This window comes from Psittacula echo, assembly GCF_963264785.1.
Source record: "Psittacula echo genome assembly, chromosome: 6".
Classification (NCBI taxonomy): Eukaryota; Metazoa; Chordata; class Aves; order Psittaciformes; family Psittacidae; genus Psittacula; species Psittacula echo.
In genome coordinates, this window is record NC_137743.1 from 27,857,603 (window position 1) to 28,001,781 (window position 144,179).

General features: G+C 41.5%; 2 protein-coding genes across 3 annotated transcripts; both read left to right on the plus strand.

The window, feature by feature from the left end:
- The first annotated feature begins 3,824 nt into the window (after positions 1-3,824).
- On the plus strand, positions 3,825-33,434 carry RALB (RAS like proto-oncogene B). 2 transcript variants are annotated; one of them, XM_080621785.1, is made up of 5 exons: positions 3,825-3,954; positions 20,900-21,056; positions 24,083-24,291; positions 26,787-26,964; positions 29,054-33,434. In XM_080621785.1, the coding sequence occupies exons 2-5, from the start codon at positions 20,943-20,945 to the stop codon at positions 29,171-29,173; spliced, it is 621 nt and encodes a 206-aa protein (XP_080477911.1). In that variant the 5' UTR covers positions 3,825-3,954; positions 20,900-20,942; the 3' UTR covers positions 29,174-33,434. The 2 variants fall into 2 exon arrangements, with proteins under 2 accessions (XP_080477911.1, XP_080477910.1); XM_080621784.1 differs by lacking the exon at positions 3,825-3,954 and having other exon boundaries at positions 19,758-21,056.
- A 17,395-nt stretch (positions 33,435-50,829) lies between these two features.
- On the plus strand, positions 50,830-55,376 carry INHBB (inhibin subunit beta B; the record flags this gene model as incomplete). Its single annotated transcript, XM_080621052.1, has 2 exons — positions 50,830-51,232; positions 53,899-55,376. 2 exons carry the CDS (start codon positions 50,830-50,832, stop codon positions 54,672-54,674), a joined length of 1,179 nt encoding a protein of 392 aa, XP_080477178.1. The 3' UTR covers positions 54,675-55,376.
- Positions 55,377-144,179: the final 88,803 nt, after the last annotated feature.

Below are 144,179 nucleotides of genomic sequence, written 5' to 3' on the forward strand. Positions count from 1 at the left end.
ATTTCTTTGTGGTTATTACTGGCAACAGTTCCTGTCTCAGCCTCTTGTAAACTTGAGTTGTGAATCAGGTACCTATCCTTCAGCTGTCCCTTGTCTGCATTCAGATGTCAGTAAAGATGATAATCTGACTCTTATTTCTGTTATTGTGAGATTGCAAATGACATCACTAAATCTGCAAAGACTGACTTCCCTTGAAGTTCCTCCTCAGTTTATCTACCTTTCTTTTTACCCCTGAGACTACTATTACATGCTCCCCGCAGGGACAGGGAGGCGGATTCTTTCTGTCCATTATTTGCAGCCTGCTAGGCATAACAGTTCTTCAAGCAAATCTTTCCTGAACTGGCTCCTTACTTTGTTCCTCCCGTAGTCACTTGTGTAAAACAAAAAAAAAAAAAATAAAAAAAAATGCTAGAGATGTTATAAAGCACTGTCAAAAGAGAACTGGGTATGCAGACGGTGGTTTTACACAAACACTGTACAGGTTCAAATGACAAATGTGGAGGCCAGTCACATCTAGCGTGAATTTATCAGAAAGAAGAGGGAGATAACAATGTTAGCCTCCCTCCCCCGCAGCAGTGGAGGATATGGTAATCCAAGGGATTGGATCACTAGATTGCATTAAGTTCACACAGCTGCTCCCTTCCCTGCAGCACTTAGGCTAAGTTTGGTGGTCTGCTATCCATCTTACTAGGAATGGGTCTACTACCATCTTTTCCATTTAATTCCTTATATACATTCCCTTGATGTTCTTTGTCAATTACTTCTACAATAAAAAAAGAAAAAAAAAAAATAGAGCTATATGTACGGGTTTTACTCTTTCCCATCACTAGCTTCTAGAACTAATTTGAGCTAATTCTTGTTTCAGGTAACCATCTTTCTAGAATACATTTCTACGTACAGAATAGAACTGCTCAGAAGGGAAGTATGAGTCCTTATCTTGCAAAGAAAATATATTTGCTGTTCAGCCAGCCCACACTTACTGTTGTTCATGACTCTGGCAGTGACACATAATGCTGTTACATTCTTCGTGAGCTAGTAACTAAATACATGCATCAAAAATACTGTATCTCTAAGAATCTGCAATTTAAAACTTATGGAATGATAAAGCAACAGCTGGAGATAAATTTTTCTACTAAATTTCTACTGAAATCTTATTTTTTTTAGAAAGTGAATATTTATTGTCTGCAAAGCACCTGGAATAAAATAAATGGAATATAAATGACAATGAAAAGGGATTTTCTCCCCTGAATTGTTCTAAAGATTTTTTTTTTCCCCTAAAGTACTGAAGCAAAAATACATCTGTAACCATGGAGATTATACCAGGCAACATGCATAATAATTCAAAATGTGGCATCAGACAAATGTTCTTTGTCATGACTGGATTACTACAAAGAAGTAGGTTTCTCCTAAACAATTTGCAGAAGCAGGATAGATGTGGTTAATTTCTCAACCCTCTTTTTTGGCTGGGGAGGAAGGGGAAGTCTCAGCACTATGGTATAGGCAGCAGACTACGATTGTGTTTGCTTTGAAAACACACAGCTTCCCAGGTTGTTGGTAGTTTCAACTCATAGATATGATGGTTTAGATAGACTCATAGATATGGTTTAGTGGGAGGTGTCCCTGCCCATGGCAGGGGGGTTGGAACTAGATGATCTTAAGGTCCTTTCCAACCCTAACTATTCTATGATTTGCTGAAAAGATATTTATCTTCCATGAATAGTCACATCAGAGCAAGTAGTCTCACCATGCTGCCTGCACAACATTAAAGATGGCCATGGAGACATATAGTTACAGAATAAAGAGGAAACAGATCCAATTAATTTTTACTTTTTTTTTTTTATTATGTACAAATGCACAAAATCTATCTTAAAATACAATGCAGGCATAATCAGAAATACCAAGATTTGGGTAATTTAAGTGTTAGCTGTAATTCAACATTCCTTCACATTTGGCAATATTTCTTTCTCTGCTTATTCTTTCTCTGCATGGATGGCATCAAATAGTAAATAGCTCTCAGTTTGCTAGCTTCTAATGCAGAATGAATATTGACGTGGTACTTAATCTGATACAATCTGTAACACAGAGAGAAAGAATTACTGCAATCAGGACATCTTATAAATAAACTCGAAAAGAGAAAGTCACTTTTCTGCTTAATGGGTTAACTAAAATCTGGTGTTTTGCAGTTGTTTGAGTTAGGAGGAGAAGCTGATGATGATGCAAAGATCATGTAAATCCTGTTTGCTTACAAACAATGTAAAAAAATTTGGTTTCCTTCAAGACAGGAAAAATCAGGAGATATTTCCTTTTTATGCAGTCCTGAAGTACTCGGATGTTTCTCAGAGCCACACACACCTACTTGTTTTCTGCCACTGTAATTTAATTTCTTGTTTCCAATTCCTGGCATTTTTGCGAACCCTGAAATTACAGATTATAGTAAATCTCTTTCCAATTCCTCCTCCTCCATTTTATTTTGTTTTGGCAATAGGCCGTTGTTTCACCTATCACTTTTATAAAGCTGGGTTACCTCCTTTTTCTTTTTTTTTTTTTCGTTTTCATTTAAGTGACAGGCCTTTTTTATGCTCTCCAAATTCAAAATACAATTTCACTCAGCCTTCAGTGGATAGAAGTAGAAGGCAATTAATCATTTCCCTTTCTCATCTGTCAGAGGCTACAAAGAGGCCCAGTGTGAAAGAGTTAACACAACTACTTAACCTATTACTTCTGTCCCAGAGGATCTGAACCCTCCAGAGATCAGTGGTAACAATGACTTCCATTGTTTCCCAGAGTGGGCGTTATAATGCAAAGTGCTGTTACCCAATATATTCAATCTAACTTCAGTGTGTGGAATTTAAATAGGTCAACATCGAAATCTAGAGAAAAAATGACCAAATTAAAGCAGCAAGAGAAGGTATGTTTTCCTTTGTAAGTGACATGACATCTATTTCTGACTGTGATCAGTAACATTTCAATTGGCCAGAGAGCATATGGATTTGCAGACTGATTGAAGAAAGACGTCCAGGAAATATAGCAATAGCCATTATTTTTTTTTCCTGAGCAGTTGGAACTGGTCCATACACACTACTGCAGTACAATAATAAAACACTCAAAATCCATTAGAAGCAGAGACATTTCCATTTCAAAGAATCATAGAATGGTATGGGTTGGAAAGGACCTTAAGATCATCCAGTTCCAACCCCCTGCCATGGGCAGGCACATCTCACACTAGACCCTGTCACCCAAAGCTCTGTGCAACCTGGCCTTGAACACTGCCAAGGATGGGTCATTCACAACCTTCTTGGGCAACCTGTTCCAGTACACCACCCTCACAGTAAAGAACTTCTTCCGTATATCTAAACTAAACTTCCCCCGTTTATTTCTTTGACTTCCAATCTCAGGATTACTAATTTATGCATCCATCAGTAGAATTTGCACTAAAATATGTAATGTATTGAAGATGAGCCCTTCCTAACTTCTGGATCAAAACAGAGCCTGGAGGGTTTATGGGCTCAGCCTGCTAGCGGGGCTCTCTGGGTGACCCGCTGCTACAGCAGCTCCCCACAGGCTCCTTTCCCCTCACAGATGGAAGCAGAAGCCGCAGCACCGGGGTGTGCAGCCCCTTCCTGGTACTCCTCCCGGCTGCCTTGGAAGTGCTGAACCCGCTCAGCACCTCCACCACCGCTCCCACAGCCAGCAGCCCACCCCCTCCCCACTACCAACCACCGCTCCCTCGCCCCGCCTCCCAAGCCGATTGGCCCGAGAGCTCCACGTGACCCCAGCGCGGGCGCGCGCAGGGAGCAGAGCCCGGCGGGAGCGGCGCCGACAAGGGCGGAAGTGTGCGGCGGGAGCGCGCGGGCAGTGGCACCCCAATGAGAGCGTGGGGTGGCGCGGCGGCGGTTAAAGCGGAGGCGGGTGCCGGGCTGGAGCCAGAGCGCGGAGCCGGGTCTTAGTCCCCAGGTAAGAGGGTAAGGGGTGTGTGAGCGCGCGCTTCCGAGCGACCCTGCCAGACCCCACCCTTCCCCGGGATGTGGGAAGCTTGGCTGTCCCGGCCTTGTTGTCTCGGTGAGGGGCGGTGAGAGTCGTCGGGTCCTGGCCGCGGCCTGAGCGGGCCTGGGCCCGCCGGCCGGGGAATGCGGTCGAGTCGCTCCCGTTCTCTCCACTCTGTGGGAAGGGAGGTGTCCCCTGGGTGTGCGGGGCAGCCTCCTTCCTCCTGGGTGTGTGAGGCGAGGAGAGCCCTGCTGCTTCCCCTACCACGGCACGCAGTTCCTTGACTGTCGGAACGCTCTAGGGCTGTGGGTGAGGAGGGAGGTCGGTAAGCAGCGCCTCAGGTGTAGCTAGTGTCCCTAGGACTTGCGTGAGAGCCGGGGTGGGTTGGGGCTGCAGCCTCTCTCCTGGGTTTGGCCGCTTCCTCTGCGTCCCGGTGGGGCTGAGGTGGAGTCAGCCAAGCTGGGTGGCTGCTGTGACTTTTGCCTACAAGTGGAGCTCTGGGGAAGTGGGTGAGGAGAAGCTAGCCTTCAGTGTTGGCTTCTCTCGCCGATTTCTTCTGTGCAGGCTTCTCTACCTTCCCCTGGCTGCCCTGGAATAAGTGATAATGTTTCATCTCTGCAGGATAAACAGAGGGTTTAATGTGCTGTTGGTCCAGGCTGAAGCAGAAGTTTCTGAGGGATCTTGTTTTAATTGGCCAGGTCTTCTCTCTGTTGCTCTTTATTCTCCCTGCAGCCTTACCGGTGTAGATCTTGTAGGAGGAGAAGGGTTAGTGTGACCTTACCTGGAGAAGGGCAGGAGAGAGGTGGTGAGGTGAAGCAGCACTGACAGTGTTTCCTGAACAGCCCGTGGAGGCCTAACTCAGTGTTTCTGCTGGAGTCCTGTTGAGTCGATTCTGATCGTAAAAGAGGAGGCTTAGTCTTGAAAACCCCTAGGTATTTTCATGCGGGAAGGGGAGCAGGGAGCCTGTACCTGCACTAGGACCAGCCTTGCCTTTTTCAAAACTTCAGTCTGCAGTAGCTTTTTGTTTGTTGAACCGTCCAAATGTTACTTCTGTAGTTCTGAGATTCTTGCTTCTCTTGTGAAGTGCAGGGAAATGCCTGCTTGTTCAAAAGCATCCTCAGAACAATGATTTTCAGGAAAAATTGTTTGGGTTTTTTTTTTTTTTTTTCTGATGCCTTAAATGCCCCTTGTCTCTTCTTTCTTCTCATTCTCCCCACCCCCAAATCAAGTTATCAAAGCTGAGAGAAGGATCTAACATAACTGGGAACCAGACTTGTGGTTCTTGCAAGTGATTTGCTTGCTGAAAATAACTTCATTGCAGAGAATTTAATAGCAACAGCTCAATCTTACTTGGCAATATCATCTTTAGAATTATTCACTTGTAGCAGACTTGTTAAATAGTTTTATCTACTGCTTTAATTACTTATGGCCCCATACACTGAATGTAGATTTTTTTGCTTATGATCAGATGATACCAACTTACTATGGTAAAAGTTTTTGCATTTACTTCCTGTATTAAATATTTTAAGGAATAGAAAAGCTTTCAGGCTACTATTGTAAATAAGTTTGTTATATTAGATTTTTAGTAGTAAATTGTTGAACACCACTTTGGAGTAAGCTAGCTTGATTGTTTTGCATGCCTGGAGAAAACTGAAGCTGTCCTGTTTTCACTTATATATATGCTGTGGAGGAATGTCTAGTTTAAAGATTTAGTTGGAATGCTTTACAAAAACTCTGAACTGTGAAACCTTAATTTGACCAGACAATGCTCTTTCTTGGTCACCCTTTAAAACTCTAAAACTTGTCTCTAATGTCACTTGTCAATGCAGTGGTACTGGCTATCTGGGTAGAGAAGCAGTTGAGACGTTTTGACCAAATCAAAGCAGTAATTATGGGACAGTGTGGATATGTACACTGAAATCCTGGATGATACACAGATTATGTGATCTGATGCCCCTTTCAGGCTTCAAGCTTTTTCAGGTGCAACTTAACTGATTAAGCACTAACTCTTATTTGACCAAATGCTGGATAAAATGGCTTGCTTCTCTGGGAAGTGTTGGGGTCCAGGCTCCACAAGCAACAGAACTGTCCTGTTAGTAGAGCAGAAGTGGACAAGTGATATAGAAGAACAAGCCCTAATGTCATGATCTTGGAATCTGGCTTGTAGTTTGTTCTTGTCATGTTGTTCTTGCAAACTCTGTTCACTTTCCGTGCAGTGGATACTTGTATTTTAAGTTGATAATTTCATATTAACTGGATTCAAATGCCATATGAATAAGTGTATTGCTTTCTATTACACAATGAATTAATCTGAATTAATGGCCTCTTTTAGCAGAGGTACTGAAGGGGCCTGTTTCTCCTGACAGCTGTGCAGGCAGTAAGCACTCATAGAAATACAAGTGCATAATGGTATCAAGACAAGCAAACAGTGCCTAAAGGTCAGTAGTTTTCTTGTGCCTGGAGCAAACAACTCAATGTGGGAGTAATGGTCTGTGGGGGTTCGAGTGAAAGGCAGTGGCTGGGGAGGCTGCAGTAGTAGATGAACACAGATGGGATGCTTGTTGCTTTTTACACCCTGTGTGCCTGAGTTCAAGTAATTGCTTGATTGACTTCTGAAAGATGCTGACCCTGATTATCAGCCAGGTTAGCAGCTATATTCTCAAACTCTGTCTTGACTTGGGAGTACTATCCTGTTGATAAAAATCTTCAGCTATTTAGGTTTCCTCTCTTTACCTTCTATCCCCATGTCTCTAACTATTCTGCACTACCATCAAGCAGTGTTTGATAAGGTTCCATTGCTTGTTACCTGCTATTGCATGGAGCAGCAAGGTTAGCAAACAGGCATGACCACTTTCCTAGTGGCAATAATAAATTTTGTGGCTTTTTTTCTATGATGCAATTGATACCTGCCTCCTGATAAGAGGCTATGGAGCAGATATTTTTGAAGTGCTTGCTAATAGCTGTCAAAGAGCAATCATTTTGCCCATAGCTCCTTTTAGCCCATTAAACAGGGCTAAGCAATTGTTATCCATGCCTGCCGTAGAAATATCAAGTTGTCTTGTCATTTGAGCAAGATAAGTCTATATAACTTGTGCTTTGTCTCTTCATGTTCTTCCAGATACTGCTTTTAAAGAAATATTAGAGGATCTGTTTTGTCTCTTGTGCTTGAGATGTGCAAATATATTTTTCAAGACCTGTCAGAATGAGAGTCATGATGTTATGTAATGTGAGACTGTTATTTAGTCTGTTAAGTATCTACTTGAATCGTTATGGTTACAGAGTGCTTGCCTAGAACAGTCACTTTCAGCTGTTTTAAAAGGAACCCTCTGCCCACAGTTGTATTAATGCCTGCTGAAGGGGTCGAGAAAAGAGCAAATAATGGTTAATTACAAGAGTGAGGCTTAGTGGAAATGCAGTCCTGAGTAAAAGTCTTTGCAGAATCACAAGTCAAAGACCAAAAATCTGTCCTGGGATTGTAAGTATTTGTTAAAGCCTTAATCCTGTCCACTGTTACATTGAATTAGTGTTGCTGTCAGTTGGTATGATTAGTACGAAATATTTCAGGTCACTAAAAGTGCAATGAAACTAGATTTTTTAATATACTCTTCTTAAATTTGGAATGTGGCAGAACTAATCTGAAGTTGAAGTGTAGAGAATGTCCCAAGTCATTCAGGTGCTGTGATTTCTCTGATTTCTAGCTCTCTGTATGTATATTTACCTGTAATGAAAAGATCATTCTTCAGAAGAGTACCAGAGACCTGAACTTAGACAAAGCCGCTTCCGAAGGTGGGGCTATGTAGGTGGACATGTTAAAGAATATTTCTGATTTGTATTTAATATTGATGGCAGGTTGTTTGCAAGCCAGTAGTTTAAATTATAGGCTTAGGGGAAAAAAAAAAAAAAGCCCACTTTATAGATAAGACTGGAATAGAGTACTGCATTACAGGATTATGCTCAAAACATGACACAGTACTTTAACAGTTTAAGTGTAGGAGCTACCAGAATTTTGGACTCCATGTTGCAGAACACTAACTAAAGTGGTTTTTTTCTTTGTTTTGTTTTGTGGTTTGTTTTGTTTTTTTTTTTTTTTTTTTGAAAGGAGTTGGTTTGTAATATTAGTGCTACTCTGCTCAGCAAGGCACTGTCTTGGGTGCTACTCTAAAGCAGGCATTTAACAAGTGAAGTGTATTTAGATCAAACTGCATGCCAGTTGCCTCAGTTTCCCAGAAAAGAGGTGGTTTTGTGAACGGGGGGGAAGCTGCTCCCTGATTAGAATGAGCTAATTCTAAAGTATATAGTGATCTCTGGTACAGCCTTTCCACTAACCAATGCTGCAGTAAGAAACTCTTCCCCATGATGATACTCTTCTGCTATTTAGTGTTCTTGGCTTACTGTGAGATCCCATTTTTGGTAGGTAAGGAATTCTCATTAGTGTAGTAACCAAGAAGTCTCACTGTCTGACTTCTTTGGCAGCCTTCTGCTTTTATCTATCATATCATAAAATAGACTAGCTAGGCCTTTTAAGGAGATGGTTTTTCGTAATACAGGAATGTGTGCTTGAAACTGATGCTATTTGTCATTCTACTTTATCATTTTCAAAACATGTTTTAGGAAACAATTTAATTTTTAAACAATTCTGCAAGCTCTTTGAGAATTTACTTTTCAGTTTGTCTTATAAGGCAAAGTAAAATCAAAATAGACTTTGTGTTGAAAGTGTTCTGAAGCTATAATGGAAGGAAACCAGTTAAAATTATCAGACATTAGTCTGGTGATACTGTACATCTTCATTTAGTTTGTGAAGCAGGGATCGAGCAGTGATCTTGTCCAACTTCTTTCCTTAAGTATTCACAACTGTCATCTATTAGTAGCATTCATCTGGTGAGTGTGCCTCCTATTATACTCTTGTAAGTGTAAGTTGAGGTTTCTAATGAAGTGTTAGTCATTAAAAACTTGCTGTAAATTTTCCATCTCTGCAGTACTACTTGTCCAAGTTGTCAAATAGGCCTTCTACTTCCAAAGACTCCCCATAAATAAGATTCGTAGCAACCGTGTTGCTAGCGTACAGACTTGAATTACAAAGTTGCTGAGGCTGGAAGACACTTCTGGGACTGTCTAGTCCAGCCCTCCTAGTCAATGTGCTAATCCTGGCTCATAAACAGGCTCACCATCCATCCCTAGATAGAGCTTTGTACATTTCTGCCCTTCTTATGGCAAGGGCAACTCTCCTGCCTTGCCTTTCTGGCCTGTCTAATTGAGTGCTACAGTAGGTGGCTACAGGCTCTTCAGGACAGTGAGAGCTATTGCAGTGAGGTGATGAACTTTGCAGCTACACACAGATGCCAGCATCTCCCATTTGTTCCCTGTGCTGCATGCATTAGTCTACAGAAGCACCCTGTTGTGATTATATCCCAGGAAAGGCAGAAGAGCTGACATGACCTGGCTGTTTATCAGAATAGTAGTTTTTTTTTTATTCTGGTAATGTGATCTGTGGAGAAATGTCTTGGAGCACACAAGGATAAGTGTTTAGTTTATATTCTGCATTAGCTCTGTATTTTCATGTGACCTGCTACTTTTTAGGTCATAAAGGGAAGTGTTCTGGGCTGAATGTGTCCTAATTTCTTTATGTTGAATTCAAGTGATTCTGAGTTAAGTCTGCCACCCAAACCCAGAGTTAACAAACATGATGAATTGTCTTACTCTTCCCTGTGCAGCACTTTGAAGGCTCTGTTGTTGGAGAGCACATGCTTGGCTGTGAATGCTTTTATAGTGGTAGGCAGAGCATTCGTCACAGGGGGGACCAAGGATAACACTTCTCCAAAAAGGAAACTCCACAGCTTTTTAGTTTTAGTAACTTTACACTTGGAGTAGGGATACTGAAATTCCATGTGACCCCTGTACTGGTGTAGTAATGCAGTTTCCATTTAAAGATAGAAATACTGCTTTTGGCTTTGATCTAAAGTATATGAATACAGTAGACTGGAAAATTACATGCCTTTCTGTTACTGAAAACATCCTTTCTTAGTCCAGTAGAAAGGTAGCTACTTGTATGCATGGAATACCTTGTTATGGTATTTACTTTTCCTGACTGGGAAACTGAAGAGATCTGGTTAAAGGCAACTTAAGGGAGCAGCTGAATTATAGATAATTAGTAATTATTGTTGCTTTGTGTGATGCAAATGGGTTGATTGAGAGATGGGGAAAAGGTCCAGTACTTGATGCTTGTTTGGTGTGCCTGATTGAGTGAGCTTAAGGACTCATGGTATACATCTGTGAACCCTTCAGTCAAGTGCCTGAAATAGTGGAAGTACTTTCAGAGACTACAAGAAGACAACTCCCCAGTGTTCCTGGGGAGGTGGGACTCCATGGTTGTGAATAAATTGGGAGTAGTGTCTTATTACTTGCTTCCTTCATCAAATGTGAGCAGAACAGGGGCTTACATTTCCCCAAATTGAGGTATAAACATAAGGCACTAACCTCAGTTTAGAAGCAAAGAATGTAATTGTATGGGCAGAGACAGTTGCTTCTGCTGGTTCTACCTAAGCCAAGCTACATAGTCTTTGGATTTCTGATTTACCTGAAGTGTCCAGCTTGCTGGAGAAACTGAAGACGGCATGATCTAGCGAGATCCATCTTCTGGGGGTAGTGGCAGCAGCCACATGGAGGAAACTTGACTGGGTAGCATTTCATGAGAGCCAAAGAGTTAAATAGTTAAATCCTGCAAGTCTGTAACATGCTTATGGCTGAATTAGTGCTTGCTTGAATTTGCTAAATCAGTGTTAGAGGCAACTTCTTTGTGGATTATACAGCTGAAGGTTATCCACTGAAACAGTCTGTAACCTTGTACTGATGTGGGATTGGAATCTTAAGTTATTTTGAACTTAATGTGCCATTTAGGACATTGTGTAAGCTGAAATTTGACTTGTCTGTTGTGTTTTATACTCCCAAAGATCTGATTAAAAACTGTTATTAGATTACCCATCTGAAGCAAGTCACTGTCTCTTAGCAGTGGTTTGGTGGGCTTAGTGTATACTGTGCATCAAAGATGATCATAGTTCTGCATGGATGAGCTTTCAAGGGAAGCATAGTTTGAAATATGCTTTGTAAGTCAATGGGAGTGAGACTGTAGTACAACTGTTGCCTGAATGTTATTTTTCTTGTATGAGCCTAATTGACTAGTGTGAGAAATGGTGTCCTAATGTACCTGAAGTAGTTAAGCAATTAGGCAGTTACTGCCACAATGACAAACTCTTAGCATTGTTAATAGTAATAATTAGTATTACTGAGTCTTTGTGCTTGTAGAAGATTTGTCAGGTTTCCTAGCAAGCTAGGATAAGAGCAGTACGGTAGATTCTTCTCTTCTATAGTCTCTGTGATGTGTCTTTAGGCATTCAAACTAGACCTAGAGGCTTTCTAAAGGTACTTGGAAAGGTCTGGGTAGGTATCTCCCTACAGAAATGGTTTTAGTTGTAATGGTACTAGAATCTTATGAATTCCACTTCAGGTAACACTGTCTAGTTGGAAAAAAGAGCATATATTCTGTTTGGTGCTGTATACAATCTGCTAGTTGCTCTGCATTGCATTGAGTAATATGGAAAATGGGATGGTGGATTTTTATTCCCACAAAAGTCTATATAAAACTGATGCTTCTGTTTGCTATCTGTGAAACAGTGAGGCAATTCTAATAACTGTATTGCATTCACCTGTAACTACCTTTATTTAAATACAAACCCTTTTGTGTTAGAGTTTAGGGGGACTGTGGTGGACTTGGACTTACTCAGAGGTACCTCAGTTCTCAGGAGAAACTTCAGTTGAGGGTGGTGCTTCGTGTTCCCATTGCAGGGGGAGGGTGGAATGCTTGTGAGCCTGATGTATCTGCTGTCTCTTCTGGTGAAGTGATGGTACTAGTTAAAGAAGGGAACTAGCATATTCTGTGCTTATCTAGTTCACTGTTGACATGGGACAGATACCGGTGTGACAGGTTCTACAGTGATGTGGCAGAGCTAGTAGATTGCTCTGAATAAAGCAAGAAGAATGATACATTAGAACAGCAGTTCTACCATACTGTTCAAGTTGCACACCACCTGTAGAAAACAATTTTAAAAGCCTTTAAGGCCCAGAACAGGTAAGAAAACTAAATGTGGTCCCACTGGCTGCACAGCTTCTCTGGATTTAAAAGGATGCTTTGATTAATCCAGAGTCCAGAAGTGATGGAGTAACCCAGCTCTAAAAGGCAGAGTGTTCTATAAACAATGGTTTAAGTTGTTTTACACAGGTTCTCAAATGTGGCAGCCTCTTAATCGTCAAAGATGCTGTTGTGCAAGTTCCTTACTGTCTAAAAGGATATCTGTTCTCATTGGCAATGTTGTGGGGACCAGACTGCTAGAGTACTTACCATGAGGGGTGATTCTGGATCTCTCTGCCTTGTTGCTGTTGTCTCTTACTCATGTGTTCATCAGTGTCATTGGAGCTGATGCTGCATCCAGGATGGAAATTCAAGCTTCCAAATGGTGATGATCTCCAGAAGGCACAGAGGCACAGTGTCATGTTAAGTCTCTCTGTACAGTGGTAAAGAGTTGTGTTTTCTGACATTGTAGCAACATGAACACTAAGTAATGTAACAGTTGACTTGTAAACAGATTTTTATGTTACTTTTCCTAGACAGTTGATGCATGCTGTGGTATTGGCAGTCTTCCCTCCGTTACATTGTCTCTGGGTTGTTGTTTTTTTTATGATCCCCATTAGGATCTGTAAGGAATCCTGTTGGAAAAACTGCCAGGTTACATCCTTTCTCTATGAGGAAGTCTGGGTGGAGATGACTCACCTAATGACTGTAGGAGTGCAGCACTCTATTCTATCTTCATGCATAATCTAGAGGAGATGACCTCGTGAATTTTATGGTTCAGTAGATAAAGTGGAACAGCAGTGGGGACAACTGCTAGCTGCTGTTCTTGCAGGTATTTCCAGTGTTTTGTATGCATTCAGTATACACTAATTTACTGCAGACATACATGGATTATTGTAATCTGTCCACTTAGAACCACTTACGTGGGTGGCTAGCAGATTGTAGTTGTGTAAATGCATTACTGCACAGCCAGGTAGCTGCATTTCTTCTTACTGAGCTCAATTTCGAGATTAGCTGTGTGGTTTCTTCAAGCAGGAATCATCTTGGTGTCTTAGGTTGGTAGTAAATTGGGAAGGCTTTTGTGTAACTCTGTCCTCTTATGTTAATAGTATCTTTAATGCTGCCTTCCATAATTCTTCCCTTTGTTGGTTGAATGGCCTTTGTGTTTCTAAAGACTAAGGGGAAAAATGGGCACTGCCTTATTGGGCTAGGAAATGGAGATGCCTGTGACAAAACCCTAATAATTGCAATGAAATGTGTGTTTTACACATCTGTGTGAATATACCCTAAGACCAAAATGAAGCTGCAGAAATAAGGCTTGCAATCTAGTGTCTGTATTCAAGCTCCAGTTAAGATGACTTGCAAGGCTGTATGGGTTGCATGTGACTGTAGTATTGCAAAACAGTACTGTGTTGAGATGCCTACATGCAGTGATAAATCTCTTGATACAGTTGTTACCTGTCTGTTAAAAGTATTAACTTTGTATTGTGACCTTTGCAACCTTTAGTCAAACATAGATATAAGTGACTTTTTTTTTAGGTGCTAAAGTGCCTTAAAGTACTATTTAAGGGCAGACCTTTCTCTTTACTCAGCTACTGATAAACAATTACTCAGATATTTTTCTTCCATTCTAAGGGATTTCTCAAAACCGCTAGCTGTTTATGTCCCTTAGGAACAGTGATATGTATGTATTTAACTGTATATCAGGTCAATATAAGATTTGACTTTAGTTTAAAGGGTTGCTTTAAACTCCTACTCTTCTGATGCTCAGATTGACCCAACTGAGTCCCTCCTGTGACTAAACCTTTGATGGTTGCATTAAAATATGGAACCTTGCAGCAGACTGAGTAGGATTTAGCTCCAGTTTTCCTTGGACATCAAGATTATTCTAAGCAAGGTTATTACCTTGAAATTACTGCTGACATGTAAGATATTGTCTGTCTACTTGCCTACATTTTAGACTATTAATGAATAGTCTAAAATGGTCCCCTACTGAATGATGTGAAAGTACATATGTTTGAGAATTTTATTTAGTAAGTAAATACCTGCTGCTCTTAGATTCAATTTCTAAGCTATAATGATGCATCTCTCTGAAAACTCACCCGTAAAGTTGGACTGTGCTTGGCAAGGATGGTGGGGAGGAATGTGCTGAGTATATACAAGTATTTTGTAGTTAAAATAAATCACTAGTCTGGTGACCCAGATCTGAATATAGTCGTATAAGGTGGTGGTGTCCAAGTCTTATCTATAATCTGTTGTGAAGAACAGTGTGCTGGACTCTGTAGGTTGCTAGGGTAAGGTTTGCTTAAAGTAACAGTACATCTGGGAGTCTCCCATTGTTCATCTTACTCTACATAACTGCATGTGCCAGAAAAATACTGGAAGTCTGGTATGGCAAGTCCATTCTTCTGAAGATCACTTGATCTTATTAAACCATTCGTAAGTGGAGAGTTGAAGACGACTTTGCATATAAATATGTGGAGTACTGAAAAGTCAGATATGGTGTGAAGGCTTAGGATAATTAGTAGATATTCTTAACTGGCTGGCATTCAGTGGCCAGGTGTCTGATGCCATTGACAATGTAAAATGTTTACTGTGATCTCTGGGTCCCAGCATGGAAAGCATGTAGGGAGGATTCCTGATCACAAGTAAATTAAAAACACTGCTTTTAATACTGCATATGGTATGCCCCAGCTAAGCAAATCTTAGGGACTCTCCTGCAGTTCAGGTTCATCGTACAGGATTTCTTCTGGAAGCTAACACTAATCGGATTTAATGAAATACAATTCCTGAATTAAAACTGTTCTTCAAGCTGTGCAAGTCCTTTCCCCAGCCTTGTGGGACACGGGGAACAATCACCGTCTAGCTTTAGGTTCTGGTTTAACCTTAAACCGCTGCAATGTCTTGAATTTGTCTTGGGCTTGCTTCCTGTGTCTGTTAACTAGCAGTGTATGTATAGCTGCCGCTAGAGACTAGCTGTGACAGCTGATATGTTTAAATGTATGTACAATTCTGGCTTTTGGGTGGGATTAGTAACGATTTCTAATTAATTGAACCTAGTGTAATGTAAATTTGTAACCATCAGTGTATCAAGTAAATAATGTATTAAATCTGCAATTTTTCCTGTAACTTTTAGGGGTATGGCTGTTACCACTTCTTCCAATAAGGATCTAGTCTATAAAGAGTATACCCTTCATGTGTACTGAGTAAAGTAGTTACTTTACCTAAATTCTTACTTTTTCTCCTGATGTTAAAAAATATTAAGTTTTCCAAATCCATTTCTAGTTTCCTGTCCAGTGCCCTTATCTTTGCCAGCTGTAAGTCTCCAGTAGATATTTTGTGGAGAGAGAAAATGCTGGATTACCAAAAGCAAATCTTAGACTTGGGTTTCATTCTGGTGCTCAGCCTGGACACTGCAGCAAGGTGTCAGCTGCACCAGCACACTTGTCTAAGGAGTATAGTATGAACAGGATAAGGAACTTACCCATTTCTGCAGTAATATAAGTACCCTTTGGCTGCTGTAGTTCTACCTTCTTTGGCCTCAGTTGTACAAACTGTTTTCCTTCCCTTACATTGGCACTGGCACTGAGGCATGTGGCCTTGCTGATATGACTGGCAGACCCAGTCACCCACACTGAGTGGCTCTTGTGTGGGAGGACATGGGATTGAACAGCCAGGGGCAAGAAAGAGGGAACTGAGGGAGAGAAGATGGTGATAGTATATAGATATATTTAGAAATATTTTAGAAAGATTTATATTTGGTAATATAAATGGGGCTGTGAAACTGCTGTTCCAACTTGCTCTGCAAGGCATCTTGAGCTGAATAAATTCCTTGATCTGATTAAGCATGGCCCAGAAAAGTCTATTACCAGTACTGTGAAGGTAGAAACACTCAGCAGTACATGGGAAAGGATACAAGGGTATCCCAAGCAGGAATTTCTGCCAAACACATAATCTCTTTTTAGCTTGAAAACAAAAATCTGCAGAAGTGCCAAGAGGTAAGATAGTAGCACAGCCAAAGAAGATAAAGTAGCATTTTTATTTTTAGCCTGCATATCCTAAAATTTTTAGTAGCATTAAATATGCTACTTAATCTCAAATGAACTTTTAAAGTAGTTGAATTACCAGTTGGAGCCTTTACAGTCCATTGAAAGCTAATGGAATTTCAGTACTTAAATATTTTCTGGATACCCTCAGAACAACTGAGGAGCTCTTACAGTTCATAGCTCAGTGAGATGGTTAATTAGTTTTGTGATCCAGGGAATTTCTGTGACTGCATTCTTTTGGGCATATCACGACCAAACACCTCAAAGCCTCTAATTCATGTTCTGATAAATGAGGGTCACAAAAATACTGTTGCAAAACCTTGTCTTTTCTATGCTTGCTTTTGATGACATCATTTATGTCTTTAATAGGTTGAATACCCAGATTTTCCCTTAAAAGTAGGTATCTGAAGGGTTTAACAAAGCTCCTCTGTCAAGCTATTGGGCTAAGGGTTTCTAGAATCCTGTTTAAAAATCCAAAGAATGGCTGCTTTCAGTGGCAGGATAGCAATGAAAATAAATGCCCGAAGATATCAGCTGCACAGCAAGAGAACAAGGGCTGATCTTGGCAATTTCGAGCTTAGAGGTTTATTTCAGTTTTAAATCTCCAACGAAATTAGAAGAACTAGAAGCAATTTCAAATAAAGCTCCAATTAGAGTACTTTTTTATTGTAGTACAAGAATATTTACTGGAAAACAGGTAGACTTAGTGAAGTCTAATGTTTTGTGGGTTTATTTTTTTTTTTTCTTCAATGTATTTGCATGGTCTGTAACAAAATGAGTTCCTTTCTTGTGAAGTGACAAGTACTTTTTCCTTTAAGTGACTGTACAACTGTGGAGTCTTAATGCAGGTGAAGTAAAAAAGGGTGTAAAAGTGCAGTCTGGTTTGAAATACATTAGTTATTCAGTAATAGGCTCTGAATCTTGGCATTAGGTAAACCAATCCTCTTTAACTGTTCTGAACAGTTTAACTGTTTAGGCTGGGGAGTGGGTGGGGAAAATAGCAAACTGATGCTTAAGTTTGGTGTTTATGAAGCTATTTGTAAACTACCTTGAAGTGTTCAGTTTTGGGGGACCAGCCAAGAATGACACAACTACAGCAGGAGGCCTTAGTTAACCTGGAGAAGCTGTAATCCTAACAGGTAAGGCAAGGGAAGGCTGAAATAGTTGGTAAGCATAGGGTTAGATTTCTTATACTAAGGGTGGCATGGTTTCATTAGTCCTCTGGCCAAATACAGACCTTCAGAAGTCTAAATCAAAACAGTTTTTTAACTACTGTGGTTTGATTTGTAAATCTTGCTGTGCTTCATGTGGCCAGCCTGTCTGCTGGTGTAACCTATATCTCTTGGTCTGAAGAGCATCTTTTACTAGCACCACAAAGCTCCTATTATGCATATGGCTTTGTTTAACCTATTCTAAAACAAATGCAGAGTTAAGTCAATGGCTTTACCTTTTAAAGCAGATGAAGCAGGTAATTGCTTCTACCTTCTGAAAGATGAAAGACTGCCTGAATAAGTTTATGCTCTGACCTGGAGGGTGTTGAAAGCACTTGAGGGCTTTTTAGGTTTTGGTTGTGTGTTGGTTTTTTGTGGTTTTTTATGGTGTTTTTTTCTTTTGTTTGTTTTGGGGTTTTTTTTGTGTTTTGTTTTTTGTTTGTTTGTTTGTTTTTGGTTTTTTTTTTTTTTTTACTCAGGATGATCTGTAACCAGAAGAAATCCATGGAAAAAGAAAAATATCTTTCTGAAGGTTTTTTTTGTTTGTTTTTAAATATTTATGGTATTGGATGGGGTTTGCTTAATATTATGCTTTGTTACAAGTCAGGTAATACTGTAAGGTGGACCTTGTAGTTTCTACTGGCCAGTGTTGAGATGGAATAGAGAAGGAAGTATTTAGGTATTCTTTCCACACACCTCTATGATGAGCTTGTTTTGAATCACATTGGTCAGTATTTTACCTAAGAGGCAGCTGTTCCTTTTATATGATGAAGTAAAAATGTGTTATGTGTATTGACAAGAGGAAGAAAGTTGCTGTCTTCTCTCTTGGTTGTTAGTAAACAATCTTACTACATGCAGTTGCATGGCACAGTGTACTTAAGGCAACTTAATAGGCAGTAGCACTAAGCTTGTGTTGCCAGAAATACATTTAACTCAAAAGCTTTGTGTTAGATAACACAGCAGTTCCACCAACCTTAGGATGCTTGTTAAAGGAATATTCAAAAAGTTCAAACCAATCATGATTACACTGAACAGTTTCTAAGGGTCATTTGACCTCTCCAGAGAGCATCTTATCTACTACTGTCAAAGCCAGACTACTCTTAAACTAGGACAAAATCAAATTATCTAAAAATCTTTAAGAACAAGCAGTGTTATTACTGGAACGCTTAAAGTCCCCAAACTCAAAAAAAAAGAAAAAAAAAGGGGGGGGGGGGAGGGAAGAAAAAAAGGGGGGGAAAAAGGGGACAAAAAAAGGGAAAAAAAAAAGAAAAGAAAAGAAAAAAATCTCATTTGTTCAGTCAATCTGTGGACATGTGTACATCTGAACACATGGACCATAAGCAAAGAAAGCTTCTGTAACAACTTCTGGATTTCAGATGCTACCTGCTGTGTTTTCTCCCAGTTGTTCCACACTCCCCTGGTGGGGAGCTCTGTAGTCCCCCCTTGCTCCTGGTGGCTAATATCTAAAAATCAAGCTTGCAGTCCTCTTCTAGTTAGAAATCCCTTGAATAATAGCAGAGTTCACTGTCCCCAACACAAATGTGTTTGTGCTGTACAGGGATAATCTTTGAGAAGTAGGAGTTGTCATATCCAATTTTTGCACAAAGAAGTGTCCTGGATGAGGGAGCTGATGTATAACATGATATGGAAGATTACCAGAGGAAAATATCTGTCTTTACTTACCAGTGTTTCTCCCAGAATGAACACTTAAAAGTGATTAATTTGCATTGCTGTACTAAATGTGTGTAGCAAACAGGTGTGAGTAAAAAGAACTCTGCATGGAAAAATACTGCTTCTTAGATGTTTGAAAATGCTGTCCTGAAGGCACTTCTTGATTGTTGACATGTTGACTACTATGTACAAGAACAAAAGAGAACTTACGTTTTGATTTGTTGCTTTTGACAGCATCAGGTCATGACATGAGGGAAGGATCTTCACCATCAGTGTACCCCGAGGCAGGTTGCCTAGATTGGTCATGGCATTGTCAGCCTCAAAACACAAGGCACACAAACTGGGCTGCTTGGAGAAAACTGCTTTAAGGGAGAGGTTTGGACTGGACAGCATCCAAAGGTCCCTTCCAGGCTAAATATGGTGTGTTTGTAGGTTGTGAATTCTTTAGTCTCTAGTTAATTTTATTTAGGGTAGACAGTTATCATGAAGTTTTTTCCAGTGTACTACTCTAACTTCTACTGTAGGTCTTGTATTTCCATCTGGTAGAATGTGGTGACGTGGTGTGGCAATGCTACTGTCATTCTGAAGTAATCATGTCCTGGAAAATTTGAGACTTCTTGTAGGCCTCTTCTGTACTTCTGCAAGAACAGGTGCTGCTACAAATCAAGGCTGGTACAGCCTCTTCTGATAGTATTCTGATAGTGATGTTTCCTGAATGGTCTGCTGTTCTTCTTACAATACTCTGTCAAGATGCAAACAGCTTGGGGCCCTTGGTTGTCCTGCTGTGAGGATGAAAGTGTTGCTATCCTAACATCCCCCTTAAAGCCATCATATCTCTGGAATACCCATCTAGGTTTTTTTTGTGTGTGGGAATCCTGACAAGTGATACAATCTTTTTGTATTGGTCACTTCTGGTTTTATCCCCAGTGTATTATTTTCAAGATGTCTTCAGCACTTATTTACTGTTTGCATTAACACACAAACAAAGGCTTATTAGCTAGTACTTTTTATTGAAGCTTACTTTTTCATGGCTTTGTAACACCAGGAGAATAGGAATTAAGAATTTCTTCAGTAAAGCAGGAATCCCCCACCACCCCCCAAGCAAATTAGATTTGCAACATCAAAAGGCAGAAAGAATATAAAGTAAGTGCTAGTGCCATGTCATAAGACTTGCTGCTGGAAGCTTTTGCAGCTTGTTCCTACCAGAATTTACTGTCTGTCTCTGCTTTTTTCTTAGCCTGTGTAGAGAAGACATCAAAAGTAACCTTTCTACCTATAAGCAGACCTAAGGTATAGCTCTGCTTCCAGGTTGAAACTAAGCTGCACCAACATTACAGAAATATTAAAGATGTATAAAGCCTTATAACAAGAACAATAAGAACCACTTAATTTTGTGTTTAAGAGTATGTTGTTTGGTGGTTTGGTGTTGTGTTTGGTTTTTTATTTTTGTTGGTTTTTTTTGTGTTTTTTTTTTTTCTTTTTTTTTTTTTTTTTTGTTTTTTTTTTTTTTTTTTTGTTTTTTTCCTTTTTTCCCTCCTTTGAAAACTGGTCTAGATAGCAGTTGTGTAGCATGCATTTACAAATAAGAATACCTTGCTCAGCTAGTAACTGCTTTGAGAAACTTTCGGCACTTCTATTAATGGTATTGTTGTCATAAATAGAAACTATTTGTTCTAATACCTTGTCTCACTGATACTTGAGACATCAGTGACATGGTTTGCTTGCCAGTGCATCAAAGTGACCCATTCTTCAGACTTGCTGAGCAGGGTTTTAACCTGATCTTTCAGCACTAGTAAGATGCTTTACCTTCATGCTGCCATGGTGTCAACAGTGTCATGAATGGTGACTGTTTCTTCTGTCTGCAGATTTAATTTGTTGCCTGGCACTTCATCTGTGGCAAGCAGGACAATGGCTGCCAGCAAGAGCAAGAACCAGAGTTCCTTGGCCCTCCATAAAGTAATCATGGTTGGAAGTGGAGGCGTGGGCAAATCTGCACTCACTCTTCAATTTATGTATGATGAGGTAAGTTGTTTTGAGTTCAGCTACTCTAAAGTACCAATAGGTACAACTTAATAAACTTTTTAGTGGGACAAAGAAGCTAAATGTAAATAGCAAAAGTTCTGATGACCTGCCTGGCAGGAGAGGGATGTAGGAATCTGGGAAGGGTGTCTTCTGGAAACCTCTTTCACTCAGGGTGGCAAAATTGATTCTTATTAGTGAAAGAAGAGTCTTCAAAACACATGCATAATGTGCACGTTCTTGTTTGAGTGTATGGAGGCTGTTAGCAGTTGGCATTGAACTCTACTTTTGTTGCAGTTTCTTTTAGGCCAGCTAAGGGTGAAGTCAGAAGTAAGCATTCTAGCTCATTCAGAGCCATCTGATGTAGGCATATTCATAGCATGAATGCTTTCCTACTGCTACAAAGGAAGCTAAATCAGACAATCCAGACTAGTATTGTCTGGATCCTGTAATTCAGAAGTTAGTATTTATCTATAAGCTGTCACACACACTGTAGTAATGTGAGTATCTGAACAGGTGACATAGTCATTAGTGAAGGCCAGGTTAATTGGGCTCATGCCACAGCCTTTTGTTGTACTTCGAGGCTGAGAGAAAGGAGTTAGAGAAGGAGCTTGTGTTGGACATCTGCTCTCAGATCAGAAGTGAAAGTGAAACTGGCAGTGGCTTTGTGGGTCTGATCAATACTAAACAGACTAAAGTACATGCCTGTCTAACTATGGAGCAGATTTTCATGTTCTGCAGCTGGATGCTGTCACCTATATCTGTTGAAGCTTCAGGTCATAGAATCATTGAATGATTTGGGTTGGGAAGGACCTTCAGATCATCTAGTTCCACCCCCTCCCCCTGCCATGGGCAGAAACACCTCACACTAGACCATGTCAACCAAGGCTCTGTCAAACCTGGCTTTTAACACTACCAGGGATGGAGCATTCACAGCTTCCCTGGGCAACTTGTTCTGGTGCCTCGCCACCCTCACAGTAAGGAACTTCTTCCTTATATCTAACCTGAACTTCCCCTGTCTAAGTTTAATCCCATCACCACAGTCCCTAATGAAGAGTCCCTCTCCAATATCCTTGTAGGCCCCCTTCAGATACTGGAAGGCTGCTATGAGGTTTCCATGCAGCCTTCTCTCCTCCAGGCTGAACAGCCCCAACTTTCTCAGCCTGCCTTCATATGGGAGGTGCTTCAGCCTCCTTGATCATCCCTGTGGCCCTTCTGTGGACTTGCTCCAACAGCTCCATATCCTTACGTTGAGGACATCAGAACTGCACGCAGTACTCCAAGTGAGGTCTCACAAGAGCAGAGTAGAGGGGCAGGATCACCTCCTTCGACCTGCTGGTCACACTTCTTTTGATGCAGCCCAGGATACAGTTGGCTTTCTGGGCTGTGAGCGCACACTGAAGCCGGCTCATGTTCAGTTTCTCGTTGACCAACACCCTCAAGTCTTTCTCTGCAGGGCTGCTCTGAATCTCTTCTCTGCCCAACCTGTAGCTGTGCCTGGGATTGCCCCGATCCAGGTGCAGGACTTTGCACTTGGCTTGGTTGAACTTCATGAGGTTGACATCAGCCCACCTCACAAGCGTGTCAAGGCCCCTCTGGATGGCATCCTTTCCCTCCAGCGTGTCAACTGAACCACACAGCTTGATGTCATTGTCAAACTTGCTGAGGGTGCACTCAATCTCACTGTCCATTTTGCCAGTGAAGATTTTGAACAGGATGGGTCCCAGCACTGACCCCTGAGGGACACCACTCATTACCTGTCTCCAGTTGGACATTGAACTGTTGACTGCAACACTTGGCGTGTAGCTATCCAGACAATTCTTTATTCACTGAGTGGTCCGTCCATCAAATTGATATTTCTCCAGTTTGGAGACAAAGATGTCATGTGGGATAGTGTTGAATGCCTTGCACAAGTCCAGGTAGATGACATCAGCTGCTTTGCCCTGATCTGTCAGTTCTGTAGCCCCATCATAGATGGCCACCAAATTCATCAAGCATGATTCGCCCTTAATGAAGCCATGCTGGCTGTCACCAGGCACCTTGTTATTTTTCATGTGCCTTAGCATGGTTTCTAGGAGAATCTGCTCCAAGATTTTGCCAGGCACGGAGGTGAGGCTGACTGGTCTATAGTTCCCTGGGTCTTCCAATTTCCCGTTCTTGAAAATGGGGGTTATATTTCTTTTTTTCCAGTTGTTGGGAACTTCACCTGACTGCCATGATTTTTCAAATATGATGGACAGTGGCTTAGCAACTTCATTTGCCAGGTCCCTCGGGACACACAGGTGGATTTCATCAGGTTCCTAAGATGATCTCGAGCCTGATCCTCTCCTACAATGGGCCTATGATCTTCATTCTCACAGTCCCTGTATCTGCCTTCCAAGACTTGAGTGGCATGGTAAGAGCATTTGCCAGTGAAGACTGAGGCAAAGTCACTGAGAACCTCTGCCTTCTCCAAATTTAGGTCTCCTGTTTCCTTCCAGAGAGTGCCCACATTACCCCTAGTCTGTCTTTTGTTAGTGACATGTATAGAAGCCGTTTCTGTGATTCTTCATGACAGCCCCTGCTGTTGGTGAGCGTGAGGTCGAGCGTGGCACCTCTCTTTGTTGGCTCTTCTCTCACTTGCAGGAGGAAGTTGCTTTCCACACAATCAAAGAACCTCCTGGATTGCTTGTGCTGTGTTGGACATGGTATAGATGCCTGTATTTGAAGTACAGCCAAATGTCTTTTCTGGAAGTGGGAGATCTAGATAATGCCACCAGATTGCTGATAGCTTATACTGTGTCATTGGCTCTTAAATTGAGCTGAAATTGCTGAGCAGCATTTCATGTAGCAAGACATGTAGACAGACTAGCTCTTTGATGTATTAAGTTCTTAGATATTTTGGTTTTTACAGTAAAACTTAAAGTGGTGGAACTTAGTAGCTGGCTGCATTATGAGAAGGTTTTGGGGCTCCACTGGAAGAGTAGATATGAACAAATACTGAGATCATTTGACAGTAATTTTAAACATTAATTGCTTATCATATTCAGTTTGTAGAAGACTATGAACCTACCAAGGCTGACAGCTACAGAAAGAAAGTAGTTCTCGACGGTGAGGAAGTTCAGATAGACATTCTGGATACAGCAGGACAGGAGGATTATGCTGCTATCAGAGACAACTATTTCCGCAGTGGGGAAGGGTTTCTTCTAGTCTTCTCAATTACAGAGCATGAATCTTTCACAGCAACAGCAGAGTTTCGGTAAGTAGTTTCTATCCCATGCAGTGAGGATTATCTAGTTCCTATATTGCTCAGACTACTCTTTTTAAAAGCTACAACTCTTCATCCTTTTGTCTGTTACCATTTATCAATAAAACTGGCAACCCAACCATTTTGCTCTCAGTGGCTGGTAATGTAAATCCTGGTATCCAGCCTCTGGCTTTAGTTGTCTTCATGCCTGCAACTTATGAGTACATTGCACCAGCAGCAACTTCAGGCAAGTAATACATTCTTGGACTCCTAAAACATGTGTGTTCAAGCCAATTTTCAGTCTTCATGGGTGTGAAATTTAGTTATCTTAGAGCAGTGCTTCTGGAATTAAGCTTGCCTTTTGGCCAGGTTTCAGACACTGTATTGCTTACTGCTACAAGCAGGTGCTCTAAGGAAAGGAAGGATTAGCCTGTACTCTCAGGTATGGATTGGTTCCAAGCAAGGATTGGCAGCCAAGTGGTACTATTGTAGGCAGATGCATTCCTAGAAAGACACACAGTAGTAATAAACACTTCCATTTTTGTTCTTGGGATTAGCAAATCTAAAGTGCAAATCACCAGATTGAGCACAGAAACTGCTTGTGTAGCATAAAATTAAAACCATTAATCTGATCTTGGAATTCATGTATTCAGGTTCTTCAGGGCAAGTGTTCTAACTCTTATTTGATAATAGTTGTTGCCTCAGTGTAGAAGGTAATCCACAGATTCCCTAGGATGGCTGTGAACTTGATGTAAAACTTCCCCAAAAATAGGGAAGTGTTAGGGGCTCCCTATATTTGCCAGAAAAAAACTCTGTATCAATCTGCCTTATGTTGCAGAAATGTTCTGCTTAGTTTGCTCTAACTGGAGTACTGAAAGGAGTTAAGCAGTTGAACTGTTGTGGGGCTGCAAAACTGAGTATTTGGACTGTTGCTAACATAAGATGGAGAAAAAAGTTGGATACAATTAAAAAAAAAAAAAAAAAAAAAAAACAAACAAAACCCAAAACATAAAGACACTTGAGAATAGCCAGCCTTGGTTTTAGGTTTTTGTGCTTAAGCAAAATAGAAGGTTAAACCTGAGACTTAAGGCTTTGGATGAAAAGGAGTAGGAGTGTTTATCTTGGCAGTTTGTGTTTTTTGTCATACTTCTGTGGCTAGGTTAACTGTATGTTGGTTTAAGACTCCAGCACAACAAAACAGTGAAAAAGGCAATGCTAGCCCTGAAGATGAGCAAGAAGGACCTGAAAGCTCCTTGGAAAACCCTTCTCCAGGGAGGTGGAGGGAATGGGTAATGTGAGTCACCAGCATCATGGGCTATTGGCATTCTTGATTCTCTAACTTCTAGAATTCTTAAATTAGAAGAAGTTGAATACTGAATGAACTATGGGCTTATCTTTAATCCCTAGCTCTCATGCTATGCATTTAGTGTTTGCTTTTGGTACCTCTAATCTGAAAATGTGTGAGGGTACAATTGAATGCAACAGCAGATTTTCTGCTTCAGTGTTAACACTATTTTAGATTCTCATGTACTCTACATACATCCAGTTACTTTGTGGATGGAAAGTGCAGGCATCTGAAGTAGTGTGGTAACTGGAATCAGAGGGGGTGTAGCACCATGGTCATGCCTCGCTTGGTTCTTGCTCATAACGAAATGAAGCAATCTAAAAATAACTAGACTGGTACAGTTATTCCAGTATCCTAGATGGACAGCAGCATGTGTCAGTCTACTTTCAACCTGTTTCACTCCAGTAATAGCACAGATGTTGAGACTGACATGTCTCCTTTCCTGGATGCTGATAGTCCTAGATGGTATGATATTGATGTTATATGATAGATTGATGATGATCATATCATCATCATCATCAATATTATGATATTGATGATGATGATATGATATTGATAGATATGATAGGTCCTATATGATAGAATGACAGAGGGTAGGTAGGTTAATGCTGATGGCTCAGATATTTTCTTGGAGTCTTTGAAGGAGGAAGGTTGCTAGCATTTTAGTCCAGCAGTAGTTAGTAACTCCTTTTGTGTAAAGTTTAGGTAGCCATTAAGAATTATCTCTGCTAGCTACTTATGCTGTTCCCAATCTACTGCCTTGGCAAATCCTTGATGTTGCCCAGATCTATACTGAAATGGGATGTAGACTGGGATATCGAAGATGGTGACTGAATGCCAAGGTGAAACTTGGAAATGTGGCACTTGTGTTCTTCAGATGTGAACTCCTGTTGTGAGTTGCTTTTCTGTCATGCTAATCTTATTAGAGATGAGTTAGTAACTAAATGGTAAGACTTTTCCTGAAAGTGTGAGGCTTTTATTAGCATAATGTGTCAAACTTAGAATAATTTTAAAGTCTGTGTTCAACTGTTGGTAAATATACTGTTATGTACTGTTGTAAACACTAGTAATGTGCAGACCACTTCATCTGTTCCTGATAAGGGTGTGGTTTTGTTCCTACTACTGACACAGATATTATTATTTTGATTACTTGATGCATTAGGGAACAGATCCTGCGTGTGAAGGCTGAAGAGGATAAAATCCCTTTACTGGTAGTAGGAAACAAATCTGACTTGGAAGAGCGCAGACAAGTGCCTGTAGAAGAGGCTAGAAGTAAGGCAGAGGAGTGGGGTGTGCAGTACGTAGAAACCTCTGCCAAAACTAGAGCGAATGTAGATAAGGTAAGACAACATCCACTCAATTAGATTGTTACTGTTGTTTAGTAGTTGAGTGACTAATTCTTAACTCTTTCTGGGATAAAAGCAAATCCAGAGTTGGGCTTCTGAAAGCCTAGATTGTAAAAAATGAACTAACTTACTGGAATGTGTACACTTAAGCAAATACCTAGCTTAGAGGAACCAGAGACATGTTGCAAATTAACACTGTTGTCTTGTTTTAACTGCTTGTACCTGAGCCAATAGCTTTCCATTTAGTTTTAAGGATTCTCTGAAGTATGCTTTATTTATAGGCTGTGTCCAATTATTATAACAGCAATAAATGGCAAGCTATAGACACTTACAAATTGTTCCCCTTCCCTAAAAGCTGTGTAGTGTGGCTAATGTTAGAGATTTCATTCTTGTTTCCTGCTAAGACTGTTTTGAATTGCAGGAAGAACTTTTTGCTGTGCCCCTGGTATGTTTTGACTTGCCCATGCTGATCTAGGAGAGTTATGCTTCTGCTGCTGGTTTCTTGTATAAACAGTTGTGGTGGGTTATTCTGAAAGAGATTAATTATGACTATGGAGTGTTTGCCCAGTAGTAGGGAAAAAACCAGTTTCAAGCCTTCCCTTCATTCTGTGTGTAGTGGAGATTTTTTTTGAAGAGGGTGCCTTTTTATTTCGCCAATCCACTGAAGATCTGAAATTACTCCTGGGTGCCCCCTAAGGACTCCAAAGGTGTGGCTTGGTAACCTGTATTTGTTTGAAGATTCAAAATTGAGCAGGTTTCTCTTTGATAAAGAACTACACATTTAGCTGTACTCAAGCTCTTCTAGACAGTTTCCTGTTCTTCTAGTCTGTATTGGTTTACTAATGGAAGCGCTGTTCATGCATGTTACTTATTTCTCTCATTAGTTAAACTGAGTATATGAAACTCCTGCGTTGGGATCTTTTGCTTATAAGGGACATGGTATGATTTCAACTTAGTAAAGGGCCATTCTGACATGTAAGTCTCTGTCAGATGCATAAACTTGGTGGTGTAGTAAAACATGAATACCTAGACTTGCTTTTGCTGGTGAGCTGTCTCGTGACTAGCGACTGCCTAGCCTGCTTTATGCTTTGACTAGTTTTTTCTGATCAGTTGGGTTTAATAGCAATCTAGCTGTGTGTATGGAGTATATTACTGTGGTGCTCTAGGCTTGCTCTCAGGTTTTATCTAACTAGTTCATGTGACATACTAGCTATGTCCTACATTAGCACTGCTTTGTGTGTGTTAAGACAAGTTATTGGCCATTGTGGTGATTATGTGTTGACACTGTAACAGAATAAAAAAAAAAACCCACTTTAGAGGGTTTTGAATGATCAACTATTCTATTTCTGATTAGTAGCATGATCTTGAGTAGTTCCCCATTAAAACCAGAAAAGCATAACTATAGTTGACACTAATCTCTTGTTCGGTAATTCTAAAAATCATTTTTCCCAATACCTCTCTACAGTAAAACAGCTGCTGCATCTGAGGTGATATGTACCTAGACATCAGGTGCACAGGGGTGAAATCAGCTAAAACTTTAGGGTAAACTCCAGAGTAATGACATTTGCTGGACATTTCTTATAACATAGTCTGAGGTTTTCTGTTTTTTGGTTTTTTTTTTTTTCTTTTTGTGCCTCACACTGTCGCTTGAATGCAGCTTTTCTATTATAAACCAGGCAGAATACTGCTGAGAAGAATGTGTTTGTAACTGTGTGGAAAGGACTGGACTCTATATACTGCTTTGCATAGTTTACAAGAGTTATTTACCTGGAAGTGTTTGCTATATACAGATAAATATTCTCATGAACTCAGAATGCTACTTCTCTGCAAGATCGATCAACAAAAAGCTGTTAAAACAGGGCTGTTGAATTACTTGATAGCCAGGTAAGATTGTGCTACTTGCCACTATTTGACATGCTGCATAATTCTGATGTTGAGTTTGTCACTTAGGATCTATGTCTAGACTCACTTCTGCTATATTAGGTGCAATGTGGTGCTACGTGTGTATTAGATGCTGAATACAGTGGGTTTCATCTGTTTTCTGGTGACAGATCTTGTTTTAATCTTTATTTTTCCCTCCTAGGTATTCTTTGATTTAATGAGAGAAATCAGAGCAAAGAAAATGTCAGAAAACAAAGACAAGAATGGCAAGAAAAGTGGCAAGAACAAGAAAAGCTTTAAAGAAAGATGTTGCTTACTGTGATGCTTGGGAACTGTAAATGTCTATCTGCAGGTGTCATGGATAAGATACCACTAAGGATATAAGGCTGGATTCATGAAAGGAAGTCTGTATTGACTCCCTTATCTTTTGCTTTGCGTATCACACCTTAAAAATGTGAAAACAGAACTTTGAAACCATTTCTGGTATCCAACAAAACCTATGCCTACTGAAACTGAACAGGTGTTGTCTTCCCAGTGTCTTTCAAAACTAGACACAATTTCAGATCTACAGTCCTTCTGCTTGGTTATACAAACTACTTTTATATTTCTTCCTAGTTTATGTTAATGTTTCTCTGAGTATGTTTAACTTGAACCTCTACTAGCCTTAACAAGCACAGGTATTCAGTTTCAAACACTTTCCCCCACCTGTTGCTGCCCTCCTTGATGTTGCAAACTGCAGAAAAGCTAGATTGACATCTGATAAAGGGCTTGAGTCTCCATCTTCTGTTAGTTGTTACTTATACTTCTTACACTGAAATCTGCTGGCTTCTTCCCTACACTCCATGTAAGAAACAGCAACTGACAGTTGAGAGTCAACTCAAAGTTTCGTCCATGTTCTGTTTAGTCAATACAGCATTCATGAATCAAGTCAATGAACTCAATTCAGACTTATTTAGGCAATGCAAAAAAAATTATTTAAATACTGGCTGGATGCATTCCCTATTGGTCTGTCTTCTTATCCTTAAACTAATGGTATGGGGTGAGAAAATTACTATAAGCCTTTCTACAAAAGGAATAATACTGTTACTGTCTCCTTCAAATGCTGTCCTGGGTTTCTCCCATATATTGTGGCTAAACTCAGTTACACTCATGCTACATCTATCATCCTCCTCTCCCCAGTACTGGAATGATGGAAATCTAAGTGTAGATTTCACCATTTTTGTTTATATGGAGTACTTGTGATAATGTTGAAAAGTGGGAATATCTGCATCTGTCTCCTGTCTTGAAGACAAACACATTGAGTAAGAATGGGTCACATCACACAATCATGTCTTGGAATAAGTGAGGCATACATGCTACCTCTCAATGATTAGCTGGCTAGTGAGTTATGGTGTTGAAAAGCAAATGAAGTTAAGCAGTTGCCACATCTGTTATCACTGTTAATTTTATATGTACTGTTTCTGATGCACAGCGACCTAGCACATGGGGATGCATGTTGAGTTTTGCTGGTCATCACATTGATCAACAAAACCCAGCCTAGAAATGGAAAAGTCAGTACTTAGGTCTTCCTGTCAGCTGACTAAACTGAGCTTTCTGATGCAGCTTAAGTACAGTTGCCAAAAAACCCCACTTTTGTCACTGTGGAAAGTAACTGTCTCTTGTGGAGTCTATCAATGAATTATTGGTTATCTTCTGTTTTGAAGGAGTAGAGTGAATTTTGCTTAACTGGGTGCTTGGAACACAGTTGCTTGGTGAAAGGAGTATGCTGTGTGGTTGTTCAGTGAAGTGCACTGCAGTGCTAAATTAACAAATAGTTTCTTCTTGAGGTGAATGAGTAGTGAATACTGTTCAGTACTTAGTATTGCAATTTGAGTTTGAAAACCTTTTCTTGACATGTACTAGATTGCTCTTGTGCATTCCACCTCTGAACTTTGAAAAAAGAGATGTGTTAGATACCAGAACCTCTGTTGGCTTGAGGTTTCACAGGGACTTATTGCAAACTCATTGTCTTCCATAACTAGTTCAACTTGTCAGGCAACACATTGAATCGGGGAAACTGTACTAAATAAAAGGTGCTGTAATCTTCATTCTTGTCAAGTTAAATTCCTTCTTTGTTAATGTTATCTTGTATGGGCAGAAAGAATGGTAACCAATTCTGGAAATGCTTCTCTTTGAACCCTGTAATCTATTGGTATTACAAAGCCAACTTGACAATACAGTTTTGAAGTAGAGGCTGGGAGCCTGCTGGTAGAACTTGTCACTTGAGCTTATCACCTGTGTCTGAAGCCTAAGCACCTAAGGGGGCACTTGAAGCTGTAACATGTCTAACAAAGTGTTACAGTGTAACAGAGCGTTTCCTCTTGAGCTTCCATGTCTAAAGAAAATTGAGTGCATATTGTGCATACAGCAAATCCATGTCTCCTAGAGGAAAACAATTCACTTAGGTTTGGTTTTAGTTGAGACCTAAAGGTTAAGTCCTTAATTAACCTAAAGGATAAACAACAGTGGAATTCACATGACAAGCTTATCTAGGTCAAGCCCCTCTAAGGCTGATTGTAAGATGTGCCTAACAGAACTAAACTTTCCTTGCTGTATGAATAATGAACTCAGCAAATGAGCAGCACAGCTGTATTGGCTCAAGAAACTTGCATGCCTTGATCTTTGATCTCTTTAGTCTTAAGGTACCTGGCAATATTTGATAGGGCAGATTTAATTTCTACTCAGAGAATAGTCTCCCATTGGTCTCCTATAGTCCATGTGCTGTTCTCAGGTTATTTTTTTTCCACTGAGGTGGATTTACTTGGAAAAAGGTGCTTGCTGCTTTATGGGTTGATAATGCATCTCTTCAGTGTTCTGCGCTTGTTACCTTTTCCAGAAAGACTAAGCCTGGAGACTAAATACAGCAGCTCTTCAGTATTCCTCTTCTCTACTTGTGATCTACTTCAGTTTAACTTCCCAGTTACAGCTGAAAACATGATAAACAAGGCAGCTACCTTGGCTACTTCATAACAGTGGGCAACAAGCGTTCTGACTTGTACCAGGAAGACAATAAAACTGCTCTGCTGCACTGGAACCCTGTTGCCTCCACCTCATATCATGACAGTGCCTAAGTATAACCTTCTAAATAGGGGCAATACCATTGGAGGGTCCTTGAATAACTTCCAGGTCTGCTTCAGTGAACATCAGTGGACATCAACAGCAGGTGGGTTGACTAGAGTGAGTAAAAGATGGCACAAAGAAATAGATCCTTTGGACTTGAGGGTTTCCTCTGAGCAGAGTAAATGGAGCTTTGGCTTGTAATCAAAATGAATACTTGCACATCAGGTACATCAAACACAGAGGACTTTGGTAAGGAGGGCGTTTGTGGCTGCCTGCTAGCCATGCAATGTAGCTGAGATAACTGAAGGCTGTATTGAAGCTGATATATTCCAGCAGCCTTTGCATGTTAGGTAATTAAAGACCAAGACTTCTTTTGTTCAGTATAATGTGCTTTTAAATCTTTCTGAAGCATCGCTGTAGGGAAGTAACTGGATATTTGAAGCTGGAGGTCACGTAAGACTTGACTATGCACTTGCACTTAAGCATTCAAATATTATTCTTGTGTAATGGTTTAACAATGGCAGGGAGCTGTTTACTGCTACATGCAGTCTTCCATATGCAGCTTAGGTGTTAATGTTCAAGTGCCTCAGTATTCTGGTTTGAACACACATCTGTGAGAAAAGCACTCATTATAATGAGGGGTAAGTATATGAAAAAAGCAGATTAACGACTAGGAATGCAGAGGCAGACTTGACTCCCTTCTCATTTTGGAGGAGCATCTCTCCAGATCTGAGTACAGATGCAGGATGAGCACATCTTCAGTGACTTGTGCTGTATGTGTTCTATACAGACAAATATGTTTTTACTGCAATTACTAGGTGAACATTTGGCTTGATGAAGAGAGGAATGCATATGTTTGCAAGGCATTAAATTTCAGTAAAATGTTAGTAACCATGTGAAGTTCCAGTTGAACCCTATTTGGCTAATATAATGCTTAAGATTACAGCTTTGTGCTTTAGACCTAAAGTAATCTGGAACGCAGGAAGAAGTGCATCTAACTACTCACCAAGATCTTTTTCTTTTTTCTAAAGCTTTCTAAAGCATTAACTCAGTACTTAGGGCTGACAGGCTTATCAATTCTTTCTCAAAAAGAGGATACTGTTTATCAGTTCGACTCAGAGTTCATGTAGACAGAAGCTTTCTTTAATTGCTATAAGCATATGTTGCAATGTTCACCTCTTGTTGACTTTATAGTTGGGAGAAGGAGGGAAGAGGAACAAAAAGGCTCTGATTTTCACCGTAGTTTCCACACTTCATGGGAATGGCAGGTGTTTCTCTTGGGAGGGGAAGGTGTTAAGAGATAACACCAAGAAAGAGGTTTAGTGTAAATGATTGTGATTGCAAGATTTAATAAAACTGCCTCTAAACTATGTATGCTATACTATGTAAATTTGTTTTCTTCAGAGCTTTGTCTCTAACTTGCACATTTTTCATGTCTAAAACTTGTCACTTTTCATTATCATGCTAATACAACTGATTTGTATTACTATTGATAATAAAAAGAAAAACAGACACAATATTTGTTTGTTACTGATTTTTACAGCATTCTGAAAGCATGTCTAGTCCCCAGATTCTTGAACCAGACAACTGCTGATTTTTAAGTATCTGGAAGTAACCTGTGTATCAAATCTGTAACATTTATATTACAAACTGTGGAAAGGAGGGGAGGAGGAGTTGACTGAGGACCTCATCATCAGTTTTCCGGAAATAGTCTGCATGTGTTTTGGGACCAAACTGGTACAGTAGTTTGGTTCATTCTTAGTTCATTTTCCACAACCTAATTGGATCAGACAGCTTGTATCAACTGTACAAATGACAAAGTTGCTTTCCTCTTTAGTCTTACGGCTCAAATAACAGAGTAAGCAACATTGTGTGGAAAAATTGATTCTTAATCTTCTGAGTGTGCCAGGTTCCATTCTGTGTTGATTTGTGATGACCAAACTGCAGTAGAGAAGCTGAGATGCCTGTGAGGCAGGATGGTTCAGAACAGAATTAGTGCACTGTTACGCTGCTTAACTTGGAGTTGTATAGCAATAGGACTCACAGTAAATTTCAGTTGTAGTTTCTGCTGGTACTTGTGTACAAGTTGGAGGCAGAACATCCCCTAGCTGATGACTTCTGGGTAAGGATTGCAGCAATTTACATAATCTTGTTTATGTGATGTTTGCCCTGTGTTTCAGATAGGTATGTAAACAACTGTGGCACTCCTTTCCAGTAAAGTAATTTTTCTTAATATGCTGCATCAGAGGAAAAAGGCAGTGTGAAAAGTGTTGTGTAGGAGGCAGGAGTAGGTTCTGAGGACAGCTGTGTTCCATAGCTGTATCCAAAGCCCAGAATGGCACATTTTTCTTAAGATGCTCTGGATGCTGGTGAGGAACAGGCCTTCCTAAGTTGTAGCAGGATGGGACTGGAGAATTATTGCACACATACAGCTTTGCTTCCGCCTCCGTGCTTGCCTGTGTTCTGCCCCAGCCAGAACACTTAACTAGTGTGGTTCTGTGTGCTAAATGCTCCTAGGATTCCTGGGATAGTACGGGCACCTCTTCCTGAGAACTGTTGGCTCCATCTTGTGGCTTTAAGAGTTAGAAACTCTACCATGGAGAGAGGCTGTTCAGCATACTCAGACGAGCATATGAGTAGCCGCTATTAACCTGCTACCTGAATTACACGTAAAAATCCACTCTAACTAGATTCTTTTCTCGTTACTCTGCTGTAGGATTCTCTTATGCAGCAGGAGACCTTGTTTTAAATGAAAAATTTCCTTTTGCTTGCACATGCTAATGTTAATTCTTGCCTTAACATTCCAATGTGCTGCAGAACACCCAATTCCTCATGAGGATGGTGGCTTTACGATTTCTATGGCATTAAACCAGTTTTCATTGCAAGTTTAAGTTTGTTCTGCTCACTGAGCATGGATTTGAATGCCATAAAGAATACTCATTGTTCCATGGGACTGTGCAGTACTTAACAAAACCTTTTGTTTATAAGGGTGACTAAAGATGCTGTGTTTTCTTTGAAATAGAAAGTCTTAAAGGGACAGGGATGTAGACTATCCTATTTAATTATACACATGCACTCCCCCTAACCCTGCCAACCTCAGTGTCTCTTTCCCCCAAACTACTTTGTGTCTGTTGTGGCAATAGGATCTACTAGGGAAGTATCAGCAAATAGCTCCTTAAGCCTTATAACTCCAAAGCGGGTTGGAGGTAAAATGCTGAGGTGAGTCTGGGACCAGATGCTTTACTTGTCTTCCTGATAAAGTTGTTTAATCTCCAGGGTTTACAGTAAGTTCCCTTCAGTGAGCTTTGTCACTTGGCTTTACTTGAGGCAGAACCATGTTTTTGATATAATCAAAGGAATTTATAGAGTTAGTTTTTAAAGTCTGGAGTTCAGGGTATTGGAGGCTTTACACATGTTGGTTTCATTCATAGGCCAAATATCAAAATTAAAGGACAAACTTGTTCATACATGTAGTATTGAGAGACAAGGAAAGTTACTCCCTACCCTTTAATAGTGCTCTGTTTTTATTTTAAAAGGAAAACATACAACAAACTGAACTTGTTGCTTGGATGAGTGTTTCTCAACCTGTGGTCTGTAAGAGTGCTCTGTATCATGATTACCCTCACCACAAAATGGTGTTGCACTTTTGTATGTGTAAACAAGGAAAGCAACTGTGGACTGGGCTAAGGGGTAGTTAGCTAAAAAAAAAAAAAAATTAGCCAAACTTGCTTGCTTCTAAATGAAATCCATCATGGCAATGTTGCCCAAGATTAACTTTTGGGAGCAAATCTGCAGGCTGGCTGGCTCTTCAAGTTTTGTAAGGGCTGATGAGAACTTGAGAGAGATGATCCTGGCCAGACAAAGACCTCCCTGACCAAAGTATCCTTGCCCAGAATGACTGATTCAGAAATCAGAAGTTAAAAGTTTGTTTCCTGCTTGGAAGGTGGAGCTATGAAAACAAAAACCTACTAGGTTGCCTGCAGGGTGAATTAGGTGTTTAGTTTTAAGTACAGCTATAACAGTTAGTGCCCTGGTCAAATGTAGAAGAATCTCTTTCTGTAGTCTCTGTTTTCATCATCTTATAGGCCTGCTTAGATCTTTGTCCTTGGATGTTCATCTTTACTCCTAGGGTTTCAAATAATCCTAGTTCTACTTGAGTTCAGACAGCGTAACTACACATGAGCCCTCCTTTCCTTTCAATACTGGTGACTGTATTCCAACTTGGTACTGAGCAGTGCCACTGAATGACAAGCACTTGTGTTCCCAGCTACAGTCAGCTGCTCCTGTTTCAGCTCCGGTGACTGCAGGACAACAGGAAGTGATTCAGACTATGGAAAGTACAAGTTCCCACAGTAAGATTTATGAGCACTAGTAGAGCTGGAACCTTCAGACTCTGCTAACAAAAGCTGTTTCCTACCTGAGGAACATAGATAATGTGATCCAACCATTCCTGCAGCCGGGTTAGAGCTCTTTTTTATGTGGTAGCTTCAGTAAATCCATTTGAGGAATGACGGTAGTGCAGCAAACAGTTGTGGAGCAGAGGGCTAGCACGGTGCCTGTTTGACTTATTTTGATTTGCCTTTTTTTTTTTTTTTTTTTTTTTTTCCCCCACTTCCCCATTCCCCTCCCTGAACAGTATGGAGGGAGGAGGGTAAGCAGAGCTTCTCCTGCGTGGGAATAAAGGCCACATTTGCAGCTTTGCCTCAGGAGCTTGAAAACCATAAGTCAGGCCTCCAAAACTACATTTGGTTTAGAAATAATGAGATGCTTTAGAAAATGAAGTTGGAGTTCTCTTTCACAGTCTTTTTGTTTCCAAGCCTTTTGAGTACACTTGTTTCATGTTTGGAAGCTTGCTTTCTTCAACAATAATGGTAAAAGTATTTTCTCAATGAAAACAAAGATGTTCTTGTGCTTGCTGATTCCAGCACCTGGGGCACAAATGTTAAAATATTGTGGCATTTGGAGAGGAGTGGAGACAGGACATGCAAAACACTCAACTTTGAGCCCCACTTCCGCTGGGTCACCATCCTCTGCTGTAGGAATCCAAAGGATTGCAAAAGCTGAAGCATAAGGACCCCCTGTTGGTGGTCCCAGTGTCTGTCTTGGCAGCTTGCCAGGAGCCCAAGGGATGCACTTAATTTTCTTTATTCATTAGCATATTTTTAATCAAATCCATCAAACCACAATGTTTCCACATGTCCCCCATGGCAGATGAACAAAAATGGGTCAGTGTTCAAATGCACCTTTGTTGCAGTTGTGCAGTTTGTGCCTCTTCTGTAGTTGCAGTTGCAGGACAGCAAATGACCTGTCCTCTGTACCTGGTGAAAACTTCTGATGATATTGATTGTCTCCTGAAAGAGGAAAGCGTGTGCATGATACAGACTGCTTTCCACCCATTGCCCCATCAGAGGGAAGGAAGAGCTGCATCTGAATCCTCTCCAATTTGGTTTCAAGTTTACAGTGTTTGTTTAATGTTAATTTCTAGTGAATAATCAAGCAGATGCAATGTCTAGGGCTGAATTCCCTGTCCCTAATGAAGTTTCAAGAGTGCTTACACCTAGTTTAATAATAGGCTTTTTAGATTCTTGTCACCTGTAACCTACCTTCATATACCTCATGCTGCCAGCCCATCTCTAGCCAGGCAAGGAGAATGTTGCAGTGTTGAGATCATGTTCACACTTGCAGCTGAGACGTGTCTTGCCTTGTTTCTTATCTCTGAATTGTTCATAACAAGAGCTAAGTAAAAATTACTCTTCATGTTTTTTACATGAGCTTTCAAAGTTGGTTCTGGGTGGGGTGAATATTGCATCAACACCAAGTTAAAACTTATCTTTTGTTCTTCTTTTTTTTGGAAAGGAATAGGGATGTAAGTTCCAGGGAAACAGTTTTCCCCATGAGGCAAAAAATTGATGAAGTCCAAAGTATTAAATAGGTTTGGACTATTTGAAATGTGAATCTATTATAAAGGGATGCATTCTTTACTTTCTGTTCTTTTCCTTCCTTCCTCAAAAAAACCCCAAACCAAACCAACAAAAACCCATGACTTTGGGTTAAACAAGTTGATGAAGGCCTATCCTAAATGTAGAAATTGGAATGGGCTCATAGCTAGGGAAGCGAAAGGTGAAAAGCTCTGCAGCATCAAGGCCTGTTTCCAAGCAGCCACACCTCTTCTGGTAACCCTTTCCTGCTGACAACACCATCACCCCAGACAGGCTGCAGCAAGTGACACATGCATGGAACAGCCCCTGCTTCCCTCTGCTGCCGGCAGATTCTCCCTTTCAGTTGTCACAGGCTCCTTTGCAGTTCCTCTTTTTTTTGGGAGCTAACCCAAGGGGTGAGAGTAGGAAAGGTATTTTAGCAAGATTGCTAATTTCGGCTTCCCAGTTAAAGGTGCTAAGCATTTCCTGCTAGGAAGGCCTTTTGCATGTATTTTTGTCGGAAGCCCAAAACTAGAATATAATCTCTAAAGCCTAGAAGTCCATAGTGAGATGAAATTTTCTCTGCTGTGTAGCAGGTGGTCTCTGCTAAATAGCAAAACATCCCAGCCATGACGATGACAACTTGTTTACTCCTTCCTTGTTACAGGTCTGTAATAGTTCACAGCAGCAGCCATGTTACAGGCAAGTACTCTGCTTCTATGCTTTTACTTTTCTATTCATTTAGCTCTACCACTTCTGTTGTAAGAACCATCTCCGTTGACTGCTACCAATCTTTTGCTTACTTTCATGTCTTAATACATACAGAATCATGTGTTTGCCTTGCCTAAATCCACCTTTACTTACACCTGTATTCTTTTATTGTTAACAGCTATTGTTAAACAAATTCAGTCCTGTTTCCTAGACAGAAGATAAGTTACAGCAAGACAAGTCTCGCTACTGGCTCAATCCTGCAAGTTTGTGCTTTCTCATTTACAGAGGGGGAAGAGTCACTTGGCTACTCTAAATCATGATCTGTCATCTCTTCTGTAATGCCTACTCTTTGGGCAGATCTGGATCTGTACAGCATTTATCACAGTGGTTTGGACTCTTGGGGGAGCTCCATCTGCTATTGCTTTGTGGACTGCTAGCATGGCAACGGCAGCGATGTTTCAGCTTGGGGAAAGCAGACTTACAAAAAGTCTTGGGCATCACTGTCAGTGTTGCAATGCCTCTTGTTGGCAGCCACCATGAATTCCAGATATTTGCCTTTCGTGGTAAAGCTTCCTGCACCCTGCACTACATCAAAATGGCAGATGCCAAAAGTCAAAAGGCTGCTTCACTGCCTAAGCAACCAATGGGGAACACAGCCTCTTAAATCTACCTTGCCCTGGGGGCTGAGGATCCCTCAGGCTTCACAATTTAGGCCCTCTCTCGGCTTTCTTCCAGGAACAGAGCATGGGTCCGTTTCTGCAAGGGAAAAGCAGGATGGTTGGCAGTGCGGCAGTGTTTTGTATACACTATGCTCACTGCTCAAAAGGCTAGGGCCAAGCATGGGGAATTTCACATGGCTCAATTCCCTTCTGCCCCAGGGAATGTGTCTATCTCCTTTCCCAGCAGAGTGCATTTGCCAGAGTATGCTCTGTGCCAGGGAGGGGACTGCCTCTCTCCTCTTAAAGCTGGTACCACATGAATTGGGTAGTTCCAAATATTTTAGCTAGCAAGGTGGGAAGCAGGGAGGCCCAACCTTGTGGCTTTCTGAGCTGTCTACTTAGAAAGCTGTGGGATTGAGTTCCCTTTGGTTGTGCACTGACTTAACTGGAAGCTTAAAGAGTGCTCCTGTCCACTCCATAGCCTGCTCCTCCTGAAAAGACCTCACCTGCCTCTGATGCTCCCTGGATTCCTTTCAGGCCAGGAAGCAGATTGAGCCCAGCTCTTCTTTTCATGAACCATCGGACTACTGACTAAATTAAGGTATGAATAAAAATAGCCTACACCCATCCTCTCCACCCACCTTGAGCTCTTTTTGAATAAGGGAAGAAAAAAAATTGTATTTATTGCTACATCTTTGGACACCTGATCTGGAAGGTGGGCAGACTGAAAACACCTGCTGCACTGAGTCCTCAGGGAAGAAAGTCAGAGATGTTCATCTAGTCATCGTAAGCAACTGAAGTCCAAGATAGATGCTGCAGAATTTACAAGGCTCAGAGGCTTTTGGCTTGCCACTAGAGCTGGTCACAGACACCTGAGCGTCTTGAATGTATCATTATGGAAGTCGCTACCACATCAGATGCCAAAGGTTTCTTTGCATTTTGCTGTGACATAAGTGATTTTAACATATAAAGTTACATGGGAGGAGGAATTCGCATCATTGGAAACCACAGATTTTACAAATTTGTAGTTGAACTAGCAGAAATTGAATAAGGCAAAGCAGTGTCTTCTGTCTCCTTGAGCTTTTCCTGACCTGCATGCACAATATGGGTTGTACTGGGAGTGACAGGGAGTGGACACAAACCAAGCATTTCTCCAAACTGGGAACTCTGTGTGACAGCCTTGTTTCTCATGATATTTGTCCAAATAGTTCATCATGCTGTGGTCAGTTCACTTTGTTGCTATCCATGTAAATAGCATGCAATCATACTGGTGATATTAAACAAAATATTCTTTCTATTGTGACTGCTTACCATAGGCATTTCTAGTCTCCATTTTGTGGTAGGAAACATGTTCTGACACAAGGAACACCTAAGAAAATGAAACAATAGCCCTTAGAACTGCAGCATGAGCCATCATACCTAATGCTTGGGGTTTTTTATGTCATAAGTTGGAGACTGTCTTTTCTCCTCCCCCTCCCCCCCCCCAGTGAGGATACTGTGATGCCTAAATAACTGATTATTTTAGATTTCCCCTAACCCTGACATCTGGAAGAGCTGTGGCTATACAAAGTACCATATACTGCTAATTCTTTATACAGCCCTAGGACCTCTCACCCTGAAGGACCAGACCTCTTGAACTCTGGCCCATGACTACCTTCCCATTCCCCCCAAAAGGCCACAGTAAATGAGGTCTTCTTGCAGAAGTCCAGCTGTGTGATAGCAGCTGCTGCCTTATGCTCCCCTAAAGGGAAAGTGGGGCCTGTTTTGGGGTATGATGGGACCAACTGGCTGCAAGCCTTGCATTTTCTCTGTCTCTGTGCCCTTCACTGCTCTAGTAGAGTTGGCCCTGCAAATGAGGGTCCCAAAGGATGTGCAGCAGCCAAATACAGCCTCTGCTGAAGGGAAAACTTGTGCATGATTCAGAGCAAGTACCACTTTACAATAACCTTTAGTAAAGAGGAGCTGAACAGGATAAAACAACTAATTGGTTCTGCATTGGGATGCTTTAGTACCCACACTGAAATTTGGCCAAGGAAATGAAGCTCACACCTTTCACTGTTGCACATAAATAAACCAATATTTCCAAGGGATCTTTCACAATTAACATTGGTGAGGATTTATCACACATAATGTCCAAACCTGAATGCACCTGGCTCTGGTATGGGATCATTGGTGATTGTTTGTTGTGGTTTTTGTTGGTTTTTTTTAATATTCCATTTTCAGCTGGAAATTACTGATGTGACCAAAGTCCGATTCCCTTCAGCAGTTTCTCCCTTCCTCCCCCCAGCTTTTCGCACTCCCTGAGGTCTGACCATCTGGAAATCCTCCTCCACCTCTTCATCATGTGTGAATTTCCACCTAGGGCTGAAAGTGTCACTGTACTAAAGTGTGATGCATTAACACATTGAGGCAGAAAGCAGAGGGGAGTTGGGGATTATAACACTTCATGACCCACTCTGCAGTCGCTCTATGATTTAATCATCTTTATCAGCTTGTATCCTTTTCTTTGTATCCTTTCATTCTCCTGTATCTTTCATTAAAGCGTTCCCATAATTAAAAAAACAGCTCTACACAAGTGAAGTGCAGTACCTCGTGTTGAGACTAGGATCAACTGAAAAAAGCAAATGTCTCAATAGAATATGCCTCACTCAAGCAAGCTGGGAGAACTTAGATTGCTCTTTCACAATAAAGATCAGTAATTATCCATATCTCCTATTGCATATTGCAAACTTGGGGTTCTTTCCTACCAACCGTCATGCACATGATCTGAGCAATTATAATTTTTATACATACATGTATATAGTCTAAGCAGTAATAATGCTATCTTGTACAGAAATGAAACCTAGCCCTGCAAACTGCGTGCTGTGTTTATCCTTTCAGCAGAGCGGAATGGAAAATTCACTATTTTGAAAGTCAGTTAGCTGCTTAGGCTCCTTCTGACTAAATACTGAGGCTTATTATACTTCAAATAAATAAATATATATTTCTTTTGTGGCTTAGTTGCTGTAATCATCTTGGATGTAATAATGTTACTAGCCTCAGGGCTATATTTATTAAGATTTTAATTTAAAATCTTTCTGTCCTTCAGCATTTAAACAGAGGAAAACCCCATCTGGAGTAGCCAAAATGAAAAAAAAAGGGTTCATCCTTTTATTTTTCATGCATTTGCCTCCCCTAGGCCCTCTTTCTCTCATCTTGCAAGCCTAGAACAATGCACTTTCCTGTTGTAGCTCGGCACCCTTCTGACACTTCAGTACCTGTGTAGGTTTGGTAGACCCAAAGTCTGCTTAATATGATCCATGTGCTCCTGCTCTTGCTGTCTCCAGAGCAGTGGTTTGGTATTTTATCCTTGTATAATAATACTGGTGTATTTCACAGTAATATTTCCACATACTATAATTTATTCTTAATAATGCTTTTGGTAAGGATCTAAACCACAGCAATAAATGTCAGGGGCCAATGCTATTACTCAGAAATGGCAAAAGGCTGTGGAGAAGCTTTAGGGTTATTTTTTGTTAATAAGCTGCCCCACTTCTGTGGAGATCATGGCAGGAAAATAGCAGAAGAAGAAGACCTGCTTGAACCTGTGGAGTGAAAAGCTCCCACAATATTAAAACCTCCTTGAGGGAACATCTCAGTCATGGGGACAGCCTGGGCTGTCAGAGTGTACATGCCTTTTCAGGTGTTTTAGAAGAAATGGCAGATGTTTGCACTCAAGTCTAACCAAGCACCAAGTATAGCATTTGCAATCCGCTGCATTTTAATCCTACAGCACATTCAAGATACTCCTTCGCAAGGGGACAGGCATTGCTGACTTACTGGTGATAAATCCTGGACAGGGCAGAAGGTGATTTGGAAATTTTTGTTAACCTTCTCATGTGATATAGGAGTACTGGAACATCACTGACAGGCAGTAGCAAAGGACCTTTCTTGCAGCTAATGTGAATATAGCAAACGTGGAGGGTCACACAGCCTGAATGTACTTGCTAGAGGCCTGGAATGGCTAAATAGCACTGAGCAAATGATTGTAAATCATGTGGGCCAGCTCTCAGCTGCGGTAAATTGGTAGAGCTCCACTAATTGTGACAATGCTGTGCCTCACTGGAAGATCCTCCTTGCTTAAACTGGGGGACCTTGGTCCTGTTACAGGAGTTGCTTCCACCTGGCCACAGCAGTGAGTGCATCAGTCAACCACATCACAACCATCTCTAAAAACCTGCTCTGATGTTCTTTTGCAAACAGCACCACAGTTTTGGTTTGATATAACAAAAGACTTACGGGGAAAAAAAACCAAAACAGAACCCTGCAAAATTTAAGTATGAATAGATTGAAAATCACTTTTGTCATACAGCACCAAGACCATGCTGTTAGTGTCAAGCTCCATGAAGTGGATGAATTCCTGTATGCTGCTTTTTTCCATTTCACAGCAACTTACAGAGGGTTGGACAGTGTCATCCTCAACTTATAGCTAGTGAAAATAGGGTAAAGAGGGAGAAATTCAGGCCTAAGCACAGGTCTAACCACAGCCTGTCCTACAGCCAGTAGGTGTAGACACTTCCAAAAGAGAAGGTAGTTTATGTTCAGGTAGTTGTCAAGTGCTACTGATTGTCCATCATGAGATGACTTGAACTTCTGTGCCTCATTTCTCCTGTGACACTGCAAAGATACCGGCCATTTTTTGCTTCTAAGTTCCATTTACAATTGAAGGGAAACCTCTTTATCTTGTCATCACTCCCTGATAATCACTGATTTTCTCAGGACAGCTGGTTTTGACGTTGTGACATCCTATTGTTCATTTTCCTGATCTATTAGATGTGTCAGTCACAGCTGGATGTGTAGAAGAAATGCACCAGCTGACTTATAAACACATTGACTCAGTAAGCAGCATCCAAATTGCGAGAAGTCAAGTTTTAACTATTTTGTTTACCACTTAAATGCAGATTTTATTTTTACTCACTTTGCTACTTTGCAAGACTTTTGGTGTGACCTTAAACAAACATGAAAATCATGTTCTTTAACAGTATGTTAAAAGTGCTTATATGTTAAAAGTGCTCACCACAAAGCAGACACTTCTTTGTTGGGCAACCAGCACACCTTTTTCATGTTGTCTGTGTGTCCTCACCCGCCCCAACCTATTTAGGTCAATACAAGCAACTTCAGAGGAAGTCACTGCCTGGTTATAAGGCTACAGCTTTGGAATGTAGAGGACAGACTGTACGAGGAAAACAAAAGCACTTCTGAGCCATCAACAAGCAGTGGATACCTTTTGAATATCACGCCGGGTACCTACCCATATCAATGGTGTTCAATCCCTCTACTTTGGAAATCAAAGCAGATCACTGAACTTGGTCCCTTTGCCAAAGGATATACTGCTTTGTGTGGAGACCTGCCTGAGGCGAGGTACCTGACTGCATCCTTCATGGCACACCAGATCCATCTGCACTTCATTTTCCACACTGAACCTGGGAGCTTGGATGCAAACCTTTTTAGAGTGTGAAGGTGTCATTGAAGAGGACTGATCCACCAACATGGTGCCGTGAGGCACCACCAGGTAGCTGAGCTGACGGGAGCAGGACTACAGCCGCATTAAAGCAGGTGCAGTGGGAGTGGGGGGCTGAGGCTCTGGGTACACCCCTGTAAACTTCTAACTGCTGCCTCCCCATGTTTCCATCCTGCCTGACACTTGTGCCAGGAGCTGGCATTCAGTAAGTGTTCTCCAAAACCTGTTGAGGGCTCTGATTTATTTCTCTGTGACTTGTCTTCCAGATTCTTCTTGTACCTGCTTTAGATGAGGAGTTCCCAGTTTGATGAGGTCCTTTGTTTCTGCCTGCTATACCTCCTTCTTCCAAGTGGTCTTCAGTGTAGGACTCCTTTTCTTAGAGAGAATCAATCTTCATTAAGGGGTGGTTTTCAGTTAAAGAAGCACAGACAGGAGCAAAGGAGCAAGATTAACCTTTAAGTGCTTTTTTTTGGCGTTTTTTTTGGTTTTTTTTTTTTTTTTTCATGAATTAGGTCTACCTTTGCCAGTTCAGAAAATGTCCAGGTCATTCAGAATGACATTCACCTGCTTGCTTTTCAACAGGACTTTGCTTTCTACAGAATTACAGTGCTTTTGAAATATCCACTGTTTTTGTTGCAGTTGTTTAAAAAGTCATTGTGCTTAGTGAGGAATCAGCCTGATTATGGATACATAATTTCATCTGAAGCAAAAGAATGGCATGAATACAAATTCCAGATAGACCACGTTGCTCCCAGCCTGCCTCTGTAACCATGCGTCTCAGGTTCTCTGTATTTCCAGCAAGATGACAATGGCCACCTTGTAAAAGCTCTTTCAGACACAAGGCAGGAGTATATACTTCAAGGTCTAGCCTTGAAACTTCTGTGGGATAGCAATGCTCTTCTGAAGTGCCATTTAAAACAGATTGCGTTTCACTATGTGCAAAAATCCCCCATGTATATACAGCAATATGAGCAAAAAAAAAGTGCTTTTGCCAGTACAGCCTATTTTATTTGGAAATGCTTGCAGAAAAAAAGATGCTTGTGCTAGTAAAACTTGTATTTGCTGGTTATTGAAGGAGAAGCATTTCTAGTGCAAACCAGGCCTCTTATATATGAAGCTTTATTCAGTTCAGCCATCAGTACAGTAAAGAAAATCCTTCCTCAGAGGGATTAGTAAGGTTACCTAACGGATATTATTAATGGTTTAAGAACATAAAAGGTGCTTTAGCAATACGTGAGGGGGCTAGATCCTTTGCTAGTGTAAATTGTTTATGTTCCCCTGGAGGGCATCATAGAAACACAGGGCAGTGAGGGAGCTGCCTTGTGCAGTGCTGTGCTGGGTTTCTAGATCTTCCCACCAGCGCAGGAAGGTGCAGAGCTGCACTGACTGGCCTCTCCAAGCGCGTGACTCCTGCATCTGCCACCCCCTGAGAAAAACGTGCATAAGCAAATATCTGGGTTATAGAGGAAGAGTTGTAGCGGTGTGGTGCCTTGGAAACATGCTGATTTACATAGGCTAGAGGCATCAATTTATACTGATTTCATTATACTATAGCTTTAATAAGCATCAGATTCCTGTTACGAGACTTGATATGTCTACTAAAAATACTCTCCGACACCTTACCTTCTCACAGCAGGGCTCTCTTGCTAACCCTGTGCTTGCCCATTAAGCACAAATCCCAGCCATTTCCTTTCCCAGTTTTCCCCTGCATTTAATGTATCGAAAAGCATGACCCTGAAGCAGATGAATAGCAGCCGGTTTGAGAAGGTGTGTGTGAAAATGTATCCTCACACAGATGAGCTCAGAACAAATAGAATAGAGGGGAGGAGGGGAGGAGAGTGGCATGGGGGGAGCGTGAAGCTACCCTTTCCCTTGGAGTTCAGCCACTATGTGTAAGCAACAAGTTTATGTTCAAGGGAAAGAACTGAAAGCTGAGGCGATCTTAAAATTAACAGAGCTTTATGGCTCAATCAATAGGCTGTGCTCCCTGAGCAAGATTAGAAATCAAATGGAACATTTCTTCCTGTCAACCCTGCTCACTCGCCCTGTAGGCTCTTCTGCCTGAAAACATGCAAGCTTTGATAAAGTTCTTCTCTAGGAGGAAGCCAGAGAAAGTCCATTTTGTGACAGCTGCCTCCAGAATGCTGTGTTGGACACACTTTAAATAACAGTAGAGGTTATTAGTATATTAGTTTCTTAGTAATTGCTACAGAAGATAAGTCTTCCCAACATTTGAATATGCAAAATGGATTTGGCTAACAAAAAAATAGAGGTGGGGGGGAGGAAGCCAAAACATGTCACTGCAGTGAGTAACAGGGATGATTAGAAATCACTGTCACTGTATGTAAGAAAGAAAACCTCCACCTTGTTTTATAGTACCTTCCCAGATTTGTTATCCCCACTAAAGCCGTGATATTTTCCTTCTTCAGCATTTCATTCTCACTGGGGCAGTGAAATAGTTGTTTTCAAAGGGAGAGGGACTGTTTGCACCTATTTCTTGTTTGACAGTGACCTCTATGAACTAGTCATCACTGCTCTGCCTGCTGTTTTCTTGTTAGCTCTTTGCTGTCAAATTAATTACTGTGAAGTACTAAGCTCGTTTCATTCACGTGCTCTTATTAGCTCACAGGATGTCAGAGTGATTGGATTTTTAGCATTATTTCTTTTTTTACATTCCAGGATTTCCATTCAAAACCTGTTATTGGCAGGGAGGAAATAATGTATCTAATTCAGATCTCCCATCAGGATAGCTCCAGTGGTACTGCAGATTTGCTTTACAATGCTGTATATGCAATTAGACTGTGTTTATATTAAACCCAACATGAACAGTCAGATTGGGATTGCAATGTGATTTTGAAGCACAGCACTGTCTTTCCTTTTGCAGCACAGAACAAGAAAGGAAATATTTATGATGAGAATAGCATTTGTCCCTTCCATTCTTAAACCACAGTAAGAAGCTGATCCTCCAGCTGACCCTCTTAGGCTCCCTCATTGCTTGTATTAGTGACAACTAACAGAGCTCACGTGTGTGCAGTCCAGGGATACAGGAGAAGTTTTATTCTAAAAACTGAAATGAGCAGAAGAGGCTTCTTTGCTGTTATGCTTGGAATTTGTGTGTCCTGCATCTGCCCCTCGAAAACCAGTGTTTAGCCCAATGAAAGAGGTGAAAGTCTGGAGATTTGCTTTCATTCTTGAAGTTATATTTTTGTTAAAAAAAGAAAAATAAATGAAAACAGAAGACTCAGAACAGCTGGTGGCCCCGTGGCCCGGGCCTGCACCTGGCCGGAGGAAGCTCAGCCCAAGGTCCTTCTTTGCCCGGGTTAGAGCTGCAGTGTGCACCTCCCGCGGCCAGCCCAGCCCCCGCCTCTGCGGGACCAGACGCTCCGACCGGGCCGGCAGCAACCTCCGGCTTCTCCGTGCGCCCGGGCGCGGCCCCCGCCCGTTAATCAGCTCCGGGTTCCAGCGCCTCCCGCTCTGCCCCGCTTCCCCGGTGACCCCGCCCGGCCCCGCCGCCGCTTCCCGGCGCGGCCCAGAGGGGGCGCCCTCTGCCCAAGCTTCCCCGCGGCGGCGGCGCTCAGGGCCGCGGGCCAGCGCGCAGCGGCCGCCGGGCACGGCGTGCGTTCGGAGCCGCCCCAGGGTTGGGGCAGCGCTCTCTGGAGGCGAGGCTGCTGCTGCGTACCGCGGGTGCCCGGCCCGCGGGGTGGCTGCGCGGTGATGTGTGCCTGAGTGGCTTGCCCCGCAGCAGCACGGAGCTGGGGGGGCAGCTCCGGTGGCGCGTTTTAACGTCCCGGTGCCGAGGCCAAGGAGGCGCGGCGGTGACACCCCAGCTCCGTCCTCCCCCGGGGAGGACGCCCCAGGGCTTGGCTGTTGGGGGAAGCCGGGTGGGAACTTCTGATCCCTGCGAGGGGATTGGCGGGGGGGGGGAGGGAGGGAAATCACCGTGTCCTGTGCCCTTGCTCACCTTGGTGACCCACGCAAACCCTGGGGCTGCACCGCGAAGAAGCGCAGTGAAAACGTTCCCAGGGCAAGGGCAGGGCCGGCACTCCCGCCGGCTCTCAGCCACGGCAGCGGGAGAGCGGCGTTCCCGTTATCTCCCCTCCCGGCCCCTCCGGCCGCCGCCCCGTGCCCCCTCCCTCACTGCCTCCGCGCCCGCGTCCCTCCTGCCTTGCGGAGATCACACACAATCCCCGGCACCCGCCCCGATTACCCGGCCCATTCAAACAAACAAACAAAAACCCGCCCCGTCGCAAAGCTAACCCGACGGTAAACTTTCTAATGACTTCTTCTTTCAAGTGTTTAAAAGGCAAGGAACACCGGGGGGGGGGGAAGGGGGGGAGGGGAATGGAGGGCATCCATCTCCAAGCCGGGGCGGGGGGGTCCGGGCTGCTGGCACTCGGGATGCGTCCGTCCTGCCGGGGCACGGGACACGAACGCGGGTCGGTGTGCGGTGGGTGTGTTTGCAAGAACCGTGAGGGAGGGGAGGGGACGGGGGGAGTTAAAGAAACAGCATAGTTCATATTTCCACATCAGGAAGTTACTGTAATAGCCCAGGGGGCAAAAGACTTAACTTAATCTCCTAAATAGTGAGGAACCCATGGCGTCTCTGTTATAGGTTGGAGTTCCCACGTGGTTTTAACTCCTGTATAAAAGTTTCAGTAGAAAGTGCCACAATGTCGTGATTTTGCAGGGGGGGAAAATTAGCAGGAGGAGATCAGAGGAAGATAAGCGAGGAGCGAGCCGCTTCCCCGAGACCTTCTACTGCGGATCCGAGAGAGAACATCAGACGCGTTAAAAAAAGCAAAACAAACCAAAACAAAAAAAGCCAAACAAACAAAACAAAACACAGCGTTCAAGCCAGCACAAGGCGAGCGAAAGATCAAAAAGACGCGGAGAGAGAGAGAGGGAGACAGATTAACTGGAGCAGCAGCAGCAGCAATAACAACAAAAATCACACTTAAAATAATAATAACAATAATAATAATAATAAAACCCAAACCACCAACAAGGAGATATGGTTTAAAAAGAGGGAGCGAGCTGAAGAGCTGGTCTGACCGAGTGGATCCGTGCAGCTTCTCCTTCTGGGATCGCCGGGATCGAGCCGATTCCCCGCTCCGCGGCAGCGTAGCGTGCGCCGTGCCCTGCCCGCGCCGGGAGCCGCGCAGCATCCTCGCCGGATTCCGGACCCTCCGCTCTGCCTCGAAAATAAAAGCATCTCGCTGATAATAAGCGGAGTGCTGGGGGCAGAAGACTCGTAACCGAGGAGCTGCCGGCCGCGTCCCTCCTCCCGGCCGCCCCGGCTCCCTCCCCAGCCATGCTCCGGGTCAGCTTCGATGGCACGCTGAGACGCCGAGGGCTCTGAACAGGGACAGCCGAGCGGCGTGGAGCCGACCTGCCCAGAGACCGGCACCCACGGCCTGTGGATTGTTGTCTTGCGGGGGCGGAGTGGGCGGGGGGGTACAAGTGGCATTTCTCTCTCCCCCCCCCCCCCCTTCCAGGCTATAAATTGGATTGTATATAAATCTGCTTCGTTTATCTCCCTGACCCCCCTCAATGACGCTGGACTAAAGAGCTCCTCTCCGCGGCCCGCCCGGACCTGCCGAAGCGAGCGATGGACCAGGAGCGGCTGCGCCCGGGGATGCCCCTCTGAAGCGGCGCGGGGCACCGGGGCAGCGCGGCGCCGCCTTTCCAAGCCTGCTCCCCAGCTACCCTCGCACCTCCGGCTCGCTGCCTGCTCCCCCTCCCTCCTCCCCGGGCTCCGCAGCCACCCCCTCACCTGCTGCCGTCCCCCACCCCCGTGGAGCCGGGCTCTCCGTGCACGCCGAGCCCGCTGCACACACACCCCCCCCCTCAACTTCGCCCTCGGTTCCTGCTGGTGCAGCCTTCCCCTCCGCCTCCCCGGCGGCACACGCCGCTTCCCCGGGCGCCCCCTCCCTCCGCCGCGACTCCCCCTCTGCGCGGAGCGGTTGCGGCCCCCCAGCTTGGCTGCCACCGCCCCCTCCGCGAAGCGGAGCGCACGGAGCGGCGCTGCCTGCAGACGGGCTCCCTGCGGCGCTTCGGGGCGGCCCCCAGCTCGGCCCCCCGCTCCTCCGCCATGGACGGGGCGGCTCGCCGGGGGGTGCTGGCCGCGCTGCTGGCCTGCGGGCTGCTCCTGCTGGGCGCTGTGGCCACCCCGACCCCGCCGGCTCCCGCCGGCGGCTCCCCGCAGGACACATGCACCTCCTGCGGCTTCCGGCGGCCCGAGGAGCCGGGCAAGGTGGACGGGGATTTCCTGGAGGCGGTAAAGAGGCACATCCTGAGCCGGTTGCAGATGCGGGACCGGCCCAACATTACGCACGCCGTGCCCAAGGCGGCCATGGTCACGGCACTGCGCAAGCTGCACGCCGGCAAGGTGCGGGAGGACGGCCGCGTGGAGATACCCAGCCTGGACGGGCAGGCGAGCGCCGGGCCCCCGGCCCACGACCCCATCTCCGAGATCATCAGCTTCGCCGAAACAGGTGGGCGCCGCCCGGCCCCGCGACCCTGCTGCCCGCCCTGCCGTGCCCTGTCCTGCCCGGACGGCCTCGATCCCCCGCCCCGCCTGGCTCACCCCTGTGGATCCCCCGCTCGACCCCTATCAGTCCCTATCAGACCTCCAGCTCGCCCTGCCTGGCCTCATGCACGCCTTCCCTGTCCCTGCGCCTGACCCCTGGCAGCGCCCCTGACCGCTCTTGCCTGGACCCGCTGCCTGTTCACCTCACGCCCTGCCTGCCCTCCTGCCTGCTGCAGGCACCTGGCTGTCGGGCTGTCCTGCATGTCCTTCGCCTCATCTGCTCGCCCCTTTCCCCTGCACATCTCGCCCCGGCCCTGCCTGCTCCTTCCTGCCCTCCCTGCCTGTGCCCCGGTGCCTGGGATTCTCTCTGGATTGTGCCTTGAAACTCCCCTCGCTGCATCCCTTCATCCCTTCTCAACTCGCTTCAATTTCTCTGTGCCCTCGGCTTCCCTCCGGTCCTTCCAGCTGCACCGTGGCTTGCCACCATCCCTGTGCATCCCCCTGTCCCTCCTCTGCCTGTCCCACTCTATCTCTTGCATCTTTTGCCTCATCTGTCTGCCCTGCACATTCGTCTGGTTGACAGCATGCATCTGTCTATTGAGGCTCGTATTTGCCCTTTCTACCTTTCCATTTGTTTCCCATATATTTAGCTTTCATCTGTAGTATTGGCCTTGTCTGTCCATTGCCTGCAGCCTCCTACCAAGCGTGTCTGTCCCTTCTCTGTCCATGAGTCTGTTTACTAACTGTGCCATCCGTCTCCACAGTACCAGCCATCTCAGTCCTGTCCAGCCATTGCAGTTATGTGTTACTGAATCCCTCCAGCACAGCTTTCCAGCAGTTTATCCAGGCAACCACTGTGCCTGTGAACTTTGCACATCTGGCTCTAACAACATTGCACTGCAAGTTAGCTCTCTCCTCGTCTATCTGCCCATCTCTCTTCTCCTTCATCGCTCTATTGCTCAGTTCATTTTTCTCTCTCTATCTTTGTGTGGCATCTCTGTATCATTTGTCCACAAAATAAATCTCTTTCTATCCTGTATACTGCCCACTCATCTTCTTTATCTATCCTCCCACTTACCAAAGGCATATACATTTACAGTATCTATGGATCTGTTGCATTATACATGTGCTTGTTATATTCACATACAAAATTTATGGGTACACATAATCTCACACAACACAAACGATGTGGATCAGTGCAGTAATGCTGTACTGTTCTTTTTCTGTTGCTGTCACCACAGTTTATAAAGAAGTTGTGTATTTACTAACATGTGGAAGGCTTTCTCAGCATACATTTTGGGGTTTATTATTTTTTAGTAGGCTGTTGTTAGGAGGTCTGGGGTGGGCTTATACTGCCATTTGGTATTCAATCAATCGCTGGCTTCTGTAACACTTCCAAAATCGACTTTGTGTAAAATGTAGACAAACACAGTGAAAATTTTTTGTCACTGAAATATTACAAGGTAGCATGAATGGGCCCTGAAGGCACATTTGAAAGGCGTCTAGGATAAAAAATGAAGACACTGACTCCACAAAAAATCCCATTCAGAGATTGACAAAAATAATAAAGATTCTTAGGAAAAGAAAAGAAAGGGAAGAAAAATCTACATGTGTCTCTGTACAGAAAGAAGTGAAACAGATACAGGCAGATGAGAAAATGCCTTTCCAGCAATAATTTTAAATAATGATTGGGAGGCTTTGATTCAAGGACCAGAATTACAGTCTCCGCCATAAAGGCCAGCTTGCACATTTATCGTCTACGCCAAATTTAGTTAGGACTTATAGTACAAAAATGCAGGAGGGCCACTGGTATTTCTGAAACATTTCAGGCAGCAGGCTCTTCTGTTTACAAATAAGGGGTTATGTCAGACATTTGGTGACATTTGGTTTTCCGTGACAATTTCGTTTTTTTAATTCTGGCGTTACTGAAAAGCGTATTGAGAACAGGCAGTGACGGCGTTACAGTGAGAGCAGCCGCTTCGTTGCCTTGCCTTGTATGGAAGTTTATCATTTTGGGGGGGAAAGGCAGAGATCAAAATGATCAATAATAGCAAATATTCTACCAGGCTGAGTGGGGATTAGCTTGATCTGGTGGACAAGCAGGCACGTTACTGAAATATTTTCCCTCCGTCTCCTGAATCCTCGCTGTTAAACCTCCATGAGAATACGAGAAAATTGAAACAAAATCCCCAGTTTGGCATTGGCGTGTCAGTGGTTATTGAAAGGGCTCTCCCCGGGAGAATTGGCAGGTAGCTGAAAGTCAAAACTGTTCTTAAACTGACAAGATAGCAGAGTTCTAGTGTCCGCTGAATCAAGGTGCCGCTGTGGTGTCTTTAAAGCTGGCTGGCTGGAAAAAAATCCATATTCTGGAGAGCTCTCACTGTTATCTGTGGATCTGAGACATCCGACTAAATCCTGATTCTGAGCGTTGCTGTGGGAAGTTCCCTTTTTAATTCATTTTGATTGCAAATTGGGAATATCTGATTCAGTGCGTGCCTTCTGGCCAGCACAGTCCTGTTGTCACTGCTCCCTCGATCTGCTGTGCTCTAGTGTTGTTCCCAAATCCAGAATGGCACACAAGCTAACGTTTCCTTTTTGACTTAATCTTGCTGATCTCTCCTTATCTTGCAGATGATCTGGCTTCATCTAGAGTCCGCCTCTATTTCTTCATCTCGAATGAAGGGAACCAGAACTTGTTTGTCGTTCAAGCCAGCCTGTGGCTTTACTTGAAGCTGCTTCCATATGTCTTAGAGAAAGGCAGCAGGCGAAAAGTAAAAGTCAAAGTCTATTTCCAAGACCCGGACACTAGCAACAAGTGGAATGTGGTTGAAAAGAAAGTTGATCTCAAAAGAAGTGGTTGGCACACTTTTCCCATGACAGAGGCGATCCAGGCTCTGTTTGAGAGAGGAGAAAGGAGACTGAACTTGGATGTTCAATGCGAGGGCTGTGAAGAGTATTCAGTGCTGCCAATTTATGTGGACCCCGGGGAGGAATCCCACCGGCCTTTTTTAGTGGTACAAGCCCGCCTCGCCGATAACAAGCACAGGATCCGGAAAAGAGGCCTGGAGTGCGATGGCAGGACCAATCTATGTTGCAGGCAACAGTTTTACATTGACTTTAGACTCATTGGGTGGAATGACTGGATCATAGCACCATCAGGTTACTATGGGAATTACTGTGAAGGGAGCTGCCCGGCCTACTTGGCCGGCGTCCCGGGGTCGGCTTCCTCCTTTCACACCGCCGTCGTGAATCAGTACCGAATGCGGGGGCTGAACCCGGGCACCGTGAACTCCTGTTGCATTCCAACCAAACTTAGCACAATGTCAATGCTGTACTTTGATGATGAATACAACATTGTGAAAAGGGACGTTCCCAATATGATTGTGGAAGAATGTGGTTGTGCTTGATTTAAGGTGTGTTTTTTTTGGGGGGAGAGAGACAGAGGGTGAGAGAGAGAAAGAAACATTCCTGTAAAAGATGGTGTTGAAGGAAGTTTCACTGTGTATCCAGGCATCAGTGTTGGAAAGTCACTGTGGAAAAGTTTGACAAAAAAAAAAAGAAAAAAAAAAGAAAAAAAAAATCATTTCACTTTGGTGTCAGGACAGTGGCAGTTTGTGGATCTTGGACACTTATCTATTCTACCACTTATAAGTTAATGCTATGAAATATCTTAAAGACACACACACAGGAAACATGGGCACGCACACAAACACGCGCTCGTACACACTTACACCAACACATACACAGACACATGCACACACACACAAGGCAGCTCGGAAAAGGAACATGAGCACAGAAAGTCAGTGACCAGTGACGATGGACCTAAATGCCTGCTGGTATGAGTGAACAGCTGAGCAGCTGTTTCCCCGCCTGCCGGTGAAGCCAGATCGAAATGAGCTCCCTTTGCTCAGGCAAAAGCACAGACTGCGAGAAGATGATGTATTCTTGCAGGTGTCGAAATGACCAAACTTAGAAAATTGAGAAAAAGAAAAAAAAGTCGACTGTCACCTCTGAGGTCTAATGAGAAGCTGCAGGACACTGCGTTGGGAGGTGATCATTTCCTCTTAATTTAAATATACTTAATGTAAGCATCACAGATACCCGCATCTTCCTACAGCACTTCCAGTAATGAATCACATGGTACCATCAGAGAGAGAGAGAGAGAAAAGGGGACAGATGCATAAGCAACTGCTGTATTACTAACATTTGACCCTTGTGTAGTCACAAGCTGGGCTAGCGTGATCTGATGCTTTAACTGCCCACCAGCAACCTGTGGATGGCTGCACCCACCATGTCTTGGAAAAGGGTATCGGATACCGTATCTGGACTGTATTGACCATTGGCATCTCTTGCTGTTCAAAGAATGAAAAGTCAGAGTTGCAATCTGTGTTCTTCAATGGGGGACTCAGAAAGGACATGTCATGTGGGGAGTGAGCAAACAAGCGACGCCACTGCGGCTAAACCAATGAACCCTAAAGAGGAGTGAACCCTAAAGAGGAGTGACAGTAACAGAGTGGAGATGTTCTGAAAAATGCAGTGCGTATAGTAACAGGCAAGGAACATTTTAACAAGTCTTGGAAAGGAGGAGAGTGCTTTCGATTTCCTTACCAGGAGGTGTCGAGGATGGCCATAAAGATCAGAAAATAATGATACAGCATAGCACTTGCAAACTGCTTGAATGCACGTATAATAGCACTTGCAAATTTCAATGCCTTGAAAAGTGGTACTTGATAGTGCACTTATCTTTGCTCACTATCTAGGTAAACAGGTGCCGCATGAGCTATGCAATTTAAAGTGTTGACCCATACTAGACAAAACTGGACTTATGATATGACTTTTTTATATTTTTTTATACTTGAAATTAAATCTTTTGCTTCTTTTTTAAAGCGAATGATTGCTTTTAATGTTTGCACTGATTTAGTTGCATGATTAGTCAAAAAACTGCCATTTGAAAAAAATGTTATTTTTATAGCAGCAAAAAATGAATACAGTTAAATGTATTATACATAAATTTTGGAACCAAAGAGGCCAACATATTAGTTATAATTTTTATGAGATGGCAAAGCCATCATATCATGTAGTCATACTGAGCAATCCCTCACAAGGCCTACCAATTGTTTCAGGGTACAAAATGGATTCTGTTTGTTCTATTCAGTGTCTTTTCTATACCATACGCACATGGAATGTAGAGTGAAAAAAAAAAGACTATTGTAGAATACATTACAATATGTGCATCCTTTAAATCCAATTTTTATGTTTATTTAATAAAGTTCCTTTTAGGTTCTGTTCCATAATAATTTAAACCAAACAATTTTCACTTAGATTTGCTGTTGAAGTATTTTACATTTGTGTACAGTTTAAATAAATAAAAAAGATTGAAAACTGGATGTGCTTTTCTTTTTTCTCCCCCCCCCCCCCCCCCCCTCTTTTCAGTGTGTAACATCTGGAGAAACTTGCTTACTTTCAGGACTGGATGTGGCTGCAGACACTGAACTGTCACATTAGACTGTAGTTGTATTAGTCACTGCAGAAAGCCTTGTCTGAGAGCTCAGCTGTGCTCCTAAAAATGTTACACTCCACTTTTATTGCTGTCTATACATGTAAGCATCTGCTTCTTTCTATCTGCATCAGTGCAGTGTCTCTGGGCAAAGGAACGGTGCTGTTCCGCATACCTGCAGGTCATTTACAGCAAGTTCCTGGTTCACCTGCTGTATAAGAATGTAACTTCTTGTCTAGGTCACTCCCTCAGTGGTTACAAGAGGTAAAAAAATAAGGTGGAAAGCACTTCCAGGAAAAAGAGGTCAATACTGTTTGATGAAGTTTTTTCTTTTTAATTAGCTGGCACCAAGGAGAGGTTTTCTTTGAGTAAAATGCATCCCCTTTACTAACAAGGGATTACTAACAAACCCCAAAATACAGAAATTCTCGGCAGCTGTGCATATATCCAGATATGGATTTCATTGATCTGCACAGATAAATTCTTCCTCCTGGAGACCTAAGCAAATGCCAGCTGAAGCTGACAGAAGGACTTCTGTTGACTTAGCAAATGTTAGGTCTGACCCTGAGACCTGGAAAGTGTTGAAGAAGCAAGTTCATGCAGCTAATGATGGGTTCTAGTTACAATTCACATTCAAGCATGGCTCTGCCCACCCCTCCCCAAGCCAGACACTGCAGTGAAATGACTTTGTTTCAGGAGATCTGCAGCAGCAATTTGCTGTGGCTGTGTCAACAACCTGCTGTGCAGAACTTTGTCCCCAGACCAAATTTTTTGAATATTTCATAGTTTTCTCACCACCTTGAACATTTATTGTCAAAGCTCTCTGCTCCTGCTCCATCTCTTAGCAGCCTTCTCCCTTTGTTCAACTGTGCTACTGATAAATTGAACAAACTCGCCTTGAAATCAGTGGCAAATAGATGTCCCTTCAGTCTGAAGGCACATTTGACCTAATATGACACTGTCGTTATGAACAAGACTGGGCTGCACTTTTAAAAATGGGAAATATTGAGAAATCTTTCCTATTGAAATGCAAGGCCCTGGAGGCTGGGTCCGGTTAGGTTTCATTCTTAATTGAAAGTGTTTGGTTTCTGGGGTTGAAGCCAAGCCCTGCATTGGACACTGGGACTCCTGTGCTCTCCCAGGAGGAAAGCACGGTGTCTCGGCATGGGATTTGGACTTGCAGTCCTGGGGAGCAGGGAGCTACTGGCAGCCAGGATGCTATGAGCTTGGGTTGGCCAGAATCAAGGGGCAGGAATGGGCTGTGCTCCACATCCCACTGCAAACCCACAAGCAAGACTAGGAGCCTGAACTCTTTCGGGAAGAGAACATCCCTTTTCTTGGTAAAAAGCTTTCACAGCTTTCTTCCCCTGCCTTCCCCATTCCCCCATTTGCAGCTACAGCCCTGATATTCATGGGGCAGAAACAGAAACGCAAAGAAGAGCATGAATCAGTACAGTGTCAGGGGCATCATCAAGGAGTAGGAAAAGCTAGATCATGGTCCAGGTTCCCAAGTCCTTTTATTTTGTGTGAAATTGCCTCTGGAAATCGATTGTAACAGAACATGCTTTGAGTTTTCTGCAGTTTGGAGTCAGTGCTCTGGGTGTGCTGCAGCTAGTGAGGAATTTCTGAGTCCTGGTGCCAGCAGCAACCTGTCACACAGATTTTTAAGGCTAAAATAAAATAAAATTTAAAAGGTCTTTAATTTTGTGGGACCAATCTGAAACAGTTGGGCTTGATTTTTCAGAGATGTGTCAAGGTTAGTGCTCTTGCCAGCTTTTTGCAGGGAGCTGCAGGAATTCCACTGTCTGCAGCTTCCACCTCCTGCACTTTTGAAATCAGGCAAAATGCAAGATGCCCAAGATTAATGGCTGCATTTTGAGAATGCTGGGGTTCATTTTCCCATCTGTCACTCCCATCCTTATAAAACTGAGCATCCAGTTTCGCTGCCTTATGCCAGGTTAAGTACTGTACCTAAAAAAACAGCTTGGTCTGGTCCATACCCTCCCTGAGGTGACTAGGTGTCCCTATAGTCTCTGATAGGCCTTGAATTTGGTCCTGTAAATGCTAAATCAGTGTCTTCTATCATGCAGAAGAATCAATCTCTGCAGCTGGAAAATATTAGTCCTTTAAAATATTCTAATGCAAGCAAAACCCCAGTCCCAGTGCCTGGACCTCCCACTGGCGTTAATGAGGATGATGTGAACGGGGTGACTGTCATGATGTGGTGCAACAGAGCACTTGGTGGATTAACTCTGCATACATTATGTGTTTCCACACATAACAGACACCTGCTCCAAAATTGCCAGCTCTCACCTTCTTTGCTTTGTTACTTGTGAGAGATGAAGTCCACCGCTGAAATTAATTGCTGCAGTCTCCCTGCCATGGGAGAAGAGGGAAATCCCTCACTGAATGAATCATTTTTAAGAATAATTTTTGTTTGGAGTGGTTTCTACAGTGAAGGGCTGAAAAACATTTTGCAAAATGGATCAGAGGTGCAAACTTTTGCCGAAGAAGAGAGTCTGTTTCTGTTAATACTGGTGTCAGTCTGCAGTAGCTCCCCTAAAGTCTGCAGATGTAATTCGGGCTAGCACCAAAGACACACCTGAATCTGTTTTTCTTGAAATCCTGATTGGGCCCAGCTCAACCTCAGTATTTCTAAAATTTATTTTTTTTTTTTTTCCCTGCTTTGGAATCAGCAGCTAAAATATTTTACAAAACCCACAGATGCTGCATGACAGATCAGAAAAAAAGAGAAGACCCCAAACCTGGTCATGAACAAAGGAAGAATCTCCCTGCACACACTGGAATTTGGCCAGGAGTCAGCAATCTCTATTTGTATAACATACCCCAGTAGCTTTCATTTGCTTGCCCAGTCAGTACCCTTGAACCAAAAGCTGGATTTACCTGACTGCTTGTTATTTGAGGGGCCAATTTTATTTCGGTACCTTCATTGATTTCAGGGGAATTGTTTCTGATTTGTACTAGAATAAGTGGGAGCAGATTTAGGTTCTTTAATGTTCTTCCAGTTTAGCTCTTGGAATAACTTATATTTCATTATTATGTGTTTATGTAATTAGTGCAATTATATCAAATTATATAATTGGTACAATTACTTGGACTCATGTAACCACTGCATATAGCATTCCATGCTGTAAAATCTTTTACCCTGGAAAAAAAAAAAAGTCAATATTGCATGGGAATATTAATTTGTTTTTAAATTCCAGTACCAAATTTAAGGCCTGACCACATGCAAGGAACCTCTGGTTCACATCACTGGAGCCTCTCTGAGCAGGCAGCTTGCAGCCTTCATCATAGATACTGGGTTTTTAATCTGATTTGGCCAATTCTATTCAACAGAGGCCCTTCTTGAATGTGTGCATCTCTAAACAGACTTTCTTGTACAAAGCAGAGATGTCACGTTTTATACACATGCCATTTAAACCTGAAAGATCTCTGAAGCCATCAGAGATGCGAGATATGCATACAGTTTCCTTGTACTTAATCAGGTTTACCATCTTTGTTATCTGCTGCTGAGAATTTTAAGCAAATACTTTTATTAAATTCATAGATTTTTCTCTTTTTGGTTCTTGAAGCTGTTTTTCCCCCTTACTATAACCTGCTTTCAGGGTACATTTTTGTGAAAGCCTGGAAACAGTAGGGTCAGCTGAGTCTGTCTTGGGCAAAGTAAGCATACTCAGCAAAAGAGAAAAAAGGGCAAGAAGAAAACCTGAGAGGTGTATTGATTTCCATAGGTCAGACATCACCATCAAGGAAGACCTAGGATGAGAGCTGTGTTTGCTGGCCACCTGACAGATCTCTCCTAGTGAAAGGATCAGCCCTCCCAGGTGGTGAAGCAACTCAAGATCTTTCCTGGCCCAAATGAATCCACTGAATGCACTGAATCCAGCTGCAAAGCACACAGACCCCAGGTGAGGCACATCTCTGCCTAATGAGCACCTCTGCTGAGCCCTGCTGCTGCCTTCTCCTTCTCACTTTGGACTTGCTTTTGGAGAGGGCTTATCTTCTGGCATGTCTTCCTGCAGACTGGCCTTTCAAAACAGGCTTGGGAGAGGCAGCTGTAGCCCTAAAATGGCTGTGTTGTAGTAGGCTGCAGCTAGTACTGCCTTCCTCCAGCTGGTAAGTGTGCTCAGTGCCTGTTATTTTTATCTTGAGCTTTTGCTTTGTTTTTGAGGATAATTGCATGTTATTGCTGCAATATGTTATAATAAGTGCTATGAAGATGGCTATTGTATCCAAGGGGAAAGAAGATGTGGCTGGGGAGAAAACTTAAACCTATGTGTCAGCAAAACAAACACGCCATGTTTGGGCTGTGTCAGTCAAGTGGTACCAAAGTGGCATTTAGATTTTGCCCAAGCAGAGGCTGCAGGGCTGATCTTGTCCTTCTTTGCTTTGTTGGATGGAGTGTCTTGTTCCCGCTCCCACAGAAGAGTTTGTCACAAGCTGTGGAAGAACTGCAGTGGCTGTGCTTTACTGCGGCTGTAGCTTAGCTCCTCGCCTGGGTGATGGTGAGCCTTGTCCTGGGCAGTACAACAGGAGTGAGGTAGGAGAGGTGGATGCTGAAGCAACACCCATTTGAGGAAAAGGGCTATTAATGTTAGCAGAACTGGCTCCTGTGAGCTGGAGAAGACTGTGCTCTTGGCTTTTTAGATCCCCTTGTCCCATCTCCTATTCACTATGCTTGCTGTGGTCAGGTTTGCTCTCTTATGGTTTATTTTTGGGTCAGGTTTTGGAACTGACCTACAGATGTGGGACTTTAAGCTTAAAAAAAATAATTCAGGACCTTGTAAATTAAGGCCTTGGGCTCTTTGAAAGGAAACAAACAACTCTTATCTGTTCTAATGAGAGTCATATATGCATATTTTGTATCCAATTGTATGAATTATCTTTAGCAGTGATACTTTGTAAGACCATGTAATTTATGAGGTGGTTATCAGTGACTCATAACTATTTATTTATGTCTTAAATGCATTGTGTATGTTTGACTTGATTGGGGTGGCATGTTTGCATGGGTGAGCATGCATTTTATGTGCAAACACACAGACAAGAAAAGCAAGGCTTTCTCTAAGCAAATCAACTTTGTCTTGTTAGTGCCTCTGTAGTAAAATGTGTTTTGGGGGATCCTGATGATAGATTGGAGGTAATCCAGTGTAGCTGCCCACTGCTTTGAGTAGTTCTCTTGCCTTTGGGGTGCCTCATCTTAAGTATGCTGTCTTGCACTAAGTATGTGCTGTGTAGATGCTCTTGTGATGGCTGAAGAGAAAGCAGCCTGTTCTCAGATGTGGCCATGTTCCAGCCAGCTCCACATCCAAGAGAGTGCAGCAAACCACTTTTGCTTAACCTGTGCTTTGAAATTGTTCAGAAGCTGGTTTGGTCTTTAGCACAGTTTGGAGCAACCTCGAGGCTGCCTTTAGGATAGCTGTCAGGGGTCCCCAGTGTTGCTGTAAAAGCTGAGAAAGGGAGAACACCATAGCACCCTGGTCACACATTTTGCATTGAGCCATGCTTCCTATACTGGGAACTGCTGGACAGCACTTGGGCAGAGTGAGCCCACCTAAACCTCTGTGCTGAGTGTTTCTTATTAACTATGTGATAGCTACAGAGACTTAGGATTTAAGCCGTCTCTGTTTATATTAGCTGCACACCACAGTGGTCAAATCACTATGTTAACAGTGTGTGACAATGAATCAAGCCCTCTATTTCATTTTATGGGTAGGTTCCCTTACTTTGTTCTTAACCCCCTACCCCATGGCAATTGTAGACATGTGAATCTTGGAGCACATTGCTTCCAGACCATACTGTCTTGAACTGGGTTACTGCATCAAACAGGGAAAGTAAAGCTTATGTTTAAGTTTCACCCCAAATGAAAGCTTTTTCTACTCTCTGTGCTGCAAATAGATTTTCAATTACAGGAAGCACATGCTGTAAGTGCACCCCAGGATCTGATTCCATGCTTTGTCTGTCAAGCCTGTGAATATGCTGGCTCTTACAGTAATCTTTTTCTTTAGCATCACCAGTCGCACTCCAAAGTTACTAGATATAACAAAAGGAATGGCAAACCAGTCCATTAGCAGATAACCACCAGCACCCTGTGTCTGTCAGACTTTATTGTGATGATGTTGAACATTACAACAATTCAGAAGTGCTCTGTGACTTGCTGGGCTTAAAAATCTGCTAGCGTTAATGTTGGGCCAAATTCAGTTATTCACATCTGTGCAAAGTAGGTTCAAAATCCTACCAAATTAGAATTCCCTAGTCAATTACAGCTGTAAACAGGCTCCAAGACTGCACAGAGCAAAGCCCATAGTACTTTTGGTGCAATATTAGAGCCTAGCTGAAGATGCTGCAACTCAGCGAACTTCCGTTGTTGCACCCATTTGCACCAGGTGTGAATTTATCCTGTTGGCTTGTAGACAAAACCCTTCCTTTAGATCAATCAGCAGCCAGTCTCCTGGTATTGTGCTCTCTGTATCTCCATAGCTGGTAATATTGTTCTTTCCTGCAATATGTTCATGGCATCAGGAATTATTACTCATGTCATAATACCATTGTGAGCTGTTTGTTTAATAATACAGCATCCGTATCATGTCACTCTAGCAATATCCTTAATTCTTTCTATTCTTAACTTTTGTTTTGAAGTGTTTATACTTTTAATTTAGCTTTCCAAATTCTCACTAGATGTAAGCTGGCACAAGGGGAAAAGGTTCATAAACACAGTTGAAAGAACCTGCCAAATAATTTATTGGCCATGCCTGATCAGAAAAGTGAGAACAAGCGTTAGTAAAGTTTTTTTTTTTTTTCTTAGCAATAAAGGGTAAAACAGACTTTATCAACACCTATGAAGGAAAATGCTGGTGCTGCTTTCCTAATCACTCGTCCACCCGCCGCCACCCCCCCCCCCCCCCCCCCCCCCCGCCCTGGACTACTGAATGAATTGAAAAGTTAATGGTATCTTTTAATTTGACAAAGCAGGATACTGAAAAAACCCTCCCAAACCCATAGCTTGCCTTTCTTGTGTCAAGCAATTTAGTAATTTGTTAGGATGGTTGTTCTTTTAGGCAGGGATGTATTTGCCTCCTATCTAGAAATCTTTGAAACTCTTTGTGCATCCCTGGTACCGTGCAGAAAATTAACCTCCTTAGATCTTTCTTTCTGTCCACTGGCAGAAGAGAGGAGCAGGATGAAGCAAATATTTAGGCAGCAGATCTTCTATCAAAGGTATTGGAGTAGAAACTCTTATTCTATAAATAATTTGGCGTCAGGGAACATCTGAAAGCTTCTTCATTGTTGTGTTTGTCCCCCTCTTTTTTATTTTCCTAATTTTTTTCTTTCCCCCCGTCTGATCAGCTTAGCTTCTGTAAGTGTTATACAATGTCACCCTAGAGCTGTCTTTCCTGAAAACAGGAGAGTTCTGGAACATAAATGTAGATCTATTCTGCTGGGATGTCTACAGTGACCCTTTACTGGGGCTCTGAGTAAATCTTGCCATAATTGATAGAAACAGCTTTAAAAGCAAAGCAAAACAGATCATGAAGAAAAGAAAGAGCTGATAAAGCTTCTAGCATCAAGAGTGTGCGTGTTGAAACACTCTCTAATTATATATTTATCCAATCCAGTTAATACTACAGAGCTTGCAAAAAAAGCCCCATAATTAGGGGTTATGAAAGTGTCTACATAGCAATAATATGGCACCTAAATATAGCATCTTTCCTCCTGAAGCACTTTACATCATTTGAGAACCTCAAATTGACTCAATTCACAGCTGGCATTCACAGGTGCAACCTTACTGATTTCAATGGAATAGTGCCATTTTTTTACCGGGTTTAATTTTGTCATAAATGGAAGTTTTATCTATACTATGGGCTTGCAGGGCTGCCCATCACAGTAGTATCTGCATATCTTTTACGTCAAATCAGCAGGCAATAGCAAAACCTTTAGCAGACTTCAGGAGTCTCTGCCACATCTGCCTTCTCATGCTGCAGAAGTATTTGCTTAGCCTAAACTCATTTGTACTGTGTATTTGGGGGACAGAGAGAGAAGAGCAGCTGATGGTGGCAAAGTTGTGGCCATGAGTTTTGCTTACCATTTTTGCTGGAAGCTGATTTCACAGTTGTAATTTCTGGATTGGAAATGTCAGGACTCTGGTATTTGTGTTGCTCTGAGCATACCTGGAAGCTCAGACATGTGCTCCTAAACGTAGCAGGACCTGAATTATGTATGTGTCATGATATCCATCATTGATAGGGTGAAAGGATAGCCCCAGTCTTTCTCATTCATTCTCTGGGCATAATTTTATAATTGAATTTGAGACTGCTTCATATAACTTTAAAATTTTAAAGTGTACTTTGTCCAAATGAGAATTTGCCTAAGTCACCAGGACAAAGGCTCAACACTGGAAAGTTCCGCTGGACTCCCCTGTGTCAGAATGGGTCCTGGAGATTTTGTTCTACTTCTCTGCCACTTTGCAGATTACCCGTAAAACTAAGGACAAACCTTTTAACTACTTTGTACTCCTCCAACATGTGAAAGACAGTGTTTCCCGAGAGTGAAGTGAAAGAATTGTACTTGGAGCTCAGAAGGAAACAAAAGAGATGGTTTGTACGTCAACCGTATTTGCCACTACCTTGAATAGCACAAGCAGTTATGGACTGCTCATCTTGAACATAGCAGAACTTGGAATACTTTAAGAGAAATATTAAAATGCTGTGCTGAATGGCTTCCATGTGAGGAGCTATCGATTATACTGAAACTCCTCAGCTTAAGGAAGAGGAGATGTTGGTGGGGTAGGAGTGAATTCTGCAAAGCAACAGTCAGAAGGTGAGCAGGGATTGTTTGTTCTGTGGCAGTACATTAATTAAGGTCATTAAATGAACTAGAAGAAGCCGGGCCCAAAGCAGAGAAAAGAATGTGTGTGCTCCATGCAAGTGGTAGTGGACACAAGGAGTTCACTGCCAAAAGTGCCTGTGGAGGCTAAAAGCTTGTTAGGGTTCAAAGGATGACTGGACAAGTTTGTATAAAGAAATGCATGGAGGATTAGTAAGTAGCTAGAAACCACATCTGCTTAGGAAATACCTTGATCTGAAAATAGCTGGAGGCTAGCAGAAATGTGAGGGAAATAGCATAAGTGGTTGCCTTGCTTCTGCTGTTTTCTGACTGTTTGACTGCTACAGGAGAGTTGATGCTGGGTTAGATGGGCCGGTATAGCTGTTCTTCTGCTTGTACTCAATGTGGTAACTCTGCTACACAGGTTGTTGCAGCAGGCACATGTGAGTTGTTGCTCTAAAGCAAAGCTGTTGTGTGCTCCAGGTCTCCTCTGGTCTTGACTGGGGAACTCTGTCTCAAGTTGCCTGTGAAGGTGTGGGTTCAGATCCTCTGTGAATGGATGATGTCTTGTGCTAGAATACCAGCTTAGTATGAATGGAATGTAGAGACCGTGGAGTACTGAAAATCAGCCACGTTTCCTGTAATAACTGATTTTAATTTGAGGCCTCCTCTCTGAAGCTTTACAAGACAGACCCTGCATAGCTCTAAAAGGATCGAGGAGCTGTGAAGTCTTATTGTGTAAGAGAATAAATTATATTGAGCAACTCCTACACACAGACATACAGGAGAAAAAAAATCACCTCCTCCCATAATGTCAGATTGTAGATATTCCCTGCATAGAACTGTATGGAATAAACAAATGCATTCATTAACATTTACCCAGTAAGGTGAATTGAGGACAGAATATCAGTCCAGATATCCAGGCTTATCTCTGAATTTCCTGGATTTTATGGGTTTAAGTCTGACTCTGAACAGGTCTTAAGGGCATTTTCTTGGTGGATTAGAAGGGTCTGTGTTTGGACAGTCCCATCGATAGTACCTATGGGATTGTACAAAGCCCTAGTTTTACTATTTGTATCTGTTTTAAAATCCTGCTATTCATTTGCCTGAGTCAAACAGCTTTCAAACTGGAATTACAGTTGGGTACGTAGCATGAGGAAAGTACACATCTGGAAAGAGCTCGGAAGACTCAACTAACTTTTCACAGACAATGTTGGAAAACAAACAAAAACCCTTCTTAAAATGTGGCCTGCAGATGGGTCTTTATATTCTCTTCCCCATTATTTTAATGGGGAAAATTCATCTTTAACAGAAACGCATTTAGTACAATAACAGCAGGAAAATGACTCAATGGGAGTCATTTTCCAGGATATCTCTCTGTCTGGGTCAGAGTAAAATTTTTGTGCCAAGACTGTTCCTTGTGGGGTGGCTGTAGTGTCAGAAATGCTGTCACCTTCATTGGTGTCTTCTGCTGAAACAGCACTGGATGAAGTTGTAAATTTTCTAAGGGTGTTTCTCTGGTTGCTACTGTGGGTATGGGGCTCTGCTGCAGGCTTGCCCAATTTGCCAAAGAAAGCGTCGTGTGGCTTGTGCGGCCAATCCCAGCTCCAATGATGGTGTGCTTGTTGCAAGCTCGTGCCAAGCCATCTGTAAGATTTGTCAGATAAATGTGACTAGCGAAGTGGCACTCGTGAGCAGATGAAGGGAAATTCCCTAGGGGATTCTTTTTTCGCTCGTCATTAACAGGAGAGGCAGTGGGAAAATTCATTGTTTAGCTGTTCAAAACACTGGCGAACATTTGATACCAAATAATCTTCAAGTGGGGGGGATGTTGAGCATGTCTTGAGGAGCCTAGACACTGTGCTGGAGGCAGAGTATCATGTTCTGCATGTCAGGCTTACCTTGGTGAAGAAGGATAAGGATATCTGAGCTACTCAGTTTTGTATTTTGCCTTGAAACCACCTTCTCTCTTTTGGGTAGCCATATTCAAAGTGACATGAGGCATGGAGCAGCCTGGAGGTGCATTGCTGCTGTTTACCTGTATGTATCCCTCAAATGGAAAATGCGATCTGCCCCTGCTTGCTGAATGAAGCCTGCTTGTGCTCTCTTTGGTGGCAGCTTTGCAGTGAGGTCTAAATCTTGCTTGCTTAAGTCATGAAGCTGACTTAGATGTGATGACTTGCAGAGCAGACTTACTGAGCTTTGCCACTGATGTTTTGTGAGGTAAAGTGATGCTAGCCTTATGAAGTTTAACCATGCCAAGTGCAAGGTCCTACACCTGGGTCGGAGCAATCCCAGGCACAGCTACAGGTTGGGCAGAGAAAAGATTCAGAGCAGCCCTGCAGAGAAAGACTTGGGGATGTTGGTCAATGAGAAACTTAACATGAGCTGTCAGTGTGTGCTCACAGCCCAGAAAGCCAACTGTATCCTGGGCTGCATCAAAAGGAGCGTGACCAGCAGGTCGAAGGAGGTGATCCTGCCCCTCTACTCTGCTCTCGTGAGACCTCACTTGGAGTATTGTGTACAGTTCTGGTGTCCTCAACATAAAAATGACATGGAACTGTTGGAACAAGTCCAGAGGAGGGCCACGAGGATGATCAGGGGACTGGAGCACCTCCCCTATGAAGACAGGCTGAGAAAGTTGGGGCTGTTCAGCCAGGAGAAGAGAAGGCTGCATGGAGACCTCATAGCAGCCTTCCAGTATCTGAAGGGGGCCTACAAGGATGCTGGGAGGGACTATTCATCAGGGACTGTAGTGACAGGACAAGGGGTAACGGGTTCAAACTTAAACAGGGGAAGTTTAGATTGGATCTAAGGAAGAAATTCTTTACTGAGAGGGTGGTGAGGCACTGGAATGGATTGCCCAGGGAAGCTGTGAATGCTTCATCCCTGGCGGTGTTCAAGGCCAGGTTGGACAGAGCCTTGGGTGGCATGGTTTAGTGAGAGATGTCCCTGCCCATGGCAGGGGGGTTTTAACTAGATGATCTTAAGGTCCTTTCCAACCCTAACTATTCCATGATTCTGTGAAAGTGGATCCACAGTTCATGCTGATGAGAAACAGGTCACCAGTCTCATGTTCTTCACAGAAATTCTTTGGAGCAACTCACTTTTTGCTAAAGTGAGTTTTTAGTCTTGGAAGTGAATAATCTAAGGTTCCAGGACTGCCTTCCCAAGTAAAATGCTTTAGGCAAAGCCCTTGGTTCTTTCTTATTTTTGTGGTAATGCAGAGAGGTTTTATGGCATCTCATTTTATGAACTGACAAGAGCATGCGTGGCATAGAATATCATGCTCCCATTGCCATCAGCCCTCTTATTCAAACTACTCTTAGGTTTAAACCGAAGCTTGGAAATTAATGGAAACGTCATCCTGTTGAAAGCTACAATATTCTACTTGCACTGGTTGGAGTCTCTTCCTCCCAGGGAGGATTGGGTGAGGTGGCTAAGCTGGTATTTGAGGAATAGGAGAGAGGGTTTTGCAGTATTCTCAGTTCCCCAAACTGCCACACTCTGGACAGCACTATGGGTCTTGCTTTCAGGGAGATTGACTTAATGGAGAGCTGGTAAAGAGGACGTAGTAAAAGAAATTTTCTGCTACTGAATCTCATTAAAAAATCTATCCCAATGGTTTGCCCCTACACAGTGGTGTACAATACAGTGAAGGATTCAGATATTGTCTCCCACCACTTCTTCACGTAAGTCAAGATGAAAACCACACCAACCAATCCATTGTCCCATAGAAAGGGTCTCAAAGCCACATTCAGCAGCTTCAGTGTGTAGGCAGACTTTCAAAAGCTGAACTCTTTTGTAGTTCCACTAAGCTTGAGGGAGATGTGAAGCAGAGACTCTTCATTAGGGACTGTAGTGATAGGACAAGGGGTTATGGATGCAAACTTAAACAGGCGAAGTTTGGGTTGGATACAAAGAAGTTCTTTACTGTGAGGGTGGTGAGGCACTGGAATGGGTTGCCCAAGGAAGTTGTGAATACTCCATCCCTGGCAGTGTTCAAGACCAGCTTGAACAGAGCCTTGAGTGACATGGTTTAGTGTGAGGTGTCTCTGCCCATAGCAGGGGGTTGTAACTGGATGATCTGAAGGTCCTTTCCAATCCTAACTATTCTATGATTCATGATCCGTATGGTAGTATGTGAAATACAAGACTGTGTATCGGTGAATCTTTATTAGCAAATAGGTTGTTTGCCAGATGCAGCAGGTTTCATCAGTGAAAAAGTATTTGTGAATTTGGGTTGAATGCACTGGGTAGCTGGATAAATGAGGATATTCCATCAACAACTCCAGACTTTGGTTCAGCTTTCATGTAAACAGACAAACTTCTGTGGACTCCAGTGCAGTGTTTCCTGCTTGCATGAGATTGGTCTTTTTTTATACAGGAAAATGTTACATCACAAGATACCTTTGATGTTTTAATGTGTCCTGGCATATCGATGGATACATCCAGTGGAGAAGAACAATCTGAGACACTTGGTCTGCATTTGTGCTTTGCTGGAGATTTGCTATGTGACCTCAAGCAAATCTATTAATCTCCTGGTACCTCAATTCCCCAAATGCAAAATGAAGATAATAAAACATAACTCCCTTAGCAGGGTAAACACATTAAAAAATGCACTTAAAAGCAGTTGGGTACTAGGTTAATGGAGACCTATATCTTGTGGGGAAGATTTGTTGTATTATAAATAATACGTTTTCACAATTATTCCATTTAGTCTGCCTTGAAGCCTTCAAAGACATACCACGCAAATGTTTACTGGCAGCATGTTTCCCCCCTTTTATTGGCCAACAACATGTTTAGACCAGACTTTGCTGTGGCAAGTATTTCAGCTCATTGCACATGGCAAATGGCTCTTTTACTGTAAAAGTAGATAATTTTTTTCCAGAGAATACCCCAAATAATGCTGTACTCAGCAAAAGCCTCTGCACCTGGAATAGCTGTCTCTGAGCAGATTTCCTTGCAAAATGTTCAGTGTGCTTCTGCCTAGAGCTTTTGACTGAAACAGAGAATAAAGGAGGTATGGTGGGTACCAAGGAAAAACTTTTTAAGGGTGAGTTAACTTTGCAAACCACCTGAAAGAACTTGGGTATGTCTCAAGTCAGCTAAGCAGTGCTGCTGCCAGGATGTTGGAGACAAAAAGGCCAGTGTTGCAGAGTGAGGTTGAATTACCTAGGGTACAAAGTGGGAGTTTGGGGGACTCCCACTACAATGTTAGTGAACAGAAGCTATTCAAGCTATTAGACCACCCACTGTTTTAGCAGTGTTACTTAGCTTCCCTGGACTCTGTAATTGCTCTTGTCACATTACTGAGGATAACGTAGAAATATTGCAAGCTTTTGCCTTGAACTTGGAGTGTTGAGGCTTATGTAAGGGGGGGAAAAAGGCTACACAGGCTAAAATGAAGGGTGTGAGTCTTATCCCACTTGTGCTTGTTCTACTCTGGTTTTGCCTCTGCTGGAGTAATTCCTCTTTAATGTTGATAGAATGAGTTCAGAAGCAGGCCTGTGTCTGTGAAACATCTTTGCCTGCCTGAAAAGTGTGTATGAGGGTATTTTAAGGAAAGCAGCAGCCTGGAACTGGCATTTGCTTCAGTTCAGATAAGATTCCCCCCTCTCTCATCATACAGCGAAAAGCCAGTGTGATGTGAAGAAGAGCAAAAGCTTTTTCTGTGATCAGGGCATCAAACAGAGAATTGCATTTATTCAGATGCCTTTTCCATGGGCATGTTCCTCCAGAACTGATGATGGCAGAGATGTGCTGTCACACCCTCTGCTACAGGCAGCAGGAGATGGGGGGCAAGACTTGCTAGTGTGTGAGACCTTTTATGTTCCTGCTTCCAGGAATGAGATGTGTGTGTGTGTGTGTGTGTGTGGGGAGTGTAATAAAATTGTGATAACTCCATCAATAACTCAAAGGTAATCCCAGATCTGCTTCTGCTGCATAGCTCAGGAGGTGTCATACAGCCAGCTAAGAAGGGTTGGGTACCAGGAGGGTTTGCTTTTAACCTCTGCCCTGCACCACAGGAACTATTGAATTGAAGGTTTTCTTGGTGTCTGCTTCTTTGACTCCAGTGTAATGATTTTGGGTGAAAGGCACCATGGAAGAACAGCGTGGCACAAATATATGAAAACCCCTAAGAATCATCAAATCATAGAATGGCTTGGGTTGGAATACCCTCAGATGATCAGCTGAGAGGAGAGGTAACTTTGCAGATGGAGCTTCCATGTCAAACATTAGCACCTAACAGTCCTCCTGATCTGATGCTAACAGAAACCACAGCAATGTTTGTTTTAATCTCTGGCAAACATCTATGCATTGGGTAAGAATGAAAAGTTGATCTCATGCTTGGGAGGAGTTTGGGAAGACTGAGTACGTGCTATTTGCTTGTACACCTGGCAGTGCTGGCCAGTAGCTCCTGTAGGTGATGCTGGGCATGGCGGGAGTGCTCCTGGTCTCTTACAGGCTGTGTGTGCTGCAGTGAGCACAGTTCTGAACCTTTCTGCAGCCTGCTCTGTGATCTGCATGGGCTGTGTTAGAGGAAACTGTAAGAGGGTTGAGGTTTGGTTGAGTCTGACCCATGAATGGGATGCTATTACTGAGAAGGTAGCATTAATTTGTGGGTACCCATGTGCACTGCTGAGATGACACTTCTGGTTATACAGTTTGTTAATGCTTATTCCATAGTGAAACCTAAGCAGCCTAACAATCCTCTCTTAAAGAAGAGTGTTTGCCTGGTTTCTGCTGTCTGTTGTGCAGAGGCTCGTGGAGAAATACTAGGTAGGAGCAGATACCCAGACCTTGGGGATTTATCAACCAGTGGTGGTAAACTTGAGGTCAATTTTTCGGATTGCATGGCTGCTACTGTTGCTGCTGTAGTGTTTCTTTTTCCTCAGTACCTTGGGTATCCTACCATATCTCAGTGACTACAGGTTAACAACATCTCCGTTTTACTGGAAAATATTACAAATTACTCTAGGTATCCCTTCGGTGATACTGTGCCTGTACTTTCTATTGTGGTTCAGATTACCTCCATTAGTAGTGTCTCACCCTTTTTCCAGTCAAATTGCTTACAAATACGTGTTGGTTTTAACTGTTTGGAATGTGAAATTATAAAATGCGAGGTCATTTATTCTTCTGTCTTGTGATCATCTGTTACCTAGATTAGCAGAAAACAAAGAAAAAAGTGGTAGTGCCAATCTACTACGTGTCGCTGTATGTATGTATAGCACCTAGCACAGTTGGGAGTATATATTATCGACACTGCGATGGTGTGAAGGGACCTTATTGCTCTAGGCAACATACAGGCAGACAACAAAATATGGTGCCTTCCCCAGGAGCTTATGAACAAAATATAGTTAATGATCAATTGGTCTTTGCAGCAGAATCTTGTAGGGGACCAGTAGGTCAAAGCTGCATACATAAAATGGTGGCACATGTTTATCCTACTGATGTTATAAAAGGGTTCATGTTACACTCATACAGAGGCTCGTGGAAGGCTGTATTTTAGGCTGTTTGGTGTGATTCTGCAAGGACTATTTAGTATTAATAAGAGGACCTAAAACAATAAAGTTAAGATCTACCTAAAGGCCAGTGGATCAGACAAAAAGGATGGCCCAAAATGACTGGTGAGAGAGATAACAAAGATCACTTAAAAGAAGGCTAAAAGGGTATTTCTACCCATGTTGAACTTCCTTACCCATATAGACAAGCCAGCCAGAGACTGAGATTTTTACTTGGTGCGTGGGTGTATGTGTTGTGCCGTGCCTTGCAGAAAGGAGAAGCAGTGAAGGCCAGGCAAATCTTCCTAGAAACTGGGACTGGGGAGAGGCAGGGTAGAAAGAATGGGATAAGAGGATGCAGTGGAAGTGATTAACAAGGACCAGTTTCATGAGGACTGTGGGAGGACAAGGTTTCCAGAAGAGAAATGCAAATCTGCTGTTGTGCAGGTGTTGATGACTGCTCAAGGCTAATGATAGGAAGACTGAAGTTCATCTTTAACTAAGAAAGGTACTCCAAGACTTTCAGACCAGCAGAGTGAAGGAGGGGCTTGCAAAATGATGAAACAACACTGGTTGTTTGGCTTTCTTCTTGGGGAGAAAAAAGTGGTGCAATGGCATATAAAGAAATACATGGACGCAAGGTTGAATGAGGGTCAAAAGCTCATTGAAAAGATCTGAAATTGTGGGAAGTAAGGTTCATTTGCCTTGGAGGACCAAAGCTGGCCCTAGAGGAAATGGCAAAGCAAGAGAACAAGTGTGGAGACAAATTAAAATACCAGTCAAAATAGCGTGGACAGAAGGCCTTTGGAGAACATATGGTGGAGGTGGCCAGCACCTAAGGAAAGGAATGCAGTGGAGGTGTGACCAGGGCAAAGAGATGGAGTTAAAGTAGGAAACACAGTGTGCAAGTAAATTAAAATAAATATTTGGTATTTTGTTTTTCTTTCTCTCCCAAATTTTACACACAGCTTTTATAGAAACTGTGAAGTATTTTGAAAGAAATTGAAGTTACTACTGTTTCCCTACAATAGGTGAGAAAGTAGATCAATGTATTTTGTGATGATTTTTAACTATTCATTTCATGGCACAATTTGGGGAAGGGTTATAAAGTCTCTACCTGCATTTCTCATTTTTGCAAGAATATGTGAATTTCTTCATAAGAACAAGGCAGAGATTAACACTTAAATAGGCACAGAAAGCAGGGAATGGAGACTAAAAATGGAGATTAAATAGATTCAATATGAATCGAATAGATTCAGATGTGAAATCTGCAAATGCAATCTACTGCAGTGTAAATTAGGTTTATTTCAAGTTCCCAAGTTTGATCTGCACCTGAAAAAGCTTAGTCTAAATGGAAATACGCATTTGTACAAAGCCTCTTGCCAGAGTTTAAAAATTAATTTTAAGTTAAATTAGTACAGCTTTTAGTTATGAACAGAAGATGTATGTTAGAGTGGAAACTGAACTCAGTTTTCTTGACTTCCAATAGTGTGCATATACCACAAGCCCACTGCTTACCGTATGAAAATCAGTGCAACACTGGCAGATGCAGAGCACAGAGGCATACATAGGAGGGTGTTAAGTTTTTGATCTTTGCCATGCAATATCCTACTGTAAGAGCTGCAGATGGGGGGAGCTAAGAGAAGACAAACCTTTGGAGTGCAGAAGGCTAGTGGTGAAGTATTTATATTGTAGTACTCTAGGGAACTGCACTTTCAGTATTTTACAGGTTGCTGGGGTACAAATGGACGAGTTTCCTTGCCATTCTTTCATCTCCTCATGGTGTGGAAAACCATGACTAAAAACATCATCTGCATCTGTGGTTTGCTTTTTTTTTTTTTTTTTTTTTTTCTCCTCTGTAGGCTGTGAAGGCTCAGGTCTTTCCACTGCAAAGTTAGGAGCTGATAATCCTCTGCAGGTCATCAGAACTGCTGAAGTGCCAGACTGGTTGCTTCCTCAGTTCCCATGAGTACAGGTGCCCATTCTTCTTGCTTTAGGGGATGCTCTATTTGCACAGCCCTAATCAGCAACACGTTATGGTTTTGGCCAGTGCAGTTCATGATGGTGACATAGCATATTTATTTATAATGTGGAATTGGCCCGTGCCTGATTGAACAATGTACAAATAAAAGAGATGGAAATTAAAACTGGTTTGGCTTGCTGGCCAGCATAGACAAGAATAAAAAAAGAATAGCTGAACACTTCCAGCAGGTAATTCTCAGCCTTTGGTGTCTACCTCATGTCAGAGAGAGGAGAGAGCAAGGCTTTTCCTACTAGTATTGCATGAATTTTGGGAATGACAATTATGACTTGGAAACATTCTAATGCAGGATGTTCTGGTTTTATGAATATTAAAATCTTTATCATCTGGCCAAAAACTCCCGGTATTCATTTTGGAAAAACCTGACATTTTCATATTCTACTTTGTACGAGGATTACAGAGAAAATGCAGGATCATGGAACAGTGTAGAGCAAGAGCATAAACAAAATAGGAAGCCCACTTAGTCCTCTGCTATAAGCAATCTTGCTCAATATTTTAGATGAAATAAAAGCACTGTAATAGCCACTTTCACAGCTCTGACCCTGTTGAAAAGCCTCTGAGAAAGTATAAGTATCTTGCTATTTCTTGCTATGTGGGCAGGCTGCTTTCAGTATCTATCTTGGGGAAAGATTTTACTTGATGACAGAATTATTATTAAATAATGTATTTGGTTGCTGGGAGTTACCCCAGACTTGAAATTCAATAGATAATAGGCTTTATGACACTGATAAAGTACCTAAATTTGCATATATTATGTCTGAAATCAATGGAAAAGTAAAGGGAATTTCTAATAAATGTGTTAAAGACCTTTTCTCCTATACTTCTGGAAACAGGTGAAAAATGAAACATTTCTCAATGCTTGACTGAGCACAAGGACACTGCGCTTACTAAAGGGTTTAACTGCAGCAAAATGAATAGTCCAACTGCTCTGTCTCTGCTGGGATAGAGGAGAATTTCTTAGGTCCTAAATGTGATTATGCACAGTATGCATGGGATACTCTGGGGATCCTGAACTGACAAGGGTTTGAGGCACAAATCTGGAATAAATAATAAAATCTCTTCATATTTCTTTTCATACCTATTTTTCTGTTTCAAAGGTACATAATAATGCAATGTGGTTAGAGCAGTGACATCACTCTCTTCTCTCCCTTAATGGGGGGGGAGGGGGAAGATGATGCAAGGATATTAATCATACTAGTTGTGGCAGAGGGCAGCTATCTTCCTCAATACCTGTTCCATGACATAAATAATATTTCTGGATGTCTTCAGGGAGGATTAAAAAGTCTACTGTTAAAGAGCAAGGAAGATATGGATATTTTGATTTTGTCTTTCCTGCTGTTAATCCCACCCCAGATAAAATGTTAGCAGCAAATTTATCTCTGTTATGTCTTCTGTCCAAGTCAGCTTGGGTCTCTGCTTCAGACTGTTCAGTATTTGATAATTCCCATTTAAGTCAAAGCTCTAGCTAGCTTCTGACTGTAATAGCTGTCAAGGTGTAAAATACAAAGCCTTCATGCAAGCACTACTTAATTGGTAAGTAATTCATGGTATAGGCCTTCAGCTGTGATTGCAAATCAAATCGATAATGTGAGAAACTACTGCAGGGAACACTGAACCATCATTATCTTTCAAAAGTCAAGAATCTTGCAAGCAATTTCTCCTGCTAGAGGCGGGGAGGTGGGCTGTGTCCAAGCTAAATCTATTGCAGAATTCAAAGGAATTCTTGGGAAAAATTATTAGATGTTTTGTATTTCCAGGCATTGCTCTAATGGATTTTGTTTCAGAATAGAAAATGGAGGCCATACTGAGAAAAGGAAAAAGCTTCTTTCTTTTATGTGGTCAAAAGTGGAAGCCTTCCAAATTTGGGAAAATACAGTAATAAATCTGCAGCCACCTAGAATTATGTGGTGTTACAAGTGAAGACAGCTCCAAACTTCATTCCTGCAGCAGGAACAAAACTCAGTTTTCCCACCTTGAATCCACGGCTGCTCGTGCTCTTCTTCGTCAGCTCCTTGTACCAGCACCTTGGGGCAGAGCCAGGCTGCCTGGGCCTCTGCTTTCCAGGGCATTGCTGCCAACAGCAGATGTTCTTCGTACAGTTACACCAAGATTTTTACCAATGAATATTGTCCATATTGTAGTTAACATCTGGGACAGTCAAATTCAGAGGTCCCACAGGACTGGATGGCACATCATGGGCTCCTGAGTCTCTAGCCAGGGCAGGCAGCCACATCAGTTGACTTCAAGTGGGGAACTGACATGAAAACTGGGCTGGTTTTTCACCTCTGTTGCTCTCCAGAAACTACTCGGGTGCCTCATCTTTCTGATGGTTAAATAGCGGCTGCTTTCCTTCGGGAGGTTCCTCTCCTTGGTGTTGCGCTTAGGCCTGGGAGAGCACCTTTACTCTCTTGCAGCCTCTCCTTTACATTTTTCTCTTGCATGCTTAATACTGAACAATTCATTGCATTATTTATTTTTTTCCCCTCTTGCTTGAGGATTTTCTGCCCATTTTCTGTGTGTTGCCAAGTGGTTCTGTGTTGTAGCTCGTTAACTGCCAGTGTGTTGGTGTTGCATATGGTAAAAAAGTGTAGCTGGCAATGTAGTATCACCTCCGCAAAAGAAAAAGATGTGAAACCCCACTGAATTCAGCCCTGAAGCTGCTCCTATGGGGACTGTCCAGGGCAGGGACCTTACTGGGTACAATTAATTAGGGATGCTGTGCAGCTGGGGAAGCCTGATGAGCGGGGCTGAGGTGGAGCAAACTTTTGGCTGTGCGTTGAATGTCATGCTTTGCCATTGGGGATTTTAAATGTTGAGGTTAAATGTTGTTGCTGGAAACTGTCGGGGAAATGGGGGACTCCAGAGGGAGCAAAACAGGTAACGAGGGTGGGAAAGCGAGCTTTGTTCCCAGGCTGCTGTGTGGCGGGGGGAGGATGATTGCTTGCTACTTAGGAGAAAACAAGCCCTGCGAAAGGGTGGTTGTTTTCCTCCACGGGGACCAGGTGGGGAGAGGAGCAGGAGTCTGTGGAGGAGAGGGGCTGGAGGAGGAGGAGGGAAGGTGGGGTGAGCGGGGCCCAGCCTGGCAGGTGGTGGATGTGCCAGCGCCTCGGATTGTCGTTTGCACCTCGGTCACGTGTGTGGAAAACATTGCTGCTGTTGTAGCTGGGTACCGCTTGCTGCGCGTGGGTGCAAATGGCAAGGCGAGATGTGGGACGGAGCAGAGCTGGGCTCAGCTGCTTCTGTTTATGCTCTGCAGGAGAAAGCAGACGTACAGAGTGACTGTGGCTTGCAGAAAGTCAGGTGGGGGCTGGTGTCCAGGGGGAGGCTGGTGGGGACTGGAGGCAGTCCAGAGCCTTCCTGCAGAGCCTGCTTGTTCTCCCCTATCCATGGTCAGACCCTGGTGCTTGACAATGGGGCTCATTACACTTGCGACTTGCTGGTTGTCCTCGTCCTCAGCGATTCAACCCTCATCCCTCCTTGATGATCTGTGGAGGCCCTGGCAGAATTTAGATGCGCTTTTTTCCTCTTTTCTGTCTCAAACAATAGTAAAATTCCTGAAAAGGGGGTGAGCATGTACATGCATGCAGGTGTGTTTGGAGAGGGAGGCAACTGAACCTGAGACATCGCGATGAAGGTAGGCAGCCCAGGGCCTGGTATGATGGTCTCCCACTTGCACCAGTGGTTCTTGTGAGGCCATCAAGGCTTTTTGATGCTCAATTGCATCACAAACCCCAATTCCACTGCATTTCTGTTTTCAAGCCTCACTCTGTATCCCTGAAGACCATTAAATTAAAAAAAAAAAAAAATATTCTGTCCCACATAATCAGTGTTTGAAGGAACTGTGGTCTGAAGGTGGTCTTAATGGTGTCATGGTAGAAGCATGATGCACCTGGAACAGATGTGAAAGGAAAGGGGAAGAGGCCCAATCTCTCTGTTCTGTCTCTCTCCATTTCAAATTTGAATAGGACACGTGGCTCCTGACACGTTGTCTAACCAGCTTGGTTTTATGTGCTACTTCAGTCAGGAAATTAATCGGGGTAAAAAAGATAAGGGAACATTATGCTATTCAGAGTAAATAGCTGCATTACACAATGCTGCTCCCAGTGCCTAGGTAAAGCTGTTTAAGAAAATGGGCTGGCTTGAGGGCTTCCTTCTGATTATCTAATTAAACTTCCAACCTTTGCAATTATGAAAATAACTGTGTGGTTAGAACTACTTTATATGCTATAGGTAACTCTTGAATTAGCTAGAAGGAGATTAAGATGTTTCCCTTGAGATCTTATTCTCAGATTTGTGTTTTTTTTTTTTTTTTTTTGTTTGTTTGTTTTGTGTACCTTTTGTGCTACTTTACATTGAAACAGTATCTTCAGAAAAAACCCAAACTCATAAATGCGACTGTTGTGATGGCTCAAACTAGAGGTCCGCTTGTTGCAACATCCCGTTTGCAGCAACGCCCAGTTAAAAAATGCCTCTGAGGAAAGCGTAAGAAAACTGATAACAGACACAAACCAGTAGGGCCTTCCTAGCCTCAGCAATTAGCTTCCATTTTAAAACCTTTCATTCAATCATAGCCAAGCAATTGGAAGATAATGTCTTGTGGCTGAGCGTTCCACTGGTTAACTGTGTGCTCTGTTAATGCTTTCTCCTAGCTGTTTTCATGTTTTCTGGCCTGCAGATGTGCATGTAAGGTGATTTTTTTCTTTTTTTTTTTTTTTTTGTTAATGAGCCTGGGAACATTATGGCTGTTATTTGTATTATCTACAATTTTTAATACAGGTAATTAATCTATAATTCCCAAACACTCTCTTATTTATGTCTCTTCAGTCATCAAAGTCATCAAACTCCCTTAGGATGGGTATGTGTCCTAGTCTCATACAATTTTCTGTTTTCTTGCAGACCTATAAATATTGGAAGCAGTTGTCTGCCTGATCTCTTGGGGTACAATCTTTCTCAGGTGAAGGTGACTCAGTCTTTCGTAGCACACCTGTGTACCATGCAACCAGTGTGCTCTGCCTGCCATAGCCATGAATGTTTTCAGTACAGCAAGGCTACAGGTGCAGATACTAAAAATCTAGTTTTCAAAATAATTGTCACTTTTCTCAACCCCTTGGTTCCTCACTGGGTAGCCGTGACAGATGAAGGACTTGTAAGCAGAGGCTGTGCTGTCCTCTGGTACAGCGGAAATGCCAAAGTATTTTTTGTCAGGCTCTGTTATCACCTTATCCTCAGCTTTTGTTGATATAAGTGAGCACATCCCTTTGTTAGCTCACTTGTACCTTACAATGTCATCTTTTTTTCTCTTGTTTTATCTGATCCTCCTTATAAAAACAGAGCTACGTGATGCACAGCTGGATGCACTTTGAGAAATCTGCTGCTGCCTGAGTGCTACTTTTTCTTGTGATCAGAGGGGAGTGCTGAGCTGAAGAATAGAATATGTCTTTTGTGATTGATCTGCTAGGCAGGTTTGATAGTGCGGAAAAAGTAGTAGGTGTTGTACATATAGAAACGTTCGGGCTTGGACTCTGTTTTCAGTCTGAAATATGAAGTGTGGTTGAAATTTGAAAGGAGAAAGGGACTTTGCATAAGCAAGCGGCAAGCACAGCTGAGTGGCTTGTCTGGTGTGTTCGAGTGATTTTTCGGTTTCTAATGCGCTGGTTGCAGTGGGGACTGCAGTGTGATAGCCCGTGAAGGTACTGACAGAAGCAGGGATCTGGTGGTGAAGGTGCGATATATGTGGTATTCAGCCATCACTCAATGCTTCACATTCTTGTGAGAAATCTGCTTTAATCTGGGTCTGGTTCCAACTGGCAGTGCATAACAACAAGGCTTTCCAGCCTTCTCCTCCCCCGGGGTTTCAGTCCTTAAAGATGCAGGTTCTGATAGCATGTTTTTCTTTCCACGCCAAAATTAAGTTAAAAAATTGACAAGCACTTACACCCAGCAAAATATTTAACCTGACTGCCACACTGGAATTAGCCTTTGAGTTGCTTTCTGCTATTTCATGGTTAGCAGCACTAGAGCAATCATAGCTACTTGTGTTCTCTTTGGGGCCAAGAACTCCATGAGGTCACCTGATTGTCACTGTGGCTTTTCTGAGATCTTTCTCTAGTAAGATTGTCACCTATTTCTTTTCTTTGTTATGTAAAGACCACCTTCTCATGAGGTTCTAGGGGCAATAGGCAAGGGATTGAAACTGCTTGGGACCACACGTGTGGTCCTTGCTTTCCATTCAAGATGTGTAACTTCCATACAGTGGTGGTTGCCAGGACTTGTTCTGTGCCTGATCAGGGCTGTGTATGGATCAGAATATGCTGGAAGGCTTGATTCATTTCAGGGTGACCTTTAGTATTTTAACACTATTTTTCATATGTCTGGCAGAGTGAAGATAACATAGACTAGTGATTGCATCAAGATGTGTACTCTATTGCAAGCTGTTTATGCCCCTAGCCACTGAAATGACCTATTGTCAGACTTTATTATGTGCAGGGTATGATATAGGGTGAAAATAGGCTTTATATGTGAAGTCAATGTTCGGTATCTTTAAATGAGGCTAACTCAGGGAAGATCACTTTTTTTTTTTCTAGTCATAGCAACCAGACCAGGCTGGCTGTGCTCCAAAAGGCCAGTTTTTCATATCCTTTTGCAGTTGAATTGGTTTATAGTTTTTGTCCTACAAAGAAGCCTTAGCAGTTCTCCTGCTGGTTTGTTTTCAGTTTGTTTGGTTATTTTTTGTGGCCATTATAAAAGCTCTTCCCCTTCCCTGAAGACTTCTGATTTGCCACTGACCACCTTCTGAAGATATTTACTGTAGCATTGTAGGAAATGCAGTCTCTGTGTCTTTAAAACCCTGTCTAGGATCAAGAAGCTCTTGGTAAGCTGAATGTAGGAGCAAGGCTCTCCTGTGCTCACAGCTCCATAGAGACCCAGTGGCAGTACCATTGATGATCACAGCCCCATCTATTCGAGGGTGAAGGGATCAGGTTTTGAAGGGCTTTACATGATCCCTTTGTTCAGAGTCTTGTATTACAGAGCCAAAGTGAGCATCATAGTGCTCCACCCGCGTTGCCTTGTGAACGCAGGTGCTGAATACAGACTTCGATACCAAGCATCAGCCTTACTATGACTGGGCTCTCACAGCACAGGAATTCTGGTATTTTGCAGCTTGCAGATTACACTGCTCAATTCTTTGCTGGTCTGGGACATAAAAATCTGGTGAAATTTTAGCAGACTGAGTTTCTGGGCAGACAGACTTTAAGTGACCTCTGTCTAGCCTTCATGAGCCTCTAGATGCATTATTTTTGCACATGCTGCTCAGCTTTCTCAAAGGAGAAACCATAGGCGCTGGCTGTCTAATCCACACTTGATTTAGGTTATTTTTCCATTTACTTTAATCATATTCTCAACCCATTTCACAAACAGGCAAATGTGTAATGCTTGGGGCAGACCCAGTTCGCCTGTGGGGGAAATAGTTATTTAAAATAAAAACAGTCTGATTTTTCTGGAAGTGATGAAGACCCGCAATTCTGATTGACTAGTTCACCAATAGATAAAAATCAAAATATCATCAAACTTATCTATTTACAAATTGTCCAGGAGCAGATTGTGAAATTGTCAGGTTTGTCATGTAAAGTTATTCACTAATTTCTTCAGGGAATAATTAGATCATTAGACAAATATGCCATAGGCAATCTGTGTGGGAACTTGTGTAATTAACCAATCCAAAATGAGTGATAAATTGTATATCGGTAATTTTCACACTTCGCAATATAAGATGTGTTAAGTAGTTTTGTCATCAAGTTAAGGAACAGAAACAATACATTGTGACTTATATAACTAATTAGCATTCCTGATTTTACAAACACAAACAATTTGGAATTTACCTTGAGCGACAGTTTGCTCATGTGAGGTAGAATATTCATGAGTGCAGAACTTTGCACTCACTTTTTGCAAATGCTTGAACGTTAAAGAGGTCATAAATCTGGTTAATCAGAAATTTGCCTTTCAGTTCTAACAAATGTTCATGGTATGTTAGTAAGAAAAAAAAAAATCTCTTTTCTTTCCCCAGTACTGGCTCAGCTTCTTGTAAAATCCTCTTGACAGCACTTACTGAATCAGAATTGTGTTGTACTAAGGAATGGGCCTGTGCACGTTGTGTAAAGTACTGGGTGATTCCTTTGTTCATCCAGTTGCTGAATTTACAGTGCAATGTCATATTATGACTTCCGTTGTAAATGGATTAAGGGGGGGGAGGTTGGAAAAAGAAGAATGTAACAATTTGGAAAGGTGAAATTGAGGAAAGATGGCAGTAATCAGGAGAGGTTAAACTGTGGCCACAAGCAGACAAGAGAGGCACAAGGCTGGTTACACACAGGAAAGGCTGTGATCAATGTGGTATAGAAGGGGTGTAGCCAAGGAGAGGTGTCATACCCTAAAGTGGTGGAGGCTTGGAGTGAATATCAGAAAAGGAAAAAGCTCTGTCTACTGCAATCATTTAAGACCTTGATATAGCCACCTAAGAAGGTGTAATATGCAATGGTAAACTGAAGGTTAAATATATATATGCATGCACACATACCATGTGAAAGAAGATGGAGCAGATGACCTCAGGGTCCTCTTCCATACCTGAATTTGAGGCCCACAAACACCACAACTCTGCAAGCGTTTTAGGCACAAACCCCAAACTCTTTTGTCTTCCTCTCCTCCTCTGCGGCTTCTTTTAGGTACAGAGTGAGCTCATCAGTGTAATATTAGGTCAAACACTGTGCAACACAAAGTATATATAACAAGGCTGTGGTGTGTGCAATCCAGGGCTACTGATGATATCAAGGTCTCTGGGAAGAACAAGCAGCTCTCTCCTTTTATATATTATGCTGAAACTACTAGAACTATGAATGGTTTCTGGTTTGCTCAGAACACATAATTAAATGCAGAGACAAATCAGCGACACCGTCCAGTTGCATCAAGCCACCAAAAAAATCCACAGACATATCTGACTTGAACTTTTTAAAGATCAGTGGGTTGGATTCTCTTTTTCAACTTGAAAAAGTGTGTGAGAATGCCAGGATGCTTTTAGAATGAAGAGCATTATGTATAGCCCATTAAAAATAAAATTTAAAATCAAAATCCACTGCACCACTGGAGAGTCAGCAGAGGGAGTGCGAGTTAGGAAGCCCCTGTTGAGTATCTGAATGGCTGCAATGCAGGAGGAGGGAAGTAAACAAAAAGACATGTGAGCTAGAATTGTGGGAAAGAAATAGACCTAAAATAAAATCTTGATGATGAAGGTGACAGCAGCAACACCCTTTGATGAAAGTTGTGATACCCCTGCCCTCGGAGGCATGTGAGCTTGAAAATGTAATAAATTTCATGAGGTTGCCTAAGCACTTCCAAGTCCTGTGATTTTAATTATTATTCTTGCAGTATTTTGTCCTCATACCCTCTAGTCCATCAAATCATAGTTACATTAAAATCCCTTGCTTTTCTATATTTTTGACTCTTGAGTTTCTGCTGAAATGATATGGAGTCTCAATATTACCAAGATGGTTATGGAGTCAAGCTTAAATTGTGATCTGAGTGCATTTAATGTGTGAAAAAGCCATAAGGCAAATAACAAGATTCTCAGGGCTTGAAAAGTCATGATGGTGCTTAAACGCTTTGAGCTGGCAATGCTAGCACTACTTAAAATGAGAGTGCATTTCTGGGCAACTCCATGGAATCTATTTTACCTCTGTATCTTGTAGGGTTTTTCTTTTCAGTTACAGAGAAAAATATGTAATTAAAAAAGCCTGAAATTGTATTTTCGCATTTGTGTTTAATTTGTCTCTTCCAAGCATGCACACTTATTCCCTAGAGCTGTACTTTTTTTCTGATCAGTTCAGGACTCTTCTTTCACTCGTGGCTATAGTTGAACAAGTCTGAGATCAACCATTTTCTTGAATGTTTTAGAAGGATGACCAGGAGTGGCCTTAAGATTTAAACCAAGCTGCAATTTTAATTAAGGAAAAACTTCTGTTTCTCAATTCTAGAGGTAAGCAGAAATGCCATACTAGCTGGATGATATTTTAAATAATTGAATGTGGCTTTTTCTGGCTCTTCAGAAATACATAGCATGACCTTCTTTATGCTTCCCAACAAATCTGCATCTATGTTGAAGATCAAAATGTAGATAAGCAGCTGTATAAGAGATACTTGTTGGCTACTTACATTTTTGTTCAGTTTTGAATACTGTGCTTTACCTGTACAGTAATTTACTTTGAAGTACATGCTCAGAAGGAAATGCTTCTTGAGATTAAGAGGGAAAAGATGCTGAAAATCTCAATTATTTCTTTTATTTTAAAAAGGCAAACACATAAACAAACAAAAACCCCAAAACACACACCCCCCTCCATTCCCCCCACCTCCATAAAACAAACCTCAACAAAAAAAAAACCAACACCAAAACCAACAAAAAAAACCCAACTAAAGTATTTAAGGTCCACTCTACTTTTGACTGCTAAAGATGACTCTGTAGGTCACAGAGGTGTATCTTATAGCTGTTTGTGTCTGGTATGGGCTATTATGCTAGCAACTCCTCATGCATTTTCAGTTTTCTTCTCTCCAGTATTATGTTCCCCAGTTTATTTTCAGTGGGTTTTTGGAATTTATTTTTTTTCCTCTCTCCTCTCCCCTTCCTAAACTTCTGTCAATGTGTTATGGTAATGCAGCTCTGCTTTCCACTCATGAGGTGCCTGCATTCATTGGTGGGTGATACGAATAAGTAAAACCTGTCTCTTAGTGCGCATTCACAAGAGTGTTGAACTGAGATTACACTGACATCTGAAATTCTGGCAGTTTGTAACTCCAAGTGCTTACACTTTGTAAATCTCAACCGCGTCCTTAATGTAGATTTTGTTTCTTTTCTTGCTAAAGAGTAAAAAAAATGTAAATTTAGAAAAGACTGTCACTCTCCCCCTTGGTCTTTGAGTGATTTAAGTCATTCCTTTGTCAACTGTTCTAATGTGTTTTTTGCAGTGATAATGTCATCTTAGTCTCCAACATCTGTGTGCTGGACAGAAACTGAGATTCCTAGATGTGTCTTGGGTGCACCATGTCTTCACCATAGCACAATGACACGTAGGTAAAACACATAGTTTTATGCAACAAGTGCAAATGAGACTGATTTGAACTGAGCATTGTTTGTAAAGCTTTAATGAGAGAAACTAACATTAGGCACAGGCTTATTTGATTTTATCAAAACCGTCGTCTTACTTGAAGAAACTGGAAGTGGAGTTGAGTCTATGGTGCCATAACTGGTTCTGGTGCTGCTGACACCTGGGGAAGGTCAAGATGTGGGTGAGAGTGGCATGACTCAGGGCTCTTGTTAGTATGGGCTGAGTCACAGTGCCAAGTTCATGTGCCTTTCTGTTTCTTGCAAAACCTGAGATCTGTGATTATGGCCTCTCCTAAGAAGAGACTGAACTGTGTCCTGGGTGAGTGGAGCAGAGACCTGTGAAGAACAGAACATTTTCTCCTGATTTATCTGAACAAACATCTCTTGCTGCATGGGGGCCCCACTGGGACTGTGGGACACTTTAGTTTTGTTCATGGGCTGAGCTTTCATACAGCTTTAGCTCTCAAAACTGAACATGATCTGTTTCCTCACCTTCATGCCTTTTCCACAGCTATCTGCCACCTTCTTGCCCACCCTGAAGTGCATGCACATAAGGGTAAACAAAGTGTTAGCCGCATGCCTCTGACCCTGGAGGAGCCCAGAGGCTAGGCAGGTACCTGAGGTACAATTGTAACTCAGAAAAGTGGGTGGTTATTTTTCCTGCCTTGTTGTTTATTGAGGCTTGAGCCAACATTACTGCAAGGGTCTTTCTCTGGTCTAGACCTTGGAAAAAAAGGCTGTTCTCCAGCAAAAAGCTGATGAGCCCCAACATGTCAAACTGACAACCAGCATATGCCTTGGTACAGCATCACCTGTTAAGTAAGGAAGGGAAAGTTGCAGCTACAAGATTATATGGTTATACAAATGCAAAACACTTCTTACAAAATAAGAATAACATGCCAAAATAAACCACTGTAGTGGAGAAACGGAGCAGCTGCTCCTGAGCAAGATGAGGAGTGTAACTGTAGATGTCAAAGTCAGCCTAGGTGCCAGAGAGCAGCAATGGAGTAAGATGGTTTGTGTTGTACAAAGTGTATGGTCTTTAAATAAGTATAGGCCTCTGCTAGCTGATCTCATGCCTTCTTGAGAAGAGGCTGTGGGATTTAGCTGTGCTTGCTCTGTGGTGTGCCCAGGGGCTTCTGGAGTTAGAAAAGGAGAGGAACTTGTGGCAGGGTCCCAACTCTGCCTACAGTGGTGGCTTCCAAAAGTACAGCCATGGGTGTCCAGGAGCAGAGAGCTAGGACAGGCTTTGAATCTGATGGAGCCCAGGGCTCTCCATGTACTGTGGTGGGGATTGGCATCAGACTGTGTCCAGCCTGACTCTGCTGGTGTCCCAGTGACTGTCCAGCGTTGCTCAGTCACTTCACTGGATTTTTTTAATGACTTTTTTCCCTTCCCCCCCCCCTTTTTTTTTTTTCCACATAGGAAATGAAATGGATAGAAATGCTGGCAATTTAAATGCAGCAATAGCAAACCCTCTGACTTCTCTGTTCAGTGTCTCCCTGTGAAAGATTGCTTTGGGTCAATTGAAGTGGACTTAATTCTTCTTCTGAATAAAATATCATTACAAGCAAAAGTCACTTCTGTCCAAACTAGTGTCTTTCATTTCCTGCTATCTGAGCCTTTATTCATTTTTATTAAAAAAAGAAATAAAATAAATTAAACCCCCTTTTGCTGTCTAACTCTTCTGCCCTTCCCCCTCCCAAAACCCCAGAACTTAGTTTAAAGCCTGATGGACACAGTTTGACTTGTAGAAGTTGTTTTTCTCAATTATTTCAATATACACTTCCAAGTTTGACATGCAATACCAAACCCTGTTGATCTGAAATAAATTGATAAATAAAATAGTTGTCAAGAATGTTGCCAAGCTTTCCTCATGTAGACTTCTGAGTGCCAGCTGCATTTGGTTCTTATTTTAAGATTTCTGTATATTGGAACAGGTTTAAGCCTTAAAAATGAGGCCTGACATCTTGAAGACCAACATCATCATCTGTGGAAGCCTAGGCCAAAAGACAAGAGTTGCAAGATCACTAACGTGTGTAACAATACATTTTCCTGTCTTTGAATAATAAAAAAGCTGCAATTACTTTTAATTAACTTAAGCAAACTACATTTTTGAGGATGCTTTACTTTTCTTTCCCAAATGAGAGGTTAAGTGGGCCAGCAGAATTTAATTTAATTGGCAGCATTTTGTTTCTAAGCCACTGCAGGTCACCTTACTGGCTGAACCTGGTGCTCTGTTTGGAGCCAATGGTGGGAGGATAATCTGATCCTCTCGACCAGGGGCTTTTGTGGTGATGCCACCAGCACACCCACAGTCCTTCCAGGGAGACTGGGTGTGAGCAGTCCTCTTGTGTGTTTTTGCAACATGCAGCCGGAGCAAAGGCCTGTGAGCTGTGCTCTCAGTTTTGCAGTATTTGGGTCCTACTGCCCCTATTGGAAGAAGTACTGAGAGAGTGGCAGAACCTCCCGGATCTCTGCTGTTTTATCTTCAAGAGTTGCACCTTGGCATAAGAGATTCTACCTCTTGATCAGACTGCGCAAGCTGTGCCTTATGGCTTTGGGTATGAATTTAAACAGTATGAGGGAAAATTGCAATGACAAAGTGCTCTGCTAGTCTGGACAGAAAAAAAACCCAGATCTGTATCTGCCAGGTATATAGTATGGATTTTTTTTCTTGAGCTCTGGCCTTGGCTGAGCAAATGCAGTTGTCTTTGGAAACTCCACTGGGGCCTCTAGTCACCCACAGAATTATGAATGTTTTGCCAGCATAGTGCCTTTTGCTGCAGAAAGCTTAGAGGGGAGCCAGCATACAATCTAGGTACATCAGCACTCTCTGCTGCTTACACTGAAGAAAGCTGCTTGTTGCTGAGTGTAGCAGGCCTGACCTGTGGGGCAGCCAGCTGGGGCCACCTCTCTCTGTCAATCATCTTCACCCACCAGCTTGTGCTTTTCCAAGGATCCATGAGCTGTTTGTCTGTGGTGTCAGGAGGGATCAGGTTGTGCTTACCCTTCCTACTGAATAGGTGCAAATGAAACCCTAGGTACAGTATTTAGCCTGTCTGCAGTATCGGCCTTAATGGCCATGGCAGAGTTTGAAAATGGGTAGAATATATAGCTTCTTCTTGATTTAAAGACTCCTAAAAAGAAAAAACAGGATTAAAAACCCTCCACCCTTGTAATTATTTATTTTTTTGGCACTTCTTTCAGTTTTAGTTGGATCAGAGCTGCTTCATTGATCCATGTGAAGATTGTTGAGCTATGTAAAAAACCTTGCTGTCATATTCCTGTCAGATATTCTGTCATGTGTTCCTGCCCATCTAGTAAAATGTCATGCACAACATAGTCTTTCCTACACAGAATAGCCTTGGGCAAATGCACTCTACTAGTGCCTAACAGCCCACGGGATCTAATCTCTGCTCCCTTGCCGACTGTTCGTAACGTTTCTGTGCACTTCAAGACTTTTCAGGCTAATCCTTTTGCATATAATTGTAGCAAATAAGAATTTGGGAAGGCAGTGCCAGACAGTGTGGTAAGCCTATAGTTCAGTTGCTTTCCACGTTGTTTTCAGGAAGGAAAATGTCTGTGATGGCTGGGCCATGGGGAAAGATTTTGTGTGATGTTGTCTATTTCCCGTTAAGAATAAACCTTTAGTTTAACTTGCTGTGGACCATGTCTCCAGATTTTGGAAGACCCTCTATGTGTGATGCCTCAAGGTGACAGCAGTGGAGCTTTATGATAGCTGTCTGTTTTCCTTGGATAACAGACTGTTCTGTATGCTAAGATCCAAGAAAAAACTAGCAGAGGGTTACCTGGCACTCAGTAGTAGTGCATTAGTTTCCAAATAACTGTGGATTTCTGCAGTCTGACAGTGTTGGTTGAAACGCCTAGAGAACAGCATGCCTCTCTTGAGCTGCAGTGGGAGAGGCTTATCCTGTGGACATGATGATTTGGCGTTTCCCATGGGATGGTCCACTTGGGGGCATGTTTGCCAAAAGTCCTGTGAGGTCTTGGAGTAATTACTATTATTGTTTTATAGTGAAGCAGGTGCTGTAAGGTGACATTTGTGGTTGGGTGGAGTTTAAATGCCAGATTAATTGCTATAGTTAATTAAATCCACCTCTGAAAGTGGAGAAAGGTGGAGATACTGGCTGAGGAGACATGGGAATGCAGCCTTGCAAATTGTGCTCAGGTGAGCTCCTAAATGTTAGTGTGCCTTTCTGGAGGCAAATCTCTCTCCAAAATCTAATAGTTATTGGGCCTGGATAACTTATGGGATAGCATTAAGCTTCATATCCTTTTGTACATGAGAATCCAATCCAGTTTAGTAGTAGCTGTAGGAAAGTGATTTAAGCCAACGGGTGCCTGGTGGCTGTTATCTGCGGGAACTAAACTCACTGCTGTGGGACTTGGCAGAGCTCAAAGCTGCAGACACTGAACTTTGCTCACATCTCCTGCAAGAATCTCAGCCCTGCAGGTGAGGGCAGTGAAGGTGCCCATAGATAAAAAAGTAATTTTTCAGTAGTTCCACCAAAATGATTCTTTTCCCCCTGCAATAATTTTCTAAAGTATTTTTATAGCTACACTTTAGAGAAATGAAAATTAGGTGATCTGTGTGTCTTCAACTCTTGAGGCTTGCACTGAAGTCACACCAGGAGCAGCACAGATACTGTTTGCTCACGAGCTGAATGCAGCTCCTCCGGCAGCAGAAGGCCCAGCAACCTGCCTTGCTCTCCCTCTGGCAAGGAAGAACCACCTTGTGATTAAAGCAGGGCTGGGACCCAGGAGTCAGCCTCCAGCTCCCAGTTCTGCCCTGAATTGCTTCTGTGGCCTAGGGGTGGCTGCTCAGTGGAGCAGCCTGCTGGTGTTGCTCCCAGACCTATTCAGTCCAGGTGAGCTATGCTAAGCCAAAAGCATTTGCTTGAGTGCTGTCAGTGGATGGACCAGGGGTGCTGGTGCAAGCAGCTCAACTGGCTGTGCTGGAGAGAAGGTGGAAAGCAGCTGGAGGCAGGCTGAGGCACAGCTGGGTTTGGGAAGACTCAGGGTCCCATTTGCAAACAGGAGGATGTTGCTTCCTTTTTCTCTCATCTCCTAGATAAACAAACAAATCTCCTAAACTATTAGTTATTTCAGTGAATTACACCTGGGATTAACCTGTGCTGTTGGCGTCACTTATCTTTGTGCAAAGCAAGCAGGAACACTGAGGCCATCCCCAGGAGCTGGGAATGAAGGATTATTGCACTATATGGTATATTCCAAGGGCAGTGAGAGAGGACGACTTTGCATTATTCTTTGCATACGCAGCAACTCTGAAACTTCCAGGAAGCTTGCCATGGTTTCTTGGTATGCTGTAATCCTGTGGAGGTGTTTATGATAGCAGCTTTGATGATGTGGTACCTCTGACCTCTGCAGACAGGCGTGCTGGAACACTCAGCCCAGGATAGCTCCACTGGTCAAGGGGAGAGGTCAGACAGCCTGAGGACAGAGGGAGGAAAAATGTTCACTGGGACAACTGGCGTCTGGACTGATACGCTTTCTTTAGTCTTGGAATAGGTTTAGCGGGCTTAGCTTCTCTTGAGACAAACACTCCTTAAAAAATAAGTTCAACCACGGGAAAGTGCCCAGACATCACATTTTTCAAAACAGAATGTTTCAATTTGCTTTCATGCATTCACAACTTTTTAGTCAGCCTGCCTGAAGCTGTAGCTGTGCTGTTACAAAGAGACTCTGGACTCTCTATCTTACTGTATAATCACCATGTCTGCTTTAGGTATACCTGGAGAAACAGCCAGGGGCAGGGGTCCCTTTCATGAATCTCTTGCTGGTCTAAATGGCAGATTTGATAAATGAAGATATAACAGACGTCAGAAGAGGGTGGAGCAGCATATTACAGCTTGTGGATTCAGAGTTTTGATGCACCTATATTTTATTGCATTGTCTGTTTATACCAACATGGGAGGCCAAATTTTCATGCTGTGTGAATGACAAGCTAAGCACAGGGGCTACTCTTTGATGTCTGTAGACTAAGGGATTTCTCAGGAGCAGTTTCAATGAGGTGAGGGGGTGATGTGTGCTGACTAGAGCTTGGAAAGCTGTTCCAAGCATGAGAGAAGGTGTGGGAGATGGTGCAGAAATGCCTCTGTGATGAGGGAATGAAGGGGAATGCAAGGTCAGTGCTGCAGGACTCACTGGGGGGTGAGTCGGGTCACATATGGGACCATGGGCAAATCCATTAACTGCTCTGTGCTTAAGCTTTACTGCTCTAAAGCAGGGCTGGTAATGCAATATCCTTGGCTCCTGTGGTAACTCACAGTTGATAACAGCGATGTCCAGAGTAAACAGAGCTAAGCCTGGATCTGGGTATGCATTTGGGTTTGTGCTCTTCTTTCCTTTTGATGCATTTAGACATTCTGCCAAAGTCAAGGGACTATGAGAAACCAGGCTTTCTGTCAGCATCCAGGGGCTGAAATCCCAGCAGAAGACCAGTAATTGTATTATTCTACTTCATTAAGTACCTGCTTGAGGGGTTAAAGTAGCCTGTGAAAATGTGTTATCACAGGCAGTGGAGTGTCTTACAGCCTTTTGGGGAAAAGGAAAGATATGCTATCTGTACACTTCAAGATCCATTTGTAGTGGCAGCCACGTAGGTTGTACTCCCTTCCCCCAGCTCTCTGCTCATCATAATACCTGGGCACTTCAAATACTGCAGATAACTCTCCTTGCTCCACAGAAGGAGAGTTTCTCAAGTAATGGAAGTTTAGTACTGGCTGGAAGAGAGTCTCTCATACAGCATCTTGTGTATCTTCAGCCCTGGACTTCCATGGGTCAAAATTCAAATAATGGTTGAACAGGAATATATGATCTGTAGTCATAGTGGGAAAAGTAATTTTAAACTCTTGCATCCATGTAAAAAACTGGTTTTGTACTGACTGCTTTATGGCTGCTGGGATGTATATGGGTTAGTGCATGCTGGGCTGTACACTATCCTTTCCTGCTGGTTCCTGTCCCGAAATGAACACTGCTTCAAGCTACCATTTTCCATGGAGTTCTAAGCAGTAAATGCAGGCAACTTGTTTTCAGGACAATGGAAAGTTTAAATGTGCTTTCAGAAGTTCGCAGGTTAATAGATCCTGTCCTGTCAGATTCAGTACCAGAGGGTATAAAATATGTCAGATAAATCATGAGGTGTTGGGATTAGATAACATAATTAAGGTACAGTTTTGCTGAGAAACAAGCGTTAAGATGGGTAATGCCATTACTGGATACTGTGTAGCAACATGTAGGTGCCTCCTCTAGAACAATAGAAGAATAAACAAACATCAAAATGGATAAATCTTTCACATATTGCTAGAGATGATAAATAATATATGGCAAAATTTAGCTTTGTGGTTTTTTGCTTTTAAATCCTTCATAATCGAGTCCTTGCTTCTATTTGCAACTCATTTGTGTTTGTCAAATTGCTTCTGAACAATTTTCAGCTGATGAGAGGTCTCTGCTCTGTAACTAGCTGGTATTTGTTCATGATGTGCTTGACTGGCTGCTGAAGTCAGTCTGCACTCTTTTTCTTTCTGAGTAAATGGCTTAAACTTTTTGAGCACAGAGGATAATTCATATTAAAGTCATGAAATCTTCGGGTTTGGAATTGCTTTCATAAGCAGTGATCCAGCAATCCAAAAAGAGAATAGTATGACTGGATCAGTAGCAGCAAACAGATTTCATTGACTTTCCCTTTCCCCAGTTCTTTGTGGTATTTAACTTGATGAAAAGAGTATTTGAATTTCTGGTTCTTGTTCTTAGTGGGGTGCAAGGTGTCTGAGTGTGATGGTGACCTTTCTGCTGGGCTCCTGCATGGATTTGGGTTGGTTGCTGCCTTCCTGCCTGTACTGCTGAAGTAGCACTGCCTGATCCCCTCCAGCTGTAGGGCTGAACCCCTTGTCTTGCAAGGAGTGGAGGTGGCCTGAAACAGATTGAACTAATGGCAGGGTATAGTGGACAATTGCAATGCTTATACTTGAGCTTGGTCCCTGGCCTCCTTTAACACTGTAGGTAGAACCTATGTGATTATCCTTGATGTACAGTTAAGGAACTAAAATATTGAGTCTTTCCTATCTTGGAGAAGCATTGCTGGGGAACTGGGGAGAGTGGGATATTATTATTTGGGAACTGGTTTAAGAACAGGTTTTTTTTTTTTTTTTCTTTTCTTTTTTTTTTTTTTTTTTTATTGGTCGAAAGCAATTAGGTAAACCAGAAAACATTAGGTATGGACCCAGGGTAGCCTTCAGAATACCCAATGTTACAGTGTTTCCCCAAAGCAGAGGTTGGATATAGATAAAAGGGAAGGAAAGTACAGCTTCTGGGGTAGTGAAAACCTTGAGGTGGCTCAAGGAGAAAGAGTATGTATGATCTCTTAGCCTGTAGGTCACCCCTGTGTTGTCATGAGTAGCAGACTAATGTATGTGAAGAATATACTTATATCTGAGATTTTACCAGAGGGGGCTGTCAGATTATACTTGATAAAGCTTAAAAATGTTTCTGCATTTATAACACTCTTGATTTGCTGAAAGGAACAGCCAAGCAAATAACTGATGACTAATTTTTACTGCCTGGTGCAAAAATATGTCTAGGTGTGTGATTTCATCAGGCTTCCGTACCACAACAAGTGAGATCAGCATCAGTATTGCAAACTCTTAGGGTGAGGGAGAAACTTTCCTTGGAAGTCAGAGAACAGGAAGGAGGAAAATGATATTTAAGTATATTTTAATGTGGCATAATTTCATCTGCATGTATTTTACCTTGCCTTTTTACTGACTTAGGTCTTTTGTTTATCTTTGCTCTTAAGAAGAACAAGGTAGTGATTCATCACCAATATGCAAGGATGCCTCACTTTGTATTTGTAATAGTATTGTCTGGCAAGTATTGTCTGTCAAAGACTTTAAGGCTGGTGTCTTCAGTTGGTATAGCAGTGTTATGCTGATGCCATATGAAAATCTGATCCTTTCCGAATTCGCTTTCTGTCTGCATATTTTATCTTGATGTACCCTAATATTAGAGGTGCAAAACACTCACCCCTCCAAACCCAGCAACAGCACAATTTGCTCATAGATGACCTCTCTAACATCAGCTTTTAGAGCTGCGGGAGCACCTCTTTGTCTATTCTATAGGAGTTCCTTGTTCTTACAGTTTTACATATCTGTACTGAAATGTGTTGTTTGAATGAGTCCAGGTTAGCAACTGATGTGAATTATTTTGTGCAACAGCTCTGCATTTACTGTTGTTTACTGTCAGTCCTGGGGCGAAGGTGTCTCTTATATGCATTTTATGATGGTTTATCTTCTACATCATAATTTCATGTCAGTGAAAGTTTCAATACTCTGTGTGCATTCAAATATAGAGAACTGCTCAGAACTCCCTTCTGTGATGACTTTCTGTACCATAGCTAATTATACATTAGTCGGGAAATGTGTGTTACTGATAGTTATACTGTTACAGTTTCTAATGTCAAAATGTCACATTGGACCAAGTGCTGCAAAATCTGTACTTGTCTGAAAGTAGCTATATTGATCTTGTCACCGCTGCAAAGAATTTATATACTTTATATACGTGTGTGTATGTGGAATATTTTATATTTTTGTGTGTTTATATATAATTGTGTTCTCAAATAATATTGACAGGTGTTCTATTCAAATCAAACCCTGAATTTTTTATTAGCTGAATCTCTATCAGGTTTATTTGGTTTCTTGATTATTTTCACTCAGCTCATTTTAGTCTGAATAATCTACAATTTCATTGGCTACCCTACTTAAATAGTTATTTATTTGTTTACTTAATTATCCTTATCTTTGGAATCTTCTGGAATCAGCCTGATGTTCCAATCTTTAAAAAATAATAACAAAAGAATGTTAGTAAGACACATATTTTTCAGGTACCTATTTTTAAATATTTTTAGTTAGAAGATATCTGGATCTATTCACTAGCAAACATGATTTAACATTTTTTAATGATAAATATTCTTTGCTGCTAATAGAAAAAAAATTGGAAATCATTACTAATGGAAAGTACTTAATCTCTGTAGTTCACATACATAAGAACAAACTTGTAGGAATGTCATAGGCTGGTTGCTGCAGGGAATTATGGTAAAATTGTCAGTAACTGCAGAAACAGCAGAAATGGTTTTGACTTGTTTTTAGGAAGAAGATTGGCTTTATGGCCTCCTAATCAGCTGCTCATAAAGAACATCAATCTTTCCATCATACCTTTGACATCTAACTCTTTCTTCCCACTCAGCATTATCTGTGTCTTCCAAAGCTAAACTTTATTCATACTACTGGCTGTGGAGCTACTGCACTGATGCTAAATTAGTTTGGGCCAAAATAGTCCTTTTGGTGACTGCAGATATGCAGTTTGGTGGTAACTAGTTCATTTTGAACCCTCAAAACCATAGTAAATATGAAATAGAGATTCCTCATATAAAGGTTCTCATGCATAAATGTTGTGTTAAAAATTATCTGTAATTCTCAGGAATGTCTCATTACAAACTGTGGGGGCTTCCAGCAAACTGGAGTCATGTGTAATGCAGTTTTTATTTCTGCATGTTAAACAAGCGTTCAGGGATTGAATCATCCTGCTCCCTGATGTGATTTGGTGGTCTGAAGCAAACATGGACTAATATTCCCCCACCTGGGCTTTACGTTTCCCTGAAGTCTTATATAAGCCTTGTAATACAACGGGATGCTGTGTCACTTATTCCAAAGGTATCATCACCAGTGGAGACTTGCCAGGTGACTTCATCCTCCCACTCAGTTTTGCCTCTGTCTCATGGTTATGTTTTGCAGAAGGAGCATACCAGCCTGTTGTCCTTGTGCACCTCACTGAATTTTCTTTCCACATTTCCTACTGTGGAGTCCCTCAGGATTACTTGCCCTTTTAGGAAAGCTGAAAGGCCTCCTTTCATAGCTGCTTAATTCTTATAGTGAAGATATCTTTTATTCTTTGACCCACAATCTTTCTATTCTGTTCCCCCTAAGGATTCCTTGGTATTTGCTTTGCTAAATATTAGATATTTCTAGCTGGGTAGAAATGTCTCCTGATTCTTTTTCCTTGTGGTCACAAATCTGTTTCTTGTATCTCCAGTTCTTGTACCATCTGTCCTTCCCCCTGCAGCATGTGTGGCTGTAATTTGGGTAACTTATTGTCCAAGAAGTCTTTGTTTTCTCAGATGCTCTGCATTAATGACGTTTGAGTTTTAGACTGTGTGTATCTTTCCATTTAATGGACCAGGAGCATATTTGGACTACTATCAGACTGGAAAACCTGAGCACAGCCAAGGCACTACTAGAAGCTCTTCCCTGCTTATCTGCTATTTTTTAGAGGAAACAGTGAGCCTATTCTTCTGAGGCTGCCCCCAGATTGGTGGTTAACTGCAGCCCCTTCCCCAGACACTCAAATAAGCTTCATTTCAAAGATTCAGTGACTTCATTTTGCAGAAGTGCTGGGTGAAGAATAAGTTCATTTCCCTCGACACCACTTCTTAATGCATTTTTGTTCATCAATGCATACAGCTAATGCGAGGAGGCAATTCAGTCTCAGCAGTCATTCTACTGAGGGTGAAATACTGATAGGTACTTCATTTAATAAAATAATAATGCTGTGCAGCTGTACACTGTCTCTCCCACAAGGATCTCTAGGTACCTGAAAGAATATTAAATAATTAAGCCTGACAATACCCCTGTATTTCATTAGTTCCATTACACAAGTGGATTAGCAGAGGTTAAGTGACTTGACCAAGGTCAGGATCAGACCTTATTCCTATGAGGGAAGCCTGTTTGGGGGACAGTTTGTTTGCAGGTGGATCAGTTGGTCTCACATCAGGTCCCTGTGACAACTTGGGGTCTGGGCACGAAGGCAGAGCCAAAGTCCATGGCAGAGCAGGGAGGAACTGGGGAATCCTGGCTCTGTTTTCTTAATTTGTTTCCAAATGTCCAGGCCTAGGATAATCCATACTAAATGCGGTGACAGGACTGAAGGGTTTGATTTGCTGAAGCCACAGAAATATATAACCTGGTGCCCAAGGGACCTGCAAGCATTTGTTTCATATCCACTGACATCTCCTGTCCAGCTGGCTCAGCAAGTCGTATTTTTGTGAAGTTATTTTGCACCATCTGTATTGAAAATGGCAACCTGGCCAATTACAATGGATTTTGAGTTTATTCTGTGAAAGAGTTTTAAAATGCAAAGAGTCCAGCAGTGAGCCAGGGGAAGGAAATACCATGTCTTTCCCAAGGAAAGTCAGGGTTTGATCCTGCATGCAGCTGAAATGTGCCAAATTAGTTGGGTGCTGAGTGTTCAGCACCTTTTCAGAGATGCTCAGGATTTTACAGAGTCAAAGCTCTGAGCTATAAGGTTAAGCATGAACATTAATGAAATGTTATCTCTCTACCAGATGGAACCAAGTGACAAGTACTCTGGCTGTCAAGCACAGAAAATTGTGAATCTGTCGCACATCCCCTGACAGCAGCAAGGCAATCTTCTTAAAACTGACTTATGCAATAGGAATTGAGCTGCAGCTACAGTGGGGTACATCATTCACATGGTCAAAATGCTGACCTTCAATGGGAACTATTTTCTCCTAGTGTTGTGTGTTTGTTTATTATTTTTAGGATGCATCTAGCTTTCTGATCAGCTGCCACCTTGCAAATAATCCACATAAAAAGGATGTTTTACTGATAGCTACAAGCTAAGGCTCAACTTGTATAAAAATTACATGTATACTTGAAATCTTTACAACTGATGATTCCAGATAAGAGCAGATACTCCATTCTGATCAGCCTTCGGCTGAAAGGTGTAAACACTATGAGCTTTTTGCTGTCAATGAAACATCTTCCCTGTCTACCAAGATATAACAAAAACATTATGTTGCCATATCAGAGCATAGCAGAACTTTCCTGGAGCCTGAAGGGATTGCCTCATATTTTACAAAATTAACTAACTGCTGATAAATGAACAACATCATATTTTTTCATATGTGCATACTCTGCATGAATGATCATGTAGTAATATCATTTCATCCACAATTGAAATATCTTCTTTATATAAGTGGAATGCAGAGCATAAGGGGAATATATAGGGGAACTTGCATGTTTGAGGTGAGAATAGAGATGAAAAGTGGAGTTAGGAAAATAAGACAAGCTTTCAAAGCAATCTCGAATTTTGACTGAAACTCTTTGGTCTAAGCTCATAGCAAATAAAACAAGGTCATTCAGAGGAAACTGAGGTTCCTCTGGAAGCTTGGCTTCTTGTGGATTTTACAGTGAGCTTACCTTTGCCATATATTTGACCTGCTGCTCCAATTCTCACCTGCTCTTGGAAAATGCCCTTGTCTGTTCCTTCAAAGAAGGGCTCATTTTATGATAAAGTTTAGATGAATGGTTTGGAGCGGATTTTTTTTTTGTATAAAATATTCATTATGAACAAACTGTGAACTTGTGAATATGCATGATTCCCCTTTAATCTGTTTCTTGAGAAACATATCCTTTTCTTTTTTTAAAAAAAGTAGGCAAAAATGGGTCTGCTTAAACTGACCAACAAGACTTAAGTATCAGTTGCCGAACAATCTGCACACAAGCTGCCTACAGGCATGATTATTTTTCACTTAAAGAATTTGCTAAGTGACTTTGAAGAAAACCACAAACGTGACTGTGGACAACTCGCAACGGACTGAAACTTGTTCAGTAAGTTGTGTGTTTTGCTCTAACAAGAAAACAGTCTCCAACTAATGGATGTTACGCGGTTAAGATAAGAGAAAGAAGTCTGGCAAAAGAGGATTGAAAAACTTGAGGATATACTGGAAAACTCCTAACACACTTGGGAAGCATGTTCATTGGTTTCCTTCCCTTACAGCAGAAGGGAAAGTGGTCATCCGGTTAATGTTTGGACAACTGCATTTAGCTGGTGGCGAAGGCCAGCCACATACTCAAGATGTGAACATTTCTTCATCAGGTGGTTGCTGGGATATTTTCAGAGGTTCCTATTGCTTAAAATAATGGCAGCCTATGGGATTCCCCTGCTGCCATCCATGGTGTCCACAAAGCTGCATGAAAGTGTTGTGCTGCGGCCCCTCTTGTTGGCCCCTTATCTGGGCAATGCTATTTGCCGTAAACCTCTTTTGGGTGGCCAATCCTCTGTCCCAGTGATAGAACTCCTTGGCATATTTTTTTGGGAAATAGCTGTGGGGGAAGAGGGGAAATACCTGAATTTCATACCTCACAAAACAACTCTAGGAGCCACTGAGGAAGCAAGAATCACCGTATTTGCATAACCCCAAGCTTAAGTTGATGTAAGTATATCTCTTTCATGTTATTGGGAATGGAGCTCGGAAATACTGAGAAGCTTCTCCCAAGTTCATTTTACAACAGTGTTTAGCCAGTGTTGTTCCAGGTAGTGGTTATAGCAAGGATGGCTTTCGGGAGATACTGAGATCTCAAGAAGGTACAACCCTGAACAAAAATCGTCTGAATGTTTAGCTTGCAACTGAAGTAAGCACAGGGTAAGAGATAAGTGCTCTGATGTGACAGGACCGGAGATGTGCAAGAATCACAGAATCACAGAATCCCAAGGGTTGGAAGGGACCTCAAAAGATCATCTAGTTTTCCTTTTCTACAGCAAATGTGTAATTAGAAAAGACAACCAAATCAGCTGACAAAGTCTGTGACTGTGGGCAGCATGGATCAACTCAGTTATGCGGGAAATCAAAATGTTCCTTTGACTTTTGAGTATTGGGCGGCCTCATCCCATTTCTGAAAGGCTCTGAAAGCTTTCTGGGATGAAATCCTTCACAGTCAGTGGAAAAAGATTGCAGGAACAGGTCTCCATCCTGTTTGCCAGATTCAGGGTGTGCCTCTTGGCCTCACCACACCCGTGTCCTCTTGCCTTAAACTTCTGTGTCATGCTTGCAATGAAGTGGTGTCAGCACTGGGGGAGGAAGGGATGTGCTGAAAAGCCATGTGTGTTTGTGAAGTAGGTATTCCAGGTATAGAAATCTCAATTTAAATAAAGAAGAAGAGAAGACACCCTAAGCAACAAGGGAAGGAGGTTAGCGGAAGGGAGAAGTTTTACTTCCAAAGTTCAACCACTCTCTTCTCCAGAGCATGATCAGGAGCCTTGCATTCGAAAGCTGTCCAAAAGCAGAAGCTGTCAAGGACTGCTGAAGCTATTCACGTTACTAGGTTTTTGAGATGTCTCCTGTTGCTTAGTTTTGAAATGCAGCCAGTGCTGGGGTAGGTCGTGCAGTTGCAACACACACATTGGTTTTGAGCAGAATATCGACTATGTGCTAGAGAAATCCAGGCAGAGTGGAAGCTGGTTTGGGGATCTGTGCTTGCATCTCTAGGCTCATGAAAGTGAAAAATGAAATATTTGACTATCGCAAACAGTTCCAACACATTGATCTTCAAAAACGTGTTGCAGGAGCACTGCTTTGCTGCTGGCTGTGGGGAAAGGAGACTGCACTTCTGGAAGAACCCCATTCTTTCCTTCTTCTCCCACTTGCATATTAACCCAGCTTAACTCTCTCTGACAGGGTCAGGAAGCACTTAAGTTCTAAAGGGCTACCTGCCAACTTTCATTTTTCATAGTTTAGTCATTCATGGTTTTCTGTGGAAGAAATGCTCTGTTTGCTTAGGAGGTAAACTTATTTTGGCAAGGAGGTAAATTCACAATTCTTGCTGTCAAATTATGGCTAAAAAGAAAGAGAAACTATTTTTGCATTCCAAGAATTAAACTCGTTAATGTATGTAGCATTACATTTTAGCAAAGTAATCACAGCTGAGCATCCAAAATGTTGTCTTGAATGCTTGAAAAATTTACTGAAAGTAGAAACGGAACGCTTTCTGCAATGTCCTTTATAAGAGAAGCTGCTAGTAATTCTCATATTGGGTCAGCAATTCAAGATGTTAAATTGTTTTATTTATATATAATGGATACATGCATATGGGTGAGTATAAGCAAAAAAATCCTCCCAATGAAAATTTTCAGTAGTTTTCCATATTTCAAGCCATAATGCTGCCTCATATTGAGCATTTATAATATCTATTATCTGAAGTTTGGGCTTTTGAAGGGTGCATATTTATACATAATCTGGTGATTCTATTATAGAAATATAAAAATAAACAGAAGTTATGTGTAGCTTTTGAGAAAAAAAAGAAGTAAATAGTGGAATGGGGCAGAAAGCCCAGCTCCTGGTTCCTGTGCTGTTTTTGGAATTCCTATGTGTATCTATGCAAATTCTTACATTGAAAGAGGTGTCAGCTTTTGAGCCCCTTAGTCTGTGGAGGCAAGCCACTGAATATTGTATGGGTACTTTTTTGGTTTTAAATATAAATGTGTAATAAGCATTACACACAAACTGGCAAATTTGTGAAGTTTTGTGAGGGCTGATTTCCAAGGGGGTTTACATATACCAAATTGGTGGTGGAATGTTCTCATTGATACTTGGTAGTTTTGGACCTGAGAGGATCTGCCCCAAACCTGCTTTTGAGCAGTTTGAGTTAGGGATATGGGAGAACTCCTTAGGTTTCTGTATGTATGTGTATGTGTGTGTGGATTATTTATTAGGGAAGTTGAAATGGATGCTTCATTTCTGTTTAGTGTAATTAAGCCCCTAATATTAATATATAATCAAACATTTTGCTTAGGGCTTGACTCTTCTGATTCTCAGCCTCAGCCTGAAGATATTGTCTCTTTCTTTCCTCCTTTTTTCTCATTAGTAGCTTAGATAGGCATGAAAAATCTTTTGAGCTTAAATAAGAGATCTTTGTTGTTGTTGTTCTTCTATAGTTCAAAAGCAGTTAATTTTTAAGACCTCAAACTTGGCACATGGCCACTCTCAGCTGGCAAATCAGCCTTGCTATTTTTGCTGTGTGTGATTTCTAGTTCATCTGGAAGCTGCTGCCAAACAACTTTAGTCTAATTCTCCTGCCCCTTGCCTCTTCCTATTGCTCTCCAAGTGCTCTCATGTGCTTCCACCCAGTTAATGAACCATCTGTAAAATGAAGGGGTAGCTCAGTCCTCAATGTCTCTGCTGAATCCCCAGGCTGTTACGGCAACTGTGGTGGCTGGTGGCTTGCACAGCGGTGGCTGAGCCAGCTGGGCTGGCAGCACTGCACTCACCTCTGACCCACCCCAAGCAATCATTCCATGGATAGCAAAATTATAGGCACTGCAAGGCTAGTCTGTCTGGGAGCCATGCTCCTCAGTTGCAAGGTGATCTACCTCTTCAATGTTCTTCTCTGACATCCATTCGTACAGGCAATTGCATTTTTACAACTACAACATTTTCTCTGGCATTCAGTCTGCAGCTTGGGAGCAGATTCTTGTAGCTTCAGGTGTGTGGAAGTAGGAGCTGGCATGTTTTGTGAGCAGCAGGTGGGAGCTGTTCAGTGGGAAAGTTAGATGAGATGGTAATTGGAAGAGAGTCTTCAGGCTAGTTTAACTGAGGCAGGAAAATTTCTGTGGACTTTCTTTTCTGTTTTAGAGTAGTTTAAGAAATGAAGGCAAATACCATGTCAAATTTAAAAGCAAGGAGTAGGAATGAACTATGTGGAGTCTACAGCAGAGTCTGTCTTGGACAGTATGATTAAGTTACTCTTTCAAAACCTCTTTTTTTAAGACGAAGTTGGGGATTTTTGTGGTTTTTGTTTTGTTTTGGGGTTTTTTTTTTAATTATGAGATCTAGTATAATGCTATAAGCTGTCTTTGCTGGAAATTTTCTAAATAAAGCTTCCGCAGAAAATGTAAAAGAAGCTTGCAAATCTTTCATCTTTTTCCTTTGTTTGTCCCCTTGTTCATCAGTATCAGAGAAAATCTGTCTGAAAAAAGATGCAGAGAAATACTAAACAATTTTTGCTCCATCTGTAAAAGAAAGCAGTATCTGAAACACTGCAAATGGCTTATCCCTCTCCTGTATCATCACACTTATTACATGTAATGTTATAATAGTATTTTTAAAATATAGTCAAATAACGTAGTGTATCACAAATGTAGTGTTTGGTTTCACCAGAGGCAGTTTGGTGAGCAACTGAATCATCACTGAATGTGACTTGCTAATGTGCCCCTTTCTGGAACCGGGTATTACCCGTGCGTGGTCCACCCACTCTTCCTGGCATGCTTGGCAGTGCTTACAGTCAAAGGTGACTGCAGGGCCCAAGTCCCTTTGAGGTGGAAATACTGCGTAGGTGAGAGGGACAATGTCCAAGAAGGACAGAAAAGTAGCCATAGAGTGACAATGGGCATTTTTAAAAAATAGTTAAAATCTTGAAACAGGGAAGTTGGTTGTTTATGTTATTTTTCAATTCTTGAGAGCTGTAAAAGCCCTAGGCAGGCCAGAGGTGTTTGGAGATACAGGCACTTTCATGTTAGGTATGTTACGTATTTCTTACGAAGGGTGAGTTTCTACTGAACTGGTACTAGAGTTAAGCAGACAGCACTGGCAGCATAGCCATAACTTGCTGAGAGTGACAAAGCTGAAATTGGCAACTGAAAATTAAACACACCAAGGTTTTTGATATCATTTTGTTTAAGATAACAAGTGAGACATCTGCAAAAACTGATGTGAGTTGTCTAGATTCCTAGACACTTTTTGCATCAGTCGAAGTTTGGGAGTGTGTCTGTCTGCACATGTGATCTTTGCTATGAGTGTCTGGCACAATGTATCACCAGAAGCCGTCTTAACCTCATCTGCAGTAGGGTCTTTGCTGACATCATTAATTAGGAAGATTTCCCTCCCTATTCCCCACCAGCTTTAACAGGAGAATATGAAAGGGACGGGGTTTAGTATTGCTGTGTAAATCCTGAAGGCCAACTGCAAGTTCCTCAGATCCTTCCCTGCATCCAAGATGGAAGGTTATGAAAATGATGTGGGTTGCAGTATCACTGAAGCTTGGTTGATACTTGTATCTCTAATCATCTTCTCATTGGACCTGTGTTCAGTGGTTCCTTTGCTTCCCTAGCTCTTGGCAGAGGTGGTAATGAGCTGGTTGCAGCTCAGAGCCGAGCAGACGATAACAATGAGGATTGTTCAGGAAGAATGGGTGGGACCTTCTGCCTGCCTCAGCTTGTATGATATACGTCCTGTACTATTATATCACCTAAAGGCTTTCTCTCAGTCTGGAGTAGAGGAATTGAGCCATTTGAAATCAGCTACGTAGTCAGCTACTTGCCTTTAGACAAACATGTATTTGTGGATCTTTAGCTTTCTTGAACAGAAAATAGACACAAAGTAAAAATGAAGGGATGCAAACAAGTTCAAAGTGGATCTAAACATATATTATGTATTTTTTAAAGATAACTTGCGTCCATTTCTTCTCATCTACTGTTGGCAAAACAAAATATTGATGAAAAGCTGCTGGAGGAAAAGTAATTAGAAAGCGTGAATAACTTGGAGACCAGAAAATGGGCAGGATGGGGGATGGATGGGAACAAACAAAGAAGGAGATGCAGAGTGTTTTTGTCTTGGGGCTTTCTGATCTGTGCTAAGGATCATATAGTCTATGTAAGTTTGAATTTTTGATAGGGTTATTGAACTTGGCAGTGTGAGCTACACATTCAACAAGAGAGATTTATGAACTTAACTCATGCAGGCAGTTAGACCTGTGTGCTGTTAGCTATAAAGAATACAGTAACCTCGGTATGAATCCTTCCACACCTGCTCTGTATAAGGTCATGATGTGATAAACCCCACAATACTCCTGATCCCTGAAGAATCTGAGCTCTCTAGATAAAATGCGTAACAACCACTGCTACTATTTAATGCATATGCTATCTTTGCATTCATCTTAATTGACCATCCAGCTCCCACTTCTAACTGTAGGTTGTACATAGTGCATGTGGTTTTGGTTGGTCTTAACCACCTTTACAGTGCTAATAAGGTTTAGGTTTCTAATTTGCCTTTTGTTCTTCATTCAGTCTGCCTTAAGACTGTGCTAAAGCTTCCAGTATGAAAATTCAGGCAGATGTATTTAAAATGTGTTAGTCTAACAGCCTGAGCTTTAGGATTAGGATTTTTTTGTGTGTGTATGTGTGTGTAATTGCACAGGTGCTTTATTCATTTGGTGGGACTTATAGGGCTTCTGTTTTTTTCTGTGTGTATTGTGGTGTTGTAATTCTTTAAAACAAACAATTATATTTTTCTGGCCTTATCTTTTACAGTGAATCCCCTCCTCCTTGTGGATAATAGATATTTATTTTCTTTTCACTGTTAAAAAGAACATGTCTTTTCCACTTTAATGTACCATAGCAAAGCTGATAATACTCATACGAGGCTTTAGTATTTGGAAGCATATTATATACATTAAATCCTGCAAAATTCCAATCAAGTTAGTATTTTTTCCCACATTGTGCAGATGAAGAAACACAGTCGAAGTCATTAAGCTACTTGCCAAACCACACAGTGAGTTAAAGATGGAGATATGATTGGACTTTGTGGTTCCCAATCCATGTTCAGACTAGTAAAGTATATTGAACCTCTGGGTTCTTTTTGTAATGTAATGTAATATCCACAACCTTTCTTTGATTTCTTAATGTAGAGTGAGAATGTCATTGACAGAAAGACCATTTGATTTTTCTCAGCCTCAAGGAGAATGTGAATTTTTTTAGAAATGAATTTTTCATCAGAAAATTGTATGCTGACTTTTATACGTCACAAATGCCATATGGACTCCTAAATATGGAGAGAGAATAATTATGAGCCCCTTTGTACTGACTCACTTCTCTGTTTTTTTTTTTTAACTGCATTTTAAGGATTCGAAAGCTGATTGCTAACATGGTGTATTGCTTCTGTTGTTAGGTAATCTTAGCTTTTTAACTGAATACAGCCGTGCAGTGCCTTATGATTAATTACATGTACAACAGGTGTTGATCTTGTTGGACTGAGATTATGAAGTTCTCTGCTATCCAGGTGGTCTGTTTTAATATAAAAAGACCAGTAGCATAATGAGCAAGAAATTGAACTAACGAGTGGGGGAAAAAATACTTGAATGCATTAATCACCTTTAATAAGCTTAGCCAGCTCAGCACAGCTAATCAGCTGGGAAGTCCTTGCTTTGAAGAAGCATCAATTGTTGTATACCCAGTAGGGTAAATAAAAGATAAGCCAAGAGTGGTGGGAAGGGTGTTTGTACATCTAAAAGCTTTCAAGATTTTCCAAATATAAGGCACCTGGTATGATGGGTTTTTTTAAATTATATTAGTCAAAATGAAGATGCAGTTACCTTCTGGTAATGAAGAGGTGCGTCATTCAGATATCTCCAGATGTGCTAGCATGGCAGTAGTTATTGAAAAATGATAGTTATTTGCAGTATAGCTCATTTTAATTTTCACACTTTGAAGGGAGCCATGGGCCTAACTTAAAGTCCCTGTTTGCGAGCCCTGAGCTCAGAAATGTGAGGCTAAGATACTACTCTTACTTAAAAAGATGTGCTGTTAAGTCCCCTCCCCACACAATATTTTCCGTTTCGTATGCATCAGTTCTTTGTGTTTCAAACTCTTTGACAGTGAGGTGTCTGTCTAATGATACTTTACAGATGCTGTGCTAAAAGGGCTGTTATTTCTTTTATTTCCCTAATAACATAAATATTTTTTTAACTCCTGGTTTTGCAACTCTTGTCCATATGGTAGCAATGACTGTACTTGTGCTATTGTTATGTTGTAAGCTATTGGACAATTGTATTATACAGAAATGTAAAAAATACACAGAACTTCTGATGATGGAATCCATCTTTTCTTGGGAACTTTGTCAGTACTTCTGTGTTGCTGATATTAGGAAAAACTGCTTCTGATTCTAGAGTTTGCAGGTTAGGGCTGTGCAAATTTCAATATTGCATTCTCGCTCATGCATCTTAGCAGCTTCACCAGGGCTAGAAAAGAAGGACAGGTAGTACTCTCAATACTTGTGGCACTCAAGGTATGATTTCCTCAGGTTATTGATGTTACTTTTTACCCACAACTGCTTATATGCTTTCTTTTGTCCTTCCTCCCCCACCCCATGGTTTTTATTTGGCAGTTGAGACACATGGTGAATTTGGAGGCTTTTCCCTTCTATTCTGCTACTTTTAAAAAAAAAAAAAAAAAAAATTGGTGTGTGAATCAGCTTTAACATTTTTTTTTTTTTTAATTAAAAATATTTTTTAAACTGTAAAACATTTTCCTTGCTCTCTCATAACTCTCAAAACAGCTGAACAGATCTTTCAGGCCAATTTACTTTGGTGATGAAACTGAGCAAGCAAAGTTTCAACATTTTGGCATTAAGTGAGAAAGTAGGATTGAAAGGTAAGTCTGACCATACTAAACAGCCATCACCTGAGCTAGAAATCCTGGTATGGACATTGCTGGCCATTCTGAAGGATTTTCTTAGGAAGAAATAGCATAGAATGTTTTTAGATATAATACAGTCTGTCCAATCTGATGCTTTGAGTCAGAGTAAGGTCTTGTCTGAAGAGTGACAAAGCAGCTGTGTAGAGATTCTTGGTTGCAGGGAGTCACCCGCATGCTTACATGTTATCTTTTTTTAACTTTTCCAGTACGGTGGCAATCTAGCCATGTCTGTGATCACATCAAGGCAAGAACAATTACCGTTATGTTTTCTTCTCACAGCTTGCATTTGATTACTAATGGTTGTTATATGGAACTTGGGGTGTTGTGTCTATACAAGCAACTCAACACAGATGAAGAAGGACATTGATGCTGTAGCTGTGTGTCTGGGCATAACCCTCCTGCAGATAGCATGATCTGAGGCTGTTGTAATTAGGGGGTAGGTAACACCTTAAATGCTGGCAACATGTGGGCATGTTCAGTAGCCACTTTTTACATAAAGCTCCTGAGTTTTTTTGGAACTGCCTGGCACACAATTTGGCAGGATCCTTGCTGAACTGACTGAGGAGAGGGTGATCTCACCCTCAGAGTATTTTCATGTTGATATATTTCATTCTCCAGTAATGTTGTGATCCGATTGAGGCTGTCACATATTCCTTAACATGTTCAGACGAACATACTCAGATTTGTCATGCCAGGCTGAGATGCGCAGCCAGGAAGCTGGAGGGTGAGGAAAGCCTCCAGAAGTTGGATATTCACTGAAATGACCATGGTGTCATTCTTTTAAAATGGAGTCCTCGCAAGGCTCCCCTTACTTAACATTTAGAAGTTTCTACAGTGCTGTCCAAAACCTGCAGGAAGCCTGGCTGTCTCAAGGCTCTCATTCTGAGGACTTCACTCTGGCTGAGAGGGAAGCTGGGAGTAAAAAATGTGAGGGGCAGTCCTGTACTTGTGTGTTAATGCATCTGTGCCAATGAGCCTGCAAGGAACGACCTGGATGTGGTGACTGCTGATGCTGCCTTCTTCAATTAGAAGAATTGGACTGTGTCCAAGCTGCTGTTAAATGTTGAGTCTGAAAACGACTGGTTCTCATTTTGGGATATGACCATCAAAGTCCTTGATTCATAATTACGATCCTTGAGACTGGAGTACAGTAATTCACTTTTCTGCTTTTGGAGTGGGAAGGTAGCGGGAACAGCTGCTTTCTGCTCCTGTCTGAAAGGCTACACACTCTTAACAATTTTGGGTGCTTTCAGAAAGACACACAACCCATATGCACAGCACACAGATAAAACTTCTTCCAGAAATTTCAGGCCAATTCCAAGATCCAATGAAGTATTTTTGCTCCAGGACTTGACACTGGTTGGGCTAAGACAGAACAAGTTATCCATCTAGCATTTTCTCAGAAGGCATCAGATGCTGCAGTATATTAAAAGATAGATAATGGGGTGTAAAGTAACACAAGAAATCAGTACAATTAATTTGAATAGTCAACTAGTATTACTGCAAATTCTCCAAAATGATTTCCCTTATCATTCAAGGAATTTGTTCAGCAGCATGATAAAACTGAGGTTTGGTTGTTGGAAATGAGAGTTGCTGGAGGTGGGGGAAGAGGTGGATAGGATGGAGTAACACCTATCATCCTTACCCTTGGAAGCCTCAGAAGTAAAAATGACCTGTAGTCATAAATTTACCTTGTATTTTCCTGAGCAATGCTATAATAACGAGTGTTGTACATTAAGTGAGTTGACCTTAAGCTACCTCCCTCACAGATTACTTTGCTTCCTGCAAGCTCACAGTGCTTGTGAGCATATGTGCATGCTGTCAAAGCACGATTTCAACAGAGAAAATAAGGTTCTAATGATAATTTGGGTCTTGGTTATGCTTAGATAAAATCAGTAGTGAATGCTTTTTATACCAAATTTTCATTAGATTTTTCTAATGCCCTGTTAGATACTTAAATTGTCATCTTTATTCTACAGAGTAGATGTGCAATCCTAGGGAGCTGGCAGTATTTTTCTGATTTTGCACTGTATGAAGAAATCTCTTTTTCTTCCGCATGTCCTGACAAACCTGAAAGTCCTGCAGCTCAGTCAACAGATGAATAAAACAGATAACTGAAAACTTTCTTGAGCCTCTGTACCACTTTCAGAATTGCCAGAGGTCAAGCTGACTGTGTCCTTGCAAAGGAAGTTAAATAGTAAAACTTTCTTTGGCCATACCAATAAAAGAGAGCAAGGAACAAGGAAGCAAGGTTGCTCAGCAGTGAGGCAATCAAGAAGTTTGTAGTCTCCCAATAAGTAAGTTGATACTTTGCCTCTAGTTTTTAAATAAATATGATAGTTTGAAGTGCGAAGGTGAAACCAGGACTTCTAATGAAAATGAGTGTGTGGAGTGAAAATTGGCACATCTGAGGTGGAAGTATGACTGAAGAACTTAATGCGCTCAAGATGCAGGTAGCAGATAGTCTACATTAAAAAAAAAAAAAAAAAAAATTGAAAAAACTGGCAGTGTGCAGTGGAATTCCACCAGTGAAGATTTTTAATGCATTTGTCAAGCTGATGTTGTTGACTGTGTAATGGTAAATGTATTTATCCACAGACATTATTAAGGAAATGTGTAAAAATTATCCAGGCAGCTATAAACTTGTTAGCGTGGCCTGAGAAGTACGCAACTCCTTGGAACAAATTATGAAGGGGAGGTATCATTAGACAACATAGTAAGTGGAGAATGTGATAAAAATGTAGTGTAGTTCCAACAAAAGATGATCATGCCAGACTAATCCTATAGTGTTCTTTGATGTGATAACTGATCTTATAGGCAAACCAACTGTGCTAGATCTAACATATTTGTTTTTCAGTGAAGCACATAATGCAGTGCTACATAGGAAAATATTAGTTGAGCAGAAGGTAGGGTTTGGTGTTGTAAAGCAGGTACTGTAGAACTAGTGAAGGGAAGAAAACATCATTGTTGGTTTCAGAGAGATGAACAGTAGACCATTTCAAGTACTGCAGGGGAAAAAAAAAAAGTAGTTAGTGTGCCAATGGGATATGTTGCTGTTAACAGTGTTGGAGACATGAAGCATTGTAACACCCGGGACAGCCTAGGTTATGAACGACCATGAAATTAATATTGTGTGGTACAAAGGGGTGACATCATGAGTTTGGTCAGCATAAGTTCTTGTAAACCAAACTTATCAACCAGAAACGAAGTAAGAGAATTAGTAATAGTTGTACTGTCTAGGTGTACAACAACTACTGCAGGGCATAGCAGCTGAACAGAGGATCATTGTAAGCTACCTTCTGATCCAACCATGAAAAAGGCAAATAGAGTGCAGGCAACTATTTATAGTAGATGCACAAACTCTTAATGCTTGTAAATAAGGCTTTGTATACACAAAATAAGATGTAACTTTTAGTCACCCATATTCAACAGAGAGTGGTTTACTGGAGCAGCTTCAAAGAAAGGTTACCATAGGGGACTGGGAAAAGGGAGTCTATTTTATGAGTGGAACTGAAAAAAGTTTGGCTCTTTCAGTAAAATGAAAGCAGAGAAGGGGCATAATTGCTGTCTATAAACAAATTACATGGGTAAATAATAAAGGTGGGGAAAAAAATTAATCCAAAGAACAGTGTTGGTAGCAAAGCAAAACCGTAAGTTGGTCATGAATATGGTTAAGACGGAAATCAAAGATTTCTAATTGTCAACGAAACTGTGAAGTTCTGGAAAACTTTTCTAAAAGTACATCAAAGACAACCATCTTTTAAGATGCAGTATAATAAGTCTACCAGTGAGATTATATGTCATAGTTGTCCAGTTGTGAAGGGTTGTATTGGATGTTCTTGGTATTCTTATGTTCAAAGCTTGTGTTACGGTTCTACCATGAAACCGGTCTGCAGCTCATCTAAAGGAATTAGATGTTGTAGCCCCAGCTCATCTAAAGGAATTGCTTTTGCAGCTATGACTGTAGAAATACATCCTTTAGCAGTGTTTCATTATTATAAAGTACAGCTGAATGTCCTTTGACTAGATTAATAGTCTAAGTTGCATAAAGCTAGTTATCTACAACAGAACCAGAAATTGTCTGCATTTGAAAGTGCATAAAATGAAGCACTGATCTGTGATGACAGTTTAAGATTTAGGTAAATTTAAATTTAGACTCGGAAAACCTTTTCTGAAAACATAAGATAGGGTTATAGGCTGGTACATATTAGCAGACTGAAATCCATAATGGAGTTGCATCAGTTCTCTTGTTTTAATCTTGTTGATATGGCAACCTATGGCTGAAATCGTTCAAAAGGACTTTTCTTAGTATGCAGCTCTTTGTCTCCGTATCTATCAATGCTTACTGCTAATTTTCACTGTGTCAACAAATTTGAGGTGTTTGTGGTTGGTTTTTTGTTTGTTTCAAAATCTTTTGGTCCTCAAAGTGTAACATTTTTGCAAGGAAATATTATTTACAAAGAACTTAAACCATCCACTTTGTGCTTAGTCGTAGCTTCTGTGTTGGTTTAAGAAGTTTAATTCCACTTTTTATATTGCACCAAGTGTACTGTCTATGGGTTGTTTAGAAAAGACGCTGTCCTCCAAAACCAGTATTGTTTAGAAGACTCACCTTAAAATTTGGAGCCCATAATCCCAAATGTGGCCTCTGAAATAGGTGTTAATACACTGATCCAGCCACATTGGCTTCCTGTTACTCCCAACTGGACACAGTTTGGAGGCTTGGGGCAAGACCTGTGGATCTACATTATGCAAATGCAGTTCCCCAATTCCAGCAGTAGCAGCCGCATTAATCCCCAATGTGGCTGTTGGGGCTCACTTGAGCTGAGCCCTGCCTCCCTGGCATCATTACTTTTTTCCATCTCCAAATAAGTGATGAGTAATTACTTGGTCTTGATTTATTATTCAGACCATAGTAGTTCTGTTACAAAGTAAACATTTTTGTTGGCTGAATCCTAATGCAAAGGCCATTTCACAACCACCTCTTATTTTAGGTTTTAATTGCTTCGCCTTGCTGTCAACTGATAGCCCCCTCCCCCATGCCCAAGCCCTCCTCCCTTCTCCCCCCTTCATGGTAAGAGTTTTTTCCTGTTCCCACACTGCTAATGTGATGAGCAACAGTTGCAATATCACAGGGCCCTCTCTGAAGACGAAGAAAAAAAAGAAAAAAACCCAAACACCACCTTGTTTGCTTTTAGAGCTCTCCCGCCTTTTCAGTAGGGGCTGTGTTAATCCGTGCACTATGAAGGGAAACTCCTATGTAAATCAAACCAGTGCTCTATGCTCTCCTCCTTCCCCCCCCTTCTAGCTTCCATATATTAAGTGATTGTTCTCCTCCCTTAGAAATGACAAATGATTGGTTGCTTTACTCTTGGCTTTCAGCATACTTTCTTTTACAGCCTTGGATTTGGGGGCTGATTCTTGCTTCTTTCTGTTGACACATCTGGCTGACACCCCCCAAATCTATTAAAAATAAATAAAATTATGCATTAGTGTTAAAATCAGCACAAATTTGTTTCTCTTCTCTCTTATAATGCCATACATTCTTGTGAATATATTTTCTGCCAAGACACTCAAATAAACCAAGGCAATTCTAGATCTGAAGATGCAAAAAGTAAAGCAACTCAACCCAGAGCAGATTGCAACTCTTCTTTTTATTTTTTTTTCTTTGTTTTCACTTCCCCCTTAATGCTGTTTCTATTCCTCTCTCTCTTTTTTTTTTTTTTTTTGTGCTGCATAGCCTTTTCTGGTTTAACCTGCATTACACTCCAAGGCTAGATTTTGATGTCAATGATTAGTATTTCTAATCGGTTGAACACGGACAATGTCCCTTCTGCTGCGCAGAGGACACAAAGGCCCAGGCACTGATTCTTATCCTCCTTGCAGCATTTTGACTCTGCTGGGCCCTTTCCCCTATGGCTGTAAATCAGGGGAAATTTCACCCATCCCTTGGGTGAATATGGTTAGAAACTGAAGCTGCAACCATAGGGGAGCTCCAGTTCCCCAAGGTGGGCAAAGTAGAGCGTGGTACAGGATGAACCACGTGCATGCCTCCGCCATGGGCTCTGCTTTTTGCTGTGGGTGGGGACTCTTGTGATCTCCTTTTTGTGCTGGCTCAGAAGCTGCAGATATGCTGCTTTGGGGGAAATGACTCTGGATTTCCACCTGTAAAGCAGATTCCAGGGCTTTGTTCTGCCCTGACAAGGCAAATTTTGCTGCTGGCAGCCTGTGCCCTGCTCGGCTCCAGGCGGCATCCAAAGGGCAGAGGCTGAGGGCCTGGTCCAAGTTGCTTTGCTATTAGTGGGAGTTTGCAATTCTTCTGTGCCCCCAGGATGGATTTGTGAAGTGGTCATACAGGTTTAGGCTTCATTTCTTTTCTTTTTCCTGAAACAGTTAGTAAGTTAATTTACATGAGATGTGCACCCTGGCAAATGCCATCTCCTAGCTATTGTTTCATCTAAGCAGCTGTCATTTGCGTAACATTATGCATCCTTCATTGTACCATGCTAATTTTTTGAGGGGCAATTTTTCTACAATGAGCACTGCGGCTTCTAACAGAAACCTCTTTATGGCATTGGCCCCGGGGAGCTGCAAGCCCTGCCAAAGCAAACAAAGGCTTATTGCTCCAACTGGGCATGTCTGTGCCTTTAATACAGCGTGAAGTTCACAGAACACTGCATCCAATCTGCACATAGTTAACACCTGGTCCAATGCCTTCTGGCAATTAATCAAGATATCAATCAGTGATGACAAAAATTAATAAATAACCCATGCTTGCATATTGCACATTCTCAGAATAGGAGAATTTGCATTGACACTTACAGTCCATTTACATTTTTTGTCTACGTTTTCAGTGTGTGATACTGTACAATACAGTAATTATTGATGCTTATAAGTAACTGGTACCTTGAGCACTTGTCAAAGAGTATAAAAAGACACATAAGTCTATCTCAGCAAAAAAAGCTTTGACCTCACTGAATTACAGCCCCAAACTTTGATATTGGGCCGTGAAACTCCTGTACTGCTAGCAAGTACATCAATGGCGCTAGTCTAACTTTGTCTTCTTTCAAAAGTAGTAGAGTGGTTTTCTGTTGAACATGACATATTCTTATCTTTCTAATTAATGGGACTGTTTTCCTATACCTTAAGCCAAATTCCACTGTTATGCCTTTGTTAACTCTCAGCAAGTACCTAAACTTCTTCCCTTTTGAAGTAACTTGGAAGTTAGCCACAACTTCAAAAGAAGGAAGATCTATTCCTCTTCATTTAGATTCCATAAAAGTACTCTGGACCATATTTAATTTGTCAAAACAGAGGCAGCACTTTGCAAATATAGGTGTACAGTCATTTACACTGGCCACGCGAAGGTGTTACTAAAGGAGCGGCTTGCCTTCTTTTAAAATAGAAATCCGTTGGTTGGATATGAACAAAGGTATCTTCTCTTTTGTAAACGCTGGTACTTGTTCTTCAGTGATACCAAAAAAAAAAAAAAAATCCTGGCAAAGAATGAAACAAGTATTTTTTTTTATCCTAGAGAGTCCTTACTACGGTGGTACAATAGTTAGAAAAGGTAATTATAAATCACCGTCACAAATGGCTGTTCTCTTTTGCAGCCCAAGAGAGGCTAAAGCTGTTATGGACCTAGTGTTCAACATTTGCTGCTGCTTTTAGGTCAAGGTTGGAGCTCATTAGTGGCACAGGGGTGGGAAATTTCTTGTGCTTTCACAACTTGTTTCTGTCCTACCTGCTCTGTGAACGAGCAGCACTCTCCTTGAGTGTCAGCTAGGGTAATAAAAACCCACTGATAGATACCATGGCTTTGAAAGACAGGGTCATGCATAGCCAGGTAGAGCCAGGAGTAGTCATGGAGGAGTTATACCCCATACTCACCTACTGCACTGCCCTACTCTCTCTTAAGCAATATTCTGGCACTAGTACCAGGCTGTGCAGTGGCTTTCCAATATGGGTAAATACAGCCTTGAAAACAGTAGTTTTGGTGATCCTAGCCTAAGTGTGAAAATTGTGCCAGGACCTGTTAGAGCTGAGTAAATATAGTAGTTTCGCAATAGTCTGGCACAAGAAACAGGAATATAATCCTGACACCTGAACTCAAACTCTGATACCTCCAAAAGGTAACTTCTGAAATACTTCTGGTTTGGCTCCTGAATTATTTGGAGTGTAACAGTTCCTACGAACTTCATGATTTAAATAGTTTTCAGAACAAGAAGACAAGAACATTTAAATTAGCTTAGTAGAAAGGCATTTAATATAAAAAAAGTAATAAAATACATCACCTGTCACATGTGATCTTTATATGACCTTAGCCACAGAACAATAAATATTACATAACCACACTAAAAGCAATTTTTAACATCATATATTTATATTTAATAAGTCGTGATTTTCTCTCCTTCAAAATGCAATTTTGATGAGACACTTTAAGTGTGATCTAAAGGCAAAAACTTTGTGACTGGTTATGTAATGCTTCTAGTGAAGCACCATTTGAAGTCTGAATGAAAACACATTTAGTTTGGTTTACTGTGTTTCTTACCAATATAATAAAGCAGTAACCATAAAGTCCTTTTTTAATGCCATTTCCTGTTTTCTGTCTTTTTTTTTTTTTCCTCATATTTGTCTGTTGGGCAACTCTTCACCTAGATGCATAAAATTAAATTTAATGAAAACTGCCTAGGACAAGTGATCAGTTGCTATCACTAATTATCAGTTTAACTGTTAGATTTGCACTTGCAGTCTATAAAGGAAAAAACTATTACAAGCTATTTAGACTCTGATTGTCCCTTTTAAATTAACTGACTGAAATTCAGATTGCAATGTAAAAAAAGCAACAAAGGACATCAAAGTATCCAGCTTTAAATTGGGTTTTAATTACATTAGAAAGCCAAATATTATAACTGTAATTATCTTTTATCAGAGGAAGTCTCTGACTTATTTTTTTTCATGTGCTGTTCTGTCTTACTATGGGTTTTGGGGACAGTACCTAGTAAGAACAGATTTGTATAAAGGAAAATCTGATGGTACTTTGAGTACAAATATACGCAATACAAATATTCAAATCTAAGAAATAAAAACCCTACCATATTTTTCTTTTTTGACTCGTGTATGTTTCCTTAAAATTTTCTAGAGCTTTATACTGACCATTTTTTAGATTCATGTTGTCTGTCCTTGGATGATGCCTGTAAATATGTAATATATGATGAGTTCATTAATCCAACTCAAGCGAAGACCAGGTTTGCCCCTTCTTCCCCCAACAAGTTATAACTATTCTGTGCAATCAGCCTTTAGGCACTAGTCAGCTGAAATGGAAAAAATAATAACAGGAGCTCAATAGCCTGCAGATCTCTGATGTCTGAGATGACTTCAACTCTTGTGATGAGCTACACTTAACCTAAGAAATATGATTTCATTCCACTTCAAAAGTATACTTAAATCTTTGATATATAGTCTGTGGTCTATTAAGCTTGATCTTAGCCTGACCTTTTAAAGGAAGAAAAACTTTGTTTCTTTTTAAAAAGCACAACCAAACAAAACACAGATATCTATGTGGTATCCAACAGTTACAGCTTCAAAGAAGAAAAGTGTTTAAATACGTGCTTAAATTGACTTCTTCCATTGTCTCATTGACTTTATAGTCTAGATACTTCTTACTTGCCTGTTGAAAAACATTGACTTCAAACTTGCTCCTTTCATTGGAATTCCCTGATTGACTTTGGAGAATCAGTCACTTGAACTAAGCCATCTGAACTATGCTTGCTTAGAGAGGTCAAATATAATAAACCTGGATGTGGCTGAATTAAATTATTAGCCATTTAATGCACTCAAGTACAAAAAAAGGAGCAGTAGATGTACCAAAGGATGTAACAATTCTAGAAAACATATTCAGGATATAGGCTAGGTTATCGGTAAGATGTTGGATGTGTATTCAGCAAGGGACATTTTATAATAATCTGAAAGGTCCCTTCATTTGTCTGTAAAAGAATACATCTCTGAAGGATGGGAAGAGATCTCTATTGCATCTCTGAATTTAGTTTCGTATTTTAGAGGCAATTAACCACATCTCTATTTTTCACACTTTAAAAAAAGAAAAAAAAGAAGGTCAATCCTTTCCTCATACCTTGCACTGATGGACTATCACACCTGCTGAATAGATACCTTGCTTCGTCTCCCAGCTTACGTTAATTCAAGACAAGCTCACACCCAGTTGTCATTGTGCCAGCTTTTTAATTTGACTAAATAACACTTCTTCCTTTGTGATGCTTATCCCTGTGATCTGTCTATAAAAAGCAGTCTTGTCATGATTTTAGTAGGCTTGCTACACCATGCTGTTTCAGTGTCCTGCATGGCCATCTATACAGTTGTTCTTCAAAGCTTTTCTAGCGGTCTGAGTCTCAGATTACTCTCACGGTTGTGTAGGCCCACTTCTTTGCTTATCTCCTAATCCTGGGTGGTTGTAAGGTGGAGTGAAGGGACTTGTCTGGTTGGTAGAACCATTATGTGGTATAAAAGTCATTGCAGACATCATAATTACAAAGGAATGGGAGATCTGATCATCAACTATTATGCTGATGGTAACTGTAGTTACAGTTGGGTATGGGATAACCTCAAAACTGCTTGGTGATTCTTAATTAGATAAAAAGTAATTGATAAAAGCTGAGAGGAAACCTTTGGCGTATTTTGGCACTGGTGTAGGAGAGAGTTTTGAAGAGTTAACTTCTGAAAGTTTCAACAGAAGGCCACTCTGATAGTTTTCTCTGGATGTTCTCCAGCATTATGTGGTGCAGTAAGGTCAAGGTAATCTCAGGTTCTCCAAAGCGTAGCTAAATAGGTATGTTAGAGCAGAGGGCCTTAAACTTGGTTAGGCATTTGTAGACATCTTAAGGGAGGAAAGATAGTGCAGGAAAGATGGATGATGCATCAATCAAAATGGAACCGTACTTCAGGGCATACAAAACCAAGTATTTCAGAGTAATAATTAATCTAGGGAAACTGATGGGAAATGAGAAACTCAAATCAGAGACATCTGCTAAAGATGCTGGTAAAGCAAAGAATTACAATAGAGGGTGGAAAACAAATTGTAATTGAATTAAAGGGGAAAAGGGATGTGGCAATATATTATGTAAAGTCAATGGCATGTGAGGCTAAGTTAAAGTAAGTGAAAACCAGGCATAGCCAGAGAGGTTGGGAAGCAAAGCTGTGCTTGATGGTCTTCTACAAGCAAGGTTTTGAAGGGGTATGAAACTCTGTGGATTGTATATGGACAAAAACATAACCTGGATCTTCACATATAAACTTGTTTTCTTAATTACCAGGCTCCTACTAGGTGAAGAAAAGCTATAAAATTAAGCAAAGTTGGTCCAAAAATGATATTTTTATCCACTGCCATACGGAGTACTTAAAGATGCAAGAGGCTGTAGTTAATGGAAGCAATTTCTTGACGTTATGTATATATATTTTAAACCAGTGCATTCTAATGAACCTAAGTGGTTTTTCACTCAGTCTGATGGGAAATGCAGAAATTTAGTCATAAAGTGACAATAGCTGAACAAGAAACAACAGAACTTTCTTGAATTGCCTTCAATGTGTAAAGATGAAAGAAGAATGATATTGTGATGCAAAAATGCAGAAAAACCTTATTGGTTAAATCAAGTAGTTAAGATAAAACTCTACCTTAAAAGTAAACGAAATAAAATCCTTTCAGGTACTGTAAAAAATGCTGTAAGATGTATTTCAAAAGACACGTATTTTCTTGGCTCCAAGGTCAGTTAGGAGAGAGAAAGCAAAGAATTGGATTTAAGGTCTCATTTCATCACAGCTAACCAGTAGAAGAAAGGTGCCTCAAGTCTGATTTAGCTCTTGTGTTACTTAACCTGCTAGGTGTGTTGGGAAAGAGGGTGGTAGCGTTATTTCTTAGCTGACATATGTGGTGCCTACAAGTTGTGAGATGGGGAAGGTGGGCAGCAGTGTTTACACATGGATTTTTCAGCATTTTTTCTGCTTTGTAGCTAAATCTTACAGGGGAATTTCTGCAGAACAAAACTGAATTTCCTCCTACCAAGGTGAAACATAATGCCTACTTGATGATGGCTTGTATCAATTTGTTTTGATGCTGGATAGGTTATGTTTATTGCCTAGAATCCTGTTAATTTTCTTAAACTTGGAAATATTTCTTAAAATATTTTTATATTCTACTGGGGCAGGAGGTCCCAAGTATGTTAAAAAAATTGTATGAAATCCAAACTGTACAGGGACTTAGTCTTCCACCAGTAAAACTGAGGTAAAATTTCCTTCAATCATAAACAGCAACAGGTTCAAGACCTTTTATTAGTCACCTTTTAACTCAGTTGATGTGGTTAGAAATTGCATGAGTGCTTTTTCTTCTTCTTTCAAACAAGTAACAAAAGCTGAATTAGGCTGCAGTGATGAAATCTGAATCATTTCCTCTTCAGACTGAACTCGCTAAACTGGTACAATCTGGAGAATGATGTAATAAGGAAAAAACCTGTTGTTTGTCTCTTGATACTGTCCTTGAAAAAATCATTGCTATGTAATACAGATATAGTCATCACCTTTTATATTCTTTCACCATTGCTGATACTGGAACTCTTCCAAATAAGTAGCATTCCAAAATTGGCAAAATTGGCAACAGCGCTTTTCATAGTTTTACCTAATTAGAGGTTAACACTGGCTTTCTTTTTTTTTTTTTTTTTTTTTTTTCTCTCCTCGTGGTTTTGGATAAAGCACTAGAGTTTAGGGATTGTTTCAACAAGCTATACAATAATATTTTCATTAATTGCTGTCATAAAAGCATCTATAATTTCATTTTCAAATTGACTTAGAGCTCCATAGGATCTTGGCTAGACTTCCTTTAGTCACGTATCACTACAATTTTGACGCTAAAATAAGAAACTGAGGAACTTGAATTATTCATGGGAGACTCCATTTAGGACTCACAGCTAAAACGCACAAGAGTATAAAAGTTCAGAGGTGGTGGGTTTTGGTGTGGGGGCTTTGTTTGTATTTTTTTTTTTCTTTATATAGAAGATGAAACAAATTGACCCAGCTGAGTAACCTGTAAGCTGAAAATTGTAGATATCTTTGACAAAGATGATAGAGATGAGCCAATGTTGTATAAACTGAACGCTCAAGTTCTCTGCCTGGCACTCATACTTTCACAGAAATGTAATCAGCTTCAGGAATGCATTCTTTACTTTGGCAGTTCCACCATCGTTGCCAAACTTATTTATTAGAAAATGGATAGAGCTTGGGGGAAGATAATTTATATTGTTTTTAAACATGAACCCCAAATGAAAATCTTCTATAAGTCTTATAGAACGACAATTTAACTTTATTACATGAGTTTGTTATGTAACGCTAGCCTTACACAGGCATGCATTGCAGAAGTGACAAATTGCTGCAAAAGAGGAAAGGTAGTCTCCTGCATTTACAGCCCAGCAGCAGGGGTCAGGAGATGCTAGTTCTGTTTCTTATCCTGACTCTGATTTGATATATCACCATGGGAAAGTTTCTGAAAAAGACACTGGCCTTGATCCTGGAATAGGTGCTTTATGGGTAATCCTCTGAACAAACACTTCTTCTGTGCCTTTCTGACTCTAACAGAGGCTCCTATTCAAATGGAGCTCATTGGATGAGCAGAGCGATGGTGAAGATACCCTTTGCACAGATGGGGGAAAAACTGTAATACTTCCTTATGTAGCAGGAGAATTCATTTTAGACTGTTCTGAGCTCTCAAATGGGAGAGGCTTGTAAAACGACAATAATAAATTTTAACTGAAGAGCAATCTCTGGTGTTGGAAATGTGAATAGACCTTATCAAGGTGCATAAAATACCATGTAGGCATTTCTTATGCAAAATCTTCATAGAGAAAAATTTCTTGAGTATAAATTGTAGGTAGGTGAAATATCGTATGGAGCAAAAGAGAAATCGGTGAGCAATTGTAACAGATAAAATAGCAGGAATAAAAAGGTTGTTGTGGGAAATGGTGAAGTGTCAATCTTGGCAACTGTGGAAAAACAGCACCTTGATGCTTAATGAGATAACAGACTGGTTGGTTTTTTGTATGTGGGGTTTTTTTTTGTTTGTTTTGGGTTAGTTTTTGTGTTTGTGTGGTTTTTCTTTTTTGTGATTTGGCACCACAGTGTGACTTTTTTTTTTCCTTTATTGTTGAATGCTCCATGTCTTGCAAAGATAAAGGGAGTTTTAACTGAAAAAGAATTAAAATTTGGCCCCACAAAACTGTTAGTTAATGATCAAGTCATTTGAATAGATGGAGAACTGAAACATGAGAGCTTATTTTAAGACATACTTTGTGTGCTGTGCAATGAGAGTATTACCTGAAGGTGCTTTACCTCCTGAAAGTGTGATTCATTCCAGGAAAGATTTGTGCAGTAGAGGTTTTGCCTATACCAGTGTCTGATGGTTGGACATTCAGCTAAATCTTTGTAATTTCTTCATATAACAAGAAATAATTCTGCTCGTTGTTATGAATATCACATCTTCAAAGTCCTTCCCAGGAAAGGGGAATCAGCTAATTTGGGTTTCTGTGTAATGCAAGCCATTCCGTGTCACTGTAATAATTATACTCGATGTTAGACTAGTAAACTAGTAGTACCAGTCAAGGAGTTCTGATTACACTGGGTTACATCTCTCAGAGAAATATCAACCATTGCAGTTGTAAGTTGTTCCAGTGTTTTAAAATTGATGCTGCTCTCCTAGGCTGAAGTTGTTTTACACTTACAGAGCTAAGTGGCAAACATTTGTGAGATGTGGAGGTTTCTGAAATGGCTTTTCATGCTAAAGAGAAGTTGAAGTTACTAATTTTCAGGAATTCATGGAGGCTTGGGAAAGGAATGAAACAAGGGTTGAGATCACACTTTGTCGTCCCCAGTGTCTGTGAAGACTAAAGAGCCCTGTGACTGGGGCATAGACCCGGGATTTAAGATACTGTGGTGCAATTTCCAGTTGAGTAAGCATTAGAAAAGGAATTTGAAACTTCGTCTTTTCCCTGACACCTTAAGCTTCAGTCTACTGGCTACTTGAGGCACCCTGGTACAGGACTGAACTGCTCACTGGGTATTTCACAAAAACATAAAATCAGTTCCTTGAGTGACTTCTTGGTATATTAGCAATGACAAATTTGTTTTCTATTGTGCTTTTGAAGATCTTACTAATGGGCTCAGAAGCTTTTACATAATCTTCTCTGGTTCATTTTATATAGAGGGAGGGCAAAAAATAACAATAAAGAAAAAAAAAGTATGGTTTATCATTAGTGCTGCCTTTCCCATGGCCTCCAAACCCAGCTAATGACCAGCCTTGACAAGTTCATTTCTGTGGAAGACATTCTCTTACTTCCGATTCACTACCACCCACAGATGACACTTTACAAAATGTCACTGTTACATAATTGATAATCACTCAACAACTGAGAAAATGGAACTTGGAAAGAGGCAACATTTCTGTGTCCAGAGAGGAAATTCTCTTTCAGCTACTCCATCCCACTGTGGATAAGGTAAATGTTCTCCTACAAGTTAGGAAAAAGATCCCTTTTGGATTGAGATGTCTTTCTAAACTGATGACCATTAAAAAAGTAAGAAAGAAAAAGAAATATTTATTTAATAAAATGATGATAATTTTAAATGCATCTTGCCTTCTTGAGAACAAATGCCTTAAGGAAATCCACAATGAGCACTCCCTCATAGGGTATGCAATATGCTGAAGGGAAATCTTGACAAATTTTAGTGGTATATTAAAGTTGGGACACTGGAGACAGGAAGTGTGAAAGATACGTTTTTCCCTCAGATATTATGTATGGATAGTCCCACTGTAACTGGACAGTCATTGTGATTGTACAATCAATTCTTTTGAATTCCTAGGTGAAGGATGCAGTTTTTAATAACCCTGTCTCTTAAGGCTCAATCTTTTATCTGTTGCATAGAATAACACATCTGGTACTTTCCCCCACCTATTTCTGGGTAAGACTGTTAAAAGCATGTTAGAATGGAAAATGTCATTTATTTAGCCTCTGATAAAAGGACCTGATACGAATTGAATTAGTGGCTCACCTGCTGCCATTAATAGAATGTGTGATAGTAGCCTGAGTAGGCACCAGCAGTTACATGAAAAAGCAGGTTTTATAAAATATTTCTAGCTGCCTAAAAGCAAGTTGTTCACTGGTGTGCAGTGAGCTGCAGCGTAATTGAAAGGGGCCCAGTTAGCACCCCAGAAATACAAGCGACAAGTACTACTGTAATTAAGCAAGGTAGTTACATAGCATTTTTACACTGACATTTCAAAACTGGCATTCACAGGCACTTCCAATTCCTCTCATTTATTATTGAGGCTGCTCACAGCAGTGTACAGATTCCTTCCACTTCCCCCTGTGCTTGCATTCGTCATATACGTGACACCTTGGAAGTGGTATATGCATCTGTGATTTGTGCTGCGATTAACACATTATCAGCTTCCCCCTTTCTGTTAGCTAAAAATAGTCCTGGCTATCCCTGTTAGTCTGTCGCTCAGGTGATGGAGATGGAGGCTGCAGGAACCTTCTGTAGCATTTGGCAATCAGATCCATCTTGCTCTCACGTTTCCCAAATCTTCCCTTGATCTCCTGGCATGGGTAATGGTTCTGTGTTGTTTTTTTGATGTCTCTTGCTCAAGAATTGGAAGAATTTCCAAACTACAGCCTATATTTTCTTCCCTTCCTGTTGCATTCATGACAGAAACAGTCTCTGTGTCCCTTTCACTGCTAACAATGATGCCCGTGCAATGCGTGGGAGGCTCAGTCCTTTCTTCTTGTGATGATGGCTGTTGTGGTTGTACCCAAATTTATAAACAAATCAAAATAAAAAACCCCAAACAAACTGAAAGTGTAAAAGCACTAAAAAAGTGCTTTGTCATCTTGTATGACTCAAAGGTGCCCTGAAATATATTTCTGAAACTGTCCTGGGATATTCGCTTTTATGGTGTAAGCAATTAGGGGAGCATTTTTGGGAAGTGATGTGTTTTGTTTTCATGTTAGACTTGTATTTTAATAAACTTTCTGCAAACAGAACTTCAGATTGGTGCAAATATGAGGAGATTAAAATATTAGAGATCAAATTAGCCTCAGAATTAAAATCTGCATATGCCCATTTCTTTCCTTACACCCAGACACTCGGCTCTTGAAGCTCCAAAATCTTGAACTGTTTGCTAAACAGCACTGTAGAGAAATGAATGTCTATGGTACAGAAATATGAATTCCTACCACTTCTCTCTTCCATGCTGTTTGCTGTCTCCAGAGTAAAAGCTTCTATTTCAGAGCTGTGTCAAGAACCATGAAGCGTTATAGCCTGACCAAGCATCGACCTAGCACTAAGAAAACTCCTATACCCTGGAGACAAGTCAGTGGAGAGATTAAATAAGCTTCTTTTAAAAATGCTGTCTCTAAGCAGCTGCAACAGTGGCACAACTCTATAGTTATATTTTAACCCTGCAGATTTTTTTTTCAAAGTCTAATGGGTCTGTTTTAATCATTTTGTACCCTCATAAAGAATTATATGCAGTCATGAGCTTGTTAGTGCTTCTAAGTCTTCTAAAAATCTGGATTTTTCATCCTTTAGTTTTGTATTCCATTGTCTTATCTACTCCAACTCAGAATCCCTTCCACCTCTTTTAGCAAGAAAAAAATCTATTCAGACCCACTTCTGAAGCCTGTGGAAATAGCAACTGAGCAAGAATAAATCAATTGACTGATTGCTTGATCACATGCATAAACATGATGCTCAGGGTCAATTTTTAAATGTATGTAAAAAACCTAATATGCGTAAGCACAGTAGCTGCATTTACTTCTACTTACTCTAGAAGCTGCTGAATTAGAAATGTTCAAGGTAAGATGCTTCAAAGGAAGCTAGTTACTGTAAGTGTCCCTGCTAAGGCGTCTGAACAGCTGCTTCGAGTTATATGTTCAGAAAGACACAAAGATGGAGCGGTTTTTTTATCTTTTTTTTTCCTCTGAAAGAGAAGAAATGGTTCTTCGTCACTGAACCACTTCCCTATCTTCATACTATCCTTCTCAGTTCTTTTCTCACTGTTTGTTGCTCAAAGGTGGTCATAAAGTTGTAGGGGGTGATAGTCTAAGTTTTTAAAATTCAAAGATTTTAAGACTGCAAAAGGTCACTGTCACAGTGTGTTCTGGCTTCTTGCATGCGAAGACTGTGGGATTGCATCTGGTTCAATAACTAGATGGACTAGAGCATCTATTTTGGAAAAATGCCTAAACTTGGTCTTGGTATTGAGAGACAGAAGCTGCGTTGCTAGTTAGCTGGTGTTTTACACTGATGTTTTGAGATGATCTCTGTGCTGTTTGAAGTCTTGCACAAGGAGGGGGCAAGTGTGGCATCACTACTAACTACACAGGCTGACCTGGGGAAGGTCCTTTGCCACTGACAGAGCTGGTGTGGAGAGACAATACACTGAGAAGAGAATGAGAATTTTCTTATATGTGCAAGCCCTTCCCAACCTCTTGATGTTTGTTACAAATGTACGTTTGAAAGTTGTTTCAGATGTTTTGGTCCCTTTGCTTCTCTTTGTCTTTAGGTTCAATCCTCGTTTCTCCCTGTCAGCACAGCATCCAGAATACTTCCAGATACTGACTGGAAAGTGCAGCTGTTACATTTTGTGAAATTTTCCTTCTTTTCTTTCTCTAGAAGGAAAACAATGCAGCTGCCTAAAATGTAGATTTGTTTATGGTTACTATACCTTATTTGTTGTTTAAAAAAAGAGGAAATGAGAATGACTTGTGCTTAACTGGTGTGATTTGAAACAGTTTTCCTGAGTATGGGAAGTGCCAGGTGCAGGTGTGTGAGGCAGGGAAGGTAAATCCCAGGTTTTGGAATGGATTTGAAAGAAGCATTAGATATGGACAGAGCCTTGGAATAGTGCTTTTCTTCTGTTTGCGCTTCCTTTGGGGTCTGGCTTGAAAAAATACATAAGGTCCTGAAAACTTTCAAATAAGGCTAAATGTATGTGATCTTATGCCCCAGGGATGAGTGGAATAGTTGCACAAGTAGGGGTCTTTTCCTTTTCCTTTTTTTTTTTTTCCCTTCTTTTTTCCCTCAGACCTCTTTGACTTGCAGCTGTGTGTGGATGCATGTCACTGGGCTACATGGATGTTTAAAGTCAGGGTGTATTGTAGGTCTGTGGGCCATACCCTCAGTTAAGGTCAACCCCACATGGCAGAGCTGGCTTTCACTAAGCATGCTGACTGAATCTGATTAAACAAGCTGCGTATTTTTCACACCTTATATGTCCCTACCAGCTAGACAGGTTTATCACATAGTGGTTCACTAATGCCTCCCAGGAAATCACTTGTTACTACTAAAACATATTTTGCATCCAACTTTAGTCTGCTGAGTGTTTGGTTTTGTTATGAAAATGAAAGCTTTAATAGCTAATGAATGGGTCCCTACACTGTCTGCTATGGAAAGCAACCTTGATAATTTAATGTGGCAAAACTCCACTGCTGGGGATGGGGAAGCACAGCTCTTGGCATCCCTGAGCAACAAAAGGCACTGTGGACCATGGGGCAGCACATAGCACATGGGGAGAATGGGAAAACGGCTAATCCTAGCCAGATCCCATTGCAGAACATCTTACTATCTGGCTAATCAGGATAAGTGCTGAAAAGCTTTGAGTGTGATGTCAGATTTATTTCACGATGAACAGGGAAGATCTCTTGATCCTCAAACACTTCAAGTAAAAGTTAAAAGGGGGGGTGTGAGGTGCGGGGGAGGAGGCGGAAAAAAGATATTGCGCTTTTTTCTTTTTTTTTTTCCAAGTGTGATGAACTGTTTTCTCCTCTAAGTGTTTTAAATAGCGGCAGTGTGAAAATTACATTTGCTTTGAATAATTGCTAGCGTTTTTCCCATTGCAGTCCTTCTATCTGGAAGCTTTGCATCTAATATTGCTCTTGCATGAAACTCAGAGGAGCAGTGTGAATGGAGCAGCAGGTCCATTTTTAAAACCAAAAAATATTTTATAATATTTTATTTGCTCAACAGTTCTATGCTGTGGCAACACAGGCTTACGCAGCACTTTATAAGCGTAGGCCCTGATCCAACAAAGGCTTATAGTGCGTATGTTTAACTTTACGTTGACTCCAAAGGGAATATCATGTGTGATATGGACTGTAGGTAGGGCCCATTTCCTGTCCTGAGCAGCTTGCGAGTGAAATAAAACAAGACCCAGGACAACCGTGCATGAGCAGGAGTCTTGAACAAGGAAAAGATCCAGGGGAGAAAACCCTTCTTGAAGGAAATTTTGAAGAGGGAGGGGGAAAAAAAAGGGATTTTCATGTTACACGTCAGGAGCAGCTAGAGCAAGTGAGACAGCCTGAGGATGGAAGGGGGAGCTTGTGATGGGAGGGCAAGGCAACGGCTGAAGGACTGAGGAGGGTCTTCTAGGAACTGGGGTGCAGTATAGTAAAGGCCCTAGTGTGCTGTCTTTTGATTTTATCTGTTGACTAAATAAAACTGGTTAACACTTAAGGGCATTCATTTTTATTCAGTCTAATGAATACTGTCAAATCCTGAGAACAGCTTGTGGAATTCATACATAATTGTTTCACTGATGAAGAAACCGAGGCAGGAAGACTGATGATTTTCCCAAGGCCACAGAAGGAACATCATAACTTAAAAAAAAAAAAAAAAAAAAAATCTCTTTCCCAGGCCTGGGCTGAACCACTAATTCATCTCTGAACAGAGAACAATATTTTCAGCAGTGCTATAGTCTCATTTTCAGTTCTTTCAAGCACCTCTAGAAGTTTAAGTATCATTGGAAGACAATGCATTGCAGGCTCCTGAATGTCTCGATCAAGTTTAAGAAAGAGATTCAGACTCCCAAAACACTTTAAAAGATTGTCTGATATCTGAAAAGAATATCTGATAGGAAATCATAGACATTTTTCTATCGTACATGTAGCTGGGCTGGATTATGCTCCACTGAATTCAAACAGATCTGGTCTGGTACAACTGGCTGCAAAAAATCCCAATCAAGTCCTAACTTGGCAGTTAGTTTTAGGAAGGGTCCTGCGTTACAGCTTCATTTTAGGAGCCACGTTACCCAAGCCTGTATTAGCAAACAGTAGCACTTCCCTTTTTCACCCCTACGTATCAGTTTGGAAACCAAGTTCTAGTTGGCAGTATCTTCCTCTTGTGTGAGTAAGACTAAGAAAAAATGATTGTTAACTGTAGGTGCTGTGTTTAGGGAAGCAGAATCCTTTTCCAAGGATATATGTCACTTTCCAACCTAGTCATGTAAATACCCAAGCCTGTGCATGAACTGCATTTCTGCTGCATGATGCACACTCCTGTTTCATTCAGGTGGAGTCCTGGTAATATCAAACACATCTCTGCTTCTAGCTATTTTGAAGAATAACGCTCTGAATCACCTGCTGTTCAGCAGTACATCTGATACATAAACTCACTAAAAAACACTGCATGGATAAGTACTCATAGGAGCTGCAGATAATATGCAGGCTAAGTTGTTTCAGGAAAAATTCTACCTGTTTGAGTAGAAAAATTGCTAAATGATTCACACTCCAGGTGGCTGCGCACTGCTCCAAGTTACTGCAGGCACCTTCCCTGGACAAAGTGCAGCATTACCAGAGGTGGAGGAGCTGCAGCAGAAAGGGGGTCAGCAGAAAGATGACTTCTCAGCATGTGTTTGCATCAGCACCACTATTAGTTTTGGCCAAAGGTTAGGGAAAGCGCTGTTTGGTCCCTGGTTCATGCCTGCCTTTGCTTTATCAAACTGGAAATATTGACTGGTTGCAACTTTGCTCATAAATCTACTGATTTGAAGTGTGGATTTGGTGTATTCAAATTGGAAAAGATGTGGTGTGCCTTGCTGCCTGTATCCAGGGCAGGAGCCACGTGCTCTGCAGGTGTGATTCTGGACTCATGTACATGTCTTCCATTCGGACCTATGGGAGTTCTACCTGAGCAAGCCCTTCGAATTGCATCTTAAGTGTTTGAGTGAAACCTTATGTTATGAAAGGTCCCTGTGTAGTGTCCTTTGGGAAAGGGCTTAGTGTGCTCATTTGCATCTCTATACCCAGAATGCTTTTCCAGCTCATTGCTGTTTCATAGCTGTACTGGTGTCAGTGCTACAGAGCAGCTGAAAGTGGCTTGATGGGCTTCTGCATGCTGCTGCTTTTCCTCTGGAGCAAAAGAAAGGATGTCTGTCTGGAAGGAGAGGATGAAACAAAATGTTCCTATTTTTCCCTGCAGCATGGGTAGTCTCCTGGCCACCCAAACAACCGTCAAGAGCTGCTAACAGGACAGATGCTGGTACTTAAAAGCTTAAGCTGCCTGCAGAAAATCACTGAGCTTCCAGGCAAAGACGCAGCTGTGTGAAATTGTGAACCTTTAACATGATCCCACCTCCTTACCACAGACAGTTTGTGGCAGCTTGGAGAAGTGCTGAGGGTCTGGAGATGTAAAATCCAGACTCTTGTGTGTGTTATAGGGAAGAAAAAAATGGTAGATTCTGCACTGAAACATCAAACGTGGCAATTGCGAATGAACCTGTTAATGTTAAAAGCACTCGGGTCAGGTGTGAGCGCTACAAAGCATCCTATTGCGCTGTAGAATTAGAGCCCGAATGGAAAAGAGCCTTCCCAAATGGTCATCAATTCCCTTCCCTGACAGGCAAGGGCTGTGTCCTGTGATGAATATACTAGTTAATGGCATATCCTTGAAGATTCAGTGTGTAATGATTTGCAAGTTGTAGCCTGAGATAACTCACAGGAAGTACTGCATAAATGTCAAAGTTACTCTTAATACACTGGTGGCAGTACTTTTTCAAGGAATTGTCACTGAAGTGAAATTAACATGCAAAAGATATGGCAAATCTACTAGCAAATTATGTAAATATTTTGCAAGGGGCAAACTTTCAGTGCCAGGCGTGAAAATTGGGTCACAATTCCCATTAACAATTACACAGCCTGCGTGCCTAATTTTCCAGGCATCATGCTGAAAATTCACCCCACGTTATGGAAGCAATTAATGGCTTAAAATTCTTTTTAGGCCAGTAAATGTGTAGAAGTGTTGATAGCCTTTTCTGGTGGCATTTAATGAGCTATAATCTGATAACTAGATTAGATTGTTCTCTCATGATATCGACAAAGATTGCTTTATATTGTTATTATTGCTATTTAAATACTACAGCAATGCCAGATGCACGGATCAGAGCCCTGTTGCGCTAGGTGCTGTACAAATATCTGTGAACATGTGGTCTCTTCACTGAAGACAGATATAATAACTACTTTGCTATTCTGGTCTGCTTAGGCACCAGGGAAATGCTGAAGGTTCCCACACAGTATGAATCTATTAAAAAGATAATCTGAAGCTATTTTGGTTTCTCATATAGAGGATTTTTTTCTTTCCTTTTCAATGCTTACACATGACTTTCATTAGCATTAAATGTGTGTGGAGGGAGAGTTGCTCTTAACGTTTGTAGCTCAGTACCTATCCCTTTCATATCAGTTAAATCCCAGCGAATATAACTGTTTAGTAATTGTCTGGTATTTAATTAAAATACAATAACCCCTTTCCAGAGACGCCAGTTGTGAATCTGGTGGCCCAGTCATAAAGATGCTAATTTAATGAATATTCATAAATCATGAATATTCATAGGATGTCAGGGATGTTCTTTTGTACCCTGCTGCTATGCCAGGTCTCGCTGGCACAGCAGACGGCACATGTTGAAGGAGCTTTGCTCCTAGGGGAGAAGAGAAATATTCACGCTGGAGCGGGACGTGTGTCTGGGTGTAACTCCGAATGGAGGCGCTGGGAGGAGAAGTGTGGTGGCTGGTGAGGAGTGTGTGGCCATCCAACCCACCAAGTGGGATGCAAAATCTCTTTGTGGCTACCAGGTGGCAGGATGCATTTCTTCTTGGGGCTAATAATACTTTCATAGCTGATGTACATCTCTGGCAATGATGTTACAGTCAAACTTTGCACTCACAGTGGCCACAGCCACCTCTGTTACCAGCCTATCTGCTGAGATTTCCAGTTGCTCTTTCCCTGGCCAGGCTGCATATGGGAAAAGGCACTGCAAGAAGCTGCCTTAAGGCACTGCAACATCTGCAGGTGGTAGGTCTGACGTACCTGAGGCTGCAGGACTGAGCGGTGTTTATGCAGGAAAGTCTCTCTCATGCTCATTGTAGTGGGATCTTTCTCCAGGATTTCCAGGGGTTTGGCAGCCTCCTTGGCTGGTGGTAGTGACCCCACTGCAATACTCAATGCTGCTGTTGTAGCCAAATATCTCTTAGATTAATTTTGGGCTGTGTAGGGGAATTTGGTGATGTATCTCTTTATCATTCTAAAGAAAAAACAGCTGCAGAAAAGTATGTTTTATCCTGTCACTTGAGATGCAATTGAACAAAGTCAGTGTCCCTCAACAAAGTTCACAAACACCATGCTTTCCTCATGATGTGTTTTTAAAGAAACTGGGTGTTTAACTTGTCCCAAGAAATCGTTATTATGCTTTCTAAGGAGCAGGCAAGGGAGTCAGCCTTGTATTCATTGCTCCTACAAGTTTCAGTTGCCCCCATCCTTCTAGGTTGATGGCTGAAATATGCTTGAATGCAAATGCTGCGTGCCCTTATGGTGTATGTGCGATGCCAGTGAGACACTTTGCTGTGACTTCACGTTGTGAGGCACATACCTATGAGTGCGGAGCAAGCCCACTTCTCACCCTGCTGCATGCTGCTGTGATGCAAATTTGTTCTTGTGAAAAAATGTCAGCGCTTAGAGTTGATCTGTTCACTTTGACAAAGTGTAGAGCAGGAGCAAGCACCCGTCCCTCTGTCCGGACTCAGATGTCGGAAAGTTTTGAAACCCCAAGCAACGCTGGTGCTCCGAGACGCTGCTCTCCCCCTCCCCCGGACCACTGCAGTGCTCCAGCTTTGTGAGAGATCCTTGCAACCTCCCCCCCACCCCCCTTCAAATATGTTCACAAAAACTGGCAGGGAAAGGAGAAGGGAAGAAGGGCTGCCTGCACTATCCAAGAGAGCTCTGTTTCTCTGGTAATATTTTTCAGCTAATACACTTCTTTAATAGTTGCCGGCTCCAATCTTTGCTTACATAAACGCTTATTTAAAGCTCTTACGATAAAATCATTCATCTGGACTCAAACTCACTTCTAAATTTGTGCATGCAAATTTTATTCATGGGCCCAGCTGTGTTCGTGCCGAATTTGCATTTGTGCATATGAATGTGTTGTTTTTTCCCTCTGTCAGCATACAACCACAGGCTGCAGCTGAAAATATGGACCTAGATTTCAAAAATTTTAATGACCGTACACTGAAAGTTTTAGTTCCTTTCCCCAGAGCTGGCAAACTTGTCTGCATAAGCCTTATCTTTATCCCTATGCTTTAGGGAGTTTGCTAGTGTATGTTTCTGAAGACTTGCTTGCACATGGTGTTCAAATAAAAAACGAGACTTTGTTTTGCCAATATGGGTATTGACATGAAAGGGCAATTAACTTTTTGTCTTGCTTTTTGTGCAGCTAATCCTTCCTTCCTATGTTTGTGCCACCTCAGTTTACTTTGTCTACCGAAAGCTTGTTTTGAGAACAGCTGAGATTTATTTTGTTGTGGGGGGGTGGCAGGGCAAGAAATCAGTGCACTGGAGGCTGGGAAGAAAAATACCTGTCTGCCTCTGTAAGCAGCGCCAAATTTGAGTGTAAATAAATACCATTCAGAGAGGGAAACAGTAAATCAGTCTTGAAGAACAATTTGGATATCTGATTTATGCAGCATGAGTAACTCTGCTTAGTGCAGTGCTGCTGTAGGTTCTGCACTATTCTTAACCAGAAGGGCCTTATAGGAACCTCTTTCTGACGCTGTATGTAGACGATTTTGGTGGGCACTTGCCTTCTGCATCTCCCATTCGCTATAATGCCTCTTTCTTTAATGTCTGAGAGGGGATTACATGAGAACTGAGTTCAGTCTGGCTCTGGTAAAGTTTGTTGAATAAGCTTGCAGTCACTTCTAACTTCAAATAGCTGCAAAGTTGTTGAAATAAAGAACCATTGTAATCTGTTGGGTACAAATGTACAGTACACTAATTTGTGGATTCTAAAACTGACTCGAGGGTTTCTGAAATATGGTCTTTAAATGGGTAATCTGAAAAGTATCATAATCCTGGGAAGAGCATAGAATGTGTCAAGAAGATCCCAAAAACTTTGCATGTGCTTTTATTTTTCTCCTTCTATGAGAAATATTGGGCACTCATAATTTTGCTAGAGATTGGAGACTTTGAAAGGAAACAAAAGGGGGGTTTTGCTAATATTCTGGGAGTCTGAGGGCATTTAACTTCCTTTGGCATCTGACAAGACTGTGGGAGTTTTGGATGATGACGATCAGTAACGTTGCAGGCTTATGTTGGAAGGATGCCTTCCCTTCCAGTAGCAGAGTCACTTTTGGAAAGCTTTAGCTTAAGTGGTTAGACTAAGGTTGAATAGTGACTAAATGACAAACCTGGAAACAATCCTAATTCCACTCATGAACGGCTTAGACTGCTGTTTAGAAATAATTGCATCAGAAACGCAATATAGGAAACTGGACTATTCCATACCTACAGAAAAGCTCTGCATCTGGGATACAACCCTGGTTTGGGTGGGTGGAAGTTTTTTTTTGTTTTGTTTTGGTTTTCTTTTTTCTTGGTTGTTTTGGGGTGAGGGGTTTTTTTTGTTTTGTTTTGGGGTGTTTTGAGATGCCGTGCTCCAGCCTGTTTGTGTGCGACTGACTTGCTGGCAGTATGGAGCTGAGGTGTTCATGCACTGGGATTGCACACAGAAAAATGTAGAGGGTGCAGTGGGAATTCCTTTACTTGGGCAGTCAGTACTGGGCTGAGGGCTGCAGAACATCTGAGATACCTCCTACCTTTCACTTTTGTGCCTTGAAGATTTTGGGCGAGTGAGTTATTCCTTCAAATAAGACTGCTTATCTCTTCAGGGCAGCCTTTCTCAATAGAATAAGAGCCCAGCCCTGTTAGCTTTGCACACATCTGAGTTGCCCTTAGTCACATAAGTACCCTAAAATTTGCCAGTGTGGCTAATTGGAGTTGTAAGAGTTCAATGTTAAAGCATTAATGAAAAGAATTTCTATTGGGATGGTTTTATATAGCCTATATGTATCCTCCTGCTTAATAATCTAGAAACAAAAGCATTCTTACAGAGGACATAATTATGTATATATTCAATATTCCCAAATTATCTAAGGATTTCAATGGGATACCTTCACCCAGAATATTCTCCAACTTATATGAAGAACAAAAGATAATTTTCAGAAAACAACATTTTCTGCTTTAGAATCCAGTAGCGCTTGTTTGAAGAAATAGTAGATACTGAAGGAAAAATGACAGTCTCTTTAACATATACTTAAGTATGGTAAGTGCAACGATGAAAGCAGACATAAGAAGTGAGAAAGATATAAATGGAAAGATTAATGACAGCATTAATTTATTTGCATCTATCACAGAGAAGTATTTGCAACATTAAAAAAATTAGCAGTTTGTGAAAGGCAATGTAGTAACCTAATTCTCCTCTGGGTATTAAACTTAATGCGTGTGATATTTCTACGGTTTCACCTGACTCCCTTCCTTGTTTTGTTCTCTGCCTTGAAATTTACAATGCCCTTTTGTGTTCTTATTCATGATGTGGTGAGCAATGCTTTGACCTCTTTTGCACTTTGGACATGAAGCATGTGCTTTACCTTGTCTGACGAGCACAGCCATCTTTGCACAATTTAAAGGAAGAAAAAGTCATTTGTGCAAGCTGGTAATGCAAATTATTTCTTGGAAAGTATTGCAGAACACAGACACTACTGGTTATTCTGATTTATGTTGCAACTCCCTCTTCACTCAGCATTCAGGCATAGGTTCACTTAGGAGATAAGGGGTGTGTTTCCTCCCTTGTTAGCATGTTGGGGTAGTAAGCGAAGGTCTTCATGTGATCTGGAGGGGCCATAACCCTGCAGGTGCCCATGGACTGGGGCAGCAGCTGGGGTTTGCTACTGCCTCTTTAGCTGCAGGATCGCTTTGCAGTTTCAGGTAGCAAACCTGTAGTAAAGATCAGTTCGATGCCAACTGACACAAAGAGGAAAATTGTGTTTCTTTGAAGCTGCGGGAGCTGGGCAGGAGGAGCAGAGGAGTTATTAGGCTGACATAGAGTAATTGCCGGAAGCGGAATTTGGCCAAGCCTCTTGGTTCACGCTGGGAGCACCTTATGCAGTTTATATTACAATTAAAGATTTTTCTTGTGATATCACTTACCTTAAATGACCATTGCCTCCTTTAATGACCATTGCCTGAAAGACAGCAGGTAATGAGATAATGTTCATCCTGACACTTTCCTGGATAATGGCTCAGTGTTCTTCAGGAAAAAAATTCACTCTGACAGGATTACCTCTGTAGCAATCCAAATTTTTTGTCATTTTTTTTTTCCCCTCTTCTTCTTAGAGGTCTTATATCCAAACACTGTCCAAACTTCAAGGAAAATCTCACATATTCACAGACTGATTCAATAGTTTGCAAAGAGAGACAGCACATGCAACAAATACACGAGATTGTCTTGGCTCAGTATTTACTCATTGCTCAAAAATTTTAGATCAACAGAGGTTTTTTTGCCTTCAGAGAGAAATGCCCTTTATGATAAATAATGGCTTCTCCTTTAAAAAAAAAAGGTGAACTTGAGTATGAATTCCAGAAGACCGAACTGTTATGGCAGCAAGGCCATTAGGCAGCAATTTGTCTTATAACAGATGTTGTAGAGTCCTGTCACTTCAAATGTTAAAACAGATGGGACATACACTTGAAAATGTACTAGAAGTATTTAATTTCCTTTCCAGCACAGGAGATTTCTTCTTTCCAAGCTCCTCGATGCTCTTCATCTGTTTGTTAAATCCTGTTGCATTGGTTGGTATGGTTTAATCTCCTTGGAAAGCTTTGTCTGAGTTTGTGTGCTAATGCAATTAATTTTAAATTGCTTTGGTTTTGCTGAATGAGACATGATTCCATTTTGAGCTGACTTTTTATTAACCTCTCTCAAGATTCCTTGCAAAAGCTTGTTATTATCACATAGTACAAAACTGTAGAGCTGACATTATCTGGCCCTTAGTTTTAGCAGTTATGGGTGATGTTAACCAAATGCATACTATATATGTCTACATATTTAACAAAAAATAAATCCTGGGTAATCTAGGACACTCATATGCATGTTAGATTACGAGGCTGCCATATATGTCGTGAGGTTACTGTTTTTTACCATAACCATGATTTCCCATCATGTGCAGGAAGGCTCAGCTGACTTCATTGGACTCTGTATCAGGTTTTCTAATCCAACATTATTGGATTATCAACTTGATTTGGGGATCAATCAACTGGGGGATTGATCAACTCAATCCCCAGATGAACTGGGAAGTTGTTAAGTGAAAATGACAGTCCTGTAGTGGTGGAGGAGTGGGGGTCTAAAAATTCAGATGATTCTCTCCAAAAAGTATGGGAGACAGGGAGAGCAGGTATTAGCTTTCATGAGTCAGACTTGGGTGCTCAGCCTGTGAGTGCTGATTAGCAGATATTACAGACAGATTCATACTTGTGTTTGTGCTTCATACCATATAATCCATTTTCGCCTTTTTATACTGGTTCTCCATGAAAGACTTGGATTTGTTTTCATAAGTCAATGGAAAAGCCCTGATATTACTGATGTCAGTTTAATTCTTGCTTTGTTGTAAGGCATGCATAATATTCTGGTAAAATTAGCTTTATAAATGTCAGTGTTTAGACAGGTAGCACAAAGTTCAGCACCTTTAAAGCTCTCTGTACTGGGGGCATCTCAGGTCTTTCTCAGTAAAGTAGAAGAATGTATTGGCTGTGTCAAATAGCACTCTTATTTTCAGCTATTGAGAGATTATAAAGGCCATCAAGAATGCAAGGAACTTTTCATTGTCTTGGGGTTTGCAGCTTCACTGTCTGAGCCCTGAAAGGATAGGAAGCACCACAAGCATCACAGTTCATAAGTGTTTCTTTTTCTTCTTGTTCCTTTTCTGTCTGGGGTTTCTCCAAAATCCCAATTTTGGAGAAATAAGCTTTTTCATGCTTTTTCTTTCTGACTTTTAAGTTAACTTATTTTCCAGAGGGTAGACCATGGAACACATCCTAATGATTCCTTCTGTCATGCCTTTGGATGCTATTCTGTCTTTACTCTAACCTCACCAATTTGTCTCGAATTTTTGTAATTTGAGAATAAAAATAAGGCTATTGCAGGCTTTGTTATGATATGAATTTATACCTTAGGTGAATTTCCTTAATGTAATACCAAAGTTGAATGCAATTAGTCGCTATTCCAAATACTTGCATCTTTTGGAAGCAGAAAAATCCAGGGGCTGTTCCAATGCACTGAGCTTTTCAGTGAAAATGTGGAAGAAGTGTTCAGAAGATAAATCCTGAGCTACAGTGAGATGCAGATGGTGAACAAGGTGTCTTCCATCTCTAGTTCCTGTGTTGTCTTCATGCAGCTATTATTGTTTCCAGTGTTCAGTTGACGCTTCATAACTATCATCATCAGCTTCATGATCTTGGGGGCAACTTGATAGTTTGTGAAGTAAAATGTTACCTCAGAAAGTTTATACTTACCATTCTCTGAGATATGTACAAGTAGAGCGAAATTTTACAATCTTAGGACATTCAGTTATCATTAAGTAATTTGTTTATTAATTAAAATATTGATGTCACGTTTACTTAGGCTTTCTAATATCCGTACTTCTTCCATGAAGTATTTTTATTCATCTAACAAGTGAGTCAAGTAGTAATTCAGCTGTTAAAGCTTCACATGGCTAAAAAGTTACATTGAGAATTTATTAGTAGCTTAAAGTGGCTCTGTTAGAAAAATACTAGGTACTTGAAGCTGATACGATTTGTGCACCATAAAAAGAGCTACGGGAAGAGAAAAATTGCGTAAGGTTACCGAAGACTTAACTGAAGAAGATAAGATCTGTAAGGAAAAAAATGAGGTCTTTTTTTTCTTGTCTAAGTAGCTAAACCAATTTAAACACCAAATTTAAAATCAGAAAAGGAATTGAAAAACATGACCATGCAATCCAGAACCTATTGATAGCTGGGAATCTAAACTTTAAAGGTGACTTCTGTAGAATCTATTTAGCCAGAAACAAAACATCTAATCTTGCCTGAACCTCGCAGAATATGTGGCTTGGAATTGAAGCACAATGGGAGTGCAGTTTGCTGGATTTTTTTTTTTAATATTACCTGCGTAGCAAGAATACAAAAGCAACTACGTGCATAAAACACTTCTCTGCTTTCTAAATATAGCAGCACACACTTGGATGAATATTTCATAGAAGAATAACCTATATAAAGGGAATAAATGCAGCAATGATATTGGTCGGATATTGTTTTTAAATGGAACAGCTTTTAAACAAGTAAATGAATATCTAATAAAAGTGCTAACTCCTTGTATCTGACAGATAATGTGTTTTGTTGCCTAATGGCTAAAAAAACTTTTAAACCAGGGAGACTATGCATAAATTTAAGTTGAAATAAAAAGGAAATTAAAAATTTGTGCACGTTTCTGGAGCTTAAACTTTTTTGCAGCTAACCTGTTCACCTGAGATGGGATGCAATAAGACAATAAGTTAAGTTTGCATCTTTATGGAAACGCTGCCCTGTTCTATATTGAGCCAAAGGCAGAGCAGGCAGCAGTGCTGGGAAAGAGCAAACGGGTAGGCTGCCTCTTGTTTGGTAGGGGGAACGGAATGTACTTTGGTGGTTTCAGTCTAAATCTCTTTGAGGAAATATCCAGAGTCATATTAGGCAACCGCTTTCCTTCCCAGAGGTTCACTTGTGTGGGGTCCTGCGAGGATTCAGGCTGTTCCACTGACATACATTACGTTAGCAGGGGATTACTGAGGAACACTGTGTGGGATGTGCTAGGTGCAAAGTCAACACCAACCTTTGCATTTCCTCCACCACCTAGTTCAGATGCTCCAGTTATGTCTTGAAGGATGTTTGGAACATAAATCTAAAAATGCTGGCAGGAGCTCAACCCAGTGAAATAAGCTGCATCTTAGGCTCAAGCCGAGGTGACAAATGCTTGACTGTGCCCTGACAAAGGGCTACAGCTTGTTCCCTCTGTGCAAGATGGAGACCTATTGGATTCCAGACTGGGGCAGTTTTGCAAGAAACAATATGAAGTGTGACCTGCTTTGTAACCCTTGCAGTTGCTGGGATCAGGGAGGGCAGGTGGGGAAGCATCTGCTGTGCGAGAACGAATGCAAGTTTAAAACTTATGAATTTTTGAATCAGTGTCTTGAATTTGCTACTGTAGCTTAATGAAGGGGGGGTTTGAAGGAGAAGGAGGCTCAACAAACATAACTGAGGAGAGAATATAAATGAAAGATGAGGACATATCCTGAGGCACCTACTGTGAGGGGTGAGAGAGAGTTCTGATGAAAATGTGTAGAGATTAAGTGGGCTATGATCTATCGCAAAGCCAGGAACATTGGAGGGGTTAGGGTTTTTCTGAAATTAATGAGAATCCTGAACCCAGGACATATGTTCATCCAAAATTTTAACTATGTGCAGACATCTTCTGGGAAAAAAAAAACCCACAGTGGGAAAAGGATGGTTCAGCAAGTACTAGCAAGGTATTGGGTTTTAGTTTTGATCTGTATTTTGTTTTATGGAATGGAGAAATGGATGCAGAGGAAAGGGTTTTTTATATTTTAGATTTCAGAGAATGAAAAGTACCTGAGAGTACAAAGGCAGTAGGCAAGTTGGGTGAAAATGAGCATGAAATGAGATTTCACAATCTTTGCAAAGAAATGGAGGAGGAACAGCAATGTAACAAAATGGACTTGAGAGAATGATAGCTAAGATGTCCCCAGAGGCATATAATACTTGAAAGTAAAGGTGAGTTAACTGCCAGATCCTCAAAGACATGGTGTTATTGTACAAGCACAGAAAAACCCAGTATGGAGTTTAACTTGGCTAAAGAGTGGGATCTGCACAGGTGACAAGAAGAAAACACATTGAAGTGGAAACACGTCGGAAGATTGAGTTCCAAAAAAATGGTACAAACATGTAGGGATGTAAGCAGGAAGGTCCAGGCATTATATGAGATGCAACTAGTTAGAGCTGCTGAAGTGTGAAGGAATTGCTCCCAACATACATTAATAAGATATATTATATATATATATTTTTTATATATATATATGATATAAATAATAATATTATATATATATGATATAAATAATAATATTATATATATATGATATAAATAATAATATATTATTAATAAATAAATAATCCAGACAAGGATTACTCTTTGCTTACAGGAAAAAACAAGCTGCTAATGGAAGACTTTGAAGAATCTTTTTTTTTTTTTTTTTTGAGCATTCATTTCATTAAATAAAGTTCATTGTTTTCATATTAGTAGAACTGTAAAAAACAACTGAAAAGGGAGAAAATATTAGCCAAAATGTAGAAAAGACCAACTTAAGGAGTTACAGAGTAACCAGATTTTTTCAAATTGACTGGTTGTGCTGGACTTCATGCTAGGATATTTAAGGGTTTGCCTAAAGCAGTCTCCAAGCCATTAGTGTTATCTTTGAGAGCTCATGTGAGATAGATGAGGTACCAAAGGCCGGAAAAAGAGCAAACATAATGTCTTTCATTTTGAAAAAGAGGGGAAAAAAGGGGAGCCAGTGAATTACAGAGCAATCAGTGTTAACTTGGGTCCACAGAAAAATTCTGGAACAAAAAAAAAAAAAAAAAAAAAAAAAAATTAAACCAAACATTCGAAAGCAGATGAAGGATAACAAGAAAATGAATAGCTGCCAGCACGGATTTGTCAAGAACGAATTGTCAAACCGCTTGAATTTCCTTGTGCAGCAGGGTAACAGACTTCATGGAAAGGGAAGAAACAGCTGACATCATGTCTCTTGAGTATAGTGAGATCTTTAAAGCTGGCTTACATGATATTCTCTGAATCAAGGGCTGGATGAAAATGCTGTTAGGTAGGGACAAAACTAGCTGGAAGAAACAGCTTTGAAGGATAACTTTCAGGAGGATGAAGGAGTATCAGAACAGAAGGATGTGTTGCATAGTATTCTGTAGCGCAGTGCCCAGCTCCCATCAGACCATGACCTGAGTGATGTAATCCATGTTATACACGTTTAATTCACAGAAGATTCAAAGTGAAAGAGGGTGCAAAGCTTTCTGGGGTCAGAATGGCCTTGAGAAATGGAGAAAAGGGTCTGAAAGGATAGGCTGAAACTCAATAAAATAAGTACAGAGTTTTTGAAGTTCAGCAGAAATAATAAACTGCAGGAATACAAGATGGGGAACAACTGTTCAGGCAGCAGTTCTTCAGAAATATCTCTGGGGATTATAGTGGATTACAAACTGAACATGGAGCAATATCATGCTGTTGCAAAAATGGCAAATATCATCATGGAATGCATAAATGGCAATATAATCTGAAAGATGTGTGAACAACTCCTCTGCTATGCCTAGTACTGGCAACGGGCTAGGCTTTAAACTAAAAGGCTATAAACTGAAGTTGCTGGGGGAGGGGAACCTCAATCCATTCCACTCATGCTAGTTTAGTGCCAGTGAGAGATGTCCAAAGCCTGCAGAGGGATCACAAGTCAGCAGGAGAGCACCTGGAGAGCAACACTAAGGAATTCCAGCTACTCCAGCCAGTAAGTTGGCTTCATTGAGGCCCAACTTAAATGCCTCTAATCAAGTGTATGTAGCACAGGGAATAAACAAGAGAAGTTAGAAATGTGCTCACACTGGCAAGGTTATGATCTTATTCACATCACAGAGACATGGTGGGATGGTTCCAATGACTGGAGTGTTGGAATGAAAGGATGCAGGCTCTTTAGGTACGATGGGCAGGGGCAATGAAGATGGGGTGTCTCAGTGACCAGATGGAATACACGGAGGTCCCACTGGGATGGATGAGGAGCTAACCAAGATCTTATGGATCAGGCTAAAAGGGAGGGCAGGGATAGGTGAACTTACAATGGGGATTTGTTACAGGCAGCCTGATCAGGAAGATTGAGAGTCCCTCTATAGACACACAGGGGCAGACTCACACTCACAAGCCTTGGTCCTCATGGGCTTGTGAATGGGTGACTGCTGTTGGAAGGACAACACAGCGGGACATAGGCAGTCCAGGAGGTTCCTGGAATGCACTGATGATGACCTCCTTCTCTAAGTGATAGAAGAGCCAAGGAAGATGGGTGCTATGCTGGACCTTGTTCTCACCGAAGAGGAGGGGCTGCTGGCGAACGTGAAGCTTGAAGGCACCCTTGGCTGCAGTGACCATGGTGCAGTTCAAGATGCTTAGGGAGTTGGAGAAGGTGCACAGCAAGCTCATTACCCTCAACTTCAGGAGAACAGGCTTTGACT

What these genes read in the sequence shown, in the direction of transcription:
- RALB (XM_080621784.1), top strand. Translation starts at nt 20,874, where the DNA reads ATGGTGACTGTTTCTTCTGTCTGCAGATTTAATTTGTTGCCTGGCACT. An exon ending in TTCAATTTATGTATGATGAG is followed by an intron (nt 21,057 to 24,082) that starts GTAAGTTGTTTT and finishes TATCATATTCAG; the next exon opens with TTTGTAGAAGACTATGAACC. An exon ending in CTAGAGCGAATGTAGATAAG is followed by an intron (nt 26,965 to 29,053) that starts GTAAGACAACAT and finishes TTTCCCTCCTAG; the next exon opens with GTATTCTTTGATTTAATGAG.